This window comes from Lutra lutra, chromosome Y (genome assembly GCF_902655055.1).
Source record: "Lutra lutra chromosome Y, mLutLut1.2, whole genome shotgun sequence".
In the NCBI taxonomy this organism is placed as follows: Eukaryota; Metazoa; Chordata; class Mammalia; order Carnivora; family Mustelidae; genus Lutra; species Lutra lutra.
This window is the reverse complement of record NC_062297.1, coordinates 1345775-1467670: the sequence shown is the minus strand read 5'-3', so window position 1 is coordinate 1467670 and position 121896 is coordinate 1345775. Positions and strand designations below refer to the sequence as shown.

General features: G+C 38.7%; 1 protein-coding gene and 1 non-coding gene across 3 annotated transcripts; one reads left to right on the top strand and one right to left on the bottom strand.

Moving 5' to 3' along the window:
* Positions 1-6677: 6677 nt before the first annotated feature.
* On the bottom strand, positions 6678-47921 carry LOC125092613 (eukaryotic translation initiation factor 2 subunit 3, X-linked-like). 2 transcript variants are annotated; one of them, XM_047717019.1, is made up of 12 exons: positions 47812-47921; positions 47116-47179; positions 44924-45051; positions 44717-44838; positions 25987-26081; positions 23543-23701; positions 21594-21728; positions 21023-21117; positions 20540-20684; positions 15406-15575; positions 14130-14302; positions 6678-7065 (listed from the first exon to the last, which is right to left on the bottom strand). In XM_047717019.1, the coding sequence occupies exons 1-12, from the start codon at positions 47878-47880 to the stop codon at positions 7002-7004; spliced, it is 1419 nt and encodes a 472-aa protein (XP_047572975.1). In that variant the 5' UTR covers positions 47881-47921; the 3' UTR covers positions 6678-7001. The 2 variants fall into 2 exon arrangements, with proteins under 2 accessions (XP_047572975.1, XP_047572976.1); XM_047717020.1 differs by lacking the exon at positions 14130-14302.
* On the top strand, positions 22729-22833 carry LOC125092638 (U6 spliceosomal RNA). Its single transcript, XR_007125025.1, has one exon. It is a non-coding gene; the product is annotated as a U6 spliceosomal RNA (small nuclear RNA).
* Positions 47922-121896: the final 73975 nt, after the last annotated feature.

Here is a 121896-nt window from a genome sequence, read left to right as displayed (position 1 = left end):
TCTCAAATAAATAAATAAATAATATTAAAAAAAAAAAAAAGAATTTTACTTATTTATTTGACAGATATCACAAGTAGGCAGACAGACAGGTGGGGATGGGGAGGAGGCAGACTCCCTACTGAGCAGAGAGCTCGACGTGGGACCCAATCCTAGGACCCTGGTATCATGACCCCAGCTGAAGGCAGAGGCTCAACCCACTGAGCCACCCAGGTGCCCCAAATAAATAACGTGCTTAGGAAAAAAAAAAAAAAGGGAAGAAAGGAGGAGAAAGGGAAAAAATATCTTTAGAAGTATGGCTGAAATAGCTCCCAAATTTGACTAATTGCATGAATCAACACACCAAAAACAAAAAAAAGAAGACTGAATCAATAAATACAGAGATTCTTACCACATACATTATAATGAAACTATAAAAGCCAAAGACAACTTTACAAGTAGAAAAAGAACTTTTGTGCTTCAAAAGACACTATCAAGAAAATGAAACTCAACTCATAAAAGAGAATATATGTATATAATATCTGATAATGTAGTCAGAATATAAAAAGAACCCGTAGAACTCAACAACTTAATCAATTAAAAAAATAGCAGAGGCGCCTGGATGGCTCAGTGGGTTAAGCCGCTGCCTTGGGCTTGGGTCATGGTCTCAGGGTCCTGGGATCGAGTCCCACATCGGGCTCTCAACTCGGCAGGGAGCCTGCTTCCCTCTCCCTCTCTGCCTACTTGTGATCTCTCTCTGTCAAATAAATAAATAAAAGCTTTAAAAAGAAATAGCAAATGATCTAAGCAGACATTTTCCCAAACAATACAAATCACCAATAAGCACATCAAAAGATGCTCAATATTGGGGCGCCTGGGTAGCTCAGTGGGTTAAAGCTTCTGCCTTCGGCTCAGGTCATGATCCCAGGGTCCTGGGATCCAGCCCTGCATCAGGCTCTCTGCTCGGCAGGGAGCCTGCTTCCTCCTCTCTCTCTGCCTGCCTCTCTACTGCCTACTTGTGTCTGTCTGTCAAATAAATAAAATCTTAAAAAAAAAAAAAGATGCTCAAAATCATTAGTCATATGAAGGAAAATACAAGTCAGAACCATAATATACTTCACACACAGTAGGGTCAGTAGAATAAAAAAGTAACAAGTGTGGTGAGGACAGGGAAGAGAAAATTCCTAAACACTGCTGGCAGAAATGTCAAATGGTGTGGCAACTTTGGAAAAAGAACATGGCAGTTTCTTAAATGATTAAATATAGTTGTACTATGACCAAGCAGTTCCACTCCTAGGTATATACCCATATGGAAACATATGTCTACTTAAAAATCAGTACATGGGGGCACCTGGGTGGCTCAGTGGGTTAAGCCGCTGCCTTCGGCTCAGGTCATGATCTCGGGGTTCTGGAATCGAGTCCCGCGTCGGGGTCTCTGCTCGGCGGGGAGCCTGCTTCCTTCTCTCTCTCTGCCTGTTTCTCTGCCTACTTGTGATCTCTCTGTCAAATAAATAAATTATTAAAAAAAATTAAAAAAAATCAGTACATGAATGTTTACAGTTTTATTCCTAACAGTCAAAGGTGGAAGCAATATAAATGTCCATCAACTGGCAGATGGATAAATGTAATGTATGTCCATACAATGAGATATTTGACATTAAAAAAAAAGAAGGGGCACCTAGGTGGCTCAGTTAAGTGTCTGCCTTGTCTCAGATCATGATCTCAGGGTCCTGGGATCAAGCCCCATGTTGGGCTCCCTGCTCAGCAGGGAGTCTGTTTCTCCCTCTCCCTCTGCCTCTTACCCTGCTCATGCTCTGTTATCACTCTGTCTCTCTCTCTCTCCAACAAATAAAATCTTAAAAAAAAAAACCAACAACAAAAAACTGCCATTCCTGAGTGTGGCATGAGAAACATCAATGACACTATCTTTTCACTTTTGCTATTTCTACTCTTAAGAAATAAAACCTATAGCACTTTACGTTTGTAACATTTAAATAGCATAATAGAGAGGTTCCCTTAGTGAAACTTTATCTTGCATACTTAGAATCCCAATAATTATCACCATTGCTACCACTAGCAGTAGTAATATCTTTCATTCGTTACTTTTTCCCGTTTATTTCTTAAAATTTCTTGTAGTTCTTTGTTAACTTCTCCTTTCTTTTGGGCCTTTCTAGTCACTTTTGTCACCTATATGAGAACTAAAAGTTGGTTTGTACACATTAGAATGAGGCCAAATCTGAAAAACTATTTCTGTTATTCACATTTTTTTCAGTGAGGAAGTACTAAGGAAGAACTGACAAGAAAAGCTAGTTACAACCATCTGTTTATCCGTTGAAACCACCACCTCCCTCTAAACCATCCCAGTTTTTTGAAGATTTAGATCCTTCCATGGCTATAAATGATCATAGGATGAGCAGTGGACCTTTTACTCCTCACACTTCAGTTGCATGAGTTTTTCACATGGATATATTTTACACAGGGGCACCTGGGTGGCTCTGTTGGCTCAGCATCTGACTCTTGATCTCAGTTTGGGTCTTAATTGAGTTAAGGTCTTAAATCTCAGGATCGTTAAGTTCAAGCCTCACATTGGGCTCCACATTGGGTATGGAGCCTACTTACCAAAAAACCAATTATGTGAAAAGAAATATTTTATACAAAATTAAATTTAGAAGAATTAAAGTTGACCTTTGAACAATGCAGGGTTCAGGGGTGCTGATACCTGTGCAGCCAAAATCCGCATGTAATTTCTGACTCGTCCAAAACTTCCCTAACAGTCTACTGCTGACTGGAAGCCTTAGTGATAACAGTCAGTTAATACATACTTTGTGCATGTGTTATATATTGTATTTTTTAGAATAAAGTCAGCTAAAGAAAAATATTAATTGTGAGGAAAATAAAAGTTTTATAGTACTTATTGTAAAAAATCCATGTTAACTGGACCCACATAATTCAAACCTTGATGTTCACTGTTCAACCACACTAAATTTCCAGGAAGATTATAGGAAAAGCTGAATTCTTGCAATGACCCTATTATAGGACAATTCTTTTTTTTTTTTTAAAGATTTATTTATTTGACAGATAGAGATCACAAGTAGGCAGAGAGGCAGGCAGAGAGAGAGGAGGAAGCAGGCTCCCCGCTGAGCAGAGAGCCCGATTCGGGGCTCGATCCCAGGACCCTGAGATCATGACTTGAGCTGAAGGCAGAGGCTTAACCCACTGAGCTACCCAGGCGCCCCTATAGGACAATTCTTATGTCAAATACAGAGTTTATGATCTATAGCCTGTCTCTAACTTCTTTGTTGGTAAAGGACCAATGACATGGTATAAGACTATACATCCTAGTTTGGCTGAAGAAACCAGTTCATAGTATCTTACAGGAACACAAATGTAAATACTTGTTTTTATTTTTATTTTTATTTTTTTTAAAGATTTTATTTATTTATTTGACAGAGAGAAATCACAAGTAAGCAGAGAGGCAGGCAGAGAGAGAGGAGGAAGCAGGCTCCCTGCTGAGCAGAAAGCCCGATGTGGGGCTCGAACCCAGGACCTGGGATCATGACCTGAGCCGAAGGCAGCGGCTTAACCCACTGAGCCACCCAGGCGCCCCTGTAAATACTTGTTTTTAAAAAAAAAAAAAAAAAAAAAAAAAAAAAAATTTTTTACCTAGGCATCTGGGTGGCTCAGTTGGTTGAGGTCTGTCTTTGGCTCAGGTCATAATCTCAGGGTCTTGGGATGGAGTCCTGCATCAGGCTCTCTACTCAGTGGTTGAGTCTGCTTCTCCCTCTACCCTTACCCCATTTGTGATCTCTGTCAAATAAGTAAATAAAATCTTAAAAAAATTTTTTTACTTATTTTCGGGGAGGGGAGGCAGAGAAAGAGAGACAAACAGGCAGTGGGAGAAGGGCAGAGGTAGAGAGGGAAGAAAGGCTCCCCAGTAAAGAGCCTGATGTGAGACTTGGGACTACGACCTGAACTGAAGGCAGACTATTAACTGATTGAGCCACCCAGATGGCCCTAAATATTTCTGATCTTCCAACAGAAATTAAAAAAAAAAACAAACAAAAAAAACTCCCAAATGGTTCAATATTGGCTAAAATTACAGTTGAAACTAAAGGCTGAAATTTAAAAGATATACTATTGGTAGACACAAATCTTTGCTGGCATAGATACACTAACAGCAGGTAAATTTTACTAGCCAAAAAAATAGTATGAGACATTTATTTCATTAGGGTAAAAGACAATTTGTCCAACTTACTTGTACCTAATCTAAACACATGCAAAGCAAAGACTCGTACAACCACAGAGGAAATCATGAGGTCTCTATCATAAAGGGAGATCTTAACACTTGTAGAACAAGTACTAAAAATAGTAAGAGAACAAGTAAAGTAAGAAAGAAAATATGGAAGAATGAAACGCTTTTGAATAGCACACTTATGAAGATTTATCTCATTGGAAAGTATAAAGTACTGCACCCAACAAATGCAAAATAAACTGTCGAAGAGAGGCTGAGTAACTTTAAGATTAAGGTTATAAACTTGGCAGTCAAATTACCCAGGTTAGATTTCCAATTTTGTTATTTAGAGACTTGAGCAAATTTCTTTGACCCTCAGTTGTTTTGGTTTAAAATGGGCATAAGTACACTTGGACCTAGCTAGGTGAGATTTTGTAACAAACTGCAATATATAACTTAGTGTGAAATACACAGTAAGTAATTAATAAATTCTTTTTTTTTTGTTAAAGTAGGCTCCATGCCTAATGTGGGGCTTGAACTGATGATCCAGATGTGGAGAGTCGCATGTTATACGGACTGTGCCAGTCAGTCACCCTAGTACTTAATAAATTGTTAACAGTTTTATCAAGCACAAGTTTGAGTAAAATATTTTTTGTTTTTTTTTTACACACTGCACTTTTAATGAGTTAAGCATAAGGCTACTCCCACTGCTTCTATTCTTAAGTTGAGAAACGCTTGTATCTTTTTCTTTTTTTTGAAAGATTTAATTTACTTTGAGAGGAAAAAAAAAAGACAAAGTATGAATGCACAGCAGGGGAAGAGGTAGAGCCAAGAGGAAGAGAATCCCTAGCAGACTCCGTGCTCAGCACAGAGCCTGATGTGGTGCTCAGTCCCCACCCTGAGATCATGACCTGAACTGAAACAAAAGTCAGATGTTTAACGGACTATGTCACCCAGGCACCCTACAAATGTATTTAAGAACAAAAACATTGTTTTGTCACACCCAGAAAATGCATTCAACAATTTCACGTTATGATTCCAGGAGCTTCACAAAGGCAATGGAGTACTTCAAATTTCATATCAAGAATCTTTATAGGGAGGGGGAGACAAACCATGAGAAAATGTGGACTCTGAGAAACAAACTGAGGGTTTTGGAGGGAAGGAGTGGGGGGTTGAGTAAGTCTGGTGGTGGGTATTAAGGAGGGCACGTATTGCATGGCGCACTGGGTGTAGTGCATAAACAATGAATTTTGTAACACACACACACACACACACACACACACACACACACACACATTAAATTAAATTAAAAAAAAAAAAGGAATCTTTATAGGGATACTGTTGATTTCAGGGTTGTGGGATTGAGCCCCCAGTCAAACTCTGGATTCAGTGGGGAGCCTGCTTCGCTCTAACTAAAATAGATGAATCTTTAAATTAAATATAAATAAATTTATAAATAAATCCCCAACAGCCTAATGTTAATGTTTAGTGCTTTTTGTTTTTTTACAGTAAAACAAATAGTGCAAAAGATTTGAGTTTCTGTACTATCACAGGGTACCAGTTTTTAAACACTGTTATATACTGGCTAGTTAATGAGTGGATTTAGATTTATAATTATTCAAAATATGGAACCTAAAAAACAGGAAAATATAATTTACTCCCCTTGGCAAATTGCTTAGAATATCAGCATATTCTGTAAGCTCTGGTTTTTTTCAATATGGATTAAAATGGTATTTTGGCAATTTTGGCAACTGTTAATAACTTCAAGTATTTTAAGAAAAGTGGCAAAAATACTAGTTATTTGATAGCAGAAAAAAATTACTAATATTAGATTATGTTTAAATTATATCAAATGAACAGTTTAGAAAACTATGTTCTTTATCTAGAATTATTTCGTAAAATCGTATTTTCCAGAAAGAAAATACTGTTTTGAGTAAAAGTTTTTCAGGAAAAACCAAAGAGAAATCAGTATAGAAATAAAAGGGCTGGGGCGCCTGGGTGACTTGGTTGAGTGACTACCTTCAGCTCAGGTCATGATCCTGGAATCCTGGGACTGAGTCCCGCCTTAGGGTCCCTGCTAGGCAGGGAGTCTGCTTTTCCCTCTGACCTCTCCCCCTTCTCATGCTCTCTCTCTCAAATAAATAAATAAAATCTTAAAAAAAAAAAAGAAGTAAAAGGGCTAAGGATAACTGCTTTTAGCTTTCTATGTTCCTATCTAGGAAAAGAATAAGAGGAAGAAAAGGTTGTCCATGTAAATGAGCACTCATACTCTAAATGACAATTTAATTTAAGCCAATTTCATACTAAATTTTAAAGAGAAGGCTGCATAAAATATGGGGTAGAAAGTGAGCTAATTTTTTAAGAAGACTTTGTGTCTTTGGGTTTTTACTGGTGTAAAATCCCTTCAAGCCTAGAGAATACGCAAAGACGTATCATAAAAAGTAAGAAGAAAAACTTCATTTTAGACAGGTTGAGTGGTACCCATACCTTAGAAAAGGCTGGTTTTAACAGCTTTTTTATTTCAAACATGAAGTGATGTATAAATTTGATAATGTTTAGCAATAATCAGCTTCTGCTAAAATGTTGGATTAAATCAAAAAATACGCCAATTTTGGCAACTACTGTAGACCCTGTTACTTAGAAGTTAAATATTCATCACAAGAAGATGAGAACAATGTTACAGCTTCTACTAAACTAAGAACTATGAAATATATTCCCGGTATTGCTTTGAAATTACAACCCAGGTTAAGAGAAATTGTAACTTCATCTAAATGTTGTATTTAAATGATATTCTTCAGTCATCTTCAACTGTTGGCTTGATGGTTACTCCTCTTCTTATTTGACCCCAACCAATTAAACTGCAAAAAGAAAAGAAATCATGAATTTTTAATCTATTTTATCAGCATCATCATAAAATCTTGACATAACTGATTTTAACTATCTTCTAAATTCAAACCTGTTTCCATAACATGTTCCTCTATAAAGAAAAATCTGTATTATCTCCTGAGATTAAGGAGATAATAGATTTGGCTAACATGAATGACCAAAGAAAAGGGAAGAAGTTACCATAAACATGCATACCTTTCTCTTAAAAAAATATATGTACTCATTAAATCAATAAATAAAAGCACTTCATTTCCCTGTAAGGAAGCATGCCACTAGATAAAACACACCAAACTAATTAAAAAAAAAAAAAAAATCAGTCCTTTTCTCTTAGGAAAATACCTCTTTCACAATACCTCAAAACATTATAGTGGGAATAAGGGAAATAAATGAAGGAAATAAAATAAGAAAAGGAAGTAGAACATATAGTTTGTAAACAGATTACTTTTAAAAATTTTTTTAAAGATTATTTATTTATTTGACAGAGAGAGAGAGACAGCAAGAGAGGGAATACAAGTGCGGGAGTGGGAAAGGGAGAAGGAGACTCCTTGTTCACCCAGGCACCCCTACTTTTTAATTTTTTTAAAGATTTTATTTATTTAAGAGACACATCGAACAGCAAGAGAGGGAAAACAAGCAGGGGGAGTGGGAGAGGGAGAAGCTGGCTTCCTGCTGAGCAAGGAGCTTGATTAGGGGATTGGTCAAGGGAGCAGAAGGCAGATGCTTAACAGCTGAGGTACGCAGGCACCCCTAAAGAGAGAGAATGCACAAGCAGGGGGAGGAGCAAGCAAAGGGAGAAACAGACTTCCAGCTGAGCAGGGAGGGAGCCCAATGTGGGACTTGATCCCAGGACCTTGGGATCATGATCTGAGCTGGAGGCAGATGCTAAACTGACTGAGCTAGGCTGGCACTCCCAGATTAGTTAAAAAAAAAAAAAAAAAAAAAAAAAAAAAAATTTATTTATTTATTTTAGAGAGAAAGAGTCAGAAAGAGAGAAAGAGCAAAATGGAGAGGTAGAGAGAGAGGGTGAATCTTAAGCAGACTCTGCTGAATGTGGAACCCAACAAGGGGCTCAATCTCACAGCTCTGAGATAATGACCTGAGCTGAAATCAAGAGTAAGACACTTAACACTCTGTGCTACTTTTTTTTTTTAAAGTATTTTTTTTTTAAATAATCTCTATGATCAACCTCATGACCCCGAGATCAAGATCCCATGCTCTTATCAACTGAACTAGCTTCTAGAACAAAACCCATCTAAATATAAATAAAAACTTTTGGAAAGCTTTATGATAAATGGTTTATCTATGGTTCCTCGTAAATTAAAAGCAGAATTATCCTATGATCCAGCAATCTACTTCAGGACATATACCTCCCCAAAAAATTGAGTGTAGGGACACAAATACATACAGATATTTATATACCATGTTCCTAAGTTCATCAAAACAGAATAGCCAAAAATTGAAAGCACGTGTGCCTGGCTGGGTCAGTCAGTGGAGCACACCACTCTTTTTTTTTTTTTTTTTCTTTAAATATTTTATTTATTTGAGAGCAAACAGAGTGAGAGGGAACACAAGCAGTCTTCCTACTGAGCAGGAAACCCGATGTGGGGCTCCATTCCAGGACCCTGGGATCATGACCAGAGCCCAAGGCAGACACTTAACGACTGAGCCACCCAGGAGCCCCAGAGCATACCACTCTGGATGAGTTCAAGCCCCAAAGGGTTATGGGTTCAAGCACCACATTAGGTATAGAGACTACTTAAAAATCTTTAAAAACCAAAACAAAAAGTGAAACCAATACAAGTGTTCATTCACGGATGAGGTTGCATTTCTGGAAACGTTCCATTCTACTAAGTGATGTGTTCCACGCTAAAGATCTCTGAAAATTTTGTATTATTTATACTTATTTATATAGTGTGGAAATAATGTTTATAACACAGGAGATGTTAAAATCAAATGAGCTTAAATCACTACAAAACAGGATCAGTTACTTAAAAGGTAGTAAGACTTGACTTTTTTTTTTTTTGAGAGTGCCCACATGAGTGAGGACTGGGGGGGGTAGGGAAAGATGAAGAGGGAGAGAGAATAGTATACAGGCTCCAGGCCCAGCACAGAATCTGATGTGGGGCTCGCTCTCATGACCCTGAGACCCTGGGTCTCAGGTTGGATGTCTAACTGACTGCACCACCCAGGCACCCCTAAAACCTAACCTTTTTTTTTTTTTAAGATTTTATTTATTTATTTGACAGAGAGAGATCACAAGCAGGCAGAGAGGCAGGCAGAGAGACAGGAGGAAGCAGGCTCCCCGCTGAGCAGAGAGCCCGATGTGGGACTCGATCCCAGGACTCCGAGATCATGACCTGAGCCGAAGGCAGCGGCTTAACCCACTGAGCCACCCAGGCGCCCCAAACCTAACTTTTTAAAGATTAACAGTAAGTTAGATAAATTTTCTAGATGATAAAATGATCAATGAAATCATCATAGGACAGTGGGCATCAGGGAAGAATCAATAAGGAAGATAGTTAGAAAGGTACAGAGAGTCAAAGGAGTCTCAAATAATGAGGAGGACACTGAAAATAAGGACAAGTATAATCGTAAGGGTTTACAAGGAAGAAGCAGAGAAAACATCAGACTGAAGCCAGCCTGTATAAAGGCCTTGCATATTAACGAAATGTGAAGAACTACTGGAATTTTTTGAGGATAGTATGATAAACTCTTTTGGAGAGATTATACTTGATCAGGCACTGAAGTCATTGAAAAGGGAAAAATAGAGTGTGAAATAATGACAGTATGAGCTACAATGATGCTATTCAGAATGGAAAGGATAGACTCAGGACATAATCTGGGAAGAAGCAAAAGAACAACCAGCAGGTGTCACAGGTTTATGGACTTAGAAGCCTGGGAGCAATGGGCACATCAAGACATTTGTTTCTGAACACAAAGACATGCTTGAGTCCAGGAATAGTGCAGGTAGATAAAGAGACGAGGCCGGATGATTTACACCAGAAAGTAAGAAAATGCTCTGGAGTCATGTCAAAAGAACCTAGGAATAAATTTGAAGAGAATCCTATTGGCCAATGTGGTGATGACCATCAAAATAAAAACAAACAGAAGTAATGGATCACAACTCACTGAATAAACACCTTTGAGCCCACACTGTAATATATACCCAAATAAATAAACAGGAAAGAGGGGATGCCAAACGATACATGTGGCAAGTGGCACAGATACAGAAAAAAAACGTTATTTTCCTATTCCCAGAGATAAGATTAATCCAGGTGAGAATAATTAAAAGGGAGCACCTGGTTGGCTCAGTTGGTAGAGTATGAGACTCTTTTTTAAAAAGAATTTATTTATTAAAATATATTCAAGACAGAGACAAGAAAGCATGAGTGTGGGTGGGAGGGACACAGGCATACAGAGAAGCAGACTTACTGCTGAGCCCATTGTGGGACTCAACCCCAGGACCTTGGGACCATGACCTGAGCTGAAGACAGACACTTAACTGACTGTGCCACCCAGGTGCCCAGAGCAAGAGGCTCTTGTTCTTCGGGTTGTGAGCTAAAGCCCCAGGCTGGATGGACATGGAGATAACTTTTGAATTAAGAAGAAAAAAAAAAAAAAAAAAAAAGAGTAATGAAGGGGTTAAGTCTGATAAGAAATAGGGTATTTGCAGAGTCTCAAAAGTTCTCTATATATGGCTTATTAGTTGCAACCATGAAAAGAGAAACTTTGTAAAAGACACTTTGATGACATGAACAAAATTAACATCACACTGTAGGTATAGCCAGATGTCCTGTGTGCTTCTGAAATGTGATTTCCCTCCCCCTTTTTAAAGATTTTATTTATTTGAGACAGATCAAGACACAGAGAGTGTGTACAGGGAGAAGGAGAAGGAGATTCCCTGGTGAGCTGGAAGACTAATGTGGGGCTCAATGTGGGTCTCGATCACAGGACCCTGGGATCATGACCTGAGCTGAAGGCACACACTTAAAGCAAGTGAGCCATGCAGTTTCCTGATATGTGATTCTTAAGGATACAATAGTACCTTTAGAGCATTCTGGTCTTGAATATATAACCTCAATTTTAATAACGGAAACTGGTTTTTATTGTTTAAAAATGTCAATTCATGCGAAGATAAAGAAATGCTAAGAAAGTTCCGTATAAAAAAGACAATAGGGGTGTCTGGGTGGCTCAGTCCTTAAGCATCTGCCTTCAGCTCAGGTCATGATCCCAGGGTCCTGGGATTGAGCCCTGCATCCGGCTCCCTGCTCATTGGGAAGCCTGCTTTCCTTCTCCTACTCCCCCTGCTTGTGTTCCTGCTATCACTCTCTTTCTCTGTCAAATAAATAAATAAAATCTTTAAAAAAATAAAAAATAAAAAAGACTATAGAAACAAAATGGAAATGAAATGTGTGGTTCTGCACTGAAGAAAGAAAAATGCAATAAAGAACAATATTGACATAAATGTCAAAGCAGGAACACAGAGTTCAGATTTTAGTATTTTGTCAATGCTAAAATTCCTGAAGTGGTTACACAGACACTATTCTTATTCTTAAGAAATACATACTGAAATAATAAGAGGTATAGGTTACGTAAGCTAATATAGTGATTTATCTTTTTATTTATTTTATTTTTATTTTTTAATTTTTTTTAAAGATTTTATTTATTTATTTGACAGAGAGAGATCACAAGTAGGCAGAGAGGCAGGCAGAGAGAGAGGAGGAAGCAGGCTCCCCGCTGAGCAGAGAGCCCGAATCGGGGCTCGATCCCAGGACCCTGGAATCATGACCCGAGCTGAAGGCAGAGGCTTAACCCACTGAGCCACTCAGGCGCTCATCTTTTTATTTACTTTAATGATTTTTATTTATTAAGAGAGAAGAGAGAATGAGCAGGGTGGGGGGATACAAAGGGAGAGGGAGAAGCAGTCTTCCTGCTGAGCAAGGAGCTGGACATGGTACTTAATTCCAAGATGCTGGCATCATGTCCTGAGCCAAAGGCAGATGGTTAACCAACTAAGCCACCCAGGTGTCCCTAATCAGTGGTTTAAAAAAAATCAACTAAGTTAAACATGTGTAAGAATATAGTGAAAACTGATTCTGAAGGATTTTATACAGATGTGTTTGAGATTAAAGGAAAGCTAGTTGTAGTAACTAGAATAAAAAACTGAGGGGCGCCTGGGTGGCTCAGTGGATTAAGCCGCTGCCTTCGGCTCGGGTCATGATCTCAGGGTCCTGGGATCGAGTCCCGCATCGGGCTCTCTGCTCGGCAGGGTGCCTGCTTCCCTCTCTCTCTCTCTGCCTGCCTCTCCATCTACTTGTGATCTCTCTCTGTCAAATAAATAAATAAAATCTTAAAAAAAAAAAAAACTGAACTATATAGGCTTACAAGTCAGGGTTGGAAATAAAGATTTCCAATTATACAAATATGCCATGAAAACTACTGAATTCAATAAAAAGCGATGAAGCAACAAGTTGGTGAGGATCTGAAGAAAAAGGAACCCTCCCTGCACTGCTGGTGGGAATGCAAGTTGGTATAGTCACTCGGGAAGACAGTATGGGATTCTTCTCAAGGTTAAACAGAGCTACCCTACGACCCAGCAATTGCACCACCAGGAATTTATCAAAAGGATATAAAAATACTAATTTGAGGGATACAAGAACCCCAATATTTATAGCAGCAATATCAACAATAGCCAAACTATGGAAGCAGCCAAGGGTTCATCCACTGATGAATAAAGATGTAGTGTACATATACCGGAATATTATTGAGCCATAAAAAGAATGAAATCTTGCCATTTATAACAATGTGGATGGAGCTAGAGAGTACTAAGAGAAAAAGGGCAGTCAGAAAAAGACAAATACTTCATTCATATTTGGAGTTTACAAATTTTATGAAATAAAATGAATAAGCAAAAGGAAAAAGAGGGGCATCTGGGTGGCTCAGCTGGTTAATAATCTGCCTTCAGCTTAGGTATGATCTTCGTGTCCTGGGATTGAGACTGCTTCTGCCTCTGCCTCTGTGCCCCTCTGCCCTGCTTATTCTTTCCCTCTCTCTCAAGTAAATAAATAAAAACATTGGGCTCCTGGCTCAGCAGGGAGTCTGCCTCTCCCTTCCCACTACTCACACTCTCTCTCTAAAATAAATAAATCAAATCTTAAAAAAAAAAAAAAAGAGACAAAGCAAGAAAACACATCCTTAACTACAGAGAACACACTAACGGTTACAAGAAGGGTGGTGGTGGGAGGAATGGGTTAAACAGATGATGTGGATTAAGGAGTGTGATGGGTAATGAGTAATGTATAGAATTGCTCAATCATCATATTGTACATCTGAAACTAATATAACACTGTTAGATACACCACAATTAAAATGTAAAAACAGTTTAAAATGAAAGGAAAAATATGCATGACCATGAGTACATAGACCATGAAGAATGTATCACAAGGGGGCACCTGGGTGGCTCAGTCATTAAGCAACTGCCTTTGGCTCAGGTCACAGTCCCAGAGTTCCAGTTTTGAGACCTGCATCAGGCTCCCTGCTTGGCAGGGAGCTTGCTTCTCCCTCTCCCTTTCCCCTTGTTTGTGTTCCGTCTCTTGCTATGTCTCTGACAAATAAATAAATAAATAAAATCTTAAAAAAGAGGGGCGCCTGAGTGGCTCAGTGGGTTAAGCCGCTGCCTTCGGCTCAGGTCATGATCCCAGGTCCTGGGTTCGAGCCCCACATCGGGCTTTCTGCTCAGCAGGGAGCCTGCTTCCTCCTCTCTCTCTGCCTGCCTCTCTGCTTACTTGTGATTTCTCTCTGTCAAATAAATAAATAAAATATTTAAAAAAAAAAATCTTAAAAAAGAAAAAAGAATATACCAAAAGATAATGTGCTATTTTTTTTTTTAAGTGTATTCACTTTATTTTAGTAATCTCTACACCCATTGTGGGACTCATACACACAACCAAGAGTCACATGCTCTTTTGACTGAGTCAGCCACGTACTCCTGCTCTTTTCTTGACACCAATGACAGAGGCAAAATTGAAAAACTCACCGCCAGTGTTTCTCAACTCTGCGGCTAAGGGCAATCTTTTCTCCCACTTCTGTGCATACAGGATTAGTGAGAACTATTTTACCCAAGTCAGCCTTGACTGCACTCACTCTTCCTCCTGTTGATAGGGACCCTATGTTTACCATAAGCACTTCATTCTTAGAAAGCTTTTGCACCTAGGAAAATAAATTAAGGGAAAAAAAACCCATTAACATAATAAAATGTTTTCCAATACAAAGTGAGAATTTATTAAATACCACTGCAAAAAATTAGCTATAGAGGAAAAAAGAAATTCTGCACAAATTACACTTACAAGATCTGAAGTATATATATACTACAGGTATCAAAGCAAAAGGTTTATTTAGCACTAAAAGAACATTCAAATAATCTAACACTAAAATAAGCTACTAAAAAATAATAAAATCAACCAAACTCTTAAAATCTCAAGAGGCTTGTGGCAGAGAGGGTTTTCACAATTTCTTGAAAGGGGAAGCAAGACAAGAATAATATGATAGTTAAGTGGGTCTGAAAGTTCTAATTCCATTAATGTAGATACTTAAATCTTCTGGATTCTATAGAATTGGGTAACACCTATTATATCACTCTTAGCTGTTTTATTTCTAGCATTTACACATATAATTATTGGAATTACTAGCCACTGTATTACTTACTGCTGTTGTCTGTGCTTGTAACCTCATGCTCAAATTCAGATCAGTGTCTTTAAGGTCTTTGTATTTCATTAAAATTCAGACAGTACACCTTTTATTTATTTATTTATTTATTTTTTAAAAAGATTTTATTTATTTATTTGACAGAGAGAAATCACAAGTAAGCAGAGAGGCAGGCAGAGAGAGAGGAGGAAGCAGGCTCCCTGCTGAGCAGAAAGCCCGATGTGGGTCTCGAACCCAGGACCTGGCATCATGACCTGAGCCGAAGGAGCGGCTTAACCCACTGAGCCACCCAGGCGCCCCAGAGTACACCTTTATTAAAGGAACTTCCCCCAAAATGACAAATACAAGTTTTATTGATTGATTTATTGGGTTTTTTTTTAGATTATTTATGTATTTGAGAGAGAGAGACAGCATGTGCATAAGTGGGGATGGGAAGATGGAGAGAGACTCTCAAGCAGATTCTGCACTGAGTGTGGAGTCTGACTAGGGCTCTATCTCACAACCTTTGTATCAGGACTTCAGCTAAAACCAAGAGTCACTCAGCAGGAAGTGTGCTTCTCTCTCTTTCTCAAATAAACACATAAATCTTAAAAAAAAAAAAAGATTACCTTTGCAGCTTTCTTGTCTCCTTCAGTGCGTACCCCTAGCAGCCGTCTAAGTAGGAAATAGGAGATTTCTAGTTCTGTGAAGATCTCTGGTAAAGCTCCAACTGCACCAAGTACTTGTCCCACCATTCTGTCAGCCCGGCACAAAGTTGGGTCAATTTTTGTTCCCACTCCTGAAATAAAATAAAATATGTCACATATTTCAACTTTGTATTTCTTAAAATGTTTACAAAGGTAAAGTTAGTCAAACCAGTACAACATGTAGCTATATACAACTTAACCAAATTATGTTACATTGATACCATATCACAGTCACAAAATTAAAATCCTGAACAATTCCCCTACAATCAACTCTTAGCTTTACCTAAAAAAGAACAGGGTTGGAAAAAAAGCTTGATTAAATTTTAAGAATAAAAAACCATTTTTATTTAAATTGTAAATAAAGGAAGAACTGTTTAACAGAAAACAACCATTTAATAAGATATTTTATCTTAATAAAAATTGAAAAATAACAAAGCTGATAATGATTGATTTGCAGAAATAAAATTGGTAATTGTTAATTCTGGTTGGCAGATATAGGACTGTCATTACATTATTCTTGTATTTTTGTATATTGGTATAATAAAAGTTTACATGAACATGTTCAGAATTTCCATATTCGTAAAAAAAAAAATCCACAATGATACACTGTGACCTTTTATTATCAATATATAATAAAGTTCCGCAAAGAAAAAGTGTCAGTAAAATGATGCAGTAAAGGCCCAAGCTTTGTTTTCCATAAACAGAATGAAAAAGTGACAAAAATGTCGAAACATTTTTAAAATTCTGGAATTTAGCCAAAGGCTTGCTATAATCTAAACAGCATTTACTAAGAAAAACATCTGTATCTCAGTAAGAGCAGAAAACTGTCACATTTTAACTTATCCTACTCCAATCACTATTCAAACCAATTTCCGTGACAGCACTATTAACAACTTGCATTTGTCATGAAAACCAGCAAGGCTATACAGAGAACAGGGCTGGAGCTCCTTTAAATTCTCATTCCCAAATGGCTATCATTTGATTAGTTTGATATCTCCCTGGAAGATTCCACTTCCAAGACTGTCTGGATGTCTAATGTAAAAAGTGTTTTCCTCAGGGAACTGAAAGATAATAGGTGGGGAAAACAACACATTAACAAAAAGCTTTAAAACAATAAAAAACAAAAAACACATGTCCATGGGAACTTTGAAAATTTGGACATATATGTACAAATCCAGTGAATAATGTATATGTTTAAGGCTGTGTACATGCTCAGGAAAGATCTGATAATGCTTTAAGCTTTCAAGTCTACTAGTTTTAAAATGTTAGTAAGGGATGAGACAGAGTTGTTTAATTGCCTGGCTGAGAGCTAAAAGAATGCACCGACAATTTTTTTTTTCTTTTAAAGATTTTATTTATTATTTGACAGAGATCACAAGTAGGTAGAGAGCCAGGTAGAGAGAGAGGAAGGGAAGCAGGCTCCCTGCTGAAAAGAGAGCCCCGATGTGGGGCTCAATCCCAGGACCCTGGGATCATGACCTGAGCCAAAGGCAGAGGCTTTAACCCACTGAGCCACCTAGGCGCCCGCTCCCCACTTTTCTTAAATTAACATATAATGTATTATTAGCCCCAGGGGTACAGGACTGAGAATCATCAGGCTTACATAATTCACAGCACATACCCTCCTCAATGTCCATAACTCAGCCATCCTATCCTGCCCCCCTAACCTCCAGCAACCCTTCAGTTCATTTCCTGAGATTAAGAGTCTCTCTCTCTCTTTTTTTAAGATTTTATTTATTTGACAAACAGAGATCACAAGTAGGCAGAGAGGCAGGCAGAGAGAGAGGAGGAAGCAGGCTCCCTGCTGAGCAGACAGCCTGATTCGGGACTCGATCCCAGGACCGTGAGACCAACACCTGAGCCAAAGGCAGAGGCTTTAACCCACTGAGCCACCCAGGCACCCCAATTAAGAGTCTCTTATGGTTTGTCTCCCTCCCTGGTCCCATCTTGTTTCAATTCTCCCTTCCTACCCTCCTCCTCCTTCTTAGCTTGTTTAGCTTTGTTTAGTTAGTGATATGTCATTGACACACCAGAGTTCTTTAATAAAGGCTGGGAGGACTACAGGTTCTAAGGTATTAAGGAAATTTCTTTTTCTCAATCACTGGCTAAGCGCTAAACTAACTAAGCTACCTACCTACAGTGAGCACACATGAAAAGAAAACAGACATTATAGAATTAGTTCAGGAAAGTCAGTAAATACAGTGACAACTAACATAAGAAGTAGAAACAAACCCTTAGGAGAGGAGATAATCTAGTCTTCAGAGAGGACACGTATCATTTAAAATGTTGCTCTCAAGAGGAAGTCATGAGACATGCAACACAAGAAGTATGGCCTTTACAAAAAACTAAAGCAATTTTAAAAACAACTTCATGGGGCACCTGGGTGGCTCAGTTGGTTAATATCTGCCTTCAGCTCAGGACATGATCTCAGGGTCCTCAGATGGAGCCCTGCATTGGGCTCCTGGCTCAGTGGGGAGTCTGCTTGTCTCTTTCTCTTTGCCCCTCCCTCATGCTCGTGCATGCTCGCTTTAAAATAAATAAATAAATAAATTTATATTTATATATAAAATATATTTATAAATAAAATAAATAAATAAATATATAAAAATAAATAAAAATAAAAACAACATCATGAAGCCCTAGAAACCTTAGAGTTACTAAACAAAGACTAAACTGGCATCTTTCTAATATGTGTGAAGACTAAAGAAAAGACTAAAGAAAAGACTAATGAACGGAATATAAGTATGAAAATGATGTCTCCCCAAGAAGACATCATCAACAATGCCATACACAGTATAAGAGAACCAAATAACATTCTGGAGTTGAAAAGGATAATAACTGAAAGGAATGATCACCAAAGAAGCTGAACAGCATATTGAAACAGGAAAAAGAATCAGCAAACTTGAAGATAGATCAACTGAAATAATTCATTCTGATCAAAAATAAAAACCACAAATGAACAGGGCACCTGGGTGGCTCAGTTGAGTGAAAAACTCCTGATTGTGACTTAGACTTGTGATCTTAGGGTCTTGGGATCAAGCCCTGAGGCGAGCTCAATGCTCAGTGAGGAGTCTGCTCAAGATTCTCTCCCCTCTGACTATCCCTTATGCTCATCTATGTGTCCTCTCAATCTCTAAATAAATAAAATCCTAGAAAGAACGAACAATCTCAGAGACATACATGACATAATCAAGTACACAACCAATGCATAATGGAACTCCCAGAAAGCAGAGAAAAGAAAGTAACAAAGAATATTAAAAATAATAATAATAATAATAATAATGGCTTAAACACGAAGGAAACTAAAAGGCAAACTATGGAATGGGAAAAGATATTTGCAAATAATATATCTGATAAGAGGTAAGTAACCAAAATATATAAAGAACTTAACAAACTCAACATCCTCCAAACCAAATAATTCAATTAAGAAATGGGCAGAAGACATGAACAGACATTCTTCCAAAGACATGTAAATGGCCATAGACACATGAAAAGATGTTCAACATGACTCATCTCAGAGAAATGCAAATCAAAATTCCAACCTCACCCTGTCAAGATGGCTAAAATCATGGGTGCCTGGGTGGCTTAGAGAGTTAGGCCGCTGCCTTGGACTCAGGTCATGGTCTCAGGGTCTTGGGATCGAGCCATCCATGGAGCTCTATGCTCAGCAAGGAGCCTGCTTCCCCCTGTCTCTCTGCCTGCCTCTGTCTATTTATGATTTCTCTGTCAAATAAAATCTTAAAAAAAAAAAAAAAGGATGGCTAAAATCAGCAGTGCCTGGCTGGCTTAGTCAATCAAGCGTCTGCTTTCAGCTCAGTTCATGACCTCAGGGTCCTGGGATAGAGCCCCACATTGGGCTCCCTGTTCAGTGGGAAGTCTGCTTCTCCATCTCCCACCCCGCCCCCCTGCTTATGCTCTCTGTCTCTCGAATAAATAAATAAAATCTTTTTTAAAAAGATGGCTAAAATTTAAAAAATAGGTATTGGGAAGCATCAGAGAAAAGGAAACCCTCTTACACTGTTGGTAGAAATGTAAACTGGTATAGCCACTCTGGAAAATAGTACGGAGGTTCCTCAGAAAGTTAAAAATAGAAACACCACATAATTCAGCAATTTCACTACTGGGTATTTACCCTAAGAATATGAAAACACTAATTTAAACAGACATGCATCCACGTTTACTGCACCATTATTTTAAATAAGCAAAATATGAAGCAGCCCATATCCATCTATTAAATGAATAAAAAAAATGTGTATATATAAAATGGAATAGCAGCCATAAAAAAGAATGAAATCTTGTCATTTGCAACAGCATGAATGGATCTACAGGTTCTGCTAGGTGAAATAAATTAGAGAAGACAAACAGCATTTGCCTTCACTCATATGTGGAATGTAAGAAATAAAACAAATGAACAAGAAAAAGAGAACAAAAAAGAAAGAGATTCTTAATTCTAGAGAATAAACTAATAGTTACCAGAGGGGAGGTAGGTGGGTATTAATTAAGCTGAAGGGGAACAAGAGAACACTTATCATGATGAATTACTGAGTAATGTATAAGACTACAATGTATACCTGAAGCTAAGATAACACTGTATGTTAACTATACATAGAGTTAACTATACAAGAGTTAAAAATAATTAATTTTAAAGAAATAAAAAATAAATAAAAGGAAAAAAAATCCCAGATTTTGGGGCACCTGGGTGGCTCAGTTGTTAAGTGTCCACCTTCGGCTCAGGTCTTCATCCCAGGGTCCTGGGATCGAGTTCTGCCTCAGGCTCTCTACTCAGTGGAGAGCCTGCTTCTCCCTCTCCCACTCCCCCTGCTTGCGCTCCCTCTCTTGCTGTCTCTCTCTGTCAAATAAATAAATAAAATCATTAAAATAAATAAAGAAGTAAAAAATAAAATCACTAACTAAACTACCTATATACTTGCATAACCTGCTTTTCCACATTGAGTTTAAATATCTAATCAGAGACATATACCTCCAGATAATGCACTTGACATAGTACTTTGACTAACCACTAATAACAGCTTTTAGACGAAATGAAAATTCTTACCAATAAGTCCCCCTGGAGCAGCATACTGAAGATCATTGTGTTCTGCAAAAAGTGACACAATTTTGGAAAAGATTGGTTTACACATGAGTTTTCCTTCACTATCTTTGGAAACAATACCAGGTCTGACTTCTATCTCCTGGCCCACCTAAAAGAGAGTAATTAAATAGAGTAATTAAAAATTTTCAGACAACACAATTACCATTTATGTGTAAACAGTCCTAACTGATAGACTGCTAAACTGAAAAGGCATGTATTCCAACAATAATTTCAGTATTACTCCAGAAGGACAAAAAACTTAAAAATGCAGAAGTTAGAAAGCTAATAACCACTCAATTAACCAATTACATATAAGAAAGCTATGATTCACACCAGACATATTTAAAGTACAAAGTAGTAAAAAATATATATTTCTAACATTTTTAGATTTTGTTTAACCATATATTTTTTTCCATTTAAGAAACAAAAATTTACAATTTAGTTTACCTTTAATACTCCTTTTAATATGCTGCCACCAGCCACACCACCTTTAAGGTCATCAACCTCACAGCCAGGTTTGTTGACATCAAAAGACCTAATAACTGTGAAGATGATAAGGAAGAAAGGAAAGAAACCATAAAGCTCATCCTGTTATTTTAATTAGAAGAAATACTTACTCAAGTTAGTGTTTTGTACAGCAGTAGCTGCTTGAAATCTATATCTCAGAGCTGACTTGGTAGAAAAATATTATAGGAAAATATTATTATTCCAATCACCACTGCAGTTTTACGTATAATGGAGAATGAAATTAACCTGATCAGTAAGTGATATATTTATGCTTTCCCTATGAAGTACAACATAACTATTATAAAGGAACATAACACTGTTTCTGTAGGATTCTGTGAAAGGATGACTTTTATAGGCTAACTTATGGACAACCCTCACCTTAATGATTCACACACTGAAGTCATAACTCCAGGAACTCATTACACCTCATAACGTTAGCATATTTGAAGGAAGGGCAAAACAACCATATGAAAAGGTAGGGTCAATAAAAGCCAGCAGGTTAAGTTCTTACCAATAAGTCGGGGTTCTGAAGTAAAGTCTCTTAGAGGTACTGGAATTTTCTTTACAATATACTCACAGACAACTTCGATATTATATTTCAGCTGAGCAGAAATTGGAATAATAGGAGCTCCTTCTGCTACTGTACCTATTTGACAAACCCAAAATACCAAAATTTGACAGTTTTCTAGAAATTGTTGTATACATTAGATAAAAAATTATGATCACTAAAATAGGTATCAAACACCCCTATACAAATGTCATTAACAAGAATTAATCATTCTGATTAAACTGATCTTAGCCAAAAGGCTGAAAAGTGATTGTGATCATTCTGTTTAGAAACATCCACAATATTTTGTTTTTCCCCCCTCTAAAATTCAGTACTATGCCCTGTAGGTGAAAAATTATTAAATTAAATTAGAATTTGAAAAGGATAAAATTACCTGCATAATTTGGCTACTATAGACAGAGTTTCTTAACAAGTAAAAAAGACAAAGAACCAAATATCAAAAAGATACATCATGTCTTGCTCCAAATAAAAACTAAGTTTTAGTGAAAGGGCCACTATGAAGATTAAAAAAATCACTGTTGGGTCTAATTCTAGAAATAGATACTCAATGAGAAGAAACAAAGTCAGAATAATTAGAACATAAACGAAGAAATAAAAAAGATAGTTTCACTCATTTTACTATCATTAGGAAGAGTTTTTATTTTATTTTATTTTTATAAGATCTTATTTATTTATTTGACAGACAGAGATCGCAAGTAGGCAGAGAGGCAGGCAGAGAGAGGAGGAAGCAGGCTCCCTGCTGAACAGAGAGCCTGATGCGGGGCTCGATCCCAGGACCCTGGAATCAGGACCCAAGCCGAAGGCAGAGGCTTTAACCCACTGAGCCACCCAGGCGCCCCAAGTTTTTTTTTTTTTATTATTAGTTTTCAAAAATTTATTTATTCAACAGGTAGAGAGAGAGAGTACAAAGTGGGGAAGCAGCAGAGGGAGAAGGTGATTCTCCCATGAGCAAGGAGTCTGATGAGGGGCTCGTTCCAAGACCCCAAGATCACGATCTAAGCCAAAGGCAGATGCTTAACTGATTGAGCCACCCAGGCTCCCTGGAAAAAGATTTTTTTAAAACATATGATTGGTGGTGGTGTTGGCAGTAGCATATGTGCTAAAATTTTATTGATATAGAGAAGATTAGTATGGCCCCATATGCAAAGATGAAACCCAAATTCACAAAGTGTTTCATATTTTTATTATAATATTATATTGCTAAAATTTTTTAAAAAAGATTTATTTGAGAGAGAGAATAAGTGAAAGAGAGCATAAGCAAGCAGAGAGAGGGAGAAGCATATTTCCCACTGAGGAGGGAGTCCAATGTGGGACTCGATCCGAGGACTCTGGAATCATGATGTGAGGAAGATTTGCTTAAATGACTCAGTCACCCAAGGTGCCCCCCCTCCAAAATTTTTTTAAAGTATTTACTTCTCAAAACACCCCCCCCCCCCAGCCAATTGGTAACATTTACAGACTAGAACTTCTTTTCTGGCTGACATGCACTTTAATCAAATTCAGAAAAATTTCAGTGCTTCTATCAGATGGCTAAAAGCAATAAAAGTATTAAGTAATGGGCAGATAAAGAGGCTTATAACTCATCAATTCACTTCATTTTTGATAATTACATTAAGATTTCTGTGTTAATGGGATGCCTGGGTGGCTCAGTTGTTTAAGCAGCTGCCTTTGGCTCAGGTCACGATCCCAGCATCCTGGGATCAAGTCCCACATCGGGCTCCTTGCTTGGCAGGGAACCTGCTTCTCCCTCTGCTTCTGCCTGCCTCTCGGCCTACTTGTGATCTCTCTCTCTCTCTGACAAATAAATAAATAAAATCTTAAAAAAAAAAAAAGATTTGGTTAAATGACTCTCAAAGTAACTCACATGTTTATTTAATATCATAGCATCTTACCTTGCACAAATGCAAGTATCTGTTCATACTGTTCTTTAGCTTGACTCTCTTTTACCAAGTCAATTTTATTTTGCAGAATCAAAATATGTTTCAGTTTCATTATTTCTATGGCAGCCAGATGTTCAGAAGTCTGAGGTTGAGGACAAGATTCATTACCAGCTAAATTGATGATAAAGAATAAAAAACAAACAAAATGAGTCATAAGAATTAGTTGGCATCCAATAAAGAAACTTCTGGATGTCTCATTCAAACCAAATTCCTTATACCATTGCCAAGTATCTCTGTGAGGCCCTGTTTACTTTGTTTATTTTTTATTATTTTTTAAAGACTTTATTTATTTGACAGAGAGAGATACAGAAAGAGAGGGAACATAAGCAGGGGAGTGGGAGAGGGAGAACCAGGCTTCCAGCTAGGCAGGGAGCCCGATGTGGGGCTCCATCCCACCACCCTGGGACCATGATCTGAGCCGAAGGCAAAGTCCCAATGACTGACCCACTCAGGTGACGCTGTGAGACCCTGTTTAAACTTCACAACCGATTTCTGTGGATTCTCTCCACCTTTTAAACCCTTTTCCCAAGCACAGTCCTTGGAATTTAACAAATTCGACCTCTTTCAAAGTCTTATGGCTTTTACTCAGACGTAACATATATCCCTCTGGTTCTATCCAGTTGGGATATTCTGACCCAATCTGGAGAACAGTTAAGAAGGAAAGTAGCTTAATGCAGTCTACAAATTATAATTATCCAAGCCTAAAGAAGACAATCACAAAGATGGCTCCCAGTAATCCCCAGGATCTCACAGTCACACCCTTGTAAAATTCTTCCCTTTAAATACTGGAAAGCCATCTAATAACAAAGAAAATTTCAGAAGTGATGCAATATCACTTCTTAAGTTAGATCACAAGGACTCTGGCTTCCAACTTGGGGAAAAAAAAACAGGTGAAATATCATGAGGACAACTGGACAACTTATGGAAAGGCCCACTTGAGGAGAAAGTGTGGTCTGAGTGAACTTAAAATCAGATTCTTTAGCCCCAGACGTCTTGATATAACTCCAGCTCCCGCTGAGAAATTACTATAAATTTTGAGTTCTTTAGCTAGAGACAACAAAACTCTGTTCACATAAATAATGATTAAATATCTGTTATTCTAAGCTGCTAGGTTTTGAGGTACTTTGCTATATAGCAACAGTTAGCAGATATGGCTATTAATAAGAAAAAGGAAAACTATCAACTACACATTATAAACCACATAATTTTTAGTAACCCAATGATTATCTTCCCCAAGTTGTGATATTAAATGCCTTGTACCAAACTCCTTGAAAGGTATACTCCTGTGTAGGAAAGCATTTGGCCTTGTACAAATTGGTCTTTGTGTTGGACTTTTTGAAAATAAAACCTATCATTCCTGGTAAGAGTGTCCTTATTTAGGTTTGGGGTGGACTACATCAAATCTTAGGGTAGGGTTCCAAAGTTGATAATCTTAGATGCTGGCTATGCCAGAAAAAGCTCGATTTAGGCGGAGGTATTGGGAACATGAGGTCTCAGTAGATCTAGAGACTCAAACCAACCACAAGGGCAATTTGTTACTTAAGCTTACTTAATGGCACCTCAGTAAAAATTTCTGACACAAAAACTCAGGCAATTTCCCTTGGTTTGTAATATTTCGTGATTAATGTTATAAATAGTGCTGAGAAAATAACCTCTGCTTCCAGAGAAAGGACAATGGAAATTTCAAGGTTGAAACCCTTTTGGACTATGACCTACATGTCTCTCTCTTTGACTCACCTTAATATGCATCCCTCTCCTATAATAAATTTTAAGTGTTTAGTATAACAGCTTTCAATGAGATAGGAGTCTAATAAACTATCAACCTAAAGATGGTTCAGGAACTTTCCGACTTTCATTTGGTGTCAGAACTAAAGGGAATCTTGGATGGAAACACCTCTTTAACTTTATATTTGGCCTGAAACTCCATGTAGCCTCTAGTCACAAAACCTCTTGACAGTTCACCCAGGGAAGAAAGCAAAACCTTACTTTGAAAACCTCTATGCAGGCCCTATGTCAGCATTTCATGTAAGAGTCATATCTAAAAAACCACTATTCAATAACACCACAGACAATCCAGAGACATTAAAAAATACCCTCTTTCAACCTAGCATACTTTTATATGAAAAACTCTAAATAAAACAATAGTAAGAAGAAAGCACTGTTCACTTAGAAATGAGTTTTTGGGGGTGAAGGGCATACTACCATAAGAACTGTCACTAGATAATAGCCCCAGGTTCATCTTGCTTGATATTTTTTCATATTGGCACACATGGATGTTAATTTGGTTGACCTGCTAGTTCCCATTTATGGCCACTAAAGGCACTAGATCCCCTTTAAATATTCCAAATGGGATTGGTTCCAAAGGGATTTGTCAAACCAATTTTGTTATTATTTACCTATCAGCAGAAGAGCTGCATCCATTACTGCTGCACCATTCAGCATAGTAGCCATCAAAATATCATGGCCCGGACAGTCAACAAAGGAAACATGTCTAATAATCAAGAAACAATCAGATTTAGGATTAATATTTGAACATTCAAGTCACTGCCTTCTAACAGTTAAATCACTTCAAAAATAATTATTCTTGTTGCAAAGTGGCTTCAAAACCTGATGGTTCCAGAATTTTGAAATGAGATTGCCAGCTGAAATTAAAATGATGAAATGTCATTACAAAGCAGGTAAAACTAGTTACAGATAGACCTTACCCCAAAACAAGGCTCAAATAAACTCAGGAAAACACCCAAAGATAAATATGAAAGTGAGGAAAATATAGACTTTATATATATATAATATATACTGGAAATATGATACGAAAGCCAAACTTAATGACATATAAGTGATGTGTTTATTTGCCTTCCATATATGCTCTTCATGTCTTTTTCATTTTCTAGATGCATCATTTGTTTTTTATTTTATTTTGATTTATTTTTAAAAATTAACATATAGTGTATTATTTGCCCCAGGGGTACAGGTCTGTGAATCATCAGGCTCACACATTTCACAGCACTCACCATAGCACATACCCTCCCCAATGTCCATGACCCAGACACCCCATTCCTCTCCCCCTGCCCTCCAGCAACCCTCGGTTTCCTGAGATTAAGAGTCTCTTATGGTTTGTCTCCCTCCCAATCACATCTTGTTTCATTTTGTCCTTCCCTACCTGCGATGACCCCCGCCTTGCCTCTCAAATGATCTCTCTGACATGAGGAATTTGAGAGGCATCATTTGTTTTTAACTGTTGAGTTTCTGAAAGTTCTTTATGTCCTCTAGTCTCTTATTAGACATATGATTTGCAAACAGTTGATCCTTGAGAAATGCAGGATTGGGGGTGCCTGGGTGGCTTGGTGCGTTAAAGCCTCTGCCTTCGGCTCAGGTCAAATCCCAGGGTCCCGGGATGGAGCTTTGCTCAGCGGGGAGCCTGCTTCCTCCTCTCTCTGCCTGCCTCTCTGCCTACTTGCGGTCTCTGTCTGTCAAATAAATAAATAAAATATTAAAAAAAAAAAAAAAAAGAAAGAAAAAGAAATGCAAGATTGGTGTGCCAATTCTCCCGCATAGCTGAAAATCTGTGTACAAATTCACTCTCCCAAAATTTAACTAATAGCCTACTGTTGACTATAAGCTTTACCAGTAACATGAACAGTGAATTAACACAGAGTTTGTACACATCTTATATTCTGTATTTCTACTGTGTTATTAGGAAAATTAAAAGGAAAACACAGTATTGTACTTATTGAAAAAAACCATGTGCAAACAGAGTCTGGCAATTTATATTCATGCTGTTCAAGAACTAATGTAAACGTCAGTAGCTTTTCTTTTGATCCTCTTAATAGATCTTTTGCAGAGCAATTATTTTTAAGTTTGATGATCTGAAATATTCCAACCTTTCTTTTTTATGAATTACACATTAGCATATCTAAAAACACCCCTAGTCCTAAGTCTTAAACAATTTTGACTGTTTCCTTTTAAGAATTTTCTGATCCATTTAAGACTCAAGTGTATGTAAATTTTGAGCATGTACTGAAAATGTGAATATACACAAATGTTGAATATAAAGTATACATTTTTGTGGTTTAATTTAATTTTTTAAAAGTAATCTATGCCCAATGTGGGGATCAAACTTATGACCATGAAATCATGAGTTAAATACTCCACTGAGTTGGCCAGGCACCCTGAAGTGTACAACTTGAATAACAGGTGTCTGGTTTAAGAATAGACTCTTTTTTTTTTTTTTTTGACTACAGACATTGAACTGCTCTAGTACTATTTATTGAAAAGTCTATAATCCACTGAATCTATCTTTGTAAAAAAAAAAAAATCAAGGGGCGCCTGGGTGGCTCAGTGGGTTAAGCCTCTGCCTTCGGCTGAGGTCATGATCTCAGGGTCCTGGGATCGAGCCCCGCATTGGGCTCTCTGCTCCGCAGGGAGCCTGCTTCCTCCCCTCTCTCTCTGCCTGGCTCTCTACCTGCTTGTGATCTCTCTCTCTCTCTCTCTCTCTCTCTCTGTCAAATAAATAAAATCTAAAAAAAAAAAAAAAAAAAAAAAAAAAAAATCACTTAGAGTATTTGCATGAATCTATTTCTCGGATCTCTAACTGTATTCCACTTATTTAGCTCTGCCTTCACCAGCAATAGATAAATTTGAGCAAAAAATAGCATCTTCACTCTGGTAAGTATTATAATCTATGACATGGAATATTCATTTACACCTTATTTCTTTCAGAGCTACGCAATTTTCACTTAAGTGCCCTTGGTGTTTTACAATTAATTTTACATTTAAGTATTTCATCTTTCTAAGGGACTGAGAATATTTTAAATTTCACATATGCATTCATTGCTAGTAAAGAAAAATTTAAAAAAATTTTTTTAAGACTTTATTTGACACAGAGAGATCACAAGTAGGCAGAGAAGCAGGCAGAGAGAGAGGGGGAAGCAGGCTCCCTACTGAGCAGAGACCTAACGTGGGGCTCAATCCCAGGACCCCGAGATTATGACCTGAGCCAAAGGCAGAGGCCTTAACCCACTAAGCCACCCAGGCGCCCCAAGAAATAAAAGTTTTGTTAAGTTAATCTTATATCCTGCCACCTTGGTTAAGTTTTTTTTAGATACCCTGGGAAATTCTATGCATATAAATGGTGTCAACTGCCAATGAAGAAAGTTTTTTTCTTTCCAATGTCTATGTCTTTTATTACATTTTCTTGCCTTATATCACAACTTCTAGTATCATGCATAATAAAAATGGTGAGAGAAGGTATCTTTGCATTCATTATTACTGAACTTAATGTGAAACATTCAGTCTTATCCCATTTTTCACATGAGGTTTGTTGTAGCAGTTCTTTATCAAGATGAAGAAATTTGCATTCCTAGTTATCAAGTTGAATTTTTTCCTCATCAATTTATATGAACATAGAACTTTTCTTCTTAGTCTACTGATAAGGAGAATATCACTGAATACTTTGCAAATACTAAATTGGCCTGGCTATCCCCTAAAATGAACACCTATTTTGTCATGCTACTTAAGTCTTCTACATATTTCCCAATTTTATGTGCTAAATGTAAGTAACGGTTGTGCCTATATACATTTAGAATACTAGACTTGCAGTTTTTTTTCTTTTCTCTTTTTATACTCTCTTTGATTTGGCATTGGGGTAGTACTGCATTTACAAACAGTTGCTTGTCCTACCCTATCCTCTTCTAGTGTACAGAATTCACTTTACTTTTTATTTAATGTACAGTAGAATACTGCACCAAAACCACCTAGAACTAAACACCTCATGTTTTTTTAAAATTTTCTTTCAAGGTTTTATTTGTCAGAGGGAGAGAGCATGAGCAGGGGGTACAGCAGGCAGAAGGAGAAGCAGGCTCCCCAGTAAGCAAGAAGCCCAATGTGGGACTGGATCCAGGACCCTAAGATCATGACTTGAGCTGAAGGCAGATGCTTAATCAACTGAGCCACCCAGGTGTCCCCTTTCTCAAGTTTTTCAAATATAACTTCAACTTACATATTATCTGTGGGATATTCAATCTAAGTAATTCAAACCAGGTGACTTCTAACAGTCTGCAATGCTCAAGACATTCATGATCTTATCTCTGTTCTCTTATTTATGTAAAGGTGCATATAATAGTCTCTATTTTGATATTGCCAGGGTTTTGACTTATACCTACAGGATCATTCTTGAAATCAGTAACTTGTGCCTTTATTTATTTTTTTTAAAAAGATTTTATTTATTTATTTGACAGAGAGAAATCACAAGTAAGCAGAGAGGCAGGCAGAGAGAGAGGAGGAAGCAGGCTCCCTGCTGAGCAGAAAGCCCGATGTGGGGCTCGAACCCAGGACCTGGGATCATGACCTGAGCCGAAGGCAGCGGCTCAACCCACTGAGCCACCCAGGCGCCCCTAACTTGTGCCTTTAGTCTTCTTCTTTTCTCAGTCTTGCTAAAGCTTTGTTAATTTCTAGACCTGTTTTAAAAATCACTTTTTATTTCATTGATTCTCTCCACCATATTTGTTTTTAATTTCATTGTTTCCTCTCTGCCTGCTTTGAATTAATTTCACTCTCCTTTTTCTTGTATCTTAAGCTGTGAGATTAATTATAAATCTGAGATTTCACTCTGTTCTAATGTAAGCTTTTGGTGCTATCAATCTCTCTCCCAAAGCACTGCTTAGGAAAATACCACAAATTTTGTTATCTTTCATTGTCATTTAGTTCAACCGTAGCCATTAGGGAAATGCAAGTTCACTATAACCTATTATAACAGCTAAAATAAGAAATAGCCTTAGGCATCAAAACAATGAAATCTTGCTTTTGCAATGATTTGGATGGAGCAAGAAAGAGACTATGCAAAGCTAGATAAGTCAGTCAGAGAAAGACAAATATATGATTTCACTCATGTGGAACTTAAGAAACAAAACATAATGGGGGCGCCTGGGTAGCTCAGTGGGTTAAAGCCTCTGCCTTCCACTTAGGTCATGATCCCAGGGTCCTGGGTTCGAGCCCCACATCGGGCTCGCTGCTCAGTGGCAAGCCTGCTTCCTCTTCTATCCCTCTTTGCCTGCCTCTCTGCCTAGTTGTGATCTCTGTCAAATGGAATCTTAAAAAAAAAAAAAAAAAGAATGTATAAGAAGAGAAGGAAAAGTAAAGTAAGATAAAAACAGAGAGGGAAGGGCCTGGGTGGCTCAGTCATTAAGCATCTGATTTCGGCACAGGTTATGATCCCAGGGTCTTAGATTGAGTCCCAAATGGATGATGCTCAGCAAGGAATCTGCTTCTCCCTCTCCTTCTGCCCCCTTTTCTGTTCTGTGCCCCTTGCCCCCTCCTGCTGTCTCTCTCTCTCTCTAATAAATAAATAAAATCTTAAGAAAAACCCCAAAAAACAGAGAGGGAAAAAAAAATCACAAGGGACTCAGAACAATAGAGAATAAACAGCGCTGCTGTAGGGGAGGTGGGTGAGGAGATGGGGTAATTGTGTGATGCATTAGCAAGGAGATCACGGGATATAATACGCAGTGGGTGTTATAAGCAACTGATGAATCACTAAATTCCACCACTGAAACCAATACTATATTATATGTTACCCAACTTGAATTTAAATAAAAACTTGGAAGACCTTAAAAAAAAAGCCCCAATCACACATATTGATGAGGATAAGAAAGTAGATTTCTTATATACCATTGGTAGAAATTTAAAACAGTAGATACTCTAGAAAGATAGGTCAGTATGTTTTAAGAAAACTAAGCAAACACCACTGTAACTCAGTAATCACTTACTTAGGCATATGTCCCAGAGAAAAGAAAACGTACATCTGTGTAAAACCTGTACATAACTGTTCTTAGCAGCTTTTTGATTTCACTGCCCCAAACTAGAAGCAACCAAAATTCTATTTTTTTTTAAGATTTTATTTATTTATTTGACAGGCAGAGATCACAAGTAGGCAGAGAGGCAGACAGAGAGAGAGAGGAGGAAGCAGGCTCCCCGCTGAGCAGAGAGCCTGATGTGGGGCTCGATCCCAGGACCCCGAGAGATCATGACCTGATCAGAAGGCAGAGGCTTAACCCACTGAGCCACCCAGGTGCCCGAACAAGCAACCAAAATTTAAAAAATATATATTTATTTATTTAAGTAATGTCTACACCCAGTGGGGCTCGAACTCAGAATCCCAAGATCAAGAGCCATGCATGCTCCATCAACTGAGCCAGCCAGGTACCCTCAAAATGTTTTATAATAGGTGAATGGCTAACACTGCTGCATGCACATGACAGAATACTATTTAGCATTAAAAAGGTACGCTAGCTCAACAAAATTGGAAATAGGAAATCAACAGAAATAAACTTATAAAACAAAAAAGGTGGTTCTTTGCACATATCAATAAAAGCAGCCTCTAGCTAAAAAAAAAAGGAGTATACAAATGACAAATACCAGAAATGAAAGATGGCTTATCACAAAGACCCCTATGCATAATTGAAAAAAACTGAATACTATCAACAACTTTATGCCTATCAATTTGATATTCTGGATGAAAGGAACCAATTCCTGGAAAGACACAACCTGACAAATTCACACAAGAAAAAGACAATGCAAACAGGTCTAAATCAATTACAGAAATGAAATCAATCATTATTCTTCCAAAACAGAAAGTACCAGAAAAAAACAGGCGCTCACTGTGGATTCTACCAAACATTTAAGTATGATATTATTTAATCTGGGTATGCAAGGCTGGTTCAACATTTGAAAACAACTAATGTGCGGCACCTGGGTGGCTCAGTGGGTTAGAGCCTTTGCCTTCGGCTCAGGTCATGATCTCAGGGTCCTGTGATCGAGCTCCACATAGGGCTCTCTGCTCCACGGGGAGCCTGCTTCCCACCCCCACACCCCTGCCCTCTGCCTGCTTCTCTGCTGGCTTGGGATTTCTGTCAAATAAATAAAATCTTTAAAAAAAAAAAAAAAAAAGAAAAGAAAACAAATAATGTAATTCTTACCATCAACAGGTTAAAGAAGAAAAAAAACATACGATTTTATCAGCAAATGCAGGAAAAGCATTTAACTGAATCCAACAATTCATTACAAAAAACTCTTACCAAACTAGAAATAAAGGATGCACTTTTCAAATTAACAGAGATTACTTACAAAATCCCACAGTTAACATCATAATTAATGGTGAGAAACAGAATGTTTTCAACCAAGATTAGGAAAAGATGAAGATGTCCCCTCTCACCCTTGCTTTTGAACATAATGGAAGTCCTAGCTAATGCAGTAAGACAAAGAAAATAGTTTTTTATTAGTTTTATCTAGTGAATCTGACAGGATATATGGGAAGATAGACTGAAGCGGGAAGTGAGCCTCCATCAGCCAGCTACAGGAAAGTTGAACAGCAGATGAGCACAAAATTGGAATTTTTAGAAGTCTGCTCTGATGAGGGATGACCCTGCATGATTTCAATTTTAATTTTTTCTCTTTTTCCTTTACAACCAATTTCTTATGTTATCAAATCATTAAGTCTTTTATCATTTTCACCTTTACAGTTACATACTGTAACTGTATATTTCTTTGTATGTAATATTACTTTTATATACATCCAAGCTTTCCTTTCTTTACAATTCTGGGATGTAGTTTCTAATACCCAGATTCTAGTGTATTGCTCTAATCTGTTCACCTGTCTGATTATATTCTCAATTTTTCTTAAAGTCTTCAAATTTTCTACTTTACAGTTACATTCTATCCTTTTACTGAATTTCATTTTATTTTTCTTTCTTTACAATATTTTTTTTGTTTTTCTTTCTTTACAATTATGTGATGTAGTTTCTTCTAACAGACCAAAATACACCCACAATCTACCATATTGCTCTGCTCTGTTCACATGTCTGATTATATTCTTGTTTTTTTTTAATGTAAATTTTTTTAAAATTTCTTTTCAGCGTAACAGTATTCATTGTTTTTGCACCACATCCAGTGCTCCATGCAATATGTGCCCTCCCTAATACCCACCACCTCGCTCCCCCAACCTCCTACCGCCCGCCCCTTCAAAACCCTCAGGTTGTTTTTCAGAGTCCATAGTCTCTCATGGTTCACCTCCCCTTCCAATTTCCCTCAACTCCCTTTTGTCTCCATCTCCCCTTGTCCTCAATGTTATTTGTTATGCTCCACAAATAAGTGAAACCATATGATAATTGACTCTCTCTGCTTGACTTATTTCACTCAGCATAATCTCTTCCAGTCCCATCCATGTTGCTACAAAAGCTGGGTATTCATCCTTTCTGATGGAGGCATCATACTCCATCGTGTATATGGATCACATCTTCCTTATCCATTCGTCTGTTGAAGGGCATCTTGGTTTTTTCCACAGTTTGGCAACCGTGGCCATTGCTGCTATGAACACTGGGGTACAGATGGCCCTTCTTTTCACTACATCTGTACCTTTGGGGTTAATCCCCAGTAGTGCAATTGCAGGGTCATAGGGAAGCTCTATTTTTAATTTCTTGAGGAATCTCCACACTGTTGTCCAAAGTGGCTGCACCAACTTGCATTCCCACCAATAGTGTCAGAGGGTTCCCCTTTCTCCACATCCTCTCCAACACACGTTGTTTCCTGCCTTGCTAATTTTGGCCATTCTAACTGGTGTAAGGTGGTATCTCATTGTGGTTTTCATTTGAATCTCCCTGATGGCTAGTGATGATGAACATTTTTTCATGTGTCTGATAGCCATTTGTATGTCTTCATTGGAGAAGTGTCTGTTCATATCTTCTGCCCATTTTTTGATATGATTTTCTGTTTTGTGAGTGTTGAGTTTAAGAAGTTCTTTATAGATTCTGGACATCAACCTTTGTACTGTCATTTGCAAATATCTTCTCCCATTCCGTGGGTTGCCTCTTTGTTTTGTTGACTGTTTCCTTTGCTGTGCAGAAGCTTTTGATCTTGACAAAGTCCCAAAAGTTCATTTTTGCTTTTGTTTCCTTTGCCTTAGGAGACGTATCTTGAAAGAAGTTGCTGTGGCTGATATCGAAGATATTACTGCCTATGTTCTCCTCTAGGATTCTGATGGATTCCTTTCTCACGTGGAGGTCTTTTATCCATTTCGAGTTTATCTTTGTGTACGGTGTAAGAGAATGGTCGAGTTTCACTCTTCTTTATGTATTCTTTCTTCTTTATATTCTTTCCCAGCACCATTTATTGAAGAGACTTTTTTCCACTGTATATTTTTTCCTGTTTTGTCGAAGATTATTTGACCATAGATTTGAGGGTCCATATCTCAGCTCTCTACTCTGTTCCACTGGTCTGTGTGTCTGTTTTTATGCCAGTACTATGCTGTCTTGGCGATCACAGCTTTGTAGTAAAGCTTGAAAGCAGGTAACGTGATGCTGCCAGTTTTCTGAATCTTTTTTTTTTTTAGATTTTATTTATTTATTTGACAGACAGAGTGAGTGCACAAGCAGTAGCAGCAGCAGGGAGAGGGAGGAGCAGACTCTCTGCTGCGCAGGGACCACTGCCCCCTGCCCACGTGGGACCTGATATCATGTCCCGAGCCAAAGGCAGACACCTAACCATCTGAGCCACCCAGGTGTCCCTATTGCTCTATTCTGTTCACCTGTCTGATTATATTATCCTTTTTAAAAAAAAAAAATTTTTTTTTTTTTTTTGTGGTTTTGGGTTTCTCCTGATTTGTTTAGTGTATATTTCTCTGGAGTCATTATTGCCATTTTAGGGCTCTGTTCTCTTATTCATCTATAATTCTCTGGACAGAATGACAAGGTGGAAAAACTCACCTCAAAAGAGAAAACAAGAAACAATACTGACTGCCAGGGATCTAATCAACAGGGACATAAGTATGATGTGGGGACTAGAGTCCAGAATAATGATTATAAAGACACTAGCTGGTCTTGAAAAGAGCACAGAAACACTAAAGAAACCCTTTCTGGAGAAATAAAAGAACTAAAGTCTAATCAGGTTGAAATAAAAAATGCCATTACTGGTGCGCTTGGGTGGCTCAGTCATTGGGTGGCTGCCTTTGGCTCGGGTGACATTCCCAGCGTCCTAGGATTGAGCACCATTTTGGGCTTCCTGCTTGGTGGGAAGCCTGTTTCTTCCTCTGCCTACTCCCCTTGCTTGTGCTCTATCTCACTGTCAAATAAATAAATAAAATCTTAAAGAAAAAAAAAAGATTAGAGCATTTTTAAAAAAATGCCATTACTGAGATGCAATATAAAATGGAGTCTCTAACTACTAGGATAAATGAGGAAGAAGAGAGAATTAGTGATAAAGAAGACAAAATGATGGAGAATAAAGAACTGAGAAAAAAGGGTGCCTGGGTGGCTCAGTGGGTTAAAGCCTCTGCCTTCAGCTCAGGTCATGATCCCAGGGTCCTGGGATCGAGGCCCACATCGGGCTCTCTGTTCAGCGGGGAGCCTGCATCATCCTCTCTCTCTGCCTGCGTGTGATCTCTCTCTCTGTCAAGTGGATAAATAAAATCTTAAAAAAAAAAAAAAAAGAACTGAGAAAAGGAAAGAGAAGCAGCTATTAGATCATGAGGGGGGAATCTGAGAGATAAGTGTTAACATAAAGCAAAACATTATTAAAATTACTGGGATCCCAGAAGAGGAATTTGTAGCTGAGAACTTCCATGATCTGGGCAGGTACTCAAGTCCAGGAAGCACAGAAAACCTCCCCCAAAATCAATACTGGTATGTCAATGCCCCAACATAGAATATTGAAGCTTGCAAATTTCAGAGACAAAGACAAAACACTGAAAGCAGCTCAGGGGACCAGGTCCTGAACTAACAAGGGTAGACACAGATGATCGGCAGCAGACTTGTCCACAAAACCTGGCAGGCCAGGAAAGGACTGGCATTTTATTTTTTTTTAAGATTTTATTTACTTGACAGAGAGACAGCACAAGTAGGCAGAGAGGCAGGCAGAGAGCAAGGGAGAAGCAGGCTTGCTGCTGAGCAGAGAGCCCAAAGTGGGGCCTGATCCCATGAGTGTGGGATCATGAACTGAGCCGAAGGCAGCTGCTTAACTGACAAGCACCCAGGTGCCCCAGGACTGGCATTATAGACTCACTGTTATAAATGGGAAACGTCTGCAGCCAAAGATACTTGATCCAGCAAGGCTATCATTCCAAAGAGAAGGAGAGGTCCAGAATTGCCACGAACAAGTAAGGAATTTGGGAACACTAGAGCAGCCCTGCAAGAAATACTAGAAGAGATTCTTTAAGTGATGAGAGAGACCAAAAGTACCAAGTATCTGAAAAGAACAGAAACAATACAAAGAAATAGTGACTTCACAGGTAATACAATGACATTAAATTTCTATCTTTCAATGGTTACTCCGAATATAAATGAGCTCAATACTCCAATAACAAGGCACATGGTATCAGACTGGATAAAAAGACAAGAGCCATTGATATGCTGTCTGCAAGAGACTCACTTTAGACCCAAAGACATATCCAGGTTCAAAGTGAGAGGGTGAGCAACTATTTATAATGTGAATGGATATCAAAAGAAAACTGGGATGGCAATCCTTACATCAGTAAACTAGATTTTATACCAAAGACTATAATAAGAAATGAAGGACACTATATCAAAATTAAATAGGCTATCCAATAAGATCTAATGATGGTAAATATTTATGCCCCTTACATGGGAACATGTGAACACATGGGAACTAGTGTATAAACCAATTAACAACAAAATTAAAGAAACACATTGATAATAATACAATAATAGGAGGGGAATTTAACACCCCACTCACAGCAAAGGACAGATCATCTAAGCATAAGATTAATAAGGAAACAAGGGCTTTGAATGACGCACTGGATCAGATAAACTTAACAGATATAGTCAGAGTATTTCTTTTCTTTTTTTTTTTTTTAAGATTTTATTTATTTATTTGACAGACAGAGATCACAAGTAGGCAGAGAGACAGGCGGGGGGGGGGGGGGGGGAAGCAGGCTCCCTGCCAAGCGGAGAGACCAATGTGGGGCTCGATCCCAGGACCCTGGGATCATGACCTGAGCCGAAGGCAGAGGCTTTAACCCGCTGAGCCACCCAGGCGCCCCGGACTATTTCTTTATAAAGCACCAGAATATACAATTCTCTTGAGTGCACATGGAACATTCTCCAGAATATATCACATAGTGGGTCACAAATCAGGTCTCTGCTGGTACCAAAAGACTGGGATCATTCCCAGTATATTTTCAGACCACAATGCTTTGAAACTGGAACTCAATCATATGAGGAAATTTGGAAAGAACTAAATACATGTACACTAAAGAGCATCATGCTAAAGAATGAATGGGTCAGCCAGGAAGTTAAAGAAGAATTTAACAAATTCATGGAAGCAAACGAAAATGAAAACACAACCATTCAAACCCTTCCGGACTTAGCAAAGGCAGTCCTAAGAGGAAAGTATGTAGCAACCCCACACTTAAAAGAGCTGGAGAAAGAGCAGCACAGAAAGCCTAAACCCAACAGGAGAAGAGAAATGATCAAGATTAGAGCAGAAATCAATGAAATAGAAACCAAAAGAATGGAGCCTGGATGGCTCAGTGGGTTAAGCCTCTGCCTTCAGCTCAGGTCATGGTCTCAGGGTCCTGGGATCGAGTCCCACATCGGGCTCTCTGCTCAGCGGGAAGCCTACTTCCCCTCTCTCTCTCTGCCTGCCTCTCTGCCTGCTTGTGATCTCTCTCTCTCTGTCAAATAAATAAATAAAATCTTAAAAAAAAAAAAAAAAAGAAACCAAAAGAATAGAACAAATCAACGAAACTAGGAGCTGGTTCTTTGAAAGAATTAATAAGACCAATAAACCCTGGGCCAGACTTATCAAAAAGAAAAGAGAAAGGACCTAAATTAATAAAATCATGAATGAAAGAGGAGAAATCACAACCAACACCAATGAAATACAAACAATTATAAGAACACATTATAAGCAACTATATGAAAGCAAATTAGACAATCTGGAAGAAATGGATGCATTCCTAGAGACATATAAACTACCAAAACTGAACCAGGAAGAAATAGAAAACGAACAGACTCACTGCCAGCAAGGAAAAAAATGACAAAATAATAAAAAATTTTCCACAAAAAGGAGTCCAGGGTCAGACAGTTTTCCTAAATTCTACCAATATTCAAAGAAATCATATCTGGGGTCCTGGGTGGCTCAGTGGGTTAAGCCTCTGCCTTCAGCTCAGGTCATGATCTCAGGGTCCTGGGATCGAGCCCCACATCGGGCTCTCTGCTCAGCGAGGAGCCTGCTTCCCCCCCCCCCGCCTGCCTCTCTGCCTACTTGTGATCTCTATCTGTCAAATAAATAAATAAAATCTTAAAAAAAAAAAAAGAAATCATATCTATTCATCTGAAGCTGTTTCAAAAATAGAAATGGAAGGAAAACTTCCAAACTCCTTCTATGATGCCAGAATTACCTTATCCTAAAACCAAAAATCCCACCAAAAAGGAGTATTACAGACCAATTATTTCTGAAGAACATGGATGCCAAAACACTGAACAAGATCCTAGCCAATATGATCCAACAGTATAATAAAAGGATTATTCATCATGACCAAGTGGGATTCATTCCTGGACTGCAAAGTCGGTTCAACATCTGCAAGTCAATCAATGTGATACACTACATTAATTAAAGAAAGGACAAGTACCATATGATCCGTTTGATAGATGCAGAAAAAGCATTTGACAAAGTACAAGATTTTTTCTTCATTAAAACTCTTTACAGTGTAAGGATACAGGTATATGATGATGTGTGATGAGCATACACCAGTATCATAAAAGCCATTTATGAAAAGTCCACAGTAAACATCATTTTCAATGGGGAAAAACTGAGAGCTTCTTCCTTAAGTTCAGGAACAGGAAAGTGACGCCCACTCTAACCACTGTTGTTCAACACAGTACTAGAAGTCCTAGCCTCAGCAATCATGCAACAAAAATAAGTAAAATGCATCTGAATTGACAGTCAAATTCTCATTCTTCACAGGTGATATGGTACTTTATGTGGAAAACCTGAAAGACTTTACTCCCAAACTGTTGGAACTCATACAGGAATTCAGTAAAGTGTCAAGATATAAAATCAATGCACAGAAATCAGTTGCATTTCTATACACCAACAGCAAGGCAGAAGAAAGAGAAATTAAGGAGTCGATCCCATTTACAATTGCACCCAAAACCATAAGATACCTAGGAATAAACCTAACCAAAGAGCCAAAAGATCTATACTCAGAAAACTATACAACAGTCATGAAAGAAATTGAGAACGACACAAAGAAATGGAAAAATGTTCCATGCTCATGAATTGGGAAGAACAAATATTGTTAAAATGTCTACGCCTCCTAGAGCAATTTTTATCGTAATGCAAACCCTATCAAAATACCATCAATATTTTTCACAGAGCTGGAACAATAATCCTAAAATTTGTATGGAGCCATAAAAGACCCCAAACAGCCAAAGGGATGTACAATGCAGGAAAGAATATCCAATGTTAAAGACAGTCTCTTCAACAAATGGTGTTTGGAAAATGGAAAGCCACACGCAGAAGAATGAAACTGGGCCATTTTCTTATACCATACAGGACCTAATTGCGAGACAGGAATCCATCAAAATCCTAGAGGAGAACACAGGCAGAAACCTCTGCAGCCTTGGCTGCAGCAACTTCTTGCTAGACATGTCTCCAAAGGCAAGGGAAACAGAGGCAAAATGAAGTTTTGGGATTTCATCAAGATAAAAAGCTTTTGCACAACAAATATAACAGTCAACAAAACCAATCAGAAGATATTTGCAAATAAAGGCTAGTACCCAAAATCTATAAAGAACTTATCAAACTCAACACCCAAAGAACAAATAACTCAGTCCTAAGAAATGGGCAGAAGACATTAAGACATTTCTGCAAAGACATACAAATGGCCAACTGACACATGAAAAAATGTTCAGTATCACTCAGCATTATGGAAATTCATATCAGAACCACAATGAGATACCACCTTACACACCAGCTAGAGTGGTGAAAATTAACAAGACAGCAAAAAAACAAATGCTGGAGGTGATGCAGAGAAAGGGGAACCCTCCTACACTGTTGATGGAAATGCATGCAAGTTGGTGCAGCCATTCTGGGAAACAGTATGTAGGTTTCTCAAGACATTAAAAATAGAAAAATAGAGATACCCTATAGAAAAAATAGAGCTACCCTATGACCCAGCAGTTACCCTACTGGGTATTTTCTCCAAAGATACAGATATAGTGATCTGAAGGGGCACCTGCACCCCTATGTTTATAGCAGCAATGGCCACAAAAGGCAAACTGTGTTAAGAACCCAGATGTCCATTGACAAATGAATAAAGACATACATACACAATGGACTACCACTCAGCCATCAGAAAGGATGAAATGTCGCCATTTGCAATTACATGGATCGAAGTAGACAGTATTTTTTTTTTAAAAGATTGTATTTATTTGACAGAGATCACAAGCAGGCAGAGAGAGATAGGAGGAAGCAGACTCTCTGCTGAGCAGAGAGCCCGATGCGGGGCTCGATCCCAGGACCCTGGGATCATGACCTGAGCCAAAGGCAGAGGCTTTAACCCACTGAGCCACCCAGGTGCCCCCGAAGTAGACAGTATTATGCTAAGTGAAATAAGTCAAATCAGAGAAAGACAATGATCAAATGATCTCATATGTGGAACTTAAGAAACAAAACAGGAGCATAGAGGAAGGGAGGGGAAAATAAGATGACAAAAACAGAGAGGGAGACAAATGATAAGACTGTTTAAAAAAATATATTTATTTACTTGTCAGAGAGCAAGCATGAGCAGGGGGAGGGATAAAGGGAGAAGGAAGAGGGAGAAACAAACTCCCACTAAGCAGGGAGCCCAATGCAGGACTTGATCCCAGAAGCCCAGGATCATAAGCTGAGCCAAAAGCAGACACTCAACCTGAGCCACCCAGACAACCCCCATAAAAAACTCTTAACTCTAGGAAACAAACTGAAGGTTGCTGGAGGGGAGGTGGGTGAAAGGATGTGGTAACTGGGTGAAGGGTATTAAGTGACGTAATGAGCAGTGGGTGTTATGTAAGACTGATGAATCACTGAATTCTACCTGTAATACTAATAATATTGTATATGTTATATAGTTGTATTTAAATAAAAAATTGAAAAGAAATAAGATTACAATATTCAAGATATTATGTCATTATTATAATCACAAATAATTCACCAAAAAAGAGTAGTGTCCAGAAAAAGATTCACACATGAATATAAATACTAAGGAAATGGAATGATAGAAATAAAAGAGTTTTCAACAACTCATATTGGAACAAGTTTATAATTATATGGGAAAAAATCCCAAGCCTTATATATGAAAATCAATTTGAAATATTTTATAGAACTAAAGACAAAAATAATCTATAAAGCATCTAGACATAAAAGAGTAACAGGAGAATATTTAACCTGTCTTATGATGGAAAAGATGACTTAAAGAGAATGCAAAAAACCTTTTCTTAAAATAATCAGACTTCATCACAATGGGAAACTTCTGCACATTAAAAATCACTGTGAATAGGAAAAGGAAATTACATATGGAAGAAAGTATTTGCATGTGTGGTGATTTCTATTGAGAAGGTATTAAGAAAATCTTACAGTTGAAAGATAAAAAATAAGAAGTTTCATTCTAAAAAAAAAAAAAAATGGGGGCACCTGGGTGGCTCAGTAGGTTAAACCTCTGCCTTCGGCTCAGTTCATGATCCCAGGGTCCTGGGATTGAGCTCTGCATCAGGCTCTCTGCCCAGCGGGAAGCCCGCTTCCTCCTCTCTCTCTACCTGCCTCTCTGCCTACTTGTAATCTCTGTCAAATAAATAAATAAAATCTTTAATATTTATATATATATCATATATATATATAAAATAAAATAATAAAAAAATGAATAAAAAAAAATGAACAAAACCGATAAATTTGAGTTCAAATTTACTCAAGGGAGGCATGAACAATGAATCTTGGAACACTACACCAAAAATTAATGAGGTACTATATGGTGACTAACAACATAATAAAAAAAAAATATAAATTTTTTTAAAAAAGGGAGACATTAATGTCAAGTATGAAAATAAATGGTAATTAGTATCCTTATTCATCAGAGAAATAAAATTTAAAAGTATAATGAGATACCATCCTACACCCTCTAGAATTTTATTTTTTTTATTCTTTATTTTTTTGGCTCTTCTTTTACCCTCTAGAATTTTAAAGATTAAATATGTAAGACAGTTTTAAAGAATGAAATAATCACATATTGGGAAAGATGTGGGACAAATGAAATGTTCATAAAATTTGGTAAAGAATGTGAATTCATACAAAACTATGGAAAACTCCTTGGAATTTTCTTACAAAGTTAAACATACTTTTTTTTTTTTTTTTAAAGATTTTATTTATTTGACAGACAGAGATCACGAGTAGGCAGAGAGGCAGGCAGAGAGAGAGAGGAGGAAGCAGGCTCCCCGCTGAGCAGAAAGCCCGATGCGGGGCTACATCCCAAGACCCTGGGATCATGACCTGAGCTGAAGGCAGAGGCTTTAACCCACTGAGCCACCCAGGTGCCCCGTTAAACATACTCTTAATCCACATCCCAACAACTATACTCCTAGGTATTTACTGAACAGGTATTTTAATTTTAGTCCAAAACATGCTTATGTATATTCATAGCAGCTCTATTAAAACTGCCAAAACCCAGAAATAACTCATTTGTTTCCTGACAAGTGATAAAGAAACTATTCATACAGTGGAACACTAGTTAATAATAAAAAATAAATTCCTGATTCATCATACAGCAAAAGAAATTTTCAAAAAATATTCTCAAAAACATTATGTTAATTGGAGTCTCTAACCACAGAATAGTACATGCAGTGTCAGCTCTTTCATATGAACTCACAACAAGCAAAACTAATTTCTGGTGATACAAATTTAGAAAGTGATTAACCATTGTGGGCCAAACACAGGAGAATTCTTTGGAATGAAATGTACTATGTCTTATTTGGAATGTTGATTACTTAGGTGTACGCACTAGTCAAAAATAGTTGAACTGTATCTGTACAGTTATCTCTCTTCATAATTTTACATCAATAAAAAACATCTGTAAAGACAACCACCACCCCTTTTGTTGTAAACACAACAAAATCCCCAGTTTTATATATGTAAAGTAGTGCTAATTATAGTAATGGATATATGAAAAATATGGTGAACATACAAACCCACTTTATGCCAATATCAAGTTCCTTGTTTAGAGGTTATGCTTTGATTTGATACAATTATGCAACTGTGGGGAAAAAGGATCAGGGAATTCTCTCTGCCACCTTCCCAACTTCCTGTAAGACTAAACTTATCAAAATTAAAAATGAAAGAAATATAATACAGGAGAACTGTTAAAAAATGTAAGAAGACTGCATGTGCATAGATTTATAATTTTAGATATATACAATCCTTACATTAAAAATTACTAAGATATAACTTAAGGACTTAGATTTTGACTGTAAATTTTAATGTTAAAATTTATATTTAAAAACTGTGGGAGATTTTTAATAGTTTTCATGTAAAACTGTGATCATCTGAAACAAATTAGATTGGTTTGGGAAGAACAACACAACTGTTACAGAATAGGAACTGTCATCCAAAAAAGGAATTTGTTGAAAAATCTCTAGCATCTTGAAAAACCATTTGGGATTGCCAGTCTAATGTAGAAAGGTGAGGGCTTACCTTAAAAACAAAAAAATATGCCATGTAGGAAACAGAAACAATGTTGAAAACAAGAGTCCAGAAAAAGAAACTACCAAATGTAATGGTTTCATATTTACATGTAATTCTTTACAGAATCTGCACATACATATTACATTTTAAATATCAGCCTTTCAATCTCTTATTATATAATATACATTTCAAAAACTGTTATAAATAATTATTACATATTATAAACTCTTACCTAGAAAACATTCTTCAAAATATCTTACGTATCAAAACAAATTCATATGTATCAAGCTTTACATATGAATTTGTAAAAAAAAAAAAAAGCTTTGGTTTTAATCATTTTTTAATATCTCTATCACATATTTAAATAAGCACAAGACAAACAAGCATGTTTATTACAAAAACAATCACCTGACTAGTTTGAAGTTCCCTTTGGTCCCTGGAATATCTGTAGGAAACTCATCAGGTGTACTACTGCCACAGGATCTATAACATTCTGGCCGAGGACAACTTGCATCATCAAGTTTATAAATCTGAAATTAATGAAAAGGTTGAAATTGCCATCTGCATATTTGACAAGTAACATAAAAATAGTTTCTACTTGCACATATTATGTACCTTGGCATTAGCATATCCAAGCTTAATTGTAATATTCCTCTCCAGTTCATTTTTGAACCTTACAGTGTGAACTCCAGAAATAGCTTTTACAACTGTAGATTTTCCATGAGCAACATGACCAATTGTACCTACAAAAAAACAAAAAAATTTAATCTATATGCATCCAATTATACCAAATATTTTAGTGTAGAGAAACCAAATGCATAACTCATTATAAATATGCCAATCTATAATCAATAATGAATTTTTCCTTCCACATACACTTTCTATACAAAACTTTCCTGAAACAAGACCAAAGTTAAGTTTCTAAATACCCATCTTGTATACAAACACACTCAATGTGTAAAATAAGCTGCAAAGTGTATTGTTGATCCGGAAAAAAAAAAACCTCCTTGAAATAAAAATCATTGAAAAATATACAAAGTTTTGTGTACTTAAAAACTTATCAGGGGGTGCCTGGGTGGCTCAGTGGGTTAAGTCACTGCCTTCGGCTCGAGTCGTGATCTCGGGGTCCTGAGATTGAGTCCCGAGTCGGGCTCTCTGCTCGGCGGGGGGCCTGCTTCCCTCTCTCTCTCTCTCTTTTTTTTTTTTTTTTAAAGATTTTATTTATTTATTTGACAGAGAGAAATCACAAGTAGGCAGAGAGGCAGGCAGAGAGAGAGGAGGAAGCAGGCTCCCTGCTGAGCAGAAAGCCCGATGTGGGGCTCGAACCCAGGACCTGGGATCATGACCTGAGCTGAAGGCAGCGGCTTAACCCACTGAGCCACCCAGGCGCCCCCCTCTCTCTCTCTTTGCCTGCCTCTGTCTACTGTGGCCTCTCTCTGTCAAATAAATAAATAAAATATTAAAAAAAAAAAACTTATCAGTATTTTTAGTGAGGTAAGTATGCGTAAAAATCAGATACAAGGGTGCCTGGGTGGCTCAGTGGGTTAAGCCGCTGCCTTCGGCTCGGGTCATGATCTCAGCGTCCTGGGATCAAGTCCCACATCGGGCTCTCTGCTCAGCGGGGAGCCTGCTTCCCTCTCTCTCTGCCTGCCTCTCTACTTGTGACCTCTCTCTGTCCAATAAATAAATAAAAATATTTTTTTAAAAAATGAGATACAAAAAGAGAACCCATAAAAATCAGAAAACAGTGTTTGTTTAATTACGGTAATTAAACATACTTTAGAAGTAGTATAATGTTTTCCAAGTTCTTCATAACTATGAGTTTTAACAGGTTTTACTATTTGTAGAAACCCTAAAATATCCAAATTTTAGAGTCAACCAAGTAACTTGTGTTGTAAATTAGGAAGCTGCCAATTAAGAAAAATATTTACTTAATAATAACATATAAAGACTTTTGAAGACCTGTTTTAACAATAATCTTGTGTTCATTAGCATTTTAGGGCTTCCTTAACCTCTGGTTTATGCACAACCTTATCCGTAGAACATACTGTTTTTTCACAAATCTATGTCTTTTTAAAAATATATATATCCAGTAATTTTTAAAAAAAGGTTTTGTTTTATTTATCTGAGACAAAGAGAGGTGAGACCACAGAGGGGGAGGGAGAAGCAGACTCCCCTGAGCAGGGAGCTCCATGGTACTGGGTCCCAGGGCTCTGAGATCATGACCTGAGCTGAAGGCAGAGGTTTAACCCACTGGACCACTTAAGCATCCCCATCTATCTCTTTTTGTAACACTTGCTTCTTAACCCAGACATGAAGAGAATTCATTGTGGGTTTTGTTTTTTTTTTTTAAGATTTTATTTATTTGACAGAAACAGAGAGTGAGAGAGGGAACACAAGCGAGGGAAGTGGTAGAGGAGGATCTTGCTCCCTGCTGAGCAGGGAGCCCTACGTGGGGGCTCCATCTCAGGACCCCGGGATCATGACCTGAGCCGAAGGGAGAGGCTTAAGGATTGAGCCATGAAGGTGAGCTGAAGTCACTGTGTTCTGAAGGAACTCTAGCAGGTTTGTTCGTGGCTGAATTTCATTTTGTATATTTATGGGAAAATATCATTCCCTGTGTGCGTATATATATGAACATACATATAAACTTACATACAGTATGTAATTTACATATATGAATGTTTATATAGATATATGAATCCTTCTATAATTCAGTTATTTGTACAAGAGATTAAAAAGCATTATTGGATAATAGCCAAGTCAAGACTTCAAAGTTTAATATGGTATGCAATCAGTTTGCTTACCTATGTTAATTGTGGCTTGTCTGCTGATAACTTCCTGTGAGAGTGGGGTCAATTTGGTAACATCCTGCAATGAAACATTTTATTAAATCTACCCGGTGTAATACAAACCAGGAGTTTGATTTTGGTTTTTATTTGTATAGCTCGCCACCATCAATTCAACTCCCTACTGGTTACAAAACAAAACAAAAACAAAAGAAAAAACAAAACAAATACCTTTACTATAAAAGGTGTCTTTATTCCGGAAACAGAATGATCAGGCTAATAAATGCTAAAAGCGTTTGTGCTTAAAAGAAAAATTGCAACCTTCACTCCAGATATGAAAAGCAAAGGCTCCAAATTTTAGCAGTCCTCAGAAACGGTCCCTGCCCAGCCCTTTAAAGGTGCAAACTTAATCTGTTTAATATATGCTTTTCTCAGACCTTCAGAGATAAAAATCTTAGAGACATCTGAACAGCATACTTTTGAGCATAATCCTTATGGGTCTTGAATTCCCAACGATCTCAACAGCTCGCTGGTCTCGAAGACAAGGGGACGTGCAGACGGAAGCGCAAGCGCGGCGTACTGCGTTCGGCTGTAGCGTTTTCCTCCTAACCAACTGTCCTGACAGTTCAACACTGTCCCGTCTAAATGACTGCTGGGAAGGCGGGCTATCCCGACTCCTGAGCTCTCTCCGCATGTCTCAGAACGAAACCTTACCAATGTGGAGAGATCCTGGCGAGAAAGATGCGGCTGCCCCAGAGTTACTCCAGCCTCACCACCCGCCATCGTGCTCTGAGGGGAAGGAAGTCATCCCGACCGTTTTCGAGCCGAACGCAGGTCCCCTCCTGTCGTAGAAGCGGAGACCGGAAGACCGACCAGGGCCCACGCCTGACATAGAAGGATGGCGGGTGAAGCAAGGGCCTCTCTGTTTGGACTTCTTTCTGCCTACATTTACATAGTACTTGCTGGTATATTTACTATAAAAATAAAAGCAAACTTTGGGAATCTGTCCGTCACAGAGATGAAGGATATTTGTTCAGGCAACTTCGAAGGCAACCCTACAAAGTCGAACGTTTCTCGTCAGTCCCGCGAGGTGAGTGACGCAATTGACGGAACCGCTGGTCATTTCCATTTCCTACGGCGGAGTTCTGAACGTAGTACTCTTCTTTGGGATATGATCCTGAACAGTGAAGTTTCTTTCCTAAATCCGTAATTTTATAACATGGGTTCCAGGCCTGCCTTCCTGCATCTGGGTGGTTGGCTGGGAGAGTGCCGTGCAGACTTACTAACGCCCAAAAAACTATTCATACTTATGGCGGGAGGGCGATGTCTAAAGAGGTTTCAGTGAAGTCCTCAGGGACCCAGGGATGGCAAAACCGAAGTCCTTAGTCTGTTTTCAGATTTCTAGATAAATTTTCATCACCTCCTATCACTGCATTCAGTGTATTTATCTTAAGTATCAGAGAGCCCGAATGTTTGTAAAAAGCAGATTCAAGAAAGTCACTTTTTTAATATCAATATCAATAACTCTATATTTAATTTTAAAAAATTTAGCTCTACTTCATTTATCTCATTTTTAAAACGTGAAAATATTTGGAAAGTAGCTTTCCCTGGGTGGCCAAGTTGTGATTGATGTTTGTATTACAGCAATTTTGCACCCTTCTGACAAAAAAATACATGGAGAAGGCCAAAATTGAATTACCTAAGACTCTTCATATGCTCCTTTCACAGAGTTCCAAAGATTATTAAGTGGTCACTCTTTTTTAAGAAAATTTTTTTTAAAATATTTTATTTAGTTATCTGACAGACAGAAATCACAAGTAGGCAGAGAGGCAGGCAGAGAGAGAGAGGAAGGGAAGCAGGCACCCTGCTGAGCAGAGAGCCCGATGCGGGGCTCGATCCCAGGACCCTGAGATCATGACCTGAGCCGAAGGCAGAGGCTTAACCCACTGAGCCACCCAGGCGCCCCTCTTTTTTAAGAATTTAATTGAAAAACTGTGGCAGAACCAAAGTGGGTCCTGGTTCTTGTTGACTTATGGACAGACTACATCAAGTGAACTTGTTAAGAGTCACCTTTGCCTCCCTGAATAAGGGTAAGGAGATGCCTTTTATTAGGCCTTTAGAGAAATATTCAGAGTGAATTAATATAATTGTTCTTGAAAATTGAAAAATATTACTAGAATTTCTGAAAGAAAGTTTTATTTGAGCCCAACTTAGGATAGCTGCCCATAAAACTCCATCTTCATAAAGAAGAAAATGTTCTTGAGAAGGAACATTTTGTGCAGGATTACATATATCTTTTACTTAAAAGTTTTACACAAAGGAAATTCCAGATAGTTTCAGACCTTATCTCAAGTTGGTAGTATATGTATCACTATGACATTAGTCTTAAGGGAACCAGGTTGGTTTCCTTTTTCATATTTTTGTGTTCAGAATGGTCCTTTTTGCTTATTTCCTTTAATGATACAACTGTACAGTGGTGCTCAGATTTTGAGGTTTTGCTGAGCCATTCTAACTTTGGTAAATGTTACAGTATAGCTTCCCTTGCATTCCAGGGTTTATGAGTTAAAGTTTGGAAATTTCCTTTATTTATCATTTACTCCTTTTGATCAATAATATTTTCTCAAAAAGCATTGGTAATCAATTATATGTCCATTGGTGCCAGGGTGATTGGCATGTCTGTTCTGTGTCCATCAAGTCCTTGTTTTATGTATTTTTTTTCTCTCTCTATATATATGTATTTTAAAAAAAATTTTACCTAAAGCTTATTCTTGAGGGATCTTACTGGAATGTAAATGGTGGGAAACTTAAAAATGATACATGTTTTCTATTAAATCTAACTGATAAGCAAAAATAGTACATGTGCTTGGTTTAGACTGTATAGTTTTACATTTGATATAACATAACAAAGATAGATGAACAGTACAATTACAGTAACTACAATTTGAAGGAACTAATGTAATGTTGGAATAGACTTTAAAAAATCTTTCATATTCCTCTAATAAAAGGGTAGGAACATTCGTGATTATTCATGAGGAAAAACGAAGCATGAATATTGAGTAAACATATACGGAACATATATTTCATATTTATCTTTGGGTGGAGACTTAACATCAATATGAGTCTAAATTCAGCCCCTGTCATCAGGAGGTTATCTTATGATAAGGAGAAGGCCATGGATATGCTCTAAGGGCTGCTAATAAGTTGGGTGAAATCTTGGACTCCTTATTTGTTGTATATAGGTCTTTGCTAATTCATAGCCTAGATCTGTATCCATTGATCTTGCACATCCATTGATCTTGCACCATAGAGAGCTGGTGGGTTTGTTAGTGGGGTCTGAAAAGACATAGTAGCTGATAGGGGAAAATGGTTCTTTGAAAACCGAGCTTAACTTCTGCTAGTTTCTGATGGGATGTGGAGCAAATGGAGCAAATAGTTAAAGAATTCTTGAGATGTTTTTGGAGCAAAAAATTGTTTTTATTAAAGCACAGGGATAGGACCCATGGGCAGAAAGAGCTGCACTGGGATTATGAGGAGCGACTTTAATTAGTGGGGAGTTAATAATGATAGTGTAAGTTCCCGAGGAATTTGGAAGCAAGGTTTCTAAGACCTTGAGGGGCTAGCTGCTGTTAAGATAAAGTTATACACTGTTGTTTGGTAAAATAGTAAAACATTAGTCATAAGATCTTCAGATAGATCAGTGGGTTGTATGTTTGAAGGAAGATCGTTAATGTGTATTGTGGGTAGGGGTTGTAGAGATAAAGGAAGTTTCTAAAAGGATTGTCTTTTGTTGAGGAAGACTTACAGGATCCTGCATACATGGCTATTATCAAGCCTTTGCCTCTAGCAAAGCATCAACTTTAAAGTCTTGTGAGCTCCTTGAGGAGGATGGTACTTTCTCTGTATCAAGTATTTGCCAATAGGCTACAGATTGTATGGAAATTTAATTTTAAAAAAATTTTAAAGATTTTATTTATTTATTTGACATGGAGAGACAGAGAGAGAGAGAAACATCACAATTAGGCAGAGAGGGGTAAGTAGGCTCCCCGCTGAGCAGAGAGCCCGGCAGGCTTCAATCCCAGGACCCTGAGATCATGACCTGAGCCAAAGGCAGAGGCTTAACACACTGAGCCACCCAGGTGCCCTGGAAATTTAATTTTATCTTCATTTCTTTTGCCTTTGTTCTCAACAGTTCCATCCTCATTAACCCTATAGACACAGTTCTGGTTCTCCCCTGAGTTATGATCATCTCTTAATCTTGAACTGGGATGATTGCTACTTTGGCTACTTCCTGTTGAAATGGGGTAAAGTTTTGGAGTTTGACTATTCTCTCTTGACCTCCATATCTTGTGAACCAGGCTTAGTGTAATTTAGTTAAACAGTATTCTCATTTTAGGAGGTGGCCCTGCAGGCAACCTTTCAAAGCTAGGCCTATGTTGTGTAAGCAATCAAGTAATTAATATGTATGGACACAGCAGAAACAACAGAAAAAGCATAAGTTAACGGTTGGACCAAGTTATAAACCCATTGTCTGAATCCCGAGTGCTGGCAGTGAGATTTCTAGATGTCAAGCTCCAAGCATCCTCAGATGGAGTGGGAGAAGGCAGCAGCAATCTGATGGGTTTTTCTGGTTTGTAGTTCAGATTTCTCTGGTAATCCCATAGAGCTAGAGCATGAAGGTTCTTTACTTATGAGCTGTTGTGGCAATTTCTCTGAAATTTACCTCCTGTTGTCCGGCTTCATTCTGCAGGGTTTCTGGAAAAAGGGCACTTTTAGTCCTTGATGATCCCATGTCAAGAAAATGGGAGCCAGATTGGAGCCTTAGTTTGGAGAGTGTCAGTCAGATACTTGAGGAAACCAGGATAATTCGGGATCCAGACCAATTTTACAGGCAAACAAGAAGCAAAGTTAATTCATCAGAATTAGAATCTAACGTCCGGAAAGGTGTGTTATTGAAACTTTTATTTTAAAGACGTTAACTTTATTCTCTCTTCAAAAATCTGGGGGTATTCCAGGCAGTCCTTACCCCTAAGATTTAGGCCTTTGGGGCTAGGGCTGAATGCAGCAGCTTGTGTGTTCATGCCCTGGTGTTTGTGGATATATGTGTGTGGCCAACACAGAGCCAACGATCTTAGGTGCCTGGTCTTATCATAGCAACGTGGCCATTCTAGCAATGTACTGGACAGCTGACCTTTTCCTGGGGAAGGATGGTGAGAGTATGTTGTAGGGTCCCCAGTGCAAGTACCCTTGCACTGGTTCCCATTGAGCATGAGATTGCTGGCATTGGGAGTTTCAAGAGAGCTTTCTTCTGCCTTTGAAGAGCACCAGGGCTCTAGCCAGGCATGCTAAGCATGTTAAGCCCTGTTGGGGTCTCTAGGCCTCAGGCCCTGGGGAGAGGGCTGGATAATTGTAGTTAGGGTGCCTGTTTTCTTTGAGTTTGGTCATCTTGATAGCCTCTTCATTGGGGGGTAACACTTTGGGATATACAGACTGTAGGCAGGAGAGGTGATGGAATTATGGTCCAAATACCTAATGGGTAGTGGCAACAGATGTCCAGTAGGTACTGCATGGAACTATAGGAGGTCACAGTGCTGTGAATGATGGTATCGTTGTCATATGGTGTCATGTAGCAATGTTGAGATGCTGGTGACAAGTGTGGCTGGGTGTGTGCCCACTTCTAGAGATACAGAATTAGGCGTACCTGGCTGTAATCCTCACAGCAGCAGGAAAACAGCAAGTGAGATAAGTCCCTTGTGCAACAGGATGTTCCAGCAGTCCTGGAATCCAACTGCACCAAATATGGCAGTGGCATGAGTGGTGATAGTAGTACAAAACTGGTTTGTGGGTACCCCCATGCTCTGTGTGTATTAGGGAGAGTGAAGATGGATTTCTTTCTGAAATTATCTCTCATTTCTGGTATATGTCGTTAGTTCATTAGCCTGAGCATCTGACTCTTGATTTTGGACTCAGGTTGTAATTGCACGGTGTGAGTTTCAGCACCTGTGTCAGGGTCTGTGCTCAGTGGAGATTATGTTTACGCTTTCTCCCTCTGCTTCTGCCCCTCCCCTGTCACTCTCCCTCAAATGAATGAATGAATGATTGAATAAATCTTTAAAAATAAAATCATCCTCATTTCTGTCAAAGACACCCAAGTTAACACTAATTTGTAAAACAACCCAAGTTTTATCAAAGTTGGCCTAATTATTTATATACATGCAACAAGAATAGTGATTGATCATACAAGCTTTCTAATACATGCTTTGCTGGAACTTTTAACAAGTAATCTTAGATTGCATTTTTAGATTTTATTTATTTATTTGTTTGTCAGGGAGGGAGTGTGCACAAGCAGGCAGAGTGGCAGGCAGAAGCAGAGAGAGAAGCAGGATGAGGGACTGGATCCCAGGATCCTGGGATCATGGCCATAAGATGAAGGCAGCGGCCTAACCGACTGAGCCACCCAGGCATCCCTTTGATTGTACTTTTAATAGATTTTCAGAAGGTCAGAAGCCAAGCTACATACTTGTCATCAGTGTTGCCAGCAATACCTGTAAATTTGGGTGAATTCCTTTCTTTGCCAGGTCCCCAATATATCCTGATGTTCCTGCATCTGCCAGGAAGTAACATTCTTTACTCTTTACTGGTAAGGCTGCTGGGAACTTTCTAAGGACAGTATCAGAACAACAGTTCCAAGGGGCTTTATGGCTCCAGGTTTCATAAAGTCAACTGTAGTCCCTCGAAGCTGTCTGTTCATATCTGAGTCTATGCATGTCTTTCTCAAAGACGGCATCCAGGCAAAGTCTTGTTAAGATAACTAGTGTTTCCAGTGGTGTCCTGTTATAAAGAGAACAGATTCTTATTGAACTCATGTAAATGACTGTGATTGCCTTGAAAGAGTACTCATTGAGAGTTTCTGAATTCTGAGAATTCAAATAAGGAGAAAACAGAAATATTTCCAATTGTTTACAGAGGAATATTTTATCAAGTTTATGCAAGTGTTAACATCTTAAGAGAAAAATATTTCTTTAATCTGAAGAGTAGGGCCACCTGGGTGGTTCAGTTGGCCTACTCTTGATTTCTGCTCAAGTCATGATCCCAGGATCTTAAGTTCTGGACCTGAATTCAGCAGAGATTCTGTTTCTCTCCCTTTTCTTTCTCTCTGTCTGTCCCTCATTTCATTCCCCCTCTCTGTCTCTCTCAAATAAATAAATAAGCCTTTTAAAAAATACTTTATGGGGAGAGGGAGAGTCCCTACTGACCTGGTAGCCTGACACGGGACTCAATCCCAGGATTCTGATATGACCTGAATTGAAGGCAGACTCAACCCACTGAGCCACCCAGGCAGCCCAATAAATGAATAAATCTTAAAAAAAAAAAAATCTGAAAGAGCAAACACAATCACCCATGTTCCAAACAAGAGTCATAAAAGGTAGAATCATTGTTTAGTCCATGTAATTAATTCTTGCTCTGTTTGAGTACAGTTTTTCCAGTAGTTCCAGAAATTCTTACCCAATTTAGTTTTATTATCTTTTAATTATCTTTAACACCTTAAAGATAATTGAAAATCTGTTGTGTATACAAAATGAACAAATCTTTTAAAATCTCTAAAGGTGGGGCTCCTGGGTGGCTTAGCAGGTTAAGGCCTCTGCCTTCGGCTCGGGTCATGATCCCAGGGTCCTGGGATGGAGCCCCACATCGGGCTCTCTGCTCCACGGGGAGTCTGCTTCCTCCTCTCTCTCTCTGCCTTCTTGTGATTTCTGTCTGTCAAATAAATAAATAAAATCTTTTAAAAAAATAAAATCTCTAAACGTAAGAATGAGAATTTTATTCAAGCCCCAGTTAGGTAAGCTGGCCAGGAAATAATGCACTTCAGAGGGAACAAAGCTCCAGAGAGTGAACAGGTTTTAGAGGATTATATACTTTTACATTTTGTGAAAGCTCAAAAAAAAAAAAATACATTAGGATATAGGCAGGGATCATCAGTTTTGTTATAAAGGAACGCAGGCAGTAGGAGTACTAACAGATACAATGAAAAGATGTTTTTTCTTTAAGCTACTCATTCACAAAGCAGGTGTACAAATGGATATGACAAGAGTCATAAATCAGGCTTTTGGTTTGAATAAAGTTTATGTATAGTCATGTTAACTTAGAAAGAAATTTAAAATGTTTCCCTTTATTTATCAGAATATAGAGAGGTGTTTTTTTTGTTTGTTTTCCCCTCTCAGGAGTAACCTATTGTGAGCTGTCTGTTATATCAGAATTCTTATGATTGTCAAATACATGACTATATTTAATAATTTTTAGAAACATATCTTTTCGTAGTACAAATTTCAGTAAGACATAAGACACATTTGCTAGCACACTCAAATTTATCTTTAGTTTCTCTGTAATGAGATAGACAAACCTATGTTTAGTAGTTAATTAAATATTTCACTATTTTATCTTGGAAAAGATTTAGATGTCCAATGAACTTAACCCAATGGAGATCTTCACTTAATAAAACTTCAGGGTTTTAGGTTACCAAAGATTTTGGAAGATATTTAAAAGTAACTTTTCATTTCTCTTTGCTCTTAACAATTACTCATCAAATGACAGAGACAAAATCAATCACTATTTTTTTTAATGATTTTATTTGACAGAGAGAGAGAAATCACAAGTAAGCAGAGAGGCAGGCGGGGGAGGTGGGGGAGGCAAGTGGGTGAGCAGGCTCCCTGCTGAGCAGAGAGCCCGGTATGGGGCTCGATCCCAGGGCCCTGACACCATGACCTGAGCCAAAGGCAGAGGCTTAACCCACTGAACCACCCAGGCGCCCCAATCACTATTTTAAAGTGATCTATTTTCACAAATTGCAACAGAGGTAGAACTTATTTGACCTATGCTAAACCTTGGTAGAATGCTTTTTTAAAAAATTTTTTATTGTTATGTAGTCACCATGCAATACATCATTAATTTTTTTTTTTAGATTTTATTTATTTATTTGACAGAGCGAGATCACAAGTAGGCAGAGAGGCAGGCAGAGAGAGAGAGAGAGAGGAGGAAGCAGGCTCCCTGCCAAGCAGAGAGCCCGATGTGGGACTCGATCCCAGGACCCTGAGATCATGACCTGAGCCGAAGGCAGAGGCTTAACCCACTGAGCCACCCAGGCGCCCCACATCATTAATTTTTGATGTAGTGTTCCAAGATTCATTGTTTGTGTATAGCACTCAGTGCTCCATGCAATCTGTGCCCTCCTTAGTACCCATCAGTAGGCTCACCCTACCCCAACCCCTCCCATCTGAAACCTTCAGTTTGTTTCTGAGTCCACAGTCTCTGGTGGTTCATCTCTCATTCCCAATTTCCCCCAGTTCACTTTTTCTTCCCTTTTCTTGCTGTCCTCCATGTTATTCCGTATGCTCCACAAGTAAGTGAAACCATATGATAATTGACTTTCTCTGCTTGACTTATTTTACTCAACATAATCTCTGCCAGTTCCATCAATGTTGATAACAAAAGCTGGGTATTCATCCTTTCTGATGACTGAATAATATTCCTTTGTATATCCACTTTATCAGTTCATCTGTTGAAGGGCGTCTTGGCTCTTTCAACAGTTTTAGGATTACTTTTATATTTAGTACTGGTAACACTAAAGACAAGTCTAAGTAAACCAACAACCTTGACTTTTAATTTATCAAAGATTATCTCAGTTCACATGAACATGAAAAACATTTGGGCTAGTTCTTATCTTTCTGAGTTTTAGAATGCCCACTTTTTATAAGTGCTTGCCTTTAAACCAAATAAATAGAGCTCCTTTACAAATTAATTTTAGCAATCTCATCCAGAGGATGCAAACAAAATCTACCTTTCCTTTTTTTTTTTTTTATTTATTTGTCAGAGAGAGAGGGAGAGAGAGCGAGCACAGGTGGACAGAATGGCAGGCAGAGGCAGAGGGAGAAGCAGGCTCCCCGCCAAGCAAGGAGCCTGATGTGGGACTCGATCCCAGGACGCTGGGATCATGATCTGAGCCGAAGGCAGCTGCTTAACCAACTGAGCCACCCAGGCGTCCCTACCTTTCCTTTTACTAATATTTGTAAGTGGACATTAAAGACCTACTTTCCAAATATCTCCCTTTTATTGAAACAAATCTAATCACAAGATAGCATTATAATTTATGGATCCATTAGTTAGTTATTTTCCATTTTAAACTAGAATATGTGCACTTTTACCCAAAGATACCAAAAGTTGCAGAGTATCTCTTTGGGCATTGATTCCTCCTCAAAAGTTGGCGTCATTGACTGAACCAAATGGCTTCCTGGTTTCTGGTTGGTTAGTCTTATCGCACACTCTCTATAATTGTGCCTGGAAGGAACTAATTCACATGTTTCAAAAAAAGGCCATTTGGGCTACCTGAGATTCAGCTTATCCTTAGTTAAATTTTCCATTTAAGTAAGTTCTTACAAGTTGAGGCTCATATGTGTTGTGCATAGAGCCTGCCAGAGTCCCTGAGGGCGGTGGTTAGTTTTCCATGAGTTGTCTGTATTTTAAAGCACACTTCTCCATTCCTTTAGTTTCATTTTGGGAATAAGCTTTGAGCAAAATCTAAGGGTGTAATGAATTCAGAGGGTGCTGTTTCTATTATTTCCAAGTGGTTGTGCTGTACTCCCTTAATGTGTCTCAGTTTCTCCCAATAAGGTCTGAGACCATCAAGGGGGTTCAGAGCACCGGACTGTCAATCCTTATGTGAGTGTGTCCCTGTATAAGCCTGTTTTTAACTACCTTGAAAGATGGGGAAGTCTATGGAACCACTGTCTGTTTGGAAGAGTATCCTCAGACACTTTTGTAGGCTTTTAGTTACCTACAATTACTGATTGACTTATCTCCATAACATAAATCAGTATAATGCAAATTGAAACAGCCAGCCCATCCACTCCAATCCCTCTTAGGTTCTTCCCACCTAGAGAACATTACTAGTAACATCACACCTTGAATAAAAGTAGGATCTCCAAGTCAAACTGAAGAGATCCAGATATAAGGAGAACTCATACACCTGTAAGGTGCTAAGAACTTGCGGAGTCACAAAAGGCCCATGCTGGCACTGAGCACTGAGTTCCAGATGACCCACAGGTGATTTCAGGTGAGTTGCTCTGATACCCTGATGACTATGCCAAGAAATGTCAACACAAAATAAACAAGTATTTTAGAATTTCTAAAGGAAATAAAGTTTTATTTGGACTCAAGTTTAGGACGGCTGCCTAAGATACACAATATTCAAAAAGAGAGGAAAGTGTCCTTGCAAAGGAACATTTTGTATAGGGTTATATACATTTTTTACATAAAAACTTAAAAGATTTTAGACGACACTCCAGCTTACCTTGTTTAGACAAAGGACATTTCAACTTATCAAGTTTCTAGTATATGCAGGGCTGTATGACTTTAATCTTTTGGGAATAAGGAAGGTGTTTTCCTTTTTTTTTTTTATGTTTGGAAGGCTTTTTGTTACTTTTTTTTTTGAAGGTTTTATTTATTTGACAGAGACAGTAGGAGAGGGAGCACAAGCAGAGGGAGTGAGAGATGAAGAAGCAGGGTTCCCACGGAGGAGGGAGCCTGATGTGGGGCTTGATCCCAGGACCCCAGGATCATGACCTGAGCCAAAGGCAAATGCTTAACAACTGAGCCACTTAAGATGTCCCCTTTCTGTTATTTTTTTTTAAACAAAGGAAATATACAATGTGTGCTTAGGGCAGAAATAGAGCCTATGCTTTGAAGTTTTGCCAAGTCATTTTGATCTTGGGAGATAAAGTATAGTTTCCTTCCCTGGGAGCCAGCAGTAGGGCCAATAGATATTAAAAGTTGAAAATTTCCTTTATCTGGAAGTGGAATTAATTGTTGGGGCACATTCTAGTACATCTGCACAGGCTCAGGAATTCATTGGTTTCTAAAAGATCAAATTGAGAGGTAGAAGCTTGTAGTGGTTTCTTGAGTTCAGGATGTCATCCTTAAGTTTAGGAGGTGTTGTTCAGGGGGTCAATTCTGAGTTTAGGGGGCCTATTCTGAGTTTAGGGGGCCTATTCTGAGTTTAGGGGGCCTAGGAGTCTCCAGGATGACAGAACTCTAAATAACCGCAGAGTCTAAATTCAGTACAATTCTCTGTTGTTAATTAGAATCCCAACACTAAAGTCATACTTGAGATAACAGTTACTAAAGGCTCTTCTCCATTTCTTTCTTTTTATTTTTTATTTTTTTTATTAACATATAATGGGTTATTAGCCCCAAGGGTACAGGTCTGTGAATCACCAGGTTTACACACTTCACAGCACTCACCATAGCACATACCCTCCCCAATGTCCATAACCCAACCACCCTCTCCCTTCCCTCCTCCCCCTGGCCACCCTCAGTTTGTTTTGTGACATTAAGAGTCTCTTATGGTTTGTTTCCCTCCTGATCCCATCTTGTTTCATTTTCCATTTCTTTCTTAAAAGTAATATATAACAGTGTTTCAGTGCCACATTTCCTTTCAGCTCTAAGGCATTCACACTTAGGATGTGTGTGCATGTGTGGATATGTATGTACACATGTTCTTAGTTTGTCACTTAAGTTTTCCTGAGTATAATACTACGTCTAATTGTCTATAGAGAATACAAATTCATTTCATTTGAATTTGTTGTTTTTATTTTATTTTATTTTATTACTTAATTGTCCTCATTGTTTCAAAATAAATCTTAGTTAAAATGGTGACATTCTTTTTTTTTTTTAAAGTAATAGTTGATGGCTCTTGATAAATCACATTCATTGTCTGATCTTGTCTGTCCCTAGTTTCCAGGATTGTTCCCTAAATTTGAGGTAAGCCAAGGCTCATTCCTTGTACTTTTTTCTTTTATTTATGTCTCTCTAGCCTTTGGCAGTCTCTTCTGTATCCCAGTAAATCCCAAAGGTTTATATATTTAGCCTTGATATTTTGACTGATTTATCCAAGTACCTCCTAGACAGCTCCACTTAGGTATTTAATACATGTCACTATCTTGACTTAAACCAAACAGAGTGCCTGATTTCCCCTGCCTCCTCAGTTCTTTTCCTCTTGCAGTCTTCTTCATCTCAGGAAATGACAACTCCATCCTTCCAGTTGGTCAGTCAGAAATTTTGCTCTCATCCTTGAGTTCTTCCTTCCCTTCTACTTTCATCTGAGAAATCCTGATGGCTCAATCTTCAGAATACTAATGAAGTCAAACCACTTCTCACTTTCTCCACTGTAGTCACTATTGTTTCATCTTGATTGTTGCCATAGCATCTTTACCCTCTTCTTGCTTCCATCTTTGTCTAAGTTCCATTATTAAGGAATTAGTGGCCTCAGTTTCTTTGTGACTATTGGTCAGAGATATTAGTTCCTTATAATGTGGTTGACATGAAATTCTTTTGTGAGGTTTGTTTACGAACTAATTTCTTAATGATTAAGCTTTGTAGTATTTTGTGCATTTTCGAATTTAAAAGATTTTGTTATGCATGATATCAAATGTACCATTGTCTGAGTGGTAATGTCTTTTCAGATCAAGAGCTCCCATTAACAACAACAAAGTTGTTTATATTCAACACATAACAGCAGTTGTCTTCCCAAAGAGAGATTGAGAAAGCAAACAAGAAGTTAGAAATAATAGTCTTTGTATCCTTCTGATCCTTTGTATCAGAAAGGACATCACATCACTATTACTGCATTCTATTTGTAACTAGATGGTCACAACCCCAATATACTCAGAGGAAGGAAATGATTAAAGGATTTAAATATTATAAAGTAGGGACCATTGGGGTCCTTTTATAGGCTACTTATTTAGAGGGAAGCACTGTAAAAACTGTCCTTATAAGCACTGCATCTAAAGCCCTATAGTAAGAGACTTAACATGGGTTCTAGCAGTGTGAGACTGCATTGTTGGGACAACTCAGGACCTTTTTAAGTTCATGTCTAGAAAGTTCAAGGCTCTCAATAGGATTTAGCATTTATTCTAGCCAGTATCTGAGAATAGATCCCTGACTTTTTCTTAGGGGATTCACTGAGAAAGAGGTTATGTACAATTTTGAGTTTGTCCCTTTGGTTTTTAAAAAATGTTTAAATTTTATTATATTTTTTTTTGGTGTGTATCTGACATAAAATATTATGTTAGTTTCCGTGTACAGTAATGATTTGAAAAATCTGTACCTAGGCTGTGCTCACAAGGTTAGCCACCATCTGTCACCATACAACACTTTTACAACAACATCAACTGTATTACCTGTGGTGTACCTTTTGTTCCTATAATTTATTGATTCCATAACTGGAAGAATTTCAGGATTTGTTTTCCTTCAGTGCCTGGGTTCTTGGTCACGACACTTTGAGGAAGGAAGACGTAGACCTGAAAAAGAGTGCTAGGCAGCAGGCAAAGTTTATTGAGTAAGAGCACAAAGATCCCCGAGAGGGAGGGAATCTGAGAGGGTTGCCATAGGAGTTTCTAAGTCTAGGGGTCTTAAAAGGATTGCTGATGGACTAATATTTTAACGTTATTAATCCTCCATGCAACCTGTCATCCAATCAGGTTTTTGACCACGAGTTCTTCTACCTATCAGGTAGCTGTTTACATGGAAAAGAGTGGAGAGCTCCTTCCACACTTAAAAAAACATTCTTTTAAGAGTGGTTTCCTCGGGACGCCTGGGTGGCTCAGTTGGTTAAGCAGCTGCCTTCGCTCGGGTCATGTTCCCAGGGTCCTGGGATGGAGTCCCACATTGGGCTCCTTGCTCGGCAGGGAGCCTGCTTCTCCCTCTGCCTCTGCCTGACACTCTGCCTGTGCTCCCACGTGCTCTCTATCAAATAAATAAAATCTTAAAAAAAAAAAAAAGAGTGGTTTCCTCTGGAGTGCCTGGGTGGCTCAGTGGGTTAAGCCTCTGCTTTCGGCTGGGGTCATGGTCTCAGGGTCCTGAGATGGAGCCCCACATCGGGCTGTCTGCTCAGCAGGGAGCCTGCTCCCCCACCGCCCCAGCCCCCGACCCCCGCTCTGCTGCTCTGCCTACTTGTGATCTCTCTTTCTGTCAAATAAATAAATAAAATGTTAAAAAAAAAAAGTGGTTTCCTCTTAGGGCAGGGACCTTGTCTCCACCTGCCCTTCTTCAGAGTATCCTTCATTAGAAGCCCATGGTTCTTACTTCCCTGTTTGTCCAACCCCCATCATCCACTCTGGTAACCATCAGTTCTCTCTGTATATTGGTGTGATTTTGCTTTTTGTTTGTTTAATCACATACCATAGGATTTCATTTATATGTGGAATCTAAAAAACAAATGTCCCTTTGCAATGTACTTGAATCTCCAACCCAGAAGTATCTTTCACAAGAAAGTGATGCCATTGAAATGTAATCAGGAATAAGATCTCTGTCTCCCATATAGGGAGGGTAGAATCCCAATTTTTATAATTACCAGCTACTATACAACATGATCTTTTTTTTTTTTTTTTAAAGATTTTATTTATTTATTTGACAGAGAGAGAGAGAGATCACAAGCAGACAGAGAGGCAGGCAGAGAGAGAGGAAGGGAAGCAGGCTCCCTGCTGAGCAGAGAGCCCGATGCGGGACTCGATCCCAGGACCCTGAGATCATGACCTGAGCCGAAGGCAGCGGCCCAACCCACTGAGCCACCCAGGCACCCAACATGATCTTTTTTTAAATGATTTTATTTATTTATTTGACAGAGACAAATACCGAGAGAGGGGACACAAGCAGGGCGTGTGGGAGAGGGAGAAGCAGGCTTCCCACTGAGCAGGGAGCCCGCTGTAGCACTCAATCCCATGATCCTGGGATCATGACCTGAGCCAAAGGCAGACGTTTAACGACTGAACCACACAGGCACACCTGCACAACATGATCTTAACCACATTTACAATGACCAACCCTTTGTAATTTTTTACTTTCCTTAGTCTGGCTTAATTTGTTTGCAGTTGTTTCCCTCCCCAGTCTGTCATTTTGCATTTAATATGTGCAGTCATGTCTGCACAAATCAAAATGGAGATCAACTCTTTCTCCTGTCAGTGCTTACTGAATAAAATCATTTTTCTCAGCTTTAACATCCACATTTGTCCTTGATAGAAGTATTGATAAGTACTTGGAATAAATAAGTAGATTATAGTAGATTACAAATTAACAATTTACATAATTAAATTCTAATATGAATAAACAATTTACAGAAGAATAATTTTTAATCAGTATAATTCATACAATGAGAACCAACAAACAAATGTGAAAGGACTGCCACATTCTGTTCTCAAGTGGTCTTCTTGATCTTTTCCTCTTTCTCTTGTCTCCTCTGCAGTCTTATCCTACATTCCGCTGTCTCCCCTACTACAAGAATGCACTTGTCAAGCTATTCCCCTTTCTCAGTCTTTTTACTCTGGCTTCCATTTGTACTCAATTTACAGATCATCACCTGAAAGCAGCGGTCTTCATACTTCAAAGGCTGAGTTAAGCCCCCTTCTTCGAACTTGTCCTAATGCCTCCCAAGTACTCTAAGCCTATTACAATAAGTGGAGGACAATACATCTAAAGATGAATATTTCTGAATCCCCTGCAGGTAGGACAGGTGGTTATTCTAACAACTGCCAGCAGATACTTGTTTGTTGGGCTACGAGGGTAAATAAGAAACTTAGTTTGTGATCAGCTTTCTAGGGAGATTCACTCTGTATCTTTGATCAAATAGCTATCTCAATTACCAATTTATTTCCCTTAGAGTAATTCCATTCATTGGTTACCTAATACTATTGGAAATACTTTAGATAGACTGTTTTTAGACAAATAGCTATCTTGTGAAATGTAGTCTTTGCCTTCCCCCCCATCTCTCTCTTTTTTTTTTTTTTTTTTTTGTCAGAGAGAGAGGGAGAGAGAGCGAGCACAGGCAGACAGAATGGCAGGCAGAGGCAGAGGGAGAAGCAGGCTCCTGCTGAGCAAGGAGCCCTATGCGGGACTCGATCCCAGGACGCTGGGATCATGACCTGAGCCGAAGGCAGCTGCTTAACCAACTGAGCCACCCAGGCGTCCCCATCTCTCTTTTTTTAACACAAATATTTACGTATCTTATGTGTGTTCTTAAGATCTCTAGTATAATAATCTCTGCTTTTGGAGTACCTGTTTATATTAAATTGTTGATAAAGGTAAATTAAGATCTACCATTATGTCTCATTTCTTCATTTCCTTGTTCTTTTTTATTTACTTAGGTCACCTCAAAACTATTATTGAGAGAATATTCTGAATTTTTCATTTTATTTATTGATATCCTCAACTCAAAAATACCTCCTTGTTTTTGTTTGTTTAATCACATACCATAGGATTTCATTTATATGTGGAATCCAAAAAACAAATGTCCTTTGCAATGTACTTGAATCTCCAACCCAGGAGTATCTTTCACAAGAAAGTGATGCCATTGAAATGTAATCAGGAATAAGATCTCTGAGTGAGTGTACAACTTTTTTTTTTTTTAAGATTTTATTTATTTATTTGACAAACAGAGATTACAAGTAGGCAAGAGAGGCAGGCAGAGAGAGAGAGGAGAAAGCAGGCTCTCCACGGAGCAGAGAGCCCGATGTGGGGCTCGATCCCAGGACCCTGGGATCATGACCTGAGCCGAAAGCAGAGGCTTTAACCCCCTGAGCCACCCAGGCACCCCGAGTGTACAACTTTTTAAAAAATATTTATTTATTTAGAAAGATTTTACTTATTTATTTATTTGACAGAGAAAGAGAGAGACCCAGTGAGAGAGGAAACACAAGCAGTGGGAGGGGGAGAAGAGAGAAGCAGAAGCAGGCTTACCACTGAGCAGGGAGCTTGATGCAGGGCTCTATCCCACGACACTGGGATTATGACCTGAGCTGAAGGCAGATGCTTAACGACTGGGCCACCCAGGTCCCCTAAGTGTACAACTTCTGTCTTTGTTCATATTCTATATTTGGTGAGTAATTGCTCATATTCCTTAAATCTTTAACTTGATCTCCTTTACTTCTTTGAACATATTTGTAAAAGCTGCTTTTAAGCTTTTGTCTACTAACTTATTGTCTGGATCCTCAAGGACATACTCCAGGGTAAACCATGGGCTTATCATTAAAAAACCTTGGGCACCTGGGTGGCTCAGTGGGTTAAAGCCTCTGCCTTTGGCTCTGGTCATGATCTCAGGGTCCTGGGATCTAATCCTGCATCGGGCTCTCTGCTCAGAGGGGAGCCTGCTTCCCCCTCTCTCCCTGCCCGCCCCTCTGCCTACTTGTGATCTCTGTCAAATAAATAAATAAAATCTTAAAAAAAAACTAAAACAAAACCAAAAAGTGTCAATAAATGAAAGGGATGTAAAAAATATTATTTATTTATTTATTTTAAAGATTTTATTTGAGAGAGAGTGAGAGAGAAAGGAAGCAGTAAGGGGGAGAGGGAAAAACAGACTCCCTGCTGGGCCTCTGGGACCATGATCTGAGCAGAAAGCAGACGCTCAACCAGCTGAGCCATGCTGGTCTCCTAATTTTTAAATGAATAATAGAAGGAACTTTGGAAAACCACAAATATTTGGAAACAATACCTTTCTAAATAATCTATGAGTAACAACAATAACAAACCACATGAGGAAATTAGAAATTGTTGTGAATGGAATGAAAATGAAAATGTGTCAGGGGTACCAGGGTGGCTCAGTTGGTTAAGCTTCCTCCTCTTACTTTCAGCTCAGGTCTTGATCTCAGAGTCCTGGGATCAAGTTCCCATTGGGCTCCCTGTTCAATGTGGAGTTGGCTTCAGATTCTCCCTCTCCCTCTACCCTTCCTCCTGCTTGCACATGTGTGCACACACTTTTTTTTTCTTTTTTCATGTCTTTATAAAATAAATTTTTTAAAAGTCAGAATTTTTTATTTATAGAGTACAGCTGGACTTCTCATCTCTGTGATTTATTTATTTTATAATTGGAAGTTTGTTCTTAATCACCTTCACTTACTTTGCCCATCCCCCCCAACCTATTCCCTCTGGCAACCATCAGTTCTCTGTATGTCTCCTTTTTTTTTTTTTTTTTTTTAACTTCACTTCACATGTAGATGAAAATATATAGTGCTTGTGTTTTTCTATCCAGTAGTTTGCCTTTGGGCTCGTACTTCAGGTAGTACCTAAGTCTCCAGTCTCCAGCCTCCTAGCCTATACCATCTGACGTGAACTTAGCAAGCCACCACAACTTCATGAACCCAATTCTTTTTTTTTTTTTTTTTAAAGATTTTATTTATTTATTTGACAGAGAGATCACAAGCAGGCAGAGAGGCAGGCAGAGAGAGAGAGGAGGAAGCAGGCTCCCTGCTGAGCAGAGAGCCCGATGCGGGGCTCGATCCCAGGACTCTGAGATCATGACCTGAGCCGAAGGCAGTGGCCTAACCCACTGAGCCACCCAGGCGCCCCCATGAACCCAATTCTTAAATCTCTCTAAATATACATATGTGTAAAATGTATGTGTACTACATATTTTTTTAAAACCACAGAGACTTCCAACTAGTTTCCTTCCTAAAATACATGAGAAGATCTCATCAAAACATAGGCAAACCAAACCTAGAAACATATAAAAAGGACTGTATATCACAAGGAAGTGTGTGTGCTATCTGGTAGAAATTCAAGGTTGGTCAAACTTATGAAAATCAATGTAACACACAAAGTTAATAGAATAAATGAAAGACCTATACAAGTTCATCTGTATGTACTTGTACATTAAAAAAAAAGCCTTGGGGCGCCTGGGTGGCTCAGCAGGTTAAGCCGCTGCCTTCGGCTCAGGTCATGATCTCAGGGTCCTGGGATTGAGCCCCGCATCGGGCTCTCTGCTCAGCAGAGAACCTGCTTCCTCCTCTTTCTCTGCCTGCCTCTCTGCATGCATGTGATCTCTCTCTGTCAAATAAATAAATAAATAATCTTAAAAAAAAAAAAGCCTTTAGCAAAATCCAACAGCTTACATGGTAAAATACTCAAACTGGGAATAAAGGGGGAGTTCCTCAACCTGATAAAAGGAATTAATGGAAATGGCACACCTACTCCATAGTTAATTATAAAAGTTCTTTCTCCCAAGATCATGAGACAAGAGAATGATGCCCATTTTCATCACTGTTCTTTAACATGCTAGAAGTTCTAGCAAGGGTAATTGTGGCAGAAAAAGAATAAAAGGCATTGAGATTAGGGGGAAAGAGGTTAAAAAAAATCATTGCTCTTTTTTTAAGATTTTATTTTGCAGAGAGAACATAGCAGGGGAGCAGCAGGCAGAGGGAGAAGAACCAAACTCCCCATGGAGCAGAGGAAGCCTGATGTGGAACTCCAGTCAAGTACCCTGGAATCATGACCTGAGCCGAAGTCAAATGCTTAACCAATTAAGCCACCCACAATTCCCTAAAAAACCATCTTTATTTATGAATTATCTGACCTTATATGTTGAAAGCCATAAGCACTTCACATGCAGAAAACTGAGCTAACATATGAGCTAATAAAAAATGACTTTAGCAAGGTTACAAAAGGTACAAATATCTTTTGTATTGGTATGCACTAGCAATAAATCTGAAAATCACATTAAAAATTTTATTTTTTATTTATAACAACATCAAAAAATAAAATTGTTGGAAAAAAATTCAAAGTTACTGAAGACTTGGACTCCAAAAACTATAAAACACTGAAAGAAATTTATAATGATCCAAATATGCAGAGAAAAGGGAATCCTCACACTGTTGGTGGTAATGCAAACTGGTATGGCCATTCTGGAAAACTATGGATTTCTTCAAGACATTAAAAATAGAACTATGCTGTGAGCCAGCAATTGTACTACTAGGTATTTACCCAAAGGATATAAAAATACTGATTTGAAGGGATACATGGACTGTGATGTTTATAACAGCATTATCAAAAACAGCCAGACTTTGGGAACAGCCAAGATGTCCAACAGCTGATGAATGGATAAAGGAGATGTGGTGTATGTGTATACATATTCTATATATCTAATATTAGCCATAAAAAATGAAATGTTGCCATTTATAATTATGTGGATGGAGCTAGAGTATGTTATACTCAGCAAAATAAGTATCAGAAAAAGACAAATACTGTATGAACTGACCTACATGGAATTTAAGGAACAGAGCAAATGGACATAGGGAGAAAAGAAAAAATAGGTAAACCAAGAAACAGAGTCCTAATTCTAGAGAACACACTGATGGTCATCACACGGGAGGTGGTGGCGGGATTAGTTAAACACATCATGGACATTAAGAAGGCACTTGTGATGAGTTCTAGGTTTTACATGGAAGTGTTGAGATCATTTAATCCTATAACTGAAACCAATATTGCATTGGTTTGTACTAGTATGTTAAGTAGCTAGAATTTAAGTAAAAATTGGAAAAAGTAAAATGATCCAAATAAATGGAAATGTATCCTCTGTCCATAGGCTGAAAGATAAAATATTTATCAAATACTCCCCAAAGGGATCTACTGATTTGGTGCAATCGTATGAGAATGCCAGCTAGCTTTTTGAGAAAATTGCCAAGTTGATTTAAAATTCATGTGTAGGGACACCTGGGGGGCTCAGTCAGTTACATGTCTGCCTTCAGCTCAGGTCATGATCCCAGGATTCTGGATCCCCTCATCCAGTTCCCTGCTTTTCTTTCTTCCTCTACCCCTCCCCTTAGCTTGCTCTCTCTCTCTCTCTTTGTCTCCTCTTGCTCTCTATCTCAAATAAATAAACCTTAAAAAAAAGAAATAAAATAATTCCTTTATTTCTTCCTCAAAAAAGTCTTGCATATTCAGTTCATATTTAGTTCTGAAGGTCCACCACCCTAGGGGCCCAGGTTTCTTTTGTAAAGTTGCTCTACTATCATATTGGTGATACTACTTATACCTACATTCCAGCAAATGGGAAGTGAAACTGGAGAAGGGAAAGACATTTCCCCAGCTTAGGGGAATAATCATAAAGTTTCATATACTAGGTCGGCTAACATTTAATTGGTCCAAACTTTGTCATCTATCTGTACCTAGGTTCAGGACAGAGTGGGCTATATTTGATCTTTATTCTGAGTGACAAAATTGGGGATTCTATTTCTTAGAGAGATGAGGGCATGAAAACTAAGATCCAACAGTTGTTTTTTTTTTTTCACAGTCTGTTCCTTTATTTAAGCAACTGTTCATGAACAGTTGTAGAATATTTTCAGAATAGAATATTCTCATTACTAAGAAATAAACCTCAAAGTCTTAGGGAAGTACTGCAGCTAGCTCAAAACTCAGTATCTCTGGGTATTGGTGGTTTTTCTTTTCTCCAAAATGGATCAAACCCTCATGTCCAGTGAAGTATAACTGAAACATAAATTATTCTCTAAGCCAACCAATAGATATCACCTGGAGTGAGGCTATAAAATTGCATTAAAACTCCAGTATTGGAAAGAGAAGAATTAGTAATACATGACATGGACCCATAGCAATGATAAAGTTGTGCTGGGGAGTAATTGTGAAGTTCCCTGTCCTATCCTCTTAGCCCATCCAGCAGGCCTTGATTGTGTCTTCTGGGAGGCATTCCCCACTTCTTTTATTATTTTTATCTCCTATTTCTCTCTCTGAAAAAAAATTATTTCTTGCTCATCATCATCTGTGAGAAAAATTGAACGGGCCATTAGAAAATATACCCTTCTTATGAATAGTATGGCTTTTGTAGTCTAGTACATGCAGAGTGCAGAACTGAGATCCAGGGATTCTATAAAAGGTCAGACTAGTCTAAACCTTAAAAAAATGGGCTTGTGGTTTCTTTTGCATTAAAAATTCACTCAGACTTGGAGTACCTGGGTGGCTCAGTGGGTTAAGCCTCTGCCTTTGGCTCAGGTCATGATCTCAGGGTCCTGGGATCGAGCCCTACATGGGGCTCTCTGCTCGGTGGGGAGCCTGCTTCCTCCTCTCTCTCTGCTTGTCTCTCTGCCTACTTGTAATCTCTCTGTCAAATAAATAAATAAATCTTATAAAAAAACTCACTCAGACCCTTAGTGTTCTGGTTTTTAAAGGTTGAGAAAATCCTATTTTGGAAATAAACACATTATTGATTTTCAATAAAAATTCTGAGATTATTCAACAATACTCTTTAAAAAAATTCTTGGGGTGCCTGGGTGGCTCGGTGGGTTAAGCCGCTGCCTTCAGCTCAGGTCGTGATCTCAGGGTCCTGGGATTGAGTCCCGCATCAGGCTCTCTGCTCGGCAGGAGGCCTGCTTCCTCCTCCTCTCTCTCTCTCTCTCTCTCTCTCTTTCTGCCTGCCTCTCTACTTGTGATCTCTCTCTGTCAAATAAATAAATAAAAATTAAAAAAAATCTTTAAAAAAATTCTTTATGCTGTGTTTAAGCAAATGGTGCTGGAACAGTGTGTACCTACATGAAAAAGAATGAAGCTGAGTCCTTACCATGCATCATACCCCAAAATTAGCTTAAAATTGTACACAGATGTAAACCAAGAGGAAAACATAGCTGCAAATATTTATGACATTAAATTATGTAATGGTTTCTTAGATATGACAACAAAAGTACAACCAAACAAATTACATCAACATTAAATTAAAATCTGTGTTGCTTTAAAGAAGTAAAGTCTAGTTTGCTTATCAGAAATAAAGAACAAACACATAATGTAAGAAAATATTTGCAAAACATTTATCTGATGAGGAATTTGTATCCAGAACATATTTTTAAAACTGTTACAACTCAACTCCCAAAAGAACCATATTAAAATACAGGTAAAAAATTTGAATAGACATATCTCCAAAGAAGATACACAGATGGCTAGCTGACATGAAAAGGTGTTCAACATGTAGTCTTAGGAAAAAGCAAATCAAAACCATACTGAGCTACAACTTCACATTCACTATATTATAGTTAAAATAATAACTTTTAAAAATCTCACTTATATTTTAAAATACAGGTGTTGGGGAGGTTGTAAAGAATGTAGAATCCTGCTATATTACTTAATGATATGTAAAATGGTGCAGCTGCTGTAGGAACCATTTTTTTTTGCAGTTTCTTAAAAAGCTAATTGTGGAATTATCATATGGTCCAACAGTCTCTTCCTTGCTCTGTGCTTATGCCCAAGGAAACTGAAAACATGTCCACAGGAAATTTTTACACAAGTTTTCTTAACACCATTATTTATAATTACCAAAAGTGGCAAAAACTAACAAAATGTGGTATATTGCATCCACTGGAATATTAGTCCTAAAAAATAATGAACTATTGTCACATACTATGGCAATCATGACAACCAAAACATATATACTGAGTGAAAGGAGCCAGTTACAACAAAGCACATATTATATGACTTCTTTATGTTATATGCAGAATCGACACGTCCATACAGATAGAATAGTTGTTGCCAGGGATTCTGGGGTTGGAGAAATAGCAGGACAACTGCTAGAGGATGATAAAATGTTTTGTAATTAGATGGTGGTAAGACAAATACAAATAACATTTTCATAACCTTGTGAATATACTAAAACCACATTTATAAGCTCTAAAATTGTATCTTCCTTATTATGTGAATTATATTGCAATTTAAAATATAAGTGATCTGTGGTGTGTGTGGGTGGCTCAGTCAGTTGAACGACAAGTTCTTGATCTCAGCTCACACCTTATCTCAGGATTGTGAGTTCAAGACTGCACTGGGCTCAATGTCTGGTTAAAACTTAATTTTTAAAATACAGATATAGGGACACCTGGATGGCTCATGGGTTAAGCCTCTGCCTTCAGCTCAGGTCATGATCTCAGGGTCCTGGGATCGAGCCCCATGTCGGGCTCTCTGCTCAGCAGGGAGCCTGCTTCCCCCTCTCTCTGCCTGCTTCGCTGCCTACTTGTGATCTCTCTCTCTCTCTCTGTCAAAAAAATAAATATAATCTTAAAAAAAAAATAAAATATATATATAAATATGTGTGTGTGTATATTTATATACACATACATACACACATACACAGGTATATGTGTGCATATGTACAAAAGAAGTATATGTATATGTATATGTATATGTATATGTATATGTATATGTATATGTATATGTATATGTATATATAAATGAAAATCTGAACTGACCTATGGTAAGTGAAAGAATTAAGTTAGTAATTAAAAATCTTTCCACAGAGCAAAGTCCAAACTCATTGATAAATTCTATCAAATACTGAGAGAAAAAAAAATGAGAAAATTTCAGAAAACAGAAGGAAGATAGACTTAACAACTCATTCTGTGAAACCCCTATTACTTTGATATACACACTTAGTTTATCTTGGTATTAGGTCTTCTTGGAGTGATGAAAACATTCTAAAACTGAATTATAGTCATACCTGTTTTAAAATTTACTAGTAATTAAGTTACATAGTGTGCAAACTATACTTCATACTATATATTTAACACATTTATAATTAAAGTATATTTGGCATACAATATTACATTAGTTTTAGGAGAACAACATAGTGACTTCACAAATATATACATTATGCTATCCTCACCACACATGTAGCTACCATATGTCTCAATTCAGCACTTAAAAATGCCATTTATTATATTCCTCATGCTATACCTTTGTCACTTATTCATCCACATCTGAAAGCCTATACTTTCCACTTTACCTCACTGATTTTGCACAAACCCACTATGTCCTCCATTCTGTCAACCATCAGTTCTATGTAGTTCTTTTTCTAAATTTTGTCTTAATTTGTTTGTTCTTCAAAATTTCCCATATTAGTGACATTACATGGCATTTCTCTTTCTCTGTCCAATCTATTTCACTTAGCATAACACCTTGTAGGTCCATATTATCACAAATAACCAGACTTCATTCCTCTTTATAGCTGAAGTATTCCATGATGGACCAAGGGAACTTGGTGACTCCATCAAAAGTAATAACATTGATGTCCCAGGAGCCCCAGAACAAGAGAGAAAAGGGGGCAGAAAGTTTATTTGAAGTAATAATAGCTGAAAACTTCCCTAATCTTGGGAAAGAAACAGACATCCAGAATTCAGAAGACACAGAGAAATCACATCAACAAAAGCAGGACAACAAAAACACATTTTAAAAAAAGATTTAATTAATTAATTATTAATTTCAGAGAGAGAGAAAGGGTGGGCATGGGCAGAGGGAGAGTGAGAAGCAGGCTCCTTGCTGAGCAAGGAGGTCGATTCAGGCCTTGATCACAAGACCCTCAGATCATAACTTGAGCTGAAGGCAGATCCTTAACTGTCTTAATGTGTTTTAAACACATTAAAACAATGTGTTTGTTTTAATTCCTAACACATTGTAATTAAATTTGCCAAATACAGAGATTTAAAAAAATGTTAAAAGAAGCAAGATCAAAGAAGTCTTTAACATACAAGAGAACACCCATAAGGCTAGCTAGAGATTTCTTTTTTTTTTTTTTAAAGATTTTATTTATTTATTGAACAGAGATCACAAGTAGGCAGAGAAGCAGTCAGAGAGAGAGAGAGGAGGAAGCAGGCTCCTTGCCAAGCAGAGAGCCCGATGCGGGGCTTGATCCCAGGACCCTGGGATCATGACCTGAGCCAAAGGCAGAGGCTTCAACCCACTGAGCCACCCAGGTGCCCCTAGCTAGAGATTTCTTAACAGAAAGTTTGCAAGCCAGAAAGCAGTTGTTTGAAAATTGAAATATTCAAAGTGCAGAATGGGAAAAATCTGCAGCCAAGAATACTATATCCAGTAAAGCTATCATTTAGAATAGAAGGAGAGATAAAAAGAGTTTTTCAGGGACGCCTGGGTGGCTCAGTGGGTTGAGCCTCTGCCTTCGGCTCGGGTCATGATCTCTGGGTCCTGGGATTGAGTCCCATGTCCGGCTCTCTGCTCGGTGGGAAGCCTGCTTCCTCCTCTCTCTCTCTCTCTGCCTGCCTCTCTGCCTGCTTGTGATCTTTGTCTGTCAAATAAGTAAATAAAATCTTAAAAAAAAAAAGTTTTTCAGACAAACAAAAACAAAAGTTTGTGACCAAAAAACCAGCCTTGCAAGAAATATTAAAGGGGACTCTTTGGAGAGACCAAACACAAGAAAGAATCAGAGAAAATCTACAGAAACAACCACAAAATAATTGATAAAATAGGAATAAATGGATATATATCAATCAAAGAAGGGCACTGTATGATCATAAAGCAGACAATCCAACAAGAAGATCTAACAATTATATTTATGTCCCCAACATGCAAGCACCCAAATACACACACATACACACACGTATATTTATATGTACACACACACAAACATAAAGGAACTATTTGATAACAATACAGTAAGAGCAGATGACATTATCACTTTACCTACTTTAATGCACAGATAATTTAATTGGAAAATAAATAAGGAAACAATGACCTTGAATGACATACCAGACTAGATGTACTTAACACATATATTCAGAACATTCCATCCCAAACAGCAGAATACACATTGTTTTCAAGTGCACATGAGTTATTTTCCTGAATAGACCACATATTATTAGGTCAAAAAATAAATGATTTAAAACCTAAAAAATGTAATAGATTAATGAAACCAGGATCTGGTTCCTTGGAAAAATTAATGAAATTGATAACCACCTAGCCAGATTTATCAAAAAAACAAAAAACAAAACAAAACAAAACAAAAAACGGACAAGAATAAATAAAATTACAAAGGAAAAAGGACAAATAATTCCGTAGAAATATGATTATAATAGAATACTATGAAAAACTATATTCTGAAAAGTTGGATAACTTGGAAGAAATGTGTGCATTCTTATAACTATATAAACTTCCAAAACTGAAAGAGGAAGAAATAGAAAACGAACAGACTGATAACCAGCAAAGAAATTGAATTAGTAATCAGAAAACTCCAAACAAAAAAAAGTCCAAAACCTCACGGCTTCACAAGTGAATTCTACAAAATATTTAAAGAAGAGTTAATACCTATTCTTTGCAAGCAATTCCAAAAAAAGGAAAAGGAAAGAAAACTTCTGAATTCATTCTATATGGCCAAGATTACTCTGATATCAAAGACTCCACCAAAGAAGAGAACTATAGGCCAATATCTTTGACAGACATGGTGCAAAAATTCTTAGAATACTAGCAAACCGGATCCTAAATACATTTAAAAAATCATTCACTATGTTCAAGAGGATTTATTCTTGGATTGCAAGATGGTTCAGTATTCCCAAATCAATCCGTGTGATACACCACATTAACAAGAGAGAGGATAAGAACCACATGATTATTTCAATAGATGCAGAAAAAGCATTTGATAAAGTACAACATCCAGTTGTAATACAAACCTGCAACAGAGTAGGTCTATTTAGAAGGAAAATTTCTCAATATCTATGAAAAAGCTTCAAAGAATATCCTCAAAGGGGAAACACAGTTATTCCTTTATGATCAGTAACAAGACAAATATTTCTGCTCTCACCAGTGTTATTCAACATATTAGTCAAAATTCTAGTTACAGCCATCGAAAACAAAAAGAAATAAAAAGCATCCAAATTGGTAAGGAAGAAGTAAAACATTCAGTATTTGCAGATGACATGATACTATATGTAGAAAACCCTAGAGACTCTACCATTGCTACAACTAAATAATTCAGGAACACTGGAGGATGAAAAATCAACTTACAGGAATCTGTTGCATTTCTCTAAACCAATAATGAACCCCCAGAAAGCGAAATTAAGTAATCAATCCCATGTATAATTGCACCAAAAACAGTAGGATACCTGAGAATAAACCTAACCAAAGAGGTAAAATACCTGGAATCTGAAAACTAAAAGACACTAATGGAAGACATTGATGATAACACAGAAAAATGGAAAGACATTCCATGCTCATGGAATAGAAGAAGAAATATTGTTAAAAAATACTACGCAAAGCCATCTACATATTTAATGTTATCCTTATCAAAATACCAACAGCATTTTTCAGAGAGCTAGAGCAAATAATCCAAAAATTTGTACAGAACTACAAAACACCTCCAAATAACAAAAGCAACTTATATAGGAAAGCAGGGGCACCTGGGTGGCTCAGTGGGTTAAGCCTCTGACTTCAGCTCAGGTCATCATCTCAAAGTCCTGGGATCAACCCCCACGTCGGGCTCCCTGCTCAGTGGAGAGTGTGCTTCCTCCTTTTCCTCTGCCTTCCACTCTGCCTACTTGTGCGCGCGCTCTCTCTCTGTCAAATAAATAAATAAAATCCTAAAAAAAGAAAAAAGGAAGAGCAAAGCTGTAGGCAACACAATTTCAGACTTCATTTATATTACATAAAGCTGTATTGATCAAGACAATATATTATTGGTACAAAATAGACACAAAGATCAATGGAAGAGAATAGAAAACACAGAAATGAACCCAAAGCAGCAGGTTTAATTCATCCTCAACAAAGCTAGAAAGAATGTCCAATAGGAGAAAAGACAGCCTCTTCAACAAATTGTGTTGGGAAAACTGGATGGCAACCTGCAAAAGCGTAATACTGGATGGACCATTTTTTTTACACCATACACAAAAATATATTCAATATAGATGAAAGACCTAAAAGTGTTATAAGAAAGCTAAAAATTGCAGAGGACAACACATGCAGTAACTACTTTGACATTAGCTTATGGCAATTTCTTTCTAGATATGTCTCCTGAGACAAGGGATGAACTATTAGGACTGCATCAAGAAGAATATGTTCTGCACAGTGAAGTAAACAATCAGCAAGTCTAAAAGCCAACCTACTGAATATATGAAAATGACATATCTGAAAAAGGGTTAGTATCCAAAAATACATAAAGAGCTTATACAATGCAACACCTGAACATGAATAACTCAGTTAAGAAATGAGAAGACATGAACACACATTTTCCCAAAGCAGACATTCAGATGGCCATCAGACACATGAAAAGAGGCTCAACATTATTCATCATCAGGGAAATGAAAATTAAACTAGAGTGAGATATCACCTTGCCCTTCTCAAATGGCTAAAATCAACAACTCAAGTAATGACAGGTCTTAGTGAGGATGTGGAGAAAGGGCATTCCTCTTGCACAGTGGGAATGGAAATTGACCCACCCACATGAAAAATGGTATGGGAGTTCCTGAAATAGTTAAAAATAGAATTACCATGTGATCCAGCAATCATACTGCTAGATATTTACCCTAAAAATACAAAAATACTAATTCAAAGGGAGACGCGTACCCTGATGTTTATAGCAGCATTATCAATTACAGCCAAATTATAGAGGGAGACCAAGTGTCCATCAAATGATGAATGGATAAATAATGAGTGGTATATTAGATACAGGGGAATATGTGTCTGCCATAAAAAGAATGACGAATGAAGTGTTGCCATTTTCTTTCTTTCTTTTTTTTTTTTTTAAAGATTTTATTTATTTTATTTGACAGACAGAGATCACAAGTAGGCAGAGAGGCAGGCAGAGAGAGAGAGGAGGAAGCAGGCTCCCCGCTGAGCAGAGAGCCTGATGTGGGACTTGATCCCAGGACTCTGGGATCATGACCTGAGCCGAAAGCAGAGGCTTTAACCCACAGCCACCCAGGCACCCCATCCATTTTCAACATGGATGGAGCTGGATGGTATTTTGGTAAGTGAGATAGGTTAGAGAAACACAAGTGCCATATGATTTCACTCCTATATGGGATATAGAGAAACTGAGAAACACAGTTAACTCTAGAGAAAAAACTGATGATAGTTACCAGAGGGGAGCTGGGTGGGTGGATAAGAGCAATAGGCAATGAGGATTAAGGGGTGCTGTAATGAGCACTGGGTGTGTATGGAAGTGTTGAAGTACAATATTTCTTGAAACTAACTGGAACTCATACATTAAAAAAAAACTTAACTGAATTCTTCAGTGGGATTTAGTACATTCACAATTTTTTACCAGTGCTGCTATCTAATTCCAAATATTTTCCTTACCCACAAGGAGAACAAGTATTGACTGTGTTATCATCCACTTTTTACCCTATTTACCTTCTTTACACAATTTACACAGTTTACCCTCTGAAAAAATTGGTTTGATTTTTGTATTCATGCTTTATCTACTTGGATATGTCACATAAGTGGGGTAATATAGAAGTGGGTTTTGTGTCTGACTTCTGTGTTATCTAAATTGAGATATGGTTGACACATTACACTATATTATTTCGGGTATACAACACAATGGTTTAAAATTTGTTCACATTATGAAATGATCACCAAGAAATCTAATTAACATCCATCACCATGGTTACAAGCTTAGATTTTCTGATGATGAAAACTTTTTTTTTAAAGATTTTATTTATTTATTTGTCAGAGAGAGAGAGGGAGAGAGAGCGAGCACAAGCAGACAGAATGGCAGGCAGAGGCAGAGGGAGAAGCAGGCTCCCCGCCGAGCAGAGAGCCCGACGCAGGACTCGATCCTAGGACCCTGAGATCATGACCTGAGCCGAAGGCAGCAGCCTAACCCTCTGAGCCACCCAGGCGCCCTGTATTCCCATTTTCATTCATTCAAGGGATCATTCGATTTCTCCTTTGATAGTATGTTGATTAAATCCTCACTGTTTTCAGTCTTCATCTATATTGTGGCAAGTATTACTACCTCACGTTATGTGTGTGTTCATGATTAATGTTACATTTTATGCGTAAACCAAAGGGTTGTTTTTTTTTTATTAACATATAATGTATTATTTGTCCCAGGAGTACAGGTCTGTGAATCGTTAGGCTTACACAGTCACAGCACTCACCATAGCACATACCCTCCCCTATGTCCATAAACCAACCACCCTCTCCTGACGCACCACCCCCCCACAACCCTGTTTGTTTTGGGAGATTAAGAGTCTCTTATGGTTTTTCTCCCTCCCGATCCCACCTTGTTTCATTTTTTTCCTTCCCTTTGCCTCTCAAATTCCTCATATCAGTGAGATCATATGACAACTGTCTTTCTCTGATTGACTTGTTTCGTTCAGCATAATACCCTCTAGTTCCATCCATGGCATCGCAAATTTCATTTGTTTTGATGGCTGCATAGTATTCCATTGTGTATATATACCACATCTTCCTTATCCGTTCATCTGTGGATGGACACCTAGGTTCTTTCCATAACTGGGCCACCGGGGACATTGCTACTCTAAACATTCAGGTGCATGTGCCCCTTCGGATCACTACATTTGTATCTTTAGGGTAAATACCCAGTAGTGCAATCGCTGAGTTATAGGGTAGCTCTATTTTCAACTTTCTGAGGAACCTCCATGCTGTTCTCCAGAGTGGCTGCACCAGCTTGCATTCCCACCAACAGTATAGGAGGGTTCCCTCAAAAGGTTTTTTAATCCACTCAATAATGTCCATGTTGAGGTACATTTCAACAGGTGTGTCATTTGCTGTTTATATGCTTTTCGGTTGTATGTGATGAAAGCTTGTGTAAATGTAGTGTTGTCTGTTTTTTTTTTATTATTATTATTTTAATTTTAAACCCATTAGTGGAATTACTGGCCAATAAGGGACGTCTTTGTATAACTTTTTGAAAAAATGCTGAACTGTTTTCCACAATGCCTATACTATTTTACATTTCTGGTAGTAATATGTGTGTTCTAATCATCATACTATGTTTTCCCCATCACCCATGTGTTACTGTTCTCTTTTTTCCCCAAATAGGCATCTCAGTGGTAACTCATTTTCTAAAAAGTTAGCATAGTATTTATTAGTTAAAAAATCTGTGCTAGTAGTGTATTCATTTTCTTATTTATTTCTTATTTATTTATTTATTTATCATTTATTAAGTATAGCTGACATTGAATGTTCTCGTAGTTTCAGATAAACAACATAGTGAGTCAACAGTTCTCTACATTCAGGAACATTGACCAGGATAAGTTACCATCTCTTACCATATCTCCCTGAGACGCTGTCTTCAGATACATACTCAAGACTGGAATTGTTGGGTCATACACTAGTTCCATTTTTAATTTTTTGTTTTCCAAAATGACTGTAACAATTTAAATTTGCATTTACACTTACACTAGTATACAAGCATTCCTTTCTTCCACATGCTTTCCAGCACTTGTTTTCTCCTGCCTTTTTGATAGCCATTCTGACCGGTGTGAGGTGATAGCTCATAGTGATTTTGTTTTGCATATCCCTGATAATGAGTGATGTTGAATACCTTTTCTTCTGGTTGGTCATTCGAATATATTTTCTTAGGAGAAACGTCCTCTTAGATACTTTGCCCATTGTTATTTATCTTGTTTTACTTCTTAAATATATTTATATCTTTACTTATCTCCCATTGGATTTTTTTTCTTCTTTCAAGTTTTCATTTCTATTCCAGGTAGCTTACATACAGGGTAGTATTAGTTTCACATCAATGATTTAGTGATTCATCACTTATATATAAATCCAGTGCTCATTACAAGGGCACTGCATAATAGCCTTCACCCACTTAATCCAATAACCAGCCCAATTCCCTCAGGTTATTCTCTAGAGTCCACTTCATCATTTGTCTCTCTTAAAAATTTTTCTCAGACATTCATCTGTTTTGTTTCTTAATTTACACATATGACTGAAATCATATGGTATTTGTCTTTCTCTGAGTAACTATTTTTGTTGAGCAAAGTACTCTCTGGCTTTATCCACATCATTGCAAATGGCAAGATTTCATTCTTTTTGTTAGCTAAGAAAGATAGGTAGATAGAGACATAGATGTAGTTAGATCTTTATAGGTAGATATAGATCTAGACAGACAGAGATCCCATCTTCTTCATCCATTCATCAGTCAATAAACACATAGGCTATTGTTGACAATGCTGCCATAAACATTGGGGTGCATGTATTCCTTTGAATCTCTATTTTTGTAACCATTCAGCAAATATCTAGTAGTGGATCTACTGGGTGGTAGGGTATTTCTATTTTTAACTTTCTGAGCAATCTCCGTACTGTTTTCCAGAGTGGCTGCACCACTTTGCATGCCCTCCAGAAGTATGAGGGTTCCATTTTCTCTGCATCCATGTCAATACCTCTTGTTTCCTGTGTGGCTCACTGTAGCCATTCTGACAGGTGTGAGTTGATATCTCACAGGTGGGTTTGATTTGTATTTCCTTGATGATGAGTGATTTTGGGCATTTCTTCATTTGTCTGTTAGCAATCTGAAAGTCTTCTTTGGAGGAATGTGTGTTAATATCTTCCACCTTTTTCTTAAGTGGATTATTTCTTTTTTGGGATGCTGAGTTTGATAACTTCTGTATGGATTTTGGATACTAACCCTTTATTGTCATTTGGAAATATCTCCTCCCATTCCACAGCTGCCTTTTGGTTTTGTTGATTGTTTCCTTCCCTGCACAGAAACCTTTTTTTATCTTGATTAAATCCCAAGAGTTTATTTTTGCTTTTGTTTCCCTTGCCTCTAGCGTTGTTTCTAGGAAGAAGTTGCTATAGGATTCCTGTCTCACGTTTAGGTCTTTCACCCATTTTGAAATTACTTTTTATATGGTGTAAGAAAGTGGTTTGGATTCATTCTTCTGCATGTTGCCGTCCAGTTTCCCCAACATTGTTTGTTGGAGAGACTGTCCTTTTGCCACTGGATATCTTTCCTTCTTTGTCAAAGATTACTTGACCATAGAGTTGAGGGTCAATTTATGGGTTCTCTATCCTATTCCATTGACCTATGTGTGTACCTTTGTACCGGTACCATACTTTATTGACCACTGCAGCTTTGTAATACAGCTTGAAGTCTGTAATGGTGATTGCTCCAGCTTTGGTTTTCCTTTTTGAAAACTGCTTCAGCTATTCAGGATTTTCTGTGGTTCCTTACAGAATTTAGAATTGTTTGTTGTATCTCTGTGAAAAATGCTGGCGATTTTGATAGGGAATGCATTAAATGTGTAGACTGCTTTGGGTAGTGTAGACATTTTAACACTATTTGTTCTTCTAATCCTTGAGCATGGAATGTTTTTCTATTTATTTGTCTCATCTTCAGTTTCTTTCAAAGTACAGATTTCAGTTTTCAGAGTACAGATCTTTACCTTTGGTTAGGTTTATTCCTAGGTATCTGAGGGGTTTTAGTGCAATTTTAAGTTCCTAGATTTCTCTTTTTGCTGCTTCACTATTGGTGTATGGAAATGCAAGAGATTTCTGTACATTGATTTTTATATCCTGCAACTCTTCTGAATATGTGTATATGAGGTCTAGCAACTTTTGGTGGAGTCTTTCCAGTTTTCTGAATAATGTGTCTGTGAAGAGTGAAAGTTTGACTCCTTCCTTGCCAATCTGGATGTCTTTTCTTTGCTGTGTGATTGCTGTAACTAGGACTTCCAGTAGTATATTAAATAACTGTGGTGAGAGAGGACATCCCTGTCTGGTTCATGACCATAGAAGAATAGCTCTCAGTTCTTCCCCATTGAGGATGATATTAACTAGGGGGCGTTCATATGGTCTTTATGATGTTGTGGTGGGTCTCTCTATCCCTATTTGTTGAGGATTTTTATCAAGAAAAGATACTGTATTTTGTCAAATGCTTTTTCTGCATCTATCGAGAGGATCCTGTGTTTCTTATCCTTTCTTTGATTAACGTGGTATATCATGCAGATGTCGAGCCACCTCTGCAGCCCAGAAATAAATCCCACTTGGTCATGTTGCATCATCCTGATAATGCGCTGTTGGATCTAATTAGTTAGTATCTTATGGAGAATATTTGCATCCATGCTCATCAGTGATATTGGCCTGTAATTCTCTTTTTTAGTGGGGTCTGTGTCTGGTTTTGGAATCAGGGCAATGCCGGGCTCATAGAATGACTTTGGATGTTTTCCTTCTGTTTTTATTTTTTGGAACAATTTCAGAAGAATATAGGTCTTAACTCTTTTTTAAATATTTGGTAGGATTCCCCTGGGAAACTCTCTTGTCCTGGACTTTTGTTTCTTGGGAGGGTTTTTTGTTTGTTTTTTTCACCGAAAAAAAGAGAAAAAGAGAGAGGGAGAACAGGAAGGGGAGGGGCAGAGGGAGAGAAAGCAAGAAGCAGAGTCCTGGCTGAGCAGGTTGCTCAACACAGGGTTAGATCCCTTGCACCCTCTGATCATGACTTGAGCCAAAGGCAGATATTTAACCAACTGAGTCACGCAGGTGCCCCTGTAGGGAGATTTTTGATTACTGATTCAATTTCCTTGCCACTTGGTCATCTGTTTAAGTGACCTATTTATTCCTATTTTACTTTTGGCAGTTTATATGTTCCCAGAAGTTTCTCTATTTCTTCCAGGATATCCAATAGTGGCATATAATTTTCTTAATATTCTTTTTCTTAAAAATTTCTTTTCACAGTAACAGTATTCATTGTTTTTGCACCACACCCAGTGCTCCATGCAAAACGTGCCCTCCATAACACCCACCACCTAGCTCCCCCAGCCGCCCACCCTCCAATCCTTCAAAACCCTCAGGTTGTTTTTCAGAGTCCATAGTCTCTCATGGTTCACCTCCCTTTCCAATTTCCCTCAACTCCCTTCTCCTCTCTAATTCCCCTTGTCCTCCATGTTATTTGTTATGCTCCACAAATAAGTGAAACCATATGATAATTGACTCTCTCTGCTTGACTTATTTCACTCAGCATAATCTCTTCCAGTCCCATCCATGTTGTTTCAAAACGTGGGTATTCATCCTTTCTGATGGAGGCATAATACTCCATAGTGTATATGGACCACATCTTCCTTATCCATTCGTCTGTTGAAGGGCATCTTGGTTCTTTCCACAGTTTGGCAACCGTGGCCAATGCTGGTATAAACATTGGGGTAGAGATGGCCCTTCTTTTCACTACATCTGTATCTTTGGGGTAAATGCCCAGTAGTGCAATTGCAGGGTCATAGGGAAGCTCTATTTTTTTTTTTTTTAATTTACAGGATAGCAGTATTCCTTGTTTTTGCACCACACCCAGTGCTCCATGCAATCCGTGCCCTCTCCAATACCCACCACCTGATACCCCCAACCTCCCACCCCCCGCCCTTCAAACCCCACAGATTATTTTTCAGAGTCCATAGTCTCTCATGGTTCACCTCCCCTTCCAATTTCCCCCAACTCCCTTCTCCTCTCTAAGTCCCCTTGTCCTCCATGTTATTTGTAATGCTCCACAAATAACTGAAACCATATGATAATTGACTCTCTCTGCTTGACTTATTTCACTCAGCATAATCTCTTCCAGTCCCGTCCATGTTGCTACAAAAGTTGGGGATTCACCCTTTCTGATGGAGGCATAATACTCCATAGTGTATATGGACCACATCTTCCTTATCCATCTGTCCGTTGAAGGGCATCTTGGTTCTTTCCACAGTTTGGCGACCGTGGCCATTGCTGCTATAACAGTGGGGTACAGATGGCCCTTCTTTTCACTACATCTGTATCTTTGGGGTAATACCCAGTAGTGCAATGGCAGGGTCATAGGGAAGCTCTATTTTTAATTTCTTGAGGAATCTCCACACTGTTTTCCAAAGAGGCTACACCAACTTGCATTCCCACCAACAGTGTAAGAGGGTTCCCCTTTCTCCACATCCCCTCCAACACTGGTTGTTTCCTGTCTTGCTCATTTTGGCCATTCTAACTGGGGTAAGGTGGTATCTCAATGTGGTTTTCATTTGAATCTCCCTGGTGGCTAGTGATGATGAACATTTTTTCATGTGTCTGATAGCCATTTGTATGTCTTCATTGGAGAAGTGTCTGTTCATATCTTCTGCCCATTTTTTTGATATGATTATTGGTTTTGTGTGTGCTGAGCTTGAGGAGTTCTTTATAGATCCTGGATATCAACCTTTTGTCTGTACTGTCATTTGCAAATATCTTCTCCCATTCCGTGGGTTGCCTCTTTGTTTTGTTGACTGTTTCCTTTGCTGTGCAGGAGCTTTTGATCTTGATGAAGTCAAGTTCAAAAAGTTCAAAAGTTCATTTTCGCTTTTGTTTCCTTTGCCTTTGGAGACATATCCTGAAAGAAGTTGCTGTGGCTAATATCGAAGAGGTTACTGCTTATGTTCTCCTCTAGGATTCTGATGGATTCTTGTCTCATGTGGAGGCCTTTTATCCATTTCGAGTTTATCTTTGTGTATGGTGTAAGAGTATGGTTGAGTTTCATTCTTCTACATATAGCTGTCCAATTTTCCCAGCACCACTTATTGAAGAGACTGTCTTTTTTCCACTGTATATTTTTTCCTGTTTAGTCGAAGATTATTTGACCGTAGAGTTGAGGGTCCACATCTGGGCTCTCTACTCTGTTCCACTGGTCTGTGTGTCTGTTTTTATGCCAGTACCATGCTGTCTTGGTGATCACATCTTTGTAGTAAAGCTTGAAATCAGGTAACGTGATGCCCCCAGTTTTATTTTTGTTTTTCAACATTTCCTTAGTGATTCGGGGTCTCTTCTGGTTCCATACAAATTTCTGGATTATTTGCTCCAGCTCTTTGAAAAATACCAGTGGAATTTAATCGGAATGGCATTAAAAGTATAGATTGCTCTAGGCAGTATAGACATTTTAACAATGTTTATTCTTCTGATCCAAGAGCATGGAATGGTCTTCCATCTTTTTGTGTCTTCTTCAATTTCTTTCATGAGTGTTCTGTAGTTCCTCGAGTACAGATCCTTTACTCCTTTGGTTAGGTTTATTCCCAGGTATCTTATCGTTCTTGGTGCTATAGTAAATGGAATCAATTCTCTAATTTCCCTTTCTGTATTTTCGTTGTTAGTGTATAAGAAAACCACTGATTTCTGTACATTGACTTTGTATCCTGCCACGTTACTGAATTGCTGTATGAGTTCTAGTAGTTTGCAGGTGGAATCTTTTGGGTTTTCCATATAAAGAATCATGCATCTGCAAAGAGAGAGAGTTTGACTTCTTCATTGCCAATTTGGATACCTTTTATTTCTCTTTGTTGTCTGATTGCTGTTGCTAGGACTTCTAATACTATGTCGAACAAGAGTGGTGAGAGTGGGCATCCTTGTCACGATCCTGATCTCAAAGGGAAGGCTGCAAGCTTTTTCCCATTGAGGATGATATTTGCTGTGTGTCTTTCATAGATAGATTTTTTGAAGTTCAGGAATGTTCCCTCTATCCCTATACTTTGAAGCGTTTTAATCAGGAATGGATGCTGGATTTTGTCCAATGCTTTTTCTGCATCAATTGAGAGGACCATGTGGTTCTTCTCTCTTCTCATAGTAATTTGTTCTATCACGTTGATTGATTTGTGAATGTTGAACCATCCTTGTAGCCCAGGGATGAATCCCACCTGGTCACGGTGGATAATCTTTTTAATGTGCTGTTGGATCCTGTTTGCTAGGATCTTGTTGAGAATCTTAGCATCCATATTCATCAGGAATATTGGTCTGAAATTCTCCTTTCTGGTAGGGTCTTTGCCTGGTTTGGGGATCAGGGTAATGCTGGCTTCATAGAAAGAGTCTGGAAGTTTTCCTTCTGCTTCACTTTTTTGAAACAGCTTCAGGAGAATAGGTGTTATTTCTTCTTTGAAAGTTTGGTAGAATTCCCCAGGGAATCCATCAGGTCCTGGGCTCTTGTTTTTTGGGAGGTTTTTGATCACTGCTTCAATCTCGTTACTAGATATTGATCTATGCAGGTTGTCAATATCTTCCTGGTTCAATTTTGGGAGTTTATAGTTTTCCAGGAATGCATCCATTTCATCTAGGTTGCTTAGCTTGTTGGCATATAACTGTTGATAATAACTTCTGATGATTGTTTCTACTTCCTCGGTGTTAGTTGTGATCTCTCCCTTTTCATTCATAATTTTATGAATTTGGGCTTTCTCTCTTTTCTTTTGGATTAGTGTGGCCAATGGTTTATCGATCTTATTGATCCTTCAAAAAACCAGCTTCTACTTTCATTGGTACATTCTACTATACCTCTGGTTTCTACCTCATTGATCTCAGCTCTAATCTTGATGATTTCCCTTCTTATGTGTGGAGTTGGTTTGATTTGTTGTTGATTCTCCAGTTCTTTAAGTTGTGAGACAGCTGGTGTATTCTGGATTTTTCAATTTTTTTTGAGGGAGGCTTGAATGGCTATGTATTTCCCTCTTAGGACTGCCTTTGCTGTATCCCATAGGTTTTGGACCAAAGTGTCTTCATTCTAATCAGTTTCCATGAATTGTTTCAGTTCTTCTTTGATCTCCTGGTTGATCCAAGCATTCTTAAGCAAGGTGGTCTTTAGCTTCCAGGTGTTTGAGTTCCTTTGGAACTCTTCCTTGTGATTGAGCTCCAGTTTCAAAGCATTGTGATCTGAGAGTATGCAGGGAATCATCTCAGTCTTTTGGTATCGGTTGAGTCCTGATTTGTGACCCAGTATGTGGTCTATTCTGGGGAAGGTTCCATGTGCACTTGAGAAGAATGAGTATTCTGTTGTTTTAGGGTGGGATGTTCTCTATATATCTATGAGGTCCATCTGGTCCAATGTGTCATTCGATGCTCTTGTTTAATTGTTGATTTTCTGCTTCGATGATCTGTCTATTTCTGAGAGAGGCATGTTAAGATCTCCTCTATTAATGTATTCATATCAATATGACTCTTTATCTTGATTAACAGTTTTCTTATGTAATTGGCTGCTCCCATATTGGGGGCATAGATATTTACAATTGTTAGATCATCTTGGTGGATAGTCCCTTTCAGAATTATGTAGTGTCCTTCTGTATCTCTGACTACACTTAAACTTTAGTTTAAAATCTAATTTATCTGATATGAGAATCTCTACCCTGGCCTTCTTTTGAGGCCCATTGGCATGAAAGATGCTTCTCCATCCCTTCACTTTCAGTCTGGGTGTATCTTTAGGTTCAAAATGGGTCTCTTGTAGATAACATATGGATGGGTCCTGTCGTTCTATCCAATCTGCAACCCTGTGCCGTTTTAAGGGTGCATTTAGGCTATTTGCATTGAGAGTGATTATTGATAGATACGGTTTTATTGACATCGTGTGACCTTTGAAGTCTTTCTTTCTGTAGATTACCTCTATATTTCTGTTCAATGCTATTCTTAGGATTTTTCCTCTTTTATAGACCCCCCCCCTTAATATTTCCTGCAGTGTCGACTTGGTGGTTGCATAGTCTTTTAAGCCTTGCTGGTTCTTGGAAACTCTTTATCTCTCCATCCATTTTGAATGTCAGTCTTGCTGGATAAAGTATTCTTGGCTGCATGTTCTTCTCGTTTAGTGCGCATAATATATCTTGCCAGCCCTTTCTGGCTTACTTACCAGGTCTCTGTGGACAGGTCTGATGTTATTCTGATGGGCTTTCCTCTGTAAGTAAGGAGCCTCTTTGTCCTAGCGGCTTTCAAGAGATTATATCTACAATTATGATTCCTCAATTTGACTATCAGGTGCCTTGATGTTGTTTTGGAATCTATAATCTTGGGTGGAGACCGTTCGGCCTCTAGTACATGAACGCTGGGTCCATTCACGAGATTGGGAAAATTTTCATGAAGAACTTGTTCCACTAGATCTTCTAGACTTCTTTCTTTCTCCTCCCCTTCAGGGATTCCAACAATTCTGACGTTGCAACGTTTCATGGCATCATTTATTTCCCTGTTTCTGTTTTCGTGGCTTCTAAGCTGTTTGTTCCAGGCTTCCTCCTGATCCTTTCTCTCTATCTATTTGTCCTCCAGATCACTAATTCTATCTTCTGTCTCAGTTACCCTAGCTTTGAGAGAATTTAGATTAGATTGGAACTCATTGAGAGCATTGTGAACCTCAGCCCTGGTAGCTTTTAGCTCTGCCCTAACATTGTGAACATCATCTCTGGTCGCTTTCACTTTGGCCCTAATCAATTCCGTTTGATCATCCATGGCTTTCTCCAACTTAGCTATTGCCTGGATAATTGTTAGCGTGAATTCTCTTTCCAACATATTGTCTATGTTGATAGCCGTTAGCTCTGTTGCAGAAGGTCCGTCCTCTGTATTTTTCTTCTTTTGGGCCTTCCTCCTCCTAGTCATTTTGGTGAGAGATGACTGAACAGATGTAGCTGGATATATCGACCGTGGTGCAGTCAAGGTGCACCCTGGAACGCTTCTGAGCAATCAGGATTCCCCACCCACACGAGAGAAAAAAGAAAAGAAAAAGAAAAAAGAGAGAGAGAGAGAGACAGGAAAGTAAGGGAAGATAAAAGAGAAGGTTCCGCCCAAATGGGCCCCAGGGTAATACTTATGAAGTATACAAACAAAAACAGACAAACAAAAAGACTGATAAAAGTATATGACAAGAGAGAGAGAGAAAAAATATATATATATATATAAGCCAATAAAGGAAGAACCTCGTCAAAAAGAACCCCAAGTGTAAGATTTATATACTATCAGGACAAACACAAGAACACAGAAACACTGGTGGAAGAAAAAGATGGGAGAGTGGTAATAAATTCTCAGTGTGTGTGAGGAAGGTTGTTTTGATTCTTCCTGAATGTATCTTGATATCTTTGTTAAAGGACTCAACTGTCCTAAGATAAAGGGGGATTAAAAATTGGTTTACCGGGGCGCCTGGGTGGCTCAGTGGGTTAAGCCGCTGCCTTCGGCTCAGGTCATGATCTCAGAGTCCTGGGATCGAGCCCCGCATCGGGCTCTCTGCTCAGCAGGGAGCCTGCTTACTCCTCTCTCTGCCTGCCTCTCTGCCTGCTTGTGATCTCTCTGTCAAATAAATAAATAAAATCTTTAAAAAAAATTGGTTTACCTATAGGGGTAGTATGGATTGGGGAAAGGGGATTACTTTGAAGTTTAACTCTATATGAATATTAGAAAATAAAAATAAAAAAGGAATAAACTAGACTAAACTAAAATAAAAAAGAAATTTAAAAAATAGAAGTGCAAAAGAAAAACACAGGTGTCTGTATCAAAAAGTTCAGGTTAGAAGGTTATTATGGAATTTGATGTACTGGACAGCTCACTGTAATGGTAAATAGGTTAAAAATTATCTATATAAAAAAATGAGGCAGAATAGTGGGAACAAATTAAAAATAAAAGTTGTCCTATGAAATAGTGGTGGTTGTTCTCTTATAGTTTTTTTTTTTTTTCTCCTTTCCTGGTTGGTTTTCTGGAGGAGGGGCCTGTCACGTGGGTTTTCAGTCAATAATGTTCCCTGAGTTAAGTCCTCCTGCCCCCCTCAAGGGGGTGGGCTCTGAGGAAACCGTTTTTTTTCAGGCTTTTGTTCTCTGGAGGTTTTGTTTGTTCACTTTTTTTTTTTTCCCCTCTCGCCTTGACCTCTTTTGATGGTTATAGGTTTAGAGGAAAGCAAACTGCACTCTGACCTCCCTCTCATAGAGAAGCCTCAGTCTGGCCGCAGAGCCCATATAAATTCCCCCTTGGCCACTGGCAGAGCAGGTTCTGAGTCGAGGTCCCTGGGGACGCAGGATCTTCTGATTGTACCCAAAACCATGGCAGTGGAGGCTGTCTGGGTAGCTCCAGACCACCAGAGAGGTTCCAAGCAGCGATAGCTTACAGATTTTCCCGCTGGCCCGGGCTGGGAGTGCCTTGTCTTTCTGGGTCTAAGAGCGCCCTACTTGCGTGCCCCTCTCTCAGGGGAGGCTGCGGGTCGCGTGCGCGTGCCCGTCTCGGGCTCTGAGAGTGGGCGCAGGTCCGAGAGAACCAGGCTGGGCCTTCATGCACCTCTCTCAGGGGAGAGTTTGGGGTGTGCGTCTCAGGCTCTGAAACAATGGCACGGGTCTAAGAGCGCCTGGTCGACCTTTGTACACCTCTCTCAGGGGAGGGTGAGGTGCGCGCGTGTCTTAGACTCTGTAGCAGGGCTCGGCGTTCTGCCATCTGGCGTGGCTCCCTGCCCCTCACAGGAGCCAGACCCCATGCAATTTCGGGCGTGCTGGCAGCTCAGGGACGAAGACCTGCTTTCTCCGACGCACTCTCTCTGGCTCAGTGCTAGGGGAGGCTATCCTGGGTCCAGGGACTTAAGCCCCTGTCCCCAGCCGCCCCGATTCCCACAGTTTCCCCCCTCCACGATCCTTTGCTCTTTTGGAGTGCTTTCAACCAATCTCCAAGTTAATGCTGGTCCCCAGATGCAGGGCACTCTTGTATTAGGGGTATTAGTTTCCAATCGGTCGCCTCTGGTGGCTCCCTCCCCCTTTTGTTTATCTTCCGATATCAGTCCGATGTTACCACTCCATTTTACCTGCCCACTGGCATCTTCTGCCCCTGTAGAGATCCAGACATGTACAATTCTGATCTCAGGCTAATTTCATGGGTGATCGGAGTTCTTTGGTAGGTAATCAGCTCACTTTAGGGTACAGGTTGAAAAGGCGCCTCCTCCTGCTTGCCTGCCATCTTGTCTCCCCTCCCACAATCCGGGAAGCTCTATTTTTAATTTCTTGAGGAATCTCCACACTGTTCTCCAAAGTGGCTGCACCAACTTGCATTCCCACCAACAGTGTAAGAGGGTTCCCCTTTCTCCACATCCCCTCCAACACATGTTGTTTCCTGTCTTGCTCATTTTGGCCATTCTAACTGGGGTAAGGTGGTATCTCAATGTGGTTTTCATTTGAATCTCCCTGGTGGCTAGTGATGATGAACATCTTTTCATGTGTCTGATAGCCATTTGTATGTCTTCATTGGAGAAGTGTCTGTTCATATCTTCTGCCCATTTTTTTGATATGATTATTGGTTTTGTGTGTGCTGAGCTTGAGGAGTTCTTTATAGATCCTGGATATCAACCTTTTGTCTGTACTGTCATTTGCAAATATCTTCTCCCATTCCGTGGGTTGCCTCTTTGTTTTGTTGACTGTTTCCTTTGCTGTGCAGAAGCTTTTGATTTTGATGAAGTCCCAAAAGTTCATTTTCGCTTTTGTTTCCTTTGCCTTTGGTGACCTATCTTGAAAGAAGTTGCTGTGGCTGATATCGAAGAGGTTACTGCCTATGTTCTCCTCTAGGATTCTGATGGATTCCTGTCTCACGTGGAGGTCTTTTATCCATTTCGAGTTTATCTTTGTGTACGGTGTAAGAGAAAGGTCGAGTTTCATTCTTCTACATATAGCTGTCCAATTTTCCCAGCACCATTTATTGAAGAGACTGTCTTTTTTCCACTGTATATTTTTTCCTGTTTTGTCGAAGATTATTTGACCATAGAGTTGAGGGTCCATATCTGGGCTCTCTACTCGTTCCACTGGTCTATGTGTCTTAATATTCTTTTACAATTGCTTGTATTTTTGTGGTGTTGGTTGTGAAATCTCCTCTGCCACTTGTGGTTTTACTTATTTGGTTCTTTTGTCTTTTTGATAATTCTGGCTACAGGTTTATCAATTTTTAAAAAATTTTTCAAGGAACCAACTCCTGTTTTATTGATCTATTTTAAAAGTCTGTTTGTTTGTTTGCTTATCATTTATTTCTGCTTAAGCTTTATTATTCCCTTGTTTTGCTGTCTTTAGCCTTCATTCTTTTTCTAGATCCTTCGGGTAAATATCTAGGTTTTGTTTTTTTTTTCAGGTTACTCTTGCTTCTTGTGTTTGACCCATAGTGGTCTATGCATCCCTTTTAGGACTGCTTTTTCTGTATCCCATAGGTTCTGGAATGTTATGTTTTCATTTTCATTTGTTTCCATGTATTTTTAAATTTATTCTTTCATCTCCAGGTTGATCCATTCATTCTTTAGTAGCTTGTTGTTTAACCTCCCTGTATATCTCATCTTTCCAAGTATTTTCTTGTGGTTGGCTTTAAGTTTCATGGGGTTCATGTTTCATGGTGGTCTGAAAATACGCATGTCCTGTTGTCAATGTTTTTGTACTTGTGAGGGCAGATTTGTGGCCCTGTATGTGATCTCTTCAGGGTAGTGTTCCGTGTGCACTCAAAAAGAATGTGTATTCTGCTGCATTAGGATGAAATCCTCTGAATAGATGTGTTAAGTCCATCTGGTCCAGTGTGTCATATGAAGCCCTTGTTTCCTTGAGGATTTCATCTTAGATGACTGCCCATTGGCACATTAAAAGGTGGGTTTAAGTTCCCCTGTTATTATTGTGTTATATCCATGGGTTCCTTCATGTTTTCTAATAAATTGTTTTATATATTTGGGTGCTTCTGAATTTGGATCACAAATATTTACAATTATTGGAACTTCTTCTTGGATAGACCCATTAATTATAATAGAGTGCTCTTCTTCATCTCGTTACAGTCTGTTGTTTCAAATGTAGTTTTTCTGATACAAGTATTGCTACCCAAGCTTTCTTTAGATGTCCATTTGCATGAAAAATATTTTTCCATTGCCTCACTTCCAATCTTCAGGTCTAAAATGAGTCTCTTGTATGCAGCAGCATATAGATGGATCTTATTTATTTATTTTTTTAAATCCATTCCGACACCCTCTGTCTTTTAATTGGAGCATTTAGTCCACTGACATTTAGAGTGATTATTAATAGATCTGAGTTTAGTGCCTTTTGTTGCTTGTTTCTTCATTGTTTCTGGAGATTTCCTGTGTTCCTTCTGTGTTCTCACTCAAAGAGTCCCCTTTAATATTTCTTGCAAGGCTCTTTTAGTGGACATGAACTCCTTTAGTTTCTGGTTTTGTGGAAACCACAAATTCAGAATGATATTCAGAATGATAACCTTGCTGCATGGAGTATTCTTGGCTCCAGGGTTTCCCCATTGAGCACTCTGATCCCTTCCAGCCTGTGAAGTTTCTGTTCAGAGGTCTACCACTGGGCTTATGGGTCCTCTCTTATAAGTTAAGGATGACTTTGTCCTGCTGCTTTTTGGAATTTTTTTTTCTTTATTGCTGTATTTTGCAAATTTAACTACAGTGTCTTGATGTTGACCTGCTTTTGTTGATTTTCATGGGAGTTCTCTGTGCCTGCTGGATCTGGGTGTCTGTTTCCTTCTCCAGATTTGGCTGATGTGGTCATCTATATTTCCTCACATAAATTGTCTGCCCCCTTTTCTCTCTCTCTCCTTCTTCTGGGACACCTATGGTATGAATGCTATTATGTTTGATGGAGTCACTGAGTTCCCTAAGTCTATTCTCCTGATTCATAATTCTTGTTTCTCTCATTTGTTCAGCTTCATTATTTCCCATTATTTTATCTGTTATATCACTTGTGGTTCCTCTGCTTCTTCCATTCTTGTGGTCATTCCATCCAGCCTGTTTTCAGTCTCAATTATTTCATTTTCCATGTCTGACTGATTGCTTTTTAGCTCCTTTATCTCTGTGGTAAGAGCTTCCCTCAAATCTTCCATTCTTTTCTCAAGCCCAGGCTGTGTCCTCATGATCAATTGCCTGAAATTCTCCATCATACATATTATTTATATCTGTTTTCCTTGGATCTGTGGTTGTAGCCTTTTCTTGCAGTTTCATATGGGGTGAATTCATCCATTGTGGCATTTTGGCTAAGTTTCTGTCCTCTTCTCTGTGTTAGAAAAGCCTGTTATGTTTCCTGCTTCTGAGAGTAATGCCTTTATGAAGAAGAGGTCATGTATTGTCCAGGGCCACTGTCACTATCAGGGAGTGTCGCTGGTATGTACTCTGCTGCTGTGTCTTGGCTAGTCTAGCCTTCAGACCAGTTGTCTGCAGAGGTGCTCCAGGCCTGCAGTGGGCAGTGTTTGGTCCTTGGCCACAGGGTGGCAAGTTTAAGTAGGTGTGCTCTGCTCTGCTTGTGAAATGAGACCTGATGCTGCCTCCTCTGGAACTGAAGCCTTGCAGCATTCTCTGGTGGGTAGATGTGGTGTGGGCATAGTTTCCTGCTCGTCTTCTGGGAAAGGGGGGCCCATTGCACTGGGACTGAGGCAAAATTGGTCATGAAGGGCTGGGGTGGGACCAGGGATAAGCAGGTTAAGCAGCCTGTGTTGGCACTGTGGCAACAAATGTGGTTTTGTGTCGATACTGAGGGGTGGGGCAGGAGAATGTCACTTTTGGCCCTAGAGAGAAGGCTCCGTGCTTGTCCCTCTCTGGGGAGTTCCTGAAGAAGAGCAAACAATCTCCTCTGTGTGTGTCCCAGGCAACTCCCTGGGTTCTCTGCCTTCACACTGTCTGCCTGTGGACAATTTGCCTGCCTTGTCTCCAGGAGCAGTGAAGTGCTTCTGGGCTCTCTCCCAACCAGGCATGACTTTCAAAACTCCAGGCTCTAGGGACATGCAGTGTGAAGGACCTTGAGGGGACGGTGTCACTGCATTGGGACCGAGGGAGGCTTGACTGAGAAGGACAGTTGCACCAAAGTGCCTGAGTGTGTGACCTGGAGAAAGCAAGCTAGGCAGCAGGGTTGTGGCAAAGCTGCCCTTCACAGGTGGCTGAGCATTTATTCTGAGGGGAAGGGGAAGAAAATGGCACTGCTGGCTCCTTTGTCTCTGCAGAGGTGTCTCCACAAACAATATCTCTCATGGGTGCACTCCATGAGAGGGGCATAATGCCCCTCCTCGCCCCGCTGTGTGCCCCAGTTGTTCCTCAGATCATGCCATCTGCCCCCCAGGGTTGTGTGTTTGTCTTTTCTACAGGATTAGTTTTGCATTCTCAGATCTCTATCACAACCGTGCTTGTTAACCTTTAAGTCTTCAAGCCCCACTGGTTGCAAAAACTCATGAAGATCAGCCTTTCTTATTTTCCTAGCCAATGACTTTGGGGACATATTCTCACCATTCTCTGTGACCATGGCTCTGTCCCCTTCACAGCACCCAAAATCTGCTCCTCTCCTAAACCATGTCTTGACACTTCTGCCTTCTTTAGTTGGCTTCTTCTCTCCCTCTAGTTGTGGAGTTTGTTCTGTCTGTCCTCAGGTTGATTTGTTAGGTATTCAGAATCGATAGTTATCTAGGTATGGTTGCCGGACATCGTGAGCCAAGGCCCCTCCTATTGTGTTGCCAACTTAACCCCCACCCCCATTTTTGTCATAATCTTTATTATTTCCTTCCTTTTGGTGACTTTAGACTTAGTTTTCTCTTCCCCCCTTTTCCCCTTTGATGTGTGAGTTTCCCCCCAGCCCTGAGATATTTTCTTAGCATTGGTATTTGTCACTATAAAATTCCATCTTGGAACTAACTTTGATGCGTCCCAAAACTTTTTGTAGATTGTTTTCCTTATTCATTTGTTTCATGATATTTATTGGTCTCCTTTTGATTTATTTGATTCATTGGTTATTCATGTGTATATTGCTTGTGAATTTCCAGCTTTCTCTTATTGTTGATTTCTTATTTCATAACATAGTTGTCAGGAAATATGCTTAAAAAATTTTTATTGTTTATTTTTTGAGAAAGAGAACAAGCAGAAGGAGAGGGAGAAGCAGATTTACCGCTGAGCAGAGAGCCCAATGCTTGGACTCAATCCCAGGACCCTGGGTTCATGACCTGAGGCAAAGGGAGATGCTCAATTGACTGAGCCACCCAGGCGTCCCAGAAAAGATACTTGATATGATTTCGGTCTCCCTAAATTTGTTCAGACTTGTTTTGTGACCTAACATAGATCTATCCTGGAGAATGTTCAATGTGTGTTTGAGAAAAAACATGTTTTCTTTTGCTATTGGATCGAATATGCTGGTGTTCCTGTTAAGTTATTTTGATTTTTTTTTTAAGATTTTATTTATCCATTTGACAGAGAGAGAGAGAGAGATCACAAGTAGGCAGAGAGGCAGGCAGAGAGAGGGGAAAGCAGGCTCCCTGCTGAGCAGAGAACCCCATGTGGGGCTCGATCCCAGGACCCTGGGACCATGACCCGAGCCGAAGGCAGAGGCTTTAACCCACTGAGCCACCCAGGCACCCCTAAGTCATTTTGATTTAAAGTATAATTCAAGTCCATTATTTTTTTAAATTGATTCTCTGTCTGTTTGATCTATCGCTTTTGAAACGTGGAGAATTGAGGCCCCTACTATTACTGAATTGCTTTCCCTTTTTGCCTGCAAAGCTATTAACAATTGTAAAAGATATTTATGTGCTACAGTATTAAGTGCATATACATTTAAAAATCCTTTTTGATGCATTGACAACATTGGCATTTTATGAAGACCTTACCTTTTGTTAAATCTTTGACTTAAAGTCTATTTTGTCAATGATACAAATGTATACTCCTGTTCCCTTTTGGTTTTCACCTTCATAAAAATTTCTCCCCATCTCTTTACTTTCAGCTTATGTGTGAATTTGGTGCTGAAATGCATCCCCACTAGGCAACTTATAATTGGGTCCCTTTTAAATTGTTATTTATTTAGCTACTCTTTGTTTTAATTGTAGAAATTAAACCATTTATATATAGAATAATTATTGGTAGACTTATGATTGCTATTTTGTTCATTGTTTTATAGTTCCTTTATTCCTCTCCGCTACTGTTGCTCCATTTCTTTGTGAGTTGAGTTTTCTGTGGTGGTATACTTTGTGTTCATTTTTACCACTCGTGTATTTATTATAAATTATTGCCTTGCTATTGTCATGAGCATTTATAATACTTTGTGATTAGAATACCCTATTTTAACCTGATAACAATTTCAATTGCAAAGAGAAATTGGTAATTTTCAGATTTATTTATTTATCTGACAGAGGGAGGGGAAGAAAGAGGGAGACTGGAGAGAGAGAGACAGAGAGCGAGTGAGTGTAAGTAGGGGGAGTGGCAGGCAGAAGGAGAAGCAGGCTCCCCACTGAGCAGGGAGTCCAACGTGGGGCTCGATCCCAGGACCCAGAGATCATGACCTGAGATGAAGGCAGACGGTTAGCCACCTGAGCTACCCAGGTCCCCCTGCAAAGAGAAATTGCACACAATTTGCATTTTACGAATTTCCACACATTTACTTGGCTACAGTTATGTTTGTTGTTGTTTTGTCCCAATTTACATATTTAAAGATATTTTATATCCATTAACAAAATATATTTTTTAAACTTTAATAAGGTACTTCAAACTTCTGTCTTTTTAAGTGGTTTAAAGTATAAGTAACTGGTTTGTAAATGGGATTACAAAGCACCATTACATTGTTACGATATTTACCTTTACCAGTGAGTTTTATACTCCTATATATTTTCATGTCACTAATTAGTGTCCTTTCATTTCTCCTTCAAAACTCTATCATTTACCTCCCCTCTGGTAACCATTAGCTAGTTCTCTAGAATGAAGAGTCAGTTTCTTGGTTTTTCGCCCTCTTTTTCCCCTTTGTTCACCTGTTTTGTATCTTAAATTCCACATATGAATGAAATCATTGTCTGACTGATTTATTTCACTTAGCATTATATTCTCTAGCACCATCCATAAATATCAATCAATAGATGAATGGATAGAGAAGATGTGGTGTATATAGAGAGTGGAATATTATTCAGCCACGAAAAGAATGAAATCTTGCCGTTTGTAAGGACTGTTTTTCTGAGTTCAGAGTTTTCTGTATGAGTTCTCTGAAAACCAAGCTTCCTTTTAAGTAATTGTTTTGGATTCCTTTTCAGGATAACGTACAGAAGTCTATTTCCTTGGCCTTAGTTAGTGGGAAATTATTGTGTTCCTTTGATGTTATCATGTTTCCTTGCTTTTTCATTTTTTTGGATTGCCTTTCATTGATGTCTGCACATTGAGGAAGTAGCCCCTACTTCAGTCTTTTCAGACCGGTAGGCAGGATTTCACCTGAATGTGGGTACCAGCTGGGTGGGGTGCAGTATGTCTGATTCCTGAGAAAGCACAGAGATGAGGTCTCCATAGAGCTCCAGCAGCTCACATTGATTCTTGTGAGACTGTAAGTGTGTTCTCTGGCCAACAGTGTAGTGATTGTGCAGGTGGCAGTGCTGTGTAGGGTCATAGCGATCCTCAGAAATGAAAGCTGATACAGTCTTCCTCTTCTTTTTGGGGGGTGAAAGTTCTTGGGGCCAGATCTGGCACTACACTTAAAGCACCAGTAGCTTCACAGTCCTATGATTAGGACCTGTGGTAACTACCATAATACCTGGATAGTGGGGGCATAGATGCCTTGCTATAGCAGTGGCAATGGTGTCTGAGGCACAGAAGTATGCATATCTCTAGTGGAACTGACTCCTCACCTTCTAGAATTTCCTCTGGCTGCAGTGCAGGAATACAGCTGTAGTATTGGCCTGAGAGGATAGGGTGCAGTGGTGGGTTGGGCACAGGACTCAGGGTACAGTTGCAATGCAGCCTGGGAATGGTGAGTCAAAGTCCCAACTATGTCCCGGGGGAAGTTTTGGAACAGCAGCAGCATATCTCTGATGATGGCTCATTGAAGCCACATGTTGGGATCCTGGCTATGGAATGCGGGGCAACAGCAATGTGGCCCCAGCACTGGTGGGTAAATCCATGACCAATGACCATAGGGCTGGGGCACAGATCAGTGGAACTTAGACTCAGTAATGCCATGTGAAATCTGTGACCTGGGGCCTAGGGTGGGATACAGAACAGCAGTGGCTCTGCTTTGGTATTGTTTTTGGGTCAAAGCTATTATCTGCAACCTGAGAGAAGGGCTCAAAACAATGACAGCTCCATTCCCATATATAGCAAGACACTATATCCAGTCCCAGAGAGTGGGCTGCAGTGGTAACAGGTGCCCTCGGGAGCAGATCTCTCTGTAGTAGTAGCTCAAGATTTAGAGAGTAGGCAGATGAAGGAGTGGAGACTCCAACAGCTCTGTCAGCTGGGTTCAGCATTGGTTAAGCCTCCGAGGTCCTTGCTGTCAAAGGCTCCTGAGATTCTCCTGTTTCTCTTTATCCCTTGTGGTGAAATCCCTCTAAAACAGTTCCTCTTGACATCGCATTGTTCTGGACTAGGTGATAAGGTGATGCAGGAAAGATACTTCCTGTACTTTTCTGGGTAGTTATACTCATTAAAAAAAACAAAAAACAAGAACAAGAGCAACAACAACAAGAACAAGAACAACAGCAACAACAGAAGTGCTCTCCAGGGTGTCTGTTGCTACTTCATTATAAAAAGAACTTTCTGGGACGCCTGGGTGGCTCAGTGGGTTGAGCCTCTGCCTTCAGCTCAGCTCATGATCTCAGGGTCCTGGGATCGAGTCTCGCATCGGGCTCTCTGCTTGGCGGGGAGCCTGCTTCCTCCTCTCTCTCTGCCTGCCTCTCTGCCTACTTGTGATCTCGCTCTGTCAAATAAATAAATAAAATCTTAAAAAAAAATAAAAAAAATAAAAAAGAACTTTCTGAGAGCTATTTTTGTTGGTTTGTTGTTTATTGCATATTGGTTTTGTGAGGGGGAAATGACAGTTGGATTTCTTACCCTCCATCTTGCTGACATCACCCTATTTTTCCTTTCTAAGACAGTAAATATCAAAAGATATAACCCATAGAAACAAGAATCCGGGGTGCCTGGGTGGCTCAGTGGGTTAAAGCCTCTGCCTTCTGCTCAGGTCATGATCTCAGAGTCCTGGAATTGAGCCCTGCATTGGCTCTCTGCCGAGCAGAGAGCCTGCTTCCCCCTCTCTCTCTGTCTGCCTCTCCACCTACTTGTGATCTTTGTCTGTCAAATAAATAAATAAATAAAACCCTTAAAAAAAAAAAGAAGAAGCAAGAATCCCCTGGGGGTCCCCAATAATCCTTTAGAGTGTATAGTCCTGAGGCCAAAATGATTGAGAATTGTTGCCACAGTGCAAATGTCCTAGGTGAATTCTTCTAAATACCAAATTTGTTGTTTTTGTTGCTGAGTCCTTATTGTCTCCACAGTCCTTTTGTTTAAATTCCCAGAAATTCTACTAAAACAAGCCATCCAGTAACACCAGTGTTGCAAGGCAGGACCTTATGTCTTGATAGGCTTTGAACTCCTTAAACCCAGTACAGAGCTTGCCACTCACAGGCAAGGATTATTAAGGATTTAAGATTGCCAAGGATTATTAAGATAGTTGAAGCTGTACAAAAAGTCTGCAGAAGGTGGGGCGCATGGGTGGTTTAGTCATTAAGCATCTGCCTTTGGCCTTGGGCATGATCCCAGGGTTCTGGGATTGAGCCCCACATCGGGCTCCCTGCTCAGAAGGGAAGCCTACTTCTCCCTCTCCCACTCCTCCTGCTTGTGTTCCCTCTCTCGCTGTGTCTCTCTCTGTCAAATAAAGAAGGAAAATGTTTAAAAAGAAAAAAAAAAGTCTGCAGGAGGAATACAGTCTGCACTCATCTCACCAAGTCCCGGTCTTGGCACAGACTTGTTATCCCTGTTGAAGCAGCATCTGATAATAATAGATGTCCTTGGAGTGGCACCATTTTCTAGAGTGGACTAAGGCACTCTGTGAACTAGTAGTGGAACTAGGCACTCTAAATTCTAGAGGTGTTTTGTTCACAATTTTTAACTCCATTTTGCTAAAAATTGGCTTGACATGGCTAAGAAAAAAATGGTCTCATATGACCATCAAATACAGAGGAAGAAAAACAATTGCATTTAGTGTTTTGTTTGAGTAGTGTCTCTTGACTATTTAAAAAGGAGCAAAGGAGAGAGGGGTGTAAAATTACAATGTAGGAAGATCCTGAACTCACCCTTTTGCACAGATGCAGTGAATTGATACCTATATCTAGGTCAATTCCTTCTGAAGAAGAACTGAGATTGAACCAATTGAATTGCTTCTGCCCAAAGGAGGGGGTGGGGACCATAAGGAATGGCAGAAGAGACACAGGCATGATAAAGAAGGGAACTCCCATACCTAATGCTGTAAAGCTTTGTGGGGAGGGTTAGTCCTGTGGATCCGGTGCAAGTTTTGCCCAGGCTGGACACCACAAAAAGAACAAAACCCAAACAAACAAAAAATCTTTAAAGGGCAATGAGAGACTAGAAGTGGACGAAACTCATTTACTGACCAAAGTTTATCTGCCAAATGGTGGGCATCTGCTGGTACTCAGTATGGTCAAAGGTACTGAACATCATCGTTATGTTCCCCCACCACCATGATTGTGCAGATGGGAGTGATGTCCAGGTGCTCTTCTGGGCCACCTCAGCAAGCTCCAGACTGTTAGCCCACAATAGCTCCAGCCATCTTCCCAAACAACCACCTGGATGTGGCTCCCCCAGCTCCAGCAATCCCACCAAGGCTGCTCTGGAATGACGTACACCAGGAAACCGCCAGCCTACACCCACTCTAGCTCCACCCATCCCATCATGGTGACCCAGGCACTAAGCACACCAGGACACCCAAAACCCATGTCCTCTTTCACTCTAGCCATGCCTCAGCTTATGCTTACACCAGGTTCACCATCTCTTCAGGGCTACCTGGGTGAGGAGTGTCCCCTGGCACCCTGGCCCATGCCTACTTCAGCTCCAGTGATATTGCTTGGGTGCTCTCAACATTCAGTGTCCTGCCCCACACTCTTCCCAGCAGGAATCTTGCCATGGTGGCCCAGTAGGGAATAGTTCAGGATTCCCTGGCCTCTATCTGCTTCAGTTCCAGCCATCCCATCAGAGTGCCATGGCCCATCTCTGCTTCAGCTCAAGCCATCCTGCCAGGAAGCCCCCAGTGGAGAGTGCTCCAGGAGCACCTGGCCAGTGCCTGCTTCAGCTCCAGCCATGCCACCAGGGTAGCCCTGGCATAGGATGCCCTGGGATCCACAGCCAACTCCTACTCCAGCCCCAGCCAACCAGCCAAAACTGCCAGGCATGCACAGAGGATGTTCATACACACAACCACATCTTCAAAACTGGCAGAAGCAGATGTTTTATGTAATTTTTAGAAACCGACACAGAGAAGGAAGTAAATGAGGAGACAGAGGAATACATTCCAATCAAGAGAAGAAGACAAAACATTCAGAAAAGGAATTAAATGAATTAAATGAATTAAATGAAATAGAGAAAATCAACTTACCCAATAAAGAGTTCAAAGCAGTGGTCAAAAAGATGCTCACTGAACTTGGGGGAAGAGTGGATAAACTGTGAGAAACTTAAAATGATATAGAAAATATAAAAAGGAACCAGTCAGAATTAACAAATATCATACCTGAAATGAAAGTACATCAGAGGGAATCAACAACAGATTAGCAAAAACAGAACAACAGATCAATGATCTGGAAGAGGGGGTTATGGAAACCACACAAGCTGAACAGCAAAAAGGAAAAAAAAAAAAAGACAATAAATTAAGGGATCATGGGACATCAAACTTACTAATGTTTGCATTATAGAGGTCCCAGAAGGAGACAAGAGAGAAAAAGTGGCAAAAAACTTATTTGGAGAAATAATAGCTAAGAACTTCTCTAACTGGAGGACATCCAGATCTAGAAAGCATAGAGAGTCCTAAAAAAGATAAAGGAAAATCCACAACAAAACCCATCATAGCCATAAATGCAAAACCTAATGATAGAGAATCTTAAAAGCAGCAAGAGCAAAAGCAACTAGTTACATACAAGACGAAACCCCATAAAGCTATCAGCTGACTTTCAGAAGAAACTTTGCAAGCCAGAAGGAAGCAGCACAATGTATTCATACAGGTAAAAGGAAAACAACCCACAGAAAGAATACTCCTCTGGCAAAGTCATCATTCAGAGTTGAAGGAGAGAGAAAGCGTTTTCCAGAAAAAAATTAAAGCAGTTCATTAAGTGTCAACCTGCCTTATAGGAAATGTTCAAGGTGTTGGATCGGGGGACTTTGGGAGTGACCCCCCCCCCACTCCTTTCCTTCACCGTTGACTCTCCCACCGAAAGGATGTATGCCCTGGTCACATCTCCATAGGTAACCCGATACCTATGCAGGAAACAGATAAAAGACCCCTGCCAACTCCCTCCCAGTGCGACTTCTCCCACTCCCCTTTCCAGAGTCGAAGAAACTCTCCGGAGGGTGCCCACCTCCTCCCTGCACAACTTTCCTGGCTCCCCTTCTCCTGAGCCCTGAAACTTCCTGGGAGAGTGCCTTTAATAAATCTTGCCTTGCACCCCCTTCGCCAGGTGTCGGTTTGTCTCAACTATAACACCTTATACAAGGGATTTCATTAAGTGGAAAAGAAAAGAGCATAACTAGAGTAAGAAAGTTATGAAAGGAAAAAACTTCACTGGTAAAAGCAATGAAATTGCACAGGTAGTAAGGCAATAAAGGTTAAAAGACAAAACTAATAGAATCGGTAGTAACCAAAAATTAGTTAAGGAATTCACAAGATATAAAAACCACAAAATATGACATTGTATACATAAAAGGTGGAGGAGTAAAATTGTAGTGCTTTAGAATATGTTTGAACTTAAGCAAGCGTCAAGTTAATATACACCAAAATACTTATAGTATTACTTAAGAACCTAATAGTAGCCGCAAACCAAAAACCTGTAATAGATACATAAGAAAAAAAGAGAAAGGAATCCAACCTAACGATGGTCATCAGTCATAAGGAAAGAGAGCAAGAAAAGAAGAAAAAATGAGAAAACTACAAAACAAACAGAAACCAATTAACACAATTTCAGTAATACATACCTATCGATAAATTCCTTCAATGTAAAGGACCTAAACATTCCAATCAAAAGAAATAGGATGACTGAATAAATTGAAAAAACAAACAAATAAGACATTTATATGCCGCTTACAGGTAACTTTCTTCAGATCTAAAGATACATACAGAGCAAAAGTGAAAGGATGGAAAAAATATTTCATGCAAATAAGAATGAAAAAAGCAGGGTAGCAATACTTATATCAGACAAAATGCTTTAAAACAAAGACTATATAATGAGAGAGAAAAAGGGCACTAACTAATGATGAAGGGATCAATCCAACAAGAGAACACAACAATTGTAAATATTTTCATCCCAAACATAGAAGCAACTAAATATATAAACTATGTATTAGTAGTAAAGGGGGAAATTAAGTGTAAAAGAAATAATAGCAATGGATGCTAACACTCCACTTACATGAATGGATTAATCATCTGGACAGAAAATCAACAAGGAAGCTGTGGCTTTGAATGACACCTTCAATTCAGATGGACCTGAGAAATACATACAGAACATTCCATTCAAAAACAGCAGAATACACATTCTTTTCAAGTACACATGGGACATTATCTAAAATAGATCATATGTCAGTCTCCAAACAAGTCTCAATACATTTAAGAAGATTAAAATGACATCAAGTATCTTTTCTGATTATATGAGACTGAAAATCAATTACAGGGGTTAAAAAATGGAATACACCAACATGCTGCAAAACAACTAGTAGGCCGATACAGAAGTGAAAGAGAAAAATAAAAAGTATATGGAGACAAATGAAAATGGAAACACAATGGTTCAGAGTCTTTGAAACACAGCAAAAGCTGTTCTGAGAAATTAGCTTATAGCAATCAGGTATACCTCAAGAAGCAAGAAATGTCTCAAATAATCTAAGCTTACATCTAAAGGAATTAGAAGAATACACAAGCCAAAAACTAATAGAAGGAGGGAAATAATAATAAGGATTAGGGGAAAAAATGAAATAGAGACTAAGAAAGACAGTAGAAAAGATCAAAGAGGCTAAGAGCTTTTGAAGAGGTTAACAAAAATGATAAACCTTCCTTCAGACTCATGAATTAAAAAAAAAGACACACTATTCAAATAAATAAAATCAGAAATGAAAGAAGAGGGGATTAAAACCAGCACCACGGAAATGCAAAGGATGATAAGAGAATACTATGAAAAATTATGTGCGAACAATTGGTCAAGCTAGAAGAAAAGAACGTATTTCTAGAAACATTCAATCTTCCAAAACTGAATTAGGAAGACACAGAAACTCTGAATAGTAGTAAGAAAATTGACTTGGTAATTAAAAACTAACAAACCACTGTCCAGGAACTGCATGGCTTCATGAGTAAATTATACCAAAAATTTAAGGAAGAGCTCATATCTACCCTTCTCATGCTGTGCCAAAAAACAGAAGAGAAATGAAAACATGCAAAATTTTTCTATGAGGCCGGCATTACCCTGGTACGAAAACCAGACAAAGACACTGCAAAAAAGGAAATTAAGGACCATTATGAAAATAAATGCAAAAACACCCCATTAAAATGGTAATAAACCAAATTTAACAATACATTTAAAAAATCATGAAGTCCCAAAAGTTCATTTTCGTTTTTGTTTCCTTTGCCTTTGGAGACGTATCTTGAAAGACGTTGCTGTGGCTGATATAGTAAGAGGTTACTGACTTTGTTCTCCTCTAAGGATTCTGATGGATTCCTGTCTCACGTGGAGGTCTTTTATCCATTTTGAGCTTATCTTTGTGTATGGTGTAAGAGAATGGTCGAGTTTCATTCTTCTACATATAGCTGTCCATTCTCCCAGCACCATTTATTGAAGAGACTGTCTTTTTTCCACTGTATATTTTTACTTTTTTGTCGAAGATTATTTGACTATAGAGTTGAGGGTCCATATCTGGGCTCTCTACTCTGTTCCACTGGTCTATGTGTCTGTTTATGCCAGTACCATGCTGTCTTGGTGATCACAGCTTTGTAGTAAAGTTTGAAATCAGGTAACGTATGCCCCCAGTTTTATTTTTGTTTTTCAACATTTTCTTAGCAATTAGGAGTCTCTTCTGCTTCCATACAAATTTCTGGATTATTTGCTCCAGCTCTTTGAAAAATACCCGTGGAATTTTGATCGGAATGGCATTAAAAGTATAGATGGCTCTAGGCAGTATAGACATTTAACAATGTTTATTCTTCTTTTTTTTTTATTTTTTTTATTTTTTTCAGCATAACAGTATTCATTATTTTTGCACCACACCCAGTGATCCATGCAATCCGTGCCCTCCACAATACCCACCACCTGGTACCCCCAACCTCCCACCCCCCACCCCTTCAAAATTCTCAGATAGTTTTTCAGAGTCCATAGTCTCTCATGGTTCACCTCCCCTTCCAATTTCCCTCAACTCCCTTCTCCTCTCCATCTCCCCTTGTCCTCCATGCTATTCGTTATGCTCCACAAATAAGTGAAACCATATGATAATTGACTCTCTCTGCTTGACTTATTTCACTCAGCATAATCTCTTCCAGTCCCGTCCATGTTGCTACAAAACTTGGGGATTCATCCTTTCTTTCTTTCTTTTTTTTTTTTTTTACAGCTTTATAAACATATATTTTTCTCCCCAGGGGTACAGGTCTGTGAATCGCCAGGTTTACACACTTCACAACACTCACCATAGCACATACCCTCCCTGATATCCATAACCCCACCCCCTCTCCCAACCCCCCCCCCCCCATCAACCCTCAGTTTGTTTTGTGAGATTAAGAGTCACTTATGGTTTGTCTCCCTCCCAATCCCATCTTGTTTCATTTACTCTTCTCCTACCCCCTCGACCCCCCATGTTGCATCTCCTCTCCCTCATATCAGGGAGATCATATGATAGTTGTCTTTCTCCGATTGACTTATTTCGCTAAGCATGATACCCTCTAGTTCCATCCACGTCGTCGCAAATGGCAAGATTTCATTTCTTTTGATGGCTGCATAGTATTCCATTGTGTATATATACCACATCTTCTTTATCCATTCGTCTGTAGATGGACATCTAGGTTCTTTCCATAGTTTGGCTATTGTAGACATTGCTGCTATAAACATTCGGGTGCACGTGCCCCTTCGGATCACTATGTATCTTTAGGGTAAATACCCAGCAGTGCAATTGCAGGGTCATAGGGTAGTTCTATTTTCAACATTTTGAGGAACCTCCATGCTGTTTTCCAGAGTGGTTGCACCAGGTTGCATTCCCACCAACAGTGTAGGAGGGGTCCCCTTTCTCCGCATCCTCGCCAGCATCTGTCATTTCCTGACTTGTTCATTTTAGCCATTCTGACTGGTGTGAGGTGATATCTCATGGTGGTTTTGATTTGTATTTCCCTGATGCCGAGATTTGTGGAGCAATTTTTCATGTGTCTGTTGGCCATCTGGATGTCTTCTTTGCAGAAATGTCTGTTCATGTCCTCTGCCCATTTCTTGATTGGATTATTTGTTCTTTGGGTGTTGAGTTTGCTAAGTTCTTTATAGATTTTGGACACTAGCCCTTTATCTGATATGTCATTTGCAAATATCTTCTCCCATTCTGTCAGTTGTCTTTTGGTTTTGTTCACTGTTTCCTTTGCTGTGCAAAAGCTTTTGATCTTGATAAAATCCCAAAAGTTCATTTTTGCCCTTGCTTCCCTTGCCTTTGGTGATGTTCCTAGGAAGATGTTGCTGTGGCTGACGTCGAAGAGGTTGCTGCCTGTGTTCTCCTTGAGGATTTTGATGGATTCCTTTCTCACATTGAGATCCTTCATCCATTTTGAGTCTATTTTCGTGTGTGGTGTAAGGAAATGATCCAATTTCATTTTTCTGCATGTGGCTGTCCAATTTTCCCAACACCATTTATTGAAGAGGCTGTCTTTGTTCCATTGGACATTCTTTCCTGCTTTGTCAAAGATGAGTTGACCATAGAGTTGGGGGTCCATTTCTGGGCTCTCTATTCTGTTCCATTGATCTATGTGTCTGTTTTTGTGCCAGTACCATGCTGTCTTGATGATGACAGCTTTGTAATAGAGCTTGAAGTCCGGAATTGTGATGCCACCAACTTTGGCTTTCTTTTTCAATATTGCTTTGGCTATTCGAGGTCTTTTCTGGTTCCATATGAATTTTAGGATTATTTGTTCCATTTCTTTGAAAAAAAATGGATGGTACTTTGATAGGAATTGCATTAAATGTGTAGATTGCTTTAGGTAGCATAGACATTTTCACAATATTTATTCTTCCAATCCAGGAGCATGGAACATTTTTCCATTTCTTTGTGTCTTCCTCAATTTCTTTCATGAGTACTTTATAGTTTTCTGAGTATAGATTCTTAGTCTCTTTGGTTAGGTTTATTCCTAGGTATCTTATAGTTTTGGGTGCAATTGTCAATGGAATGGACTCCTTAATTTCTCTTTCTTCTGTCTTGTTGTTGGTGTAGAGAAATGCAACTGATTTCTGTGCATTGATTTTATATCCTGACACTTTACTGAATTCCTGTACAAGTTCTAGCAGTTTTGGAGTGGAGTCTTTTGGGTTTTCCACATAGAGTATCATATCATCTGCGAAGAGTGATAGTTTGACTTCTTCTTTGCCAATTTGGATGCCTTTAATCTCCTTTTGTTGTCTGATTGCTGAGGCTAGGACTTCTAGTACTATGTTGAATAGCAGTGATGATAACGGACATCCCTGCCGTGTTCCTGACCTTAGCGGAAAAGCTTTCAGTTTTTCTCCATTGAGAATGATATTTGCAGTGGGTTTTTCATAGATGGCTTTGATAATATTGAGGTATGTGCCGTCTATCCCTACACTTTGCAGAGTTTTGATCAGGAAGGGATGCTGTACTTTGTCAAATGCTTTTTCAGCATCTATGGAGAGTATCATATGGTCCTTGTTCTTTCTTTTATTAATGTGTTGTATCACATTGATTGATTTGCGGATGTTGAACCAGCCTTGCAGCCCTGGAATAAATCCCACTTGGTCGTGGTGAATAATCCTTTTAACGTACTGTTGAATCCTATTGGCTAGTATTTTGGCGAGAATTTTTGCATCTGTGTTCATCAAGGATATTGGTCTGTAGTTCTCTTTTTTGTTGGGATCCTTGTCTGGTTTTGGGATCAAGGTGATGCTGGCCTCATAAAATGAGTTTGGAAGTTTTCCTTCTATTGCTATTTTTTTGGAACAGTTTCAGGAGAATAGGAATTAGTTCTTCTTTAAATGTTTGGTAGAATTCCCCCGGGAAGCCGTCTGGCCCTGGGCTTTTGTTTGTTTGGAGATTTTTGATGACTGTTTCAATCTCCTTACTGGTTATGGGTCTGTTCAGGCTTTCTATTTCTTCCTGGTTCAGTTGTGGTAGTTTATATGTCTCTAGGAATGCATCCATTTCTTCCAGATTGTCAAATTTGTTGGCGTAGAGTTGCTCATAGTATGTTCTTATAATTGTCTGTATTTCTTTGGTGTTCGTTGTGATCTCTCCTCTTTCATTCATGATTTTATTTATTTGGGTCCTCTCTCTTTTCTTTTTGAGAAGTCTGGCCAGGGGTTTATCAATCTTATTAATTCTTTCAAAGAACCAGCTCCTAGTTTCGTTGATTTGTTCTATTGTTTTTTTTGTTTCTATTTCATTGATTTCTGCTCTGATCTTTATGATTTCTCTTCTCCTGCTGGGTTTAGGGTTTCTTTCTTGTTCTTTCTCCAGCTCCTTTAGGTGTAGGGTTAGGTTGTGTACCTGAGACCTTTCTTGTTTCTTGAGAAAGGCTTGTACCGCTATATATTTTCCTCTCAGGACTGCCTTTGTTGTGTCCCACAGATTCTGAACTGTTGTGTTTTCATTATCATTTGTTTCCATAAATTTTTTCAATTCTCTTTGATTTCCTGGTTGACCCATTCATTCTTTAGAAGGATGCTGTTTAGTCTCCACGTATTTGGGTTCTTTCCAAATTTCCTCTTGTTATTGAGTTCTAGCTTTAGAGCATTGTGGTCTGAAAATATGCAGGGAATGATCCCAATCTTTTGATACCGGTTGAGACTTGATTTAGGACCAAGAATGTGATCTATTCTGGAGAATGTTCCATGTGCACTAGAGAAGAATGTGTATTCTGTTGCTTTGGGATGAAATGTTCTGAATAGATCTGTGATGTCCATCTGGTCCAGTGTGTCATTTAAGGCCTTGATTTCCTTGTTGATCTTTTGCTTGGATGATCTGTCCATTTCAGTGAGGGGAGTGTTAAAATCCCCTACTATTATTGTATTCTTGTCGATGTGTTTCTTTGATTTTGTTATTAATTGGTTTATATAGTTGGCTGCTCCCACATTAGGGGCATAGATATTTAAAATTGTTAGATCTTCTTGTTGGACAGTTCCTTTGAGTATGATATAGTGTCCTTCCTCATCTCTTATTATAATCTTTGGCTTAAAATCTAATTGATCTGCTATAAGGATTGCCACTCCTGCTTTCTTCTGATGTCCATTAGCATGGTAAATTCTTTTCCACCCCCTCACTTTAAACCTGGAGGTGTCTTCGGGTTTAAGATGAGTTTCTTGTAGGCAACATATAGATGGGTTTTGTTTTTTTATCCATTCTGATACCCTGTGTCTTTTGATTGGGGCATTTAGCCCATTAACATTCAGGGTAAGTATTGAGAGATATGAATTTAGTGCCATTGTATTGCCTGTAATGTGACTGTTATTGTATATTGTCTCTGTTTCTTTCTGATCTACTACTTTTAGGGTCTCTCTTTGCTTAGAGGACCCCTTTCAATATTTCCTGTAGAGCTGGTTTGGTATTTGCAAATTCTTTCAGTTTTTGTTTGTCCTGGAAGCTTTTAATCTCTCCGTCTATTTTCAATGATAGCCTAGCTGGATATAGTATTCTTGGCTGCATGTTTTTCTCATTTAGTACTCTGAATATATCATGCCAGCTCTTTTTGGCCTGCCAGGTCTCTGTGGATAAGTCTGCTGCCAATCTAATATTTTTACCATTGTACGTTACAGACTTCTTTTCCCGGGCTGCTTTCAGGATCTTTTCTTTGTCACTAAGACTTGTAAATTTTACTATTAGGTGACGGGGTGTAGACCTATTCTTATTGATTTTGAGGGGGGTTCTCTGAACCTCCTGGATTTTGATGCTTGTTCCCTTTGCCATATTGGGGAAATTCTCTCCAATAATTCTCTCCAATATACCTTCTGCTCCCCTCTCTGCTTCCTCTTCTTCTGGAATCCCAATTATTCTAATGTTGTTTCGTCTTATGGTGTCACTTATCTCTCGAATTCGCCCCTCATGATCCAGTAGCTGTTTGTCCCTCTTTTGCTCAGCTTCTTTATTCTCTGTCATTTGGTTTTCTATATCGCTAATTCTTTCTTCTGCCTCATTTATCCTAGCAGTGAGAGCCTCCATTTTTGATTGCACCTCATTAATAGCTTTTTTGATTTCAACTTGGTTAGATTTTAGTTCTTTTATTTCTCCAGAAAGGGCTTTTATATCTCCCGAGAGGGTTGCTTTAATATCTTCCATGCCTTTTTCAAGCCCGGCTAGAACCTTGAGAATCATCATTCTGAACTCTATATCTGACATATTACCAATGTCTGTATTGATTAGGTCCCTAGCCTTTGGTACTGCCTCTTGTTCTTTTTTTTGTTGTGAATTTTTCCGCCTTGTCATTTTGTCCAGATAAGAGTTTATGAAGGAGCAAGTAAAATACTAAAAGGGTGGCAACAACCCCAGGAAAATATGCTTTAGCCAAAGCAGAAGAGATCCTGAATTGTGAGGGGGGAGAAAGGGGATAAAAAGGGTTCAGAAAGAAAGAAAAAAAACAACTATTAAAAAAAAAAGAAAGCCGATCAAGAAAAAATATAAAAAGAGAAAAAAAAATATATATATTAGATAAACTATTTAAAAAACGTTAAAAAAAGGAAACGGTAAAAGTTAAAAAAAATTTAGCAGAAGAAGAGTAAAAGAAAAAAAAAATTGAAAAAGAAAAAAAAAATTAAATTAACTGCAAGGCTAAAAAATCATGGGGAGAAAGCCATGAGTTCCGTGCTTTGCTTTCTTCTCCTCTGGAATTCCGCTGTTCTCCTTGGTAGGTGAACTTGGTCCTGGCTGGGTTTCCCATAGATCTTCTGGGGGAGGGGCCGTTGTAGTGATTCTCAAATGTCTTTGCCCCAGGCGGAGTTGCACCGCCCTTACCCGGGGCCGCGCTGAGTCATCCGCTCGGGTTCGCTTTCGGGAGCTTTTGTTCCCTGAGCGCTTTCCGTAGAGTCCGGAGGACGGGAATAAAGATGGCGGCCTCCCGGTCTCCGGCCCGGAGGAGCCGAGAGCCCGGGGCCCCACTCCTCAGTGCACCCTCAGAGAACAGCGCCAAATGACTTCCGTCACCCTGGCCTCCGGCCGCGCTCCGAGCTGACCGAGCCTGCGAATGGTTCAAGGCAACCCTGAGCTGAGAGTCACTCCTCGGCTCTGTCTCTGCAGCTGGCTTCCCCGTTCTAATACCGGTAAGCTCTGCGACACTGAGACACCCCCGATCCTTCTGCGATCCTGCGGGACCTGAGGCCGCGCTTACCCCGCCTGGGCTTCACCCCAGTTAAGCCTCTGGAGCAATGTCCCTCAGCGGAATAGACTTTTAAAAGTCCTGATTTTGCTCCGTTGCTCTGCCGCTCGTCGGGACCCGGCCCCTCCCCCCGCGGTCTATCTTCCCGTCGCTTTGGATTCACTTCTCCGCCAGTCCTACCTTGCAGAAAGTGGTTGATTTTCTGTTCTGGAATTGCTGTTCTTCTTCTCTTCAATCTCCCGTTGGATTTGTAGGTGTTTGCAATCTTTAGATAAGCTATTTAGCTGATCTCCCGCTACCCAAAGTAGTCTCAGCCTGCTACTTCTCCGCCATCTTGACTCCTCCCCCAACAATGTTTATTCTTCTTATCCATGAGCATGGAATGGTCTCCCATTTTTGTGTCTTCTTCAATTTCTTTATGAGCATTCTGTAGTTCCTCGAGTACAGATCCTTTACCTCTTTGGTTAGGTTTATTGCCAAGTATCTTATGGTTCTTGGTGCTATAGTAAATGGAATCGATTCTCTAATTTCCCTTTCTGTTTTTCATTTTTACCATATAAGAAAGCAACTGATTTCTGTACATTGACTTGTATCCTGCCATGTTACTGAATTGTTGTATGAGTTCTAGTAGTTTGTGGGTGGAGTCTTTGGGTTTTCCATATAAAGTATCATGTCATCTGTGAAGAAAGAGAGTTTGACTTCTTCATTGCCATTTGGATACCTTTTATTTCTCTTTGTTGGGTGATTGCTGTTGCTAGGACTTCTAATACTATGTTGAACAAGAGTGGTGGGAGTGGTCATCCTTGTCATATTCCTGATCTCAATAGGAAGGCTGTGAGCTTTTTCCCATTGAGACTGATGTTTGCTTTGGGTTTTTCATAGATTTGATGAAGTTGAGGAATGTTCCCTCTGTCTCTATATTTTGAAGCATTTTAATCAGAAATGGATGCTGGATTTTGTCAAATACCTTTTCTGCATCATTTGAGAGGACCATGTGGTTCTTCTCCTTTCTTTTATTGATTTGTTCTATCACATTGATTGATTTGTGATGCTGAACCATCCTTGCAACCAAGGGATAAATCCCACTTGGTCATGGTGGATAATCTTTTTAATGTGCTGTTTGATCCTATTTGCTAGGATCTTGTTGAGAATCTTAGCATCCATATTCATCAGGGATATTCTGAAATTTTGCTTTTTGGTAGGGTCTCTGCCTGGTCTGGGGATCAAGATAATGCTGGCTTCATAAAAGGCCTTTTCCTTCATAAAACTTCAGAAGGAAGTTTTCCTTCTGCTTCTATTTTTTGAAACAGCTTTAGGAGAATAGTTATTATTTCTTCTTTAAAAATTTGGTAGAGTTCCCAAGGGAATCATCAGGTCGTGGGCTCTTGTTTTTTGGGATGTTTTTGATCACTGCTTCAGTCTCATTACTAGATATCGATCTATTCCAGTTGTCAATTTCTTCCTGGTTCAATTTTGGAAGTTTATAGTTTTCCAGGAATGCATCAATTTCATCTAGGTTGCTTCACTTATTACTTCACTGTTGATAATAATTTCTGATGATTGTTTCTATTTCCTCAGTGTTAGTCATGATCTCTCCCTTTTCACTGGTAAATTTATCAATCTGGGCCTTCTCTCTTTTCTTTTGGATTAGTTTGGCCAATGGTTTATCTATCTTATTGATTCTTTCAAAAAACCAGCTTCTAGTTTCATTGATGCATTCTACTGTGTCTCTAGTTCCTATCTCATTGACCTCTGCTCTACTCTTATTTCTCTTCTTGTGTGTGGAGTTGGCTTAAATTGTTGTTGATTCTCCAGTTCTTTCAGGTGTAGAGACAGCTTTATTCTGGAGAGTGTATTCTGGATTTTTCAATTTTTTTGAGGGAGGCTTGGATGGCTATGTATTTCCCCATAGGACCCATAGGTTTTGGACTGAAGTGTCTTCATTCTCATTGGTTTCCATATTGATTAAATTCTTCTTTGATTTTCTGATTGATCCAATCATTCTTAACAAGGTGGTCTTTAGCTTCCAGGTGTTTGAATTTCTTCCAAGCTTTTCCCTGTGGTTGAGCTCCAGTTTCAAAGAATTGTGACCTGAGAATATGCAGGGAATAATCTGAATCTTTTGGTTTCGGCTGAGCCCCGATTTTTCACCCTGTATATGGCCTATTCTGGTGAGGGTTTCATTTGCGTTCGAGAATGATGAGTATTCCGTGTTTAGGATGGAATGTTCTGCATATATCTATGAGGTCCCTCTGGTCCAATATGTCTTTCAATGCTTTGTTTCTTTATTGATTTTCTGCTTGGATGATCTGTCTGTTACTGAGAATGACATGATAAGATCTCCTACTATTAATGTATTTCTATCAATATGACTTTTTGTCTTAACAGTTTTCTTATGTAATTGACTGCTCCCATGTTGGGGGCATAAATATTTACAATTGTTAGATCTTCTTGGTGGATACTCCCTTTAAAGATTATGTAGTGTCCTTCTGTATCTTTGACTACAGTCTTTAGTTTAAAATCTAATTTATCTGATATAAAAGTCACTACCACAGCCTTCTTTTGAGGCCCATTGGCATGAAAGATACTTCTCCATCCCTTCACTTTCAGTCTGGATGTATCCTTAGGTTCAAAATGGGTCTCTTGTAGACAATATATGGAAGAGCCCTGTCATTTTATGCAGTCTGCAACCCTGTCTCATTTTTGGGCGCATTTAGGCCATTCACATTGATAGTGATTATTGAGAGATATGTTTTTATTGACATCTTGTTACCTGTGATGTCTTTGTTTCTATAGGTTGTCTCCATATATTTCTGTTCAATGATAATCCTAGGATTTTTCCTCTTTTATATAACCCCCCTTAATATTTCCTGCAGTGTCATCTTGGTGGTCACATTTTCATAAGCCTTGCCAGTCTTGGAACCTCTTTATCTCTCCATCCATTTTGAATGTCAGTCTTGCTGGTTAAAGTATTCTTGGTTCTTTTGATATCAATCTTTCTGCTGAAAAATCAGCATATAGTTTTATGGGGTTCTCCTTGTATGTAATTGTCTTCTTTTCCTTGCTTCTTTCAAAATTCTGTCTTTATCACAACTTTTTGTCATTTTAATTACTATGTGTCTTGGTGTGGACCTCCTTGGGTTGATTTTATTGGTGGTTTCTTTGCCTTCTGGATATGAATGACTGTTTCCTTCCCATTTTAGGGAGATTTTCAGTTATTATTACCTGTATTTTATCTTCATATATTTTCCTGCCCCTCCCCTTCTTTTTTCTTCTAGCCTTTGTATAATACAAATGTTATTCTAAGGGAGCCACTGAGTTACCTGTGTGTTCTCATCTGACTATTTTTTTTCTCTCACCTCAGCTTGATTATTTTCCAAATTCTTCCTCATGTTACCAGCTCATTCCTCTGTTTCCTCTAGCCTTCCATTTATTCTAGCACATGTGTTTTTTTGTTTCAATTTTTGACTTCTTTATCTTGGATTCTTTTTTTAAATCTCTTTGTTAAAAGTTTCATTGATGGCCTCCACTCTTTTCTCAAGTCCATTGAATATCCTTATGATCATTACTTTAAATTCTCTATCAGGCAATTTACTTATATTTGTTTGTTTAGGCCTCTTTCTGTGATTTTGTCCTGTTCTTTCCTTTGGAAAATTTCCTCTGTCTTCTCATTTTATCTAACTCATCTCCTTCTGGGTGTTAGGAAAGTGTGTACATCTGCTACTTTTGAAAGAAGTGGCTTTATGAAGAAGAGGTTTTGTAGTGTCCTGCAGTATAATGTCTCCTGTTTATTAGAATCTGGCACTTCATGGGATTCTTTTATATGTATTGCTTACATCTTGCTGTTCTGTTGGGTTGATTTTCCCATAAGTCCAATCATCTGCAATGGCCATGTTGGCCTGTTGTGGGCAGGGTTTGGTCCCTCTGATATTAGTAGACAAGTCTGGGGCTGTTTTAGGATGAATTACACTGAGACAAATGAAAATGGAAACACTATCATCCACACCATACATTTGCTGAGATACAATAGCACTGAACTACTGGGCACTTTCCAGTCCTCGCTCTGCCCCCCAAGTATTCATTAGTTGGAGGTGCTGCAATCAATTACACTGTCTGCCACCAGCCCTCTCTTGGGGATGGTGTCTGACTGGTGTGTGTGGCAATCTTTTACCCACTGCAGTACAGGAGTCACTTTAGAGTGGCACTGGCCCTTTTTGGGCTGCTTATTCACTGCTAGATTTGTGGCCCCACTTTGAAAGTGTTCCAGGCACAAAAATATTGGAGGGATTACAGCATACTGTGCCTGCAAGTTTTGTGCAAGGGGAGAGGGAACGTTCTGTTTTGGGATTGGGCCAGCAGGGGTGTGAAAAAGTTTTAACAAAGTTTTCTATAGGTGGGAGACTGATGCCACTGCTGTGGGAACTAAGACAGCACATTGATGATACCAATGTTGGGAAGCATTTGACCTATATTATCATGTAATAGTTTTATAATCCAAGCAGAAATTCAAGAGTTGTATGCCATCAACTGAGCCACCCAGGCATCCCAGGCCTCTGAAATTTTTAAAATTGATTTTTGTATACTTTATTCGTTTGTATGTGTTGCAGTTTTCCAACATTATTTTTTTGATAAAACTCTTGTTTACACACTGAGTAATAGGAACACTATGTCAAAACTTACCTGACCATGTATGTGAAATACATATCTTTCTCTGTAGTCTACTCAATTGGCTTGTATCCATGTTAATGCCAGTGTCACATTATTTTGATCACTGTAGTTTCATACAAATATTTGATTCACAAAGTGAATTACCTACAACTCTGCTCTTCCTTTGCAAGATAGTTTCATTTATTTGGGGTCTCTTGAGGTTCTGTTTGGATTTTAGGAGGAAATTATCTATTCCTGCAAAAAACCACTGAGCTTCTGATAGAATATAATGAATTTCAGTGTGTATCTCTTTGAATTTATTTTTTTATTAAAGATTTTTTAAGGTTTCCATTTTTACCGTTACCTTCTAACCTTTCAATGTAGTTCATTTTATTTTCGTGTGTGTATACACACACACACACACACACACACACACACACTCTCTCTCTCTCTATACACACACACACACACACACATATATACATATATATGTACATATATATACATACATATATATACATCTTTTCTTTACAACTTTGTAAATTTACAATTTTACAAATCCACAAATTTACTATTTCTTCTTTTCTTTCTTTCCAATTTTGGGATATAGTCTCTTCTAACACCAAATATACCTGGGATGTAGTGTATTGCTTTTTTTTTTTTTTTTGTCCTTCTGTTCAAACTCCTCTCTCTCTCTTATTTTGTCTTTTAGTGTTCAATTTTATGGGTACATTCTATCCTCTCAATATATTTAATTTTATTTTTGTACATATATACTTTTTATTTTCTTTACAATTTTGGGATCTAGTTTTCTAACAGACAGACCAAAATACACACAGGATCCAGTTCACCTATAAGATTATAATCTCTCTCTCTCTTTTAATTGTTTGATTATTTATTTATTTATTTATTTGTTTATTTATTTATTGTTTCAGTTCTCTTCTGAGTTGTTTATTGTGTGTTTCTCTGGGGTCATTATTGCCATTTTAGTATTTTGTTCTCTCACTCATATACTCTCTGGACAGAATAACAAGATAGAAAAACTCACCTCAAAAAAAGAGAACAAGAGACAGCACTGACTGCCAGGGACATAACCAGTATGGATATTCATAAGATGTTGGAACGAGAGTCCAGAATAATGATTACAAAGATACTAGAGGGCTTGGCAAGAGCATAGAAGACAGTAGAGAATCTCTTTCTGGAGAAATAAAAGGCTAAAATCTAGTTAAGTCAAAATAAAAAGGACTATTAATGAGATGCAGTAAAAAGTGGAGGCTCTAACAGCTAGGTTAAATGTGGCAGTAGGGAGAATTAATGACGTGGAAGACAAAATGATGGAAAATAAGAGAGGTGAGAAAAAGAGAAATAAACAACACTGGATACAAGGGGAAAATTTGGGAGATAAATGATACCATAAAGTGAATCAATATTAGAATAATTGGGATCCCGGAAGAAGAGGAAGGTGGGGGAAGAAGGTATATTGGAGCAAATTATAGTGGAGAAGTTCTGTAATCTGGAGAAAAAAACAGGCATTCAAGACCATGAGGCACAGAGAATCCTTTTCAAAACCAATAAAAATAGGTGAACCCCTTGATATATAATAGGGAAACTTGTGAATTTCAGAGACAAAGAGAAAATCCTGAAAGCAGCTTGAAACAGGAGGTCTATAACTTACAAGGGTAGAAACATCAGACTGGCAGCAAACCTAGCCACAGAGACTTGGCCGTCCAGAAAAGATTGGTGTGACATATTCAGGGTGCTAGCTGAGAAAAGTATACAGTCAACAATACTTTATCTAGCAAGAATGTCAGCCAAAATAGAAGGAGAGATAAAAGCTTTCAGGACAAGCAAAAACTAAGGAAAAAAAGAAAAAAGAAAAAAGAAAAAAAAATAGTGATCACCAAACCAGCCCTACAAGTAATATTAAAGGGGATCCTTTATGCAAAAAGAGGATGCAAAGGTAACAGAGACCAGAAAGGAACAGAAACAATCTACAAAAGCAGGGAATTTACAGGTAATACATTGGCATTAAATTCATCTTCAATAGTTGTTCTGAATATAAATGAGCTAAATTCCCCAATCAAAAGACACAGGGTACCAGACAGGATAAAAAAGCAAGTCCCATCAATATGCTGTCTGCAAGAGACTCATTTTAGATCCAAAGACACCTTCATCTTCAAAATGAGGGGCTGGAGACCTGTTTGTCATGCTAATGGACATCAAAAGAAAGCTGGGTTCCATTGCCCGAATATTTTCATAACATAATTTAAACTTAATTACAAGAGAAAATTTAGAAAAACTGAAATACATGGAGGCTAGAGAATGAATGGGTCAACTAGGAAATTAAAGAAGAATTAAAAATTCATAGAAACAAATGAAAATGTAGGCATGAACCAAATCTTTGGGATGCAGTGAAGGTTGTCCGAAGATGGAAATACATACCAAAACAAGCCTTTCTCAAGAAACAAGAAAGGTCTTTCATACAAATCTAATTTTACACCTAAAAGATCTGGAGAAAGAATAATAAATAAAATATAAGCCAAGCAGGAGAAGAAAATTAATAAAGATTAGAACAGAAATCAGTGAAATAAAGCCCCAAAGATTAGTAGAACAGAACAATGAAAGTAGGAGCTGGTTCTTTGAAAGAAATAATCAAATTGTTAAATCCCTGGCCATATTTATCAAAAAGAAAAGAGAAAGGACCCAAATAATAAGTTCATGAGTGGGAAAGAGGAGAGATCACAACCAATACCAGAGAAATGCAAACAATTCTAAAAACATATTATGAGCAACTATAGTCAAAAAATTAGACAATCTGGAAGAAATTGATGCATTTCTAGAGACATATAACTGCCAAAACTGAACCTGGAAGAAATAGAAAACATGAACAGACCCATAACCAGTGAGGGCATTGAAGCAGTAATAAAAAATATCTCCAAACAAACAAGAGCTCAGGGCAGACTTCCCAGGGGAATTTTACCAAACATTCAAAGAAGAATTAGTAACTATTCTGAAGCAATTCAAAAAAATAGAAATGGAAGGGAAAGTTCCAAACACATTTTATGAAGCCAGTATTACCTTGATCCCCAAACCAGACAAAGATTCCATCAAAAAGGAGAATTACAGACCAATATTCCTGATGAATTTGGATGCCAAAATTCAAGATAATAGCCAGTAGGATCCAACAGCACATTTAAAAACATCATTCATGGCGATCAAGTGGGATTTATTCCTAGGCTGGAAGGGTGGCATAACATTGACAAATCAATCAATGTGATACATCACATTAATAAAAGAAAGAAATAAAACCCATAGGATCATCTTAATAGATGCCAAAAAAGTATTTCAGGAAGTACAGCATCGTTTCTTGATTAAAACTGTCCACAGAGTAGGGTGGAGGGAACATACCTCAATATCTTAAGAACCATCTACAAAAATCATTCTGAATGGAGAAAAACAGAGCTTTTCCCTAAGATCAGGAACATGGTAGAGATGTTCACTATCACCACTGCTATTCAACATAGTACTAGAAGTCTTAGCCTCAGCAATTAGACACCAAAAACCAAAATAAAATAAAAGGCAGAAGAACAAACCTGGACCATCTCCTTATACCACACACAAAAATAGGCTCAAAATGGATGAAAGTCCTCAATGGGAGACAGGAATCCATCAAAATTCTTGACCAGAACACAGGCAGCAACATCTTTGCCCTCAGCCACAGCTACTTCTTCCTAGGAACATCGCCAAAAGCAAGGGAAGCAAGGGCAAAAATGAACTATTGGGACTTCATCAAGATCAAAAGCTTTGCACAGCAAAGGAAACAGTCAACAAAACCAAAAGACAACTGACAGAATGGGACAAATGACATATCAGATAAAGGGCTAGTATCCAAACTGTATAAAGAACTTATCAAACTCAATACCCAAAGAACAAAGAATCCAATTGAGAAACGGACAGAAGACATGAACAGACATCTCTGCAAGAAGCCATCCAGATGGCCAACAGACATGAAAAAGTGCTCAACATCATTTGGCATCAGGAAAAAACACAGTAAGATGCCACCTTACACCAGAATGGCTAAAATTAACCAGTCAGGAAATGACAGGTGTTGGCAAGTATAGGAACCTTCCTATACTCTTGGTGGGAATTTGAGCTGGTTTAGCCACTTTGGAAAACAGTATGGAGGTTCCTCAAAAAGTGGAAAATAGAGTTACCCTATGACCCAGCAATTGCACTTGGATATTTAACTTAAAGATAAAAATGTAATGATATGAAGGGCCAACTCCAATGTTCATAGCAGCAAAGTCCACAATAGCCAAACCATGAAAAGAAACTAGATGTTCATCAACAGATGAATGGATAAAGAAGACATGGTATACATATGCAA

What these genes read in the sequence shown, in the direction of transcription:
- LOC125092613 (XM_047717019.1), bottom strand. Translation starts at nt 47,880, where the DNA reads ATGGCGGGTGGTGAGGCTGGAGTAACTCTGGGGCAGCCGCATCTTTCT. An exon ending in GATACTTGCATTTGTGCAAG is followed by an intron (nt 21,729 to 23,542) that starts GTAAGATGCTAT and finishes TTTGTCAAATAG; the next exon opens with GTACAGTAGCAGAAGGAGCT. An exon ending in TGCTCCAGGGGGACTTATTG is followed by an intron (nt 15,576 to 20,539) that starts GTAAGAATTTTC and finishes ATTTTATTTCAG; the next exon opens with GAGTGGGAACAAAAATTGAC.